This window comes from Rana temporaria, chromosome 2 (assembly GCF_905171775.1).
Source record: "Rana temporaria chromosome 2, aRanTem1.1, whole genome shotgun sequence".
Taxonomy (NCBI): Eukaryota; Metazoa; Chordata; class Amphibia; order Anura; family Ranidae; genus Rana; species Rana temporaria.
Window position 1 is genome coordinate 221,951,177 of NC_053490.1, and position 119,166 is coordinate 222,070,342.

Below are 119,166 nucleotides of genomic sequence, written 5' to 3' on the forward strand. Positions count from 1 at the left end.
TCTGAGCATAGAAAAAGAAATGCTTTCTTTAGCAAATGTTCAGAAACGCTTACAAAGAGTTTCTGCACCATAGCCCCACAGTTCCTTTAAACTCCTTCCTTGAATTTCTGGGAAGCATACACTCAGCATTTCAGAAAAAACAACCGTTTTTAAAACGTTTTTTTCCATTGATACATGTTCCCTGGGGCAAGACCCGGGTTCTCTAAGACGTTTTACGACAATAACTTATTAGGCTTTACAATTCGAACGTTCGAGTCCCATAGATGTCAATGGGGTTCTAAATGTTTGCGGGAAAGGTCGTGCGAACCGAACGGGGGGTGTTCGGCTCATCTCTAGTGGAGAACATGAAAGGTCATTGTAGTCACCTATTTTGCCCACTTTTCAGCCATATTGTTGGTTTGTACAATTAGTGAAAGTGACAGTTTCCCTTTAACAATATCATGTGATGTAACAGTCATGTTAATAACCCTTTCTGTTAATACAGTTTAATGAGCCGAAGAGTGAAAGGCCTAGAACAATATTTTAATCTTAATAATGCATTAAGGGTAAACTTGATCAGCATCATCCAGTAGAACTGCTAGAGCAAAAGCTGAGGATAACCTATAGCCTCCACTTTGGTAACAGTTAATAATGCAGTGTGTCAACCACATGAATCTTTGATAACATGAAGGATAGCAGCTCATCTGCGGTAGGTATTGGTGACACACATTCTGGCAATCTATCAACATCACCAGATGGCTCAGACACTAATGTCCACAGCAAGAGTTTGCACAATGTATTCATCTTCTTCAGTATTTAACTCTTCCTTTCTGTGTATTTTAATCTCTCAGGTATATCTATCTGTCTGCCTGTCTGTATATCCATCTATCTATCTACCTGTCCATCTTTCTCTGTGTAGCACCCCCCCACGACCTCCCAATGATAGGGAGGGCTGGCATACAGACGGGCGCCATTCATTTCAAGGTGCAACAACAAGGAAGTTAATAAATCAACACATAAACTCCAGGGAGAGAGGATTAGAGCACTTCATTTTGGTCTGTTAAAAATACAATTGAGAGTGTTTTATTATATCTGTTTGATAAGTGTACAAGACTTCTTCTTTTGAGAAATTCAGAGCTGTCCTATGTGCTCTGCACACTTTCCTTGTTATCTCAAAGAGCCTATTTAGCCCTCCCAGCTTTTGTCTGTGAGTTGTCAGCCCATAATAGGAAATTAGGAGCTGAACAGATCAATAGCTAATTGTCTGTACTAGAAGGGTCTTTCAATGGAGAAGCATGAGAAAATGGGCCTCCATTGCAGAGATGTACTATATATAGATAGATATGTCTATATATAAATCTATCTATATATATATATATATATATATATATATATATATATATATATATATATATATATATATATATATATATATATACATATTTATTTATGTATTATTATTATTATTATTATGATGATTTGTTTATTTTTTATTTTTCATTGACATTCACTTTAAATATGAACCTGTGACCTACTGACAAATGCTGGAGCTGCCACTTGGGAGGATGTATGTGTTCTCATTCTCTGTTGTTCCTAGTTGATATACAGTTGATATACAGTATGCATAGGCACTTTGCAGTGCTCGGGGAAGCGATGGAAGGGGTGGCTAATAAAAGGCAATAGAATCTGACTTTTTTCATCGGAAATTCCGATCGTCTGTACGCGGCATAAGCTAGCCTAGTCACTTGTGATTTCACTGGCGTTCACTCAGAATGACAAAGAGCTTTTTTTTTTATATATAAATACATTACTTGCTGTGTCAAAATTTCATTAACTGGACAAAACACAGAATTCAAGTTTGCTGTGAGATTAATAGAAGTGTGAAGAAACTAAAGCAGTTATATATGTAACATTTACACACACTGGCAGATACAATGTTGGTTAAGATTATTATTAGTGGTATTACTTGATCTAATTTGGCAATATTAATTGTATGTAATCTATTCATGGGGGGGATTACCACCTTTGCAGACAGGGATGCTTTTTGGGTGTTTTTTCTTTTGTTTTTTTAATGTAACCTTAATTTAACAAATATTTTCATTAAAAAAAAGAAAGCATAGCAAAAGTAAACAGGGTTATTCATACATAAAGAAAAAAAAGGGGGGGGGGACATTGAAAAGAAAAACAAAGTTAAGGTGTAAACCTAAGTTCGCCAGGTACCACAGTCTCTGCATCCAACCTGGGTACCCCCGGGTTCTAAAAAGTGCTGTGAGGGTCTACCTCGCAGCAAGAGCCTCATTGTTTTTCTTAAGGGTTCCTGCAGGGAGCGCACTGTCTTCATCATTGATTAGTGGATTAAACAAGTCCACACCTATGCGTGTGGCTGTGGGAATTTCAGCAATTTGCTCTGCTGTAAGAAAATGCGTGGGGCTGCCATTCATTCTGTATGGCACCCTGACGCATGTACAATCGCAGTGTGTGTGCGGATGCAGAAACCATAGGGAAATCGCATGGTCAAAATGATCACGCAATTTCCCTGTTTGCCACGTTTTGAAAAAGGTGCATGCCCCGTTTTCTGTGGGAAATACAGTCACAGTTTAAAATTAATGGGCTGTCATGCCTGCGCAAATGCGGCCCGCAGGAACGTACGGATGTGAATCGAGGGTTAAGCCTCTGGTCTAAAGTATAAGGTTACAGCTTTCCTTTTTAAGGCACAATCTACAGGATTTGTTAGTTCTTCATTGGCTTTTCAGCAACAGGAATATGTTTCTCAGATTTACAAGGCTGTCACCCGATCTTCTGTTCACATGTTTGTTAAGTTTGACCAGGTGGATGTGCAGGCCATCTCTAGGCATAAGGTACCTGAAGCTGTGCTCTGATCCCTGGTGAACCCTTTCTTATCCCTTTGATACCTGGGCCTGTCTGTGTTTTCTTCTTCTTTGTTGCACACCCTTCAGTTGGACTGCTTTGGGACATACCATGGCTATGACTCAAGCCAGCCATACATCGTCAAATTACATACAAATTTTCTTTTGAAAATCTGAAATTTTGTGCATTTTGTGATCCAATGGTGCCACCATTGATTTAGAAAAATTTGACCAGCCAAGCCTTTAACCACTTGCTTACTGGGCACATAAACCCCCTTCGTGCCCAGGCGAAATTTCAGCTCCAGGCACTGCGTTGCTTTAACTGACATTTGCGCGGTCGTGCGACGTGGCTCCCAAACAAAATTGATGTCCTTTTGTCCCCCACAAATAGAGCTTTATTTTGGTGGTATTTGATCACCTCTGCGGTTTTTATTTTTTGCGCTATAAACAAAAAAAGAGCGACAATTTAAAAAAAATATATATATTTTTTACTTGTTGCTATAATAAATATCCCAATTAAAAAAAAAAAAACTTATTTTTTTCTCAGTTAAGGCCGATACGTATTTTTCGACGTATTTTTGTAAAAAAAAAAAAAGGTTTACGCCGGCGTATCAGTAGATACGCCGACGTAACTCTGAATCTACGCCGTCCTAAATTTAAGCGTATTCTGGAAACCAGATACGCTTAAATTAGGCTAAGATACGAGCGGCGTAAGTCTCCTACGCCGTCGTATCTTAGGGTGCAATATTTACGCTGGCTGCTAGGTGGCGCTTCCGTTGAGTTCGGCGTAGAATATGCAAATGCCTAGATACGCCGATTCACGAACGTACGTGCGCCCGTCGCAGTAAAGATACGCCGTTTACGTAAGGCGTTTTCCGGCGTAAAGTTATTCCAACAAATAGCTGGCCTAGTCAATGTTAAGTATGGCCGTCGTTCCCGCGTCAAAATTTGACATTTTTACGTCGTTTGCGTAAGTCGTCCGTGAATGGGGCTGGACGTAATTTACGTTCACGTCGAAACCAATACGTCCTTGCGGCGTACTTTGGAGCAATGACACGGACGGCGCATGTGCCGTTCGTAAAAAACATCAATCACGTCGGGTCACCACCCATTTACATAAAACACTCCCCCCTCATCCTCATTTGAATTAGGCGCGCTTACGCCGGCCCCATTTACGCTACGCCGCCGTAACTTAGGAGGCAAGTGCTTTGTGAATACAGCACTTGCCTCACTTACTTACGGCGGCGTAACGTAAATACGATACGCTACGCCACCGCAAAGATACACACATGTACCTGAATCTAGCTATTAGTGTACTTTAATATCGGATTTGAAGTGACTGACCATGTAATGTTTTAAAGCGGTATTTGTAGAAGCAGACAAACTAGTAGCAAAAAAAAGCATGAAGGAGGATGAATGCTTTATTAATAAGACAATAATGCAACACTGTACAAAATCTTTATTATTTTTTACAAATGATAATTCTTCTTAGGCTAATTGTACAGCACAGAAATGAAGAAATGATATGCAACATAAACCTGCATAAAAAACACGGTTAGCAACCAAATCTAGAAAATATAGAAAAATAAAACAATGTATATAAAATAAAAAGGTTATTCACAATTATTAATAAGGACAATACAAAGGCTAATATTACATTAAGGCTACATTCATCAATAAATACACAGGTCTACAATAAACACTGTTTAAGTCATTGTTAATATTTCTTTACATAAAATTAACCACTTAAGGACCGGACCAATATGCTGCTAAATGACCCAAGGGGTTTTTACAATTCGGCACTGCGTCACTTTAACAGACAATTGCGCGGTCGTGCGACGTGGCTCCCAAACAAAATTGGCGTTCTTTTTTCCCCACAAATAGAGCTTTCTTTTGGTGGTATTTGATTACCTCTGCGGTTTTTATTTTTTGCGCTATAAACAAAAATAGAGCGACAATTTTGAAAAAAATGCAATATTTTTTACTTTTTGCTATAATAAATATCCCCCAAAAACATATATATAAAAAAAAAAATTTCCTCAGTTTAGGCCGATACGTATTCTTCTACCTATTTTTGGTAAAAAAAATCGCAATAAGCGTTTATCGATTGGTTTGCGCAAAATTTATAGCGTTTACAAAATAGGGGATAGTTTTTTTTTTTTTTCGTTTTTTCGATCAGCGATTTTTTTCGTGACTGCGACATTATGGCGGACACTTCGGACAATTTTGACACATTTTTGGGACCATTGTCATTTTCACAGCAAAAAATGCATTTGAATTGCATTGTTTATTCTGAAAATGACAGTTGCAGTTTTGGAGTTAACCACAGGGGGCGCTGTAGGAGTTAGGGTTCACCTAGTGTGTGTTTACAACTGTAGGGGGGTGTGGCTGTAGGTCTGACGTCATCGATCGAGTATCCCTATAAAAGGGATCACTCGATCGATGCAGCCGCCACAGTGAAACACGGGGAAGCCGTGTTTACATACGGCTCTCCCCGTTCTTCAGCTCCGGGGAGCGATCGCGAGGGGGCGGCTAGAAATGAATAGCCGCGCCCTCGTCCCGGATCGCTCCTGAAGCCACGGGAACCGCCGCATGTACGGGGGGGTCCCGATCGGATCGTCTAGGCAGGCACGTACAGGTACGTTGATGTGCCTGTCCGAGCCATTCTGCCGACGTAAATGTACATGCGGCGGTCCGGAAGTGGTTAAACAAAAATCAAATATAACAAATTAAGGCCATGTCTTTAAACAGACCTCTAAGGGCCCTTTCACACGGACGTGTCAATGTGCGGGCTCCGCTTTGCTCAGCGGGGATTGCTCCGTCGATCCCCGCTGAGCAGGCAGATGACAGGTCTGTCTCTGTACACTGTGCAGGGACCGACCTGCCAGAGCGCCGCTCTCCCCTATGGGGGATCGGATGACAACGTAGAAAAGTAGGGTTTTCCTCCATCACACATTGGTGGATCGGAGCGGGTCGGATGTCAGCGGGCATGTCACCGCTGACATCCGTGGCTCCATAGAGGTGCACGGAGCGCCCGTTCAGGTCCGCCTAAAAAACTGACAGGCGAACCTGAACGGTCCGCCTATGTGAAAGAGCCCTTATAAAATACATTTTGTGTAACATCAATATTTACCCTGCACATTAAAAATACAAATGAATGACACAGTTGCAAAATGTTGCCTTAATAATAAATATCAACCACCGTTCAGTCAAGTAACCTATTCCAAGACACTGGTCACATGCTTTCTGCTAATACAGAAGATTTTAGGATCTCAATAGCAGGACACTGCTCAGAAAGAACATCCCAATCAATGTGTCTCTGCCTAAATAGTATCCTGAGATTGGTTTTTCAATATTTTCTAGAAGAGATCACATGACAAATAACTCGATATAGGTCATGTGATTGGGCACTGAATAACGCAAGATTCCCAGTACTGCAATAGTAAGCCTCACAAAGACTTCACTGCTTTAGTGATCAACCTGAACTATTTATAATGAAATGAATACTGTTAGTGAAAATGTGTTTTTGTTTTTTAGCAATCTTAATCATTAAGGCCATGTATCGTTAGATTTTTATACTGTGATGGGTTTAAACTACATATGTTACAAACAAAAGCAAAATTCTGAACATATGATGCACAATCCCAGATAGCAAGCAATTGAGATGCACGTTTGAAAATGCTATTGCTAGACTTGCCAGGCTTCAAAAGTCTGCATTGCACGACTCCAGACCAAACATTCTACAAGCCTGCTGCAAGTTCTGGTTCAGTTATGTTGTGCAATGGTCATCCCACCACAAGAGCCACTGTGACTTGCAGAGATCTTGCTGTAGACTCACCACTGCAACTTTGCTCTTGCTAGAGACTTGACAAGCAAATTTGCTACAAATTGGAAAAGTGTCAACCACAACTTGTGCTTCAAGTGCTCTGCAAGTGTACAACTTACCAGTGAAAATGTGTAGCAAGTTAACAAGACTAAGGGCTCTTTCACACGGGCGGCCCGTTCAGGTCCGCCTGACAGTTTTTTTGCGGACCTGAATGGGCGCTCCATGCTCCTCTATGGAGCCGCGGATGTCAGCGGTGACATGCCGCTGACATCCGACCCGCTCCGATCCGCCAAAGTGTGACGGAGGAAAAACCTACTTTTCCATCCGTCTGGCGGATCGGGTGAACAGGGACAGACGGTCCGTGTTCATCCGATCCCCCCATAGGGGAGAGCGGAAAAAAGACAGGGCTGTCCCTGCACAGTGTGCGGGGACCGCCCTGTCATCCGCCGGCTCAGCGGGGATCAACGGAGTGATCCCCGCTGAGCAAGCGGAGGTTCACGGGGCGGATCATCACTGATCCGCCCCATGTGAAAGGGGCCTTACAGTTCATCACTGACACAAATTTGTGGCAAGTTATCCTTGCTGTCTGGGATATAGTACCTGAATATATATCCTCCTTCCTTCTTGGCACCAGGGCTTATTTATAAATAGTAACAAATAGAAATTGCGTGTGTTGGCCAACAGAAGATTCACGTTAAAGTCTTCCAGAATGGTTCCTGTGGGTAACACTGACTCTTCTTCCATTACGTATTTATTATTAAAATAAACTCTGATGTAATTAAAAATGAATTATACCATATGGACACATTTTTAATATTTCAGTACATACAATTAAACAAAAATCCAATATAACAAATTAAGGCCATGTCTTTAAACAGACCTCTAAGGGCCCTTTCACACGGACGTGTCCATGTACGGGCTCCGCTTTGCTCAGCGGGGATTGCTCCGTCGATCCCCGCTGAGCAGGCAGATGACAGGTCTATCATAACTTACTAAGTTACTTACTTTTACAATAATCACCAGTTATTAAATACAAACTTTTTGATTGACTGCAATAGCTAAACTTAAGCGATTCTTTGTCCACATGGGGTGCAAGTGGGGTCAACAGAGACCAAACAGGCTACATTAATTTTTCTTAGTGCTGGATGACCACTCATTACAGTACATGTGAGTGTTATACTACTGTATGAAATGTTTAGTGTTAGGAAAGTCTACCTCTTCAATGTTATGGTAACCCATATACCCTGCTGGAGATGACAAATTCTGGAAGCAAGAGTGGGAGATGTGACGTACCATCTATTGTGGAAATATGCATTATGACTTAAGGGGTCAATAACTCTTGTTGAGTTCAGCCCCAAATATGATGCGGTGTCCAGTCTGGAATTGAAACTTGAAACACGAACAAAGTTGAGAAGAGTTTTGTGTATCTACACAGTAGTCATTGGCTGCACATTATTTGACTTTGCACTTTTTATTTTGCACTAATGTTGTTGTTTGTTTTGTTTTTTTGGTTAGGGATAGGAAGATTTACAGCACTTCACAGGTATTGCACTTTACAGATTATATATATATATATATATATATATATATATATATATATATATATATATATATATATATTATATTATATTATACATTTACAAATTTGTATGCATAATTAAGAGTCATTGGAAATATAACTTAGCTGTTGGGAACAGCTGCTGTCCAGAAGACAATTTTCCAGCTGGTTCCTTCAGTTTTTCAGTTGAAGTATGTTGGGCAGAATGGTGCCAACAGAGCCACCCACATAGTGAACTTTGTCCAGTTCATTAAGAACCATCTGAAATGCTCTCAATGTATGACCAGCTTAAATTTCTCTGCTAGAAATGTTACTTCTTATTGACCGTTAACCCTAGAATAAATTGCTTTTTTTTTCATTCTCTGACATGTAAAGCGCCTGTAAAGCGCCTGCAAAGCGGCGCTTTTCTGGCACATTTAACCCTTTGTTTGGCCATTAGAGTAGGTTAAAAGCGAAAAGCGCAGCTAACACAGCCCAGTGCCAGTGTGGAAAGTCTCTTAGAGGTCCTGTCTTAATTATTTTAACTTTATAGCTCTGTTCAGGACACTGAAAAATACTCAGTACTTCCAGGTATGCGGATCACGTGAATCACTCACGCACCCGGTGTAATGGGCAGAGAGTCCTCAATCCCTTCACTCTGAGCAAGCTCACAGAGTGATAGGCAAGCATAAGGAAAGTGAGTATATTGAGTATAAAAGCTGGACTGCATGGGAAAAGTACTGGTTTAAAAAAAAATGATCTAGGCAACAAGGGAACTTATCAGTAAGCTACAAGAATATTTACACTGCTTATTTTAAATATGGGTTCTATGGAATGCAGTGCAGCCCCAGCACACACAGAACACCTTGCAGTGTTCATATTAGTAGGTGATCAACTGCTTTGAATTTCAGCACTCTTCTTCCTCTGAAACAGAACATTGGAGACAAAATTGTCTTACCATTAGGGAACAAAGTTCTGGTTTAGGCCTCATGCACACTGGGGCTCTTCTAAATGCTTTTCTCCTGGGAGGAGAGCAGCTACAAAAATGCTCCTCAAGCGCATTTAGGCACATCAAGCGCTTTGGGGGTTTATTCATTTCATTGGCCAGACTATTCATTTATTCTGGCCATTGAAATGAAAAAAACGCTCAAGTGCTAAAAAATACCTAGCATTAACACACGATGAATCATATTTAAACTTTACTCCTCTCCTGAATGCACATGTGATATTTTTTATTCTTTGCTTCTAAACTCCCCTGCCTCTAAACTCCTGTAAGTGTGCATTGACACATGAGCTAGCATGGAGGAAGGGAAAAAATAAAGCTCAAGCGCCTATAAAAATTCAGTTTTTGAGCTCAAGTGGGCAAGAGGCTTAAATCCCCATACGCACGGGCAGAATGTTGCGAGATGTAAACGTTTCTCAACTCCAATCCTCAAGTACCCCCAACAGGTCATGTTTTCAGGCTTTCCATTATTTTTCACAGGTGATTTGATCAGTTTCACTGCCTTAGTAATTTGATCTGAGGGAAATCCTGAAAACATGACCTGTTGGGGGTACTTGAGTTGAGAAACTTTGGTCTATGGGATTTTTAATGTGCATAGAGCAGTTCACATGACCACAACAAATGTGCTCATTTTAAACAAAAGAAAGTGGGGGAAATAGGGGAGGTTTAAGAGTTCACTGATGTTACAAGGAGGAAGAAAAACACCGTAGGAAACAATTGCATGACAAAAATTATTACAGGACATTAGGTAGTGGATATTTATAGATTATGTTTTTTAAATAAGGATGTTGTTTAGTGCCACTTTAATTTTACACTTTTTTGTTTTTTGTTTTTACTAAGATGACAATTTTATACAAAGTCAAAAATTAAAAAAAGAGATTGCTGTTGTCTAATCATTCTACAACCTATAGATAAGCAAACGGTTCCTTTACCATCATTTTCACACATGCTAAAGAGTGAGGTTTAAAGTGGATGTAAACCCACTCTCATGCTTTCTAAACTACTGCCATAGTGCTGATCTATAAGGATATAGATGCCTCCTGCGTGTATCTTTACCTGTCAAATGTTTCCCCTCTGTCTGTTATAAGAACTGAAGAACTGCAGATTCTGTGGGTGGATCTGTTGTCTGGAGCTCTGTGGGTGAAGTCGTGATGTCAGTAGACTCCCCGCCCTCCTCTACACTCCCCTTGTCAACATGCATTTTTTCCTATGTATTCCTTACACTAACTTCTGCTATGATTACTAATATCCAGTCAAAATCCAGAAAAATAACTAAGGACTAAGGTTTTTCTCTGTAAATCCATTTTATTTTACTAAACAATCAAAGAGGATTGCTCAGAGCTGGATTAACTCTGTGTGGCAAGACTGGGCACAGATGATAGGAAATCTTATACTGTACATTGTGACATCACAAAAGTAAAAAAAAAAAAAATCGGGTTTACATCCACTTTAAGTAAACTTGCCGCAAACCTGAGTAATTCAAGCCAAGTGTTGCAGAGGTTGCCTTGACTAAAATCCATAGGTCAAAAGAATCAGTAGATCCAGTATAGGCAGCTGAAATTATTTGCAATCCTCCAATTTTTACATACAGTTTAGCTTTACCTCCACTTCTCCAACCTCCTGGATCTTCCCATGGGCCAATAAGACAACCTTTTACCTGGAATGTTGAAGATGAAGCAGGACAAGGTGGGGCAAAGCTCTTCTTTTTCAGCCAAGGTTTACATATGAATACAGCTGCCTATATTTCTGGATTACTAATCATTTTGGCACACGGTTAGTCACTAAATACAACCTGAGCTTATGTTTTTTTTAAATATAACATGAGAGTTGTAACTGTCAATGCACAAAAATGTACTCTCTACCCATTGCACAGAGAGGTTTAGCGTTTGTTAGGCTTCATAATGGGGCTCGCAAAGGTGTAACTAGAAACCTCTATAGTTTGTATTACCAGTCCCTGCTTGCTTTGTTCTTCCTTTTTATGTACCACTCCATTACTGTCTACTCTCAATCCATATCTATCATAATATGGTCCAGCTTACCTGTTTTCTGTGGCAATTTTGATAAGTATTTAAAAACTATAAGGCCGCGTACACACGGTCGGTCAAGACCGATGAAAACGGACTGAAGGACCTTTTCATCGGTCCAAACCGATCGTGTGTGGACCCCATCGGCCAGTTATCCTTCGGTCCAAAAATTTAGAACTTGCTTTAAAATTGAACCGATGGACGCCTAACCGATCGGTCAAAACCGATGGTTAGTATGCAAAAGCATCGGTTAAAGGTCCACGCGTGCTCGGAGTCGATTCGACACATACTTGGAAGCATTGAACTTCATTTTTTTCAGCACGTCGTTGTGTTTTACGTCACCGCGTTCTGAACCGAACGCTTCTTTAACCTATGGTGTGTAGGCACATCAGACCATCAGTCAGCTTCATCGGTTAACCAATGACAACGGTCCTTCGGACCGTTCTCATCGGATGGACTGATCATGTGTACAGGGCCTAAGAGTCCAGCTCTGTTGCCAATAATAAACAGCAATCACAGCTATTTATACTAATATATCCCTTTTTCCCCCGGCTATAAGACCCTGGTCATCCCCAGTTCTTCTTTTCCCATGGGTAACCACTAGTGCACCCCCCCCCCTTAAATATGATATCAGTTTATACCTATCAAGCACAAGGACATTGTCCCTAATCATCATGATTCATATTTGAAGAGCCTGCAAAAATCCTCATGTCCAGTTCATTACAGCAAATGATGACTCTACACAAAGACATTAAAAAGTGGGAATTCAGCCTGGTTAGGCTGTAATAAATCAACCAAAAAACACACTGTTCCTGACAAGCCTTCATATAGACTGTAGATGCTTTCCACAGTGCACGATCCAGCTCTGAACTCATCCGAAGACAGAAACTCTGCAAACCTAAAAGGAGAGAAGAACATATGAGGAGATAAACTAAAGAATGCATAAAACAGATTATTGTAATTACAAAGTACACACTGAAAATATGCAGAAACAATATAAATAAATCATATAATAGCATTTAATAACTGTCACAAGAAGTTCAGTGACTTCCAAAAAAACTAACATCTATAATAAAAATTAAATAATCTGGCTGTAGCACCCATTTACTAACTTAAAATCTAGGAGTCTATTAACAAAAACAGTCTTTGTAATGTGTTTTGTCCTGTGCATTTCCTATGATCGTCAGCTCTATCTAGTAAACATGATGGTATATTTTCCTAATATGGAGTATTGCAGAAAAATGTCGGAAGGGCCAATCTTACGTCCTGCAGAATTCAGCAGCAACATGTCCATTTTTTTTTTAATGCAAAACAAAAATCACAATGGTGCAACGTTTTGAGGTCGCGTAGGACCCCTTCGTCAGGCAAGCGATAAATCACTTGCCTGACAAAGAAGTCCGGCGCGACCTCAAAACGTTGCACCATTGTGATGTTTGTTTTGCATTAAAAAAATGTTGGATGTAATTGGACGATCCTTGGTGTGCTGGCGAATATGTTTGTTTGTTTGATGTCTCTGGTACCCAGCTGGTAATCGTTTCAGCACCCATGCTTTCTTTATGAGACATTTTTACCAGGAACGTGTGCGATTGGAATATTGATTAGACTTCAGCAGCAATATGACGCAATGGGGGCTGCACAGTGATACAAATAGAGACCTACTGATTAAAACACTTTAAAGATCATGTTACAGCAGATTCAGATAAGTCACTTGTATTCTCCCATCTTTGCACCCCCTGCAACCTCACCAACATGTCCTTTCCTCTCTCTGATAACAACCTCATCAGTTTTACTGTGTCCCTGTCTTCAACCACCTACCCTTCCAGGCACTAAAGGATTACCTATAGAAACGTTTGTCATTTGAACACGTCTGTTCTCTATTCTGCTACTGACCTCCTCTATAATAAAATCCCATACCCCTGTTCTCCCTGACCTGTTCACTTCTATCTACAACAGTTCACTCTTATCCTCACTGGATGCATTTGCTCCTTTTACAACATGCAGAATCAGGCCCCTACTGTTGTCAGACTGATGACATCAGAAATCTCAAGAGACAAGAGAAATCAAAACCTGGCAAGCCTTCACTCTATATAAATTTACCTTCCTAAAATACAATTTCTCCCCTCATGCAGCCAAGCCAAACAAGCTTGCTTCATCACTATCATTATGACTATGGCATCCACTCTTTGTCAGTTCTTTGTTATCTTAAATTTTCTACTTTGTCCACCACCACCTCCCCTCAGTAACTCACTCACTGCTCAGGAGATTGCCAATCACTTCAAAAACAAGATTGATGAAATTTGTGGAGACATCCCCACTGCATACATAGCTACCCCACTTAACATACTCTGTCCAAAACCACATGCTTTCCTCTTTTGACTTGGTTACTACAGAAGAGGTCACCAAACTTTTCTCACAAGCCCACCTTACCACCTATCCGCTTGACCCTGTTCCTTCGGAACTACTATGGTCACCTCCTCTTGTTCTATTCTATGCTCTCTCACTCACATCTTCAATCTCTCCCCCTCTACTGGCACCTTCCCCTCTCCTCTAAAGCATGCACTGATTACCCCATACTTAAAAAGCCCTTACTGGACCCCATCAGCCTGAACAACTTAAGACCCATCTCCTTGCTCCCATTTACCTCTAAACTTTTAGAACATTTAGTCAACAACCACCTAAGCTCCTACCCCACTGATATCAACCTTCTTGACCCCTTATAGTCTGGCTTTTGCTGGTAAAACACCTCAGAAACGGCTCTACTAAAACTCACTAACAATTTACGAGCTGCTAAAGCCTAAGGCCACTACTCCATACTCTTACTACTAGACCTTTCTGCTGCTTTTGATACTGTTCACCACTCGCTATCATGGGGTTCCTTCAGGGCTATCTATAATTCTGTCTCTTCCTTTCCTCTTTCTGTAGGGGTCCCCTAAGGTTTTGTCGTGGGTCCCCTTCTTTTATCCATCTACAACTCCTTCTTTGGTCACTTGATAAACTCCCAATGCTTCCAATTCCATCTCTATGCTGATGACACCCAAATCTATTTCTCTACTCCCCACCTCACCCCTTCAGTCTCCTCTTGCATTACTAAGTTTTTAGCTGGTATATTAGTGTGACTGTCACACCACTTACTCAAGCAATATTTTTCTAAAACTGAGCTTATAATGTTTCCCCCAGCCCATTCCCCCTCACCTGACTTCCTCATCAGGATCAATAATATAACTATCAGTCTCTCCTCTCATGCCATGGGTGCTAGGTGTAACCCTGGATTCTGACATGTACTTTCAGCTCCAAATCCAATCACTGTCCAAATCTTGTAGACTTCACCTCCGTAATATCTCCAAAATATGCCCCTTTTTAACTGATGAAACCTGTAACTCCCTTCTCATTGGCCTTCACAGTTATTAAAAATTATATTGTATTTACTCTGCAAGCGCAAAGAAATCTGTGGTGCATCATTAAGAGAGTGCTGGCTGTGACATTTATAGTAGTGTGCCAAATAAACAATGAATTGCAATGCATGTTACTGTGGAAAGCAATATGAGCAGGATGATCACTATTTGTGACAAATCACATCAATGTCAAAATGTGTGCGCCATATAATTACAAATATTGCATATATTTTATGTGCCAAGAATAAGCATATTGTTGCACCAAGCAGTGTGTGGTGCAGGACACGTATGGCAAAGATATATACCAAGACGTATATCTAAATTGTTACTTCTTAATTGAGAATGATTCTGCATAAGTATATTTTTGAATGTATGTTTGGTAATTACTTGAAATGTGTACTCCTTTTGGATTAAATTAAATAGTAATAGTATCTTTGTATACATCTCTCTTATTTGCTTATCCACTGACACTTCTTATGAACCTTACATTGAGTTCAGAAAACACTGGATTTTTGTGAATTCCCTGAACAATTTCAACATTGATTTTTCTGACATTAGCTCACTGTCAAAATTGTTTCTGTAAAAAAAAAAAAAAAAATCTAACATTCTGCACTTAAGTTTCAGATGTCAGAAACTTTCTTCATACCTCATAGACGCATGAGGTGCGATATGCAACTTCACCCTATAAATCATGGTCATTGAGGCATAATCTATAATTTTTTGTGACAATTTCACACTTAATTTTCCCATTGTGGTTTCTCACTCTGGGCCTCTGATAGTTTATCTTGCCTTGAGTGTTTTTCCAGATCTCACACATGTATTTATAGCACTCTTACCGTTCTCGAGTGGGTACCACAGTAACCATATAGGAATTTATTTTTACTTTTCTAGTAGTAAGGAACTATATGTTAGACATTGCATATAAACAGTGGGGTGATGACACTAACCTCTGTGCTCTGTAGATATACTTGGAGTTACCAGTAAGTCTATAAAGCAATAGAAACACATAGGCGCTGCCTGCCACTCCATGACAAATACCAGGTCCTTTCTTGAGCAGACCTTTCTGCCAGGCCAGCTCTCCACAGCGAATGCAGGTGTCCAGGTAACATGGCTTTTTTGAGAGTAAATATGCTTTTGCAAATAGATAAGCAATGCCTAAAAAAACAAAAATGTATTAGTGGCATTAAAAAAGGAATATACTCTACAAACAGCCAATTAAAATGTTAACCTACTCAAAACCCAGAACACCATTATAATCCATACAGCTCTAGTATTGAATGTATCATGATGAAATAAACATATAACAATTACTATAATGTAATAAACAATTGTTTGAGGCATGCCCACACCGCAATAGTCTGACAATTTTCATAAAGCCTTGAAGCCTTGGTTCATGCTATTTTGTGAGGGCTCAACTCAATCATATGTAAAAGAGTGCTGTAGATTCACTAAGATTTCCATTTGTTATTGAGAAGAACCCCAGAGACAGTAGGTGATGTTTTTCTTGGCCTAAAGCCAGATATATACAGTGGCCCAGATTCAGGTAGATCCGCGCAATATTTGCGTGGGCAAAGGGCAACGATTTTTGCTCTGCGCCCACGCAAATATTTCGATTTGCCCGCGATTCACGGAGCAGTAGCTCCGTAAATTGCGCGGGCGCTATGCTAATTAGCCCAGCGTAAGGGCGTCTAATGTAAATGATCCCGCCGGGGGCGGGAATCATTTAAATTAGGCGCGCTCCCGCGCCGAGCGAACAGCGCATGCTCCGTCGGGAAACTTTCCCGACGTGCATTGCGGCAAATGACGTCGCAAGGACGTCATTTTCTTCTAAGTGAACGTGAATGGCGTCCAGCGCCATTCACGAATCACTTACGTAAACGACGTGAAATTTAAATTTCACGAGCGGGAAGGGCGGCTATACTTTAGCATTGGCTGCCTCTGCTATTAGCAGGAGCAACCTTGCGCTAAAGTCGCCGTACGGAAACTCCGTACCTTGCGTGCGCAGGGCCCGCGCAACTTTTGTGAATCGGTGGTAGTATGCAATTTGCATACTATACGCCGATCACAATGGCCGCGCCCCCTAGCGGACAACGCAAGAATGCAGCCTGAGATATGAAGGCATAAGGAGGCTTATGCCTGTCATATCCTAGGCTGCAGTCCGCGTAGTGATGTTCCTGAATCAGGGGCATTCGCTACACGGGAGCAAAACAGCTATTGCGCCGCACAACCTATGGTTGCGCGGCGCAATAGCCTCTTGAATCTGGGCCAGTATGTCATAATCATGGAGAGAACAGGGAGAACCAAGATCTGAAAAAAAGATCAACCTCCCAGGCATCTTTTAGTGTCTAATGCCGCGTACACACGATCGTTTTCGGCGTGTAAAAAACAACGTTTTTCAGCCTCTCGAAAAAACGATTTTTTTTTCAACTTCATCAATAAAACGACGTTGCCCACACACGATCATTTTCTACAACCTGAAAAACAACATTGTTAAAAAAGTCGTTAAAAAATGGAGCATGTTGGATTTTTTTTTTTTTTTTTTCGTTTTTCAGAACCCGAAAAATGATGTGAAGCCCACACACGATTGTTTTAAATTACATTTTTTTAAAACGTCGTTTTTTACAAGCCAAAAAACGATCGTGTGTACGCGGCATAAGAAGTTAGTAGTTGACTGAGTCTTGTTTCCACCCACAGTAGTTAATTGTGCATCTTTAGGTAATGTTGTAATGTTGTTTAAAGCTGTTGGAGATCATGTCGGGTTGGCATCTTTTCTGGTCCTTGCCTATTAATAACGTTAGTAATAAATCTCATTTATGCCAGCCAGGCTTTCTGTGTTGTCGGGTTGCAACCGTAGGACAAGGAGATGGAATTGCAATATTTTCTTCTCTGCTCCCAAAGGATAAAAAAATGTGTGCCTAGTATTCAGCAATTATATTTTCTGCCTATCCAACCTATATCTATGTAAATTAATGATATTATTTACAGAGTAATGGGTACTTAAGAGATAATGAACTCATTAATCAATGACTGTAAATAATGTACACCACACAGAAGACACAGGCAAAAAAATTATATAGCTCTAATTAAAACATGTCTGTTGCCTTACAGTAGGTTCACCGATGGTCTGATGGTCTGATGTGCCAACACACCATAGGTCAAAGAAGCATTCGGTTCAGAACGCGGACACGTAAACCACGTACGACCTCACTATAAAGGGGAAGGCCAAAGCCTTTTGCGCCACCCTTGCCTCTGCCTTTGCTGATTCCGTGTTCCCGCGTGTTAGTGAAAGTTTGGTGAGAGACGATTCGTGCTTTTCAGTCCCTTACAGCGTGACAAATGTGCTATCTCCATTACGACCGCGAGTTTTACAAGAACGAGCGCTCCCGTCCCCTCATTTAGTCTGAGCATGCATGGACTTTGAACCGATGGTCGTGCGTACTAACCATCGGTTTAGACCGATCGGTTAGGCGTCCATTGGTTGAATTTTAAAGCAAGTTCTAAATTTTTCGACCGAAGGATAACGGACCGATGGGGCCCACACACGGTCGGTTTGGACCGATGAAAAGGTCCTTCAGTCCGTTTCCATCGGTTTTGACCGACCATGTGGCCTAAGATTTGGGTGGACTGATTCTCTAATATAGAACAAAATATATTTACTTAAATACTCTTTATTTTATTTTTACAAGATGTTTCAGCTGCACTGAGTATCACCGGATTATGTGGATTTGTGTAATGGCCACATAGGCAGATGAAGTAAGAATTCAGGGAAAGGTGCATTCACAATAGTTTCGTTATCTAATGTTTATTTCTTATACAATTTTGCTCATTGAATTGATATACTTCCACCTAAACCCAAAATGTTTGTTTTCCAAAATTGGACTTACACTATATTACTTTAATGACATCCCAGTCTTAGTCCGTAGGGTTCAATATTGAATTGGCCCACCCTTTGTACCTATAAGGCCTTGTACACACATGTCCGCAGACCGTTTTCATCGGACATGTCTGCTGGGATCATTTGGTCTGATGTGTGTACACACCATCAGACCAAATTCCCCGCGGACAGAATACGCGGTGACAACGCGGTGACGTGGCGGCGACTTGGCGGCGACGATGACGTGGCGATGCGCGCGAACCCGGAAGTTCAATGCTTCCACGCATGCATCGAATCACTTCGACACCATGCGCGGGTTCTCGGGCCAGCGGACATGTCCGATGAGTCGTACTGACCATCGGACATGTCCGACAGACAGGCTTCCAGCGGATAAGGGGATTTTTAATACAGCTTACCTGTAAAATCCTTTTCTTGGAAGTACATCACGGGACACAGAGCGGCATATTCATTACTATGTGGGTTATATGGAGTACCTTCAGGTGATGGACACTGGCAATCTCAAACAGGAAGTCCCCTCCCTATATAACCCCCTCTCATAGGAGGAGTACCTCAGTTTTGTAGCAAGCAGTATGCCTCCCAAAATGGTCCCCAAAAGAGGGGTGGGAGCTCTGTGTCCCGTGATGTACTTCCAAGAAAAGGATTTTACAGGTAAGCTGTATTAAAAATCCCCTTTTCTTTCTCGTACATCACGGGACACAGAGCGGCATATTCATTACTATGTGGGATGTCCCAAAGCAATGCTTTAATGAGGGGAGGGAGACATCTTCCCAAGACAACAGGATTTAATTAGAGGTACACTCTAAAATAATAATAATAAATCCAACTTAGTCAAAAAAGAATAAATTTAAATGTAAATTCAAATCAAGGGTGCCCCCGATTCCGAGGGTCTTAAATCGCAGCCTGCAGCACTGCCTGCCCAAAGGCTGTATCAGTATTCCTTCTTACGTCCAACTGGTAGAACTTTGTAAACGTGTGGACTGAAGACCAGGTTGCCGCCTTGCATATTTGAGCCATAGAGATCTGATGGTGTGCTGCCCAGGAGGCGCCCATGGCCCTGGTAGAATGAGCCTTTATTGATAAAGGAGGAGGCAACCTCTTCAAGCCGTATGCCTGAGTAATTAACTGTCTAATCCACCTCGAGATGGTGGATCTTGCAGCCGCCTGCCCCTTCTTGGGCCCATCCGGCAAAATGAACAACACCTCTGTTTTCCGAATCTTCTCTGTAGCTTTAAGATAGGCCTTCATGGCCCTGACAATATCTAGGGTATGCAGCAACCCTTCTTTCTTAGACGTAGGTTTCGGAAAGAAGGATGGTAGAATCAAATCCTGGTTTAGGTGAAAACCGGATATAACCTTCGGCAGAAAAGAAGGATGAGGACGGAGAACCACCCTATCCTTATGCAGAATAAGATATGGTTCCTTACAAGATAAGGCAGCCAATTCTGACACTCTCCTGGCTGAAACTATGGCAACCAGAAATACCAATTTCCTTGTTAGTAAAACCAAAGGAATCTCAGCCAAAGGCTCAAAGGGTTGCTTCTGCAAAGCTGATAGAACAAGATTTAAGTCCCACGGACAAAGTGGCGACTTGATCGGAGGATTAATACGTAAGACCCCCTGAATGAAGGTCTTAACCAGCGAGTGGGTGGCCAACGGCCTCTGAAACCACACTGACAGAGCTGAAATCTGTCCCTTAATTGTGCTTAATGCCAGGCCTTTATCCACTCCCAGCTGGAGAAAACTTAACACTCTATCAATGGTATACTTGCGGGAAAGCCATTTCTTGGACTCACACCAGCCTACATAGGCCCTCCAAACCCTGTAATAAATTACTCTGGAGACCGGCTTTCTAGCCCTGATCAGGGTAGAGATAACCTGCTTAGACAGACCTCTACCCCTGAGAATCAGGGATTCAGCCGCCAGGCCGTCAAATTTAGACGCCGTAATGCAGGGTGGAGGATCGGGCCTTGAGAGAGTAGGTCTGGTCGTAGAGGAAGAGTCCAAGGGTCTTCTACTGCCATCCTCAAGACTAGTGAGTACCATGCCCTCCGGGGCCACGCTGGAGCAACCAGGATTACTGGCTTGTGCTCCATCCTGATCCTGCGCAGCAGGCGGGGTAGTAACTGGAGAGGGGGAAAAGCATAAAGGAGTTTGAACTGATGCCAAGGGCAAACTAACGCATCGGTTCCGCAGGCCATCGGGTCCCTTGTCCGGGACATGAACCTGTCTAGCTTCTTGTTGAATCTCGATGCCATGACATCCACGTCTGGCACCCCCCATCTCTGGCAGATTGTCTGAAAAACCTGGGGATGTAGAGACCATTCCCCTGGCGACATAGTTTGGCGACTTAAGAAGTCTGCCTGCAGGTTGTCCACTCCGGGAATGAATATTGCCGATATGCAGGGCACATGAGCCTCTGCCCACAGAAAAATCAAGCTCACTTCCTTCTGAGCGGCCTGACTCTTGGTTCCCCCTTGGTGGTTTATATATGCCACAGCCGTGGCATTGTCTGATTGTATTCTCACCGGGAATCCCTTCAATTTGGATGTCCATGCCAGGAGGGCTAGCCGAGCAGCTCTGAGCTCCAGGATATTGATGGGCAGCTGCTTCTCCGCCGCTGCCCAAGTACCTTGGCGAGTACAACCATCCAAGACCGCTCCCCAGCCTTTTAGGCTGGCATCTGTGGTCACTATCTTCCAGGCTATGGGGCTGAAGGATTTCCCTTTCAGCAGATTCTGAGGGTTTAACCACCAGCACAGACTTTGCCGGGCTCTTGATGATAGAGCTAAAGGAAACTCCAAGGCCTGTGCTTTCCCGCTCCAAGCCGCCAGAATGGCTGCCTGTAGGATGCGAGTATGGCTCTGTGCGTAAGGTACCGCCTCGAACGTAGCCACCAGCTTGCCTAGTAAACGCATACATAGGCGAATAGTTGGTTCTTTTTTGCTTAGAACCAGCTGAATCAACTCCTTGATAGCTTTGACCTTTACCAGGGGTAAAAATACTCTTTGCTGAGCTGTATCTAACCTCATGCCGAGATATTCCAACTGTTTTGTTGGTTGGAATGCTGATTTTTCTCGGTTTAAGACCCAGCCGAACCTCTCGAGGTATTGACACGTGAGGGCAACCGCTTGCTTCAGGCAAGCAGGTGAGTGATCTATGATCAAGAGATCGTCCAAGTATGCTAGGACCGTGACCCCTTGGATTCTTAGATTGGCTAAAATTGGAGCTAGAACCTTCGTAAACACCCGGGGGGCCGTAGCCAGGCCGAAAGGAAGTGCCACAAACTGGAAGTGACGCTGAGCCACCGAGAAGCGTAAAAATCTTTGATGTGGCTGAAAGATCGGTATATGAAGGTAAGCGTCCTTTATGTCTATGGAAGCCAGAAAGTCGTCCTTCTGGAGTGCGGCGGCTGCTGACCGAACCGATTCCATCCGGAATGACTGGACCTTTAGGTAAACGTTTAAACCTTTTAGGTCCAAAATTGGTCTGACATCGCCGTTGGGCTTTGGTACGACAAATAGATTGGAGTAGAAGCCTAGTCCTTGCTCTTGGACTGGTACCTCTACAATCACGCCCTGGCAGAGCAGACGATCCAATGCCGTTAGGAACGAGGCCTTTTTTGCTGGATCGTTCGGTACCCTTGACTCCTGAAAATGAGGCGGCGGAAACTTTAGAAACTCTAACTTGTAGCCTATGGCCACAGATGACCGGACCCATCTGTCGGGGATGTTGGCTTCCCAAACCTCCGAAAAGAGACGAAGCCTTCCCCCCACTCGAGTGAGTGGGGGCGCCTCTTCATAAGGCAGACTTAGGGGCTGGCTTTGTTGGTTTGCGATACCATGGCCTCTTGCCCCCAGGGGCCTGTCCCTGTGACTTATTGTTAAAGTTGGATCGCGCAGGAGGCCGTCGATACTGCCTGGAATTTGAGGGCCCCGGGACAGGGGAAATCGGCCTTTTAAAGGCAGGACCCCGGAACTTCTTTTTGACTGGTAGGAGGGTACTTTTACCACTCGATATAGTCTGAATGTATTTATCTAGATCTTCTCCGAAGAGTCTTCCCCCATGGAAGGGAAACCCTGCCAGAAGTTTCTTACATGGGGGCTCGGCCGCCCAGTTCTTTAACCATAAGAGCCTTCTCATATGCACTACTAATAGTGATAAACGAGACGCCTGCTGGATGGAGTCCTTTATAGCATCCACCGCAAAGCATAAAGCTCTGGGAATATCAGATAGCTCCTCTGCCTGTTGGGCAGGGATGTCTTTCAGCATCTGTTTAGTCTGGACCTTCAAAGCCTGACAAACTCCGATAGCAGCTACTGCCGGCTGTACCACTGCTCCTGCCGTAGCAAAGGAAGCCTTTAAAAGTGTCTCTAAACGTTTATCAACCGGATCCTTAAACATTTGTATGTTTTCTACCGGACAAGTTAATGTTTTATTTACGCACGAGATGGCTGCGTCCACAGCTGGGGGCGCCCATTTTTTGGAAAATTTCTCTTCCATGGGGTAGATAACAGAAAATCTTTTAGGCGGCAAAAAGATTCTGTCCGGTCGTACCCAATCCTGGTAAATCAATTCCTCCAACAGAGGATGGACCGGAAAAACTGCGTTATTCAAGGGGGCTTTTAAAGAGCCCAAGGAGGAAACTATCGGAGCCCGAGGCTCCGGTAAGGGCAACTTAAATGCCGATCGGACCATGTCTGTCAAGGACTGGATCCACAGACTTTCTGCTTGGGAGGCAGAGAATGGTTCCTCCACAGTAGAATCCTCAAGCTCTGAACCTTCAAGGTTCTGGTCCAACAGGTCCTCCTGAGATTCTAAGTCCCCTTGAGAGAGAACTTCCGCATCTGGGTATACACACTTTGGTGAAGGGGACCTAGTCCGCTTCTTGTCTGGCAACGAATTAGCGATCATAGCTGCCAATCTTTTCTCTAGCCCTCCTAAGGAGATAGCTAGCATTTCCTCAGTGATAAACACCGGGTTGGGAGGATCTGGGCCAGCCTCCGCACCAGACCCCCCTATTGGCTCAACCAAGGCGGCCATCCCTGGGTCAACAGGTGGGGAGAGTACTGGCATAGCCTGACTCATATCCTCAGAATCTGAGGGGGAACCCTTTTGTTTTTTGGCATTCTTTGCCCCTCTAGATCCCGAGCCTTTGGGAGCCATGGTACAAGACCGAGGTACCCCAGCATACAACTGACTGTTTGTAGCTAGGAAAAAACTACGTGGTTAAGGGAACAGTAGTATTACTAATGTCCCAAACCTGGTGGGGCTCCGTATGTTCCAACAAAAAAAAAACACTTTTTTTTTTTTTTTTTTTCAATACATTATTATATATATATATATTTCCTTTACCTTATTAAAGGTTTTTAAAACATACAGCCCCACCAATACTTTACCAGCCTCCAACCTGCTGCAAAGAGGATTTTTGGCTTAACAGATATGCATAGGCTAAGCCTAGCATGTACTACCCCTTTCCTGCCACCGGGGGTCACTAGTGTGCCGCTCTGTGTCCTCTCGCTCTCAGCTCAGTTTCAGACTGAGCCATGAACGAGGACCTGCTTCAAATAACAGAGGCGAAAGCCCGCCTCTTTCGACGCCGGCCTGCACGCTATGAACGCCCCCCCCCGCGAACGGCGCGAAACTGTTCTATTAAGTGTGCACGCGCCCGCGCACGCGCCCGTATGTCAGGGGAGGAGAACACATGGAGACGCGCTGCCAGGCTTCAGGAAGCAGGGAGAGGATCGCCCCCTACGGGCTGCAGAGCGGAAATTTCAAAAAACCCCGGCCAGGTAGGACTTAAACACAGGCCTTAAGGACACATTTATAGCCCTGAGACAGATCTCCTAAGAAGACCTTCCCAACCAGCGGGGCAGCAGGTAGCCAGTAAAGAGATGCCTAGACAGGGGGATCCAGTCATGGGGGGAAAAGTTAGATCATCCAGACATAACAGACATAGTGACCATGGTGCCAATGCAGAGCATACTCAGGCAAACCCCCCGCAGATCTCCCCTGGAGAGCCCACTGTCGGACCAAGTCCCGCAGACTCTCCACTTACCTGCTCCATGCCGCAGGACGTTTGCCAAGCAACAACAGTCCAATCTTCTCCCATCTCCGTGGGTAAAGTAGTAGACCATCAGGTACTGGGGTCCTAGGAAGGAACCGACTGACCTGGACCTATATAGCACCCTGGCAAACAGGATACTTTTGGCTTAGGAAAAGCTCTAAGTCCTGGGCCCAGGGTCCATCCCTCTAGAGAGGGCATTATAGGCAAAACCCCACGGTTTGGGGCCCGGGTACTGTCCACTTTGGCGCTGAGGCACTTTGGACAGATCCGGTTAGCCCGCCTTAATCCCAAGGATACAGAGGCAAAGCTAATCCATGACCAACACCTAAGACACTGGCGAAAAAACTGGGGTACTCCTCCTATGGGAGGGGGTTATATAGGGAGGGGACTTCCTGTTTGAGATTGCCAGTGTCCATCACCTGAAGGTACTCCATATAACCCACATAGTAATGAATATGCCGCTCTGTGTCCCGTGATGTACGAGAAAGAAAAGTTTCTTAGCATGCTAAGAAACTTTTGTCCGCTGGAAACCTGTACGCTCGGCCAGGAATCCGGTCCGGTAGGCCCTACACACGGTCGGACATGTCCGTGGAAACTGGTCCGCGGACCAGTTTCAGCAGACATGTTCGGTCGTGTGTACGAGGCCTAACAGCTTCAACTCTTCTGGGAAGGCTGTCTACAAGTTTTGAAGTGTAAGCAAACCCCCCCCCTATTGTTTTCAGCCAAGGAAGATACCATCCTTGCCTCTGTTTAATCTACAACTGCCATGATGCTGCACATGTGATAAGTTATGACACCACACATTGGACAGTTTGGTTCAGAGCAGGACACTGGGCAGGCCAGTCAAGTTCCCCCCCCCCCCAATTCTCCCTCATCCATGTCTTTATGTGCACATGCAGGTGTCCCAATACTTTTGGTAATATAGTGTATGTTTAAAGGGCCACTGTGTGTTTTGCTAGTTGTGGTTGATAACTAAAATTATATTATCAATTAGTTCCCTTTTTTTATATATTTTTTGTCACATTACATGTAGACTAATTAAAAGTGAGAGTTACAAGGGTTGAGACAAACTTCATAACAATGATTAAATTGTTTTGCTGCATGCAAAAATTCTGCACGTGTGATTATTGGTCTGTTGCGGTGTATTGGCTTTGGGTGCTTTGACGCAACATCTGTTAAGGTGTGATACAATGCGCACTAACGTGCATGTTTTAAAGCAGGGTTCCTCAAACTACGGCCCTCCAGCTGTAGTAGAACTACACATCCCATGAGGCATTGTAACACACTGACATTCACAGACAAGACTAGGCATGATGGGAATTGTAGTTCCTGAACAACTGGAGGGCCGTAGTTTGAAGACCCATGTTTTAAAGCAACACACAGAAATGGAGAATTGAGAATAGGACTTTAAACATTTTAACCAAAAGGAAAAAAAAAACTGTTCCTTAAAAATTGTTTAAAGGTGTTAACTGGAGTTAGGTTTTATTATTTTTCCTACTTAGAGTCAATCGAAAACTACATGTCCACCTTAGTCTACACTGCTGGGTGATTTCACTGAAGAACTAACAGCTTTGTGAAAGTTGAATCGTTAATAGATCTACTGGTAAAATCAAAAGATAAAACTCAAAAAAAATTTGGATTTTGACATAGAGCAGCACTGTGGCTTGGTGGTTAGCACTTATGCTTTGCAGCACTATGGTCTTCAGTTTGAATCCCTACCAGGAGACTACCTGCATGGAATTTTCATGTTCTACCTGTGATTATGTGGGTTTCCTAGTACATGCATGAGAGATAGGGACCTTAGATTGTAAGCTCCTTGAGGGCAAAGACTGATGTGAATGTACAGCATATAAATTGTCGATGCAATATAAATAACTGTAATAGATAATAGTTCCACTTTAAAAATAATCACAGTCTCATATAAATAAGTACTGCATATGAAATATGTACAAACAAGTGAAGTAGCTGACCAGGGGCTCCATGACACCAGTGAACAAGTTCATTTTCACGTTCTATGACTTCCCCCAACTCTGGTGGCCAGTTGCAGTTTTGCTCCTGATTTACAAGAAAGTCCACACTTTGCCAAACAAGGTCTCGGTCCGCTGGCTGAAGATAGTCCTGATAGGACAAGAGTATTTGCAGTATAGAGGACAGACCATGTGCTGCTCCTGAAATAACAGAAAGGAGAGTGTTTAAATTGTTGTTAGTAATTCAGAATTAAAACATTTCATTTTCAGTACTACTGTTATCAACAACAAAATGTAATGCAAATAAAAGTAAACAAATTGATAATTAATTTAGTAATGGCAAATTGTGGCAGCTTCTACATCAGGAAACAGTGTTCTTGTTAAACTATGTATTTGTATGACCTCATGTCAGGTCAGGATACAACCTGGGCAAAGTCGGGCATGGTTAAATGATTACAGGGTACTGTAGTGCCATTTTCAAACGCTGCTACAGTAGGTGAACCCGATATTGTGTCAATCTCGCTCTCTTTCTCGGCGAGATTGAGCACCTACGAGTCCCATCGCGGGAGCCAGCGCCGAGCTGGCTTGCCGCGATGGAGACAGAGCCGTCATAGAAGCGACGGGAGATCCGACTTGGATTCCCGCCAATTCTACACGTGTGCGGCGTTTGTTATGAATCCTGAGGGGGAAGTCCCCGCCGGATTTTAAATAAAAATCCGGCATGGGTTCCCCCCTCAGGAGCATACCGGGCCCTTAGGTCTGTTATGGGTTGTAAGGAGAGCCCCCCTACGCCGAAAAAAAACGGCGTAGGGGGTCCCCCTACAATCCATACCAGACCCGTATCCAAAGCACGCTACCCGGCCAGCCAGGAAGGGAGTGGGGACGAGCGAGCGCCCCCCCCTCCTGAGCCGTACCAGGCTGCATGCCCTCAACATGGGGGGGTTGGGTGCTCTGGGGCAGGGGGGCGCACTGCGGCCCCCCCACCTCAGAGCACCCTGTCCCCATGTTGATGAGGACAGGGCCCCTTCCCGACAACCCTGGCCGTTGGTTGTCGGGGTATGCGGGCGGGAGGCTTATCGGAATCTGGGAGCCCCCTTTAATAAGGGGGCCCCCAGATACCGGCCCCCCACCCTAAGTGAATGAGTATGGGGTACATCGTACCCCTACCCATTCACCTGCAAGAAAAGTGGTAAAAACACAAATAAACCACACAGGGTATTAAAATATTTTATTAGTCTGCTCCGGAGGCCCCCCCTGTCTTCTTTATTAGCTCTTTTACCAGGGGGAGCTTCTTCTTTGACGTCTTTGGGTGGGTGGGGGCCGCCGTCTGGTTCTCTTCCACCGCCGGGGGGGGGTCGCTTTTAAAAAAGCCCCCACCCCCCGGCGGGTTTCCTCCGGCGTCTTCGGCGGGGGGGCTTCTTCTTCCGCTATCCCGACGGGTCTTCTCCGCTCTCCGCTGTTGACTCGGCGCACCCCGGTTCTTCGTCTCGCTGTCCGGTGCCTTCTTCCGTGCTGTACGTCTTCTTCTCCTTCCGTGCTGTGAGTTCTTCTTCCGTGCTGTGACGTCATGTTCTTCACTTCTCTTCTTCTCCCGATGTTGACACGCCGGTTCTTCTCGCTGAAATGACGGATGCGCGCCTTGCATCGGACCTATATAGGCCTCACAGTCCCATCATGCTCTGTACCTACCCATGTGATACCTACCACGTGGGTAGGTATCACATGGGTAGGTACAGAGCATGATGGGACTGTGAGGCCTATATAGGTCTGATGCAAGGCGCGCATCCGTCATTTCAGCGAGAAGAACCGGCGTGTCAACATCGGGAGAAGAAGAGAAGTGAAGAACATGACGTCACAGCACGGAAGAAGAACTCACAGCACGGAAGGAGAAGAAGACGTACAGCACGGAAGAAGGCACCGGACAGCGAGACGAAGAACCGGGGTGCGCCGAGTCAACAGCGGAGAGCGGCGAACATAGAAGGAGACCCCCCGGATAGCGGAGAAGACCCGTCGGGATAGCGGAAGAAGAAGCCCCCCCGCCGAAGACGCCGGAGGAAACCCGCCGGGGGGTGGGGGCTTTTTTAAAAGCGACCCCCCCCGGCGGTGGAAGAGAACCAGACGGCGGCCCCCACCCACCCGAAGACGTCAAAGAAGAAGCTCCCCCTGGTAAAAGAGCTAATAAAGAAGACAGGGGGGGCCTCCGGAGCAGACTAATAAAATATTTTAATACCCTGTGTGGTTTATTTGTGTTTTTACCACTTTTCTTGCAGGTGAATGGGTAGGGGTACGATGTACCCCATACTCATTCACTTAGGGTGGGGGGCCGGTATCTGGGGGCCCCCTTATTAAAGGGGGCTCCCAGATTCCGATAAGCCTCCCGCCCGCATACCCCGACAACCAACGGCCAGGGTTGTCGGGAAGGGGCCCTGTCCTCATCAACATGGGGACAGGGTGCTCTGAGGTGGGGGGGCCGCAGTGCGCCCCCCTGCCCCAGAGCACCCAACCCCCCCATGTTGAGGGCATGTAGCCTGGTACGGCTCAGGAGGGGGGGGGCGCTTGCTCGTCCCCACTCCCTTCCTGGCTGGCCGGGTAGCGTGCTTTGGATACGGGTCTGGTATGGATTGTAGGGGGACCCCCTACGCCGTTTTTTTTTCGGCGTAGGGGGGCTCTCCTTACAACCCATAACAGACCTAAGGGCCCGGTATGCTCCTGAGGGGGGAACCCATGCCGGATTTTTATTTAAAATCCGGCAGGGACTTCCCCCTCGGGATTCATAACAAACGCCGTACACGTGTAGAATTGGCGGGAATCCAAGTCGGATCTCCCGTCGCTTCTATGACGCGCTTGCTGGGATGTGCTGTCACTATTCCAGTGAGTGCGAGATGTCGGCGAGATCTCAGCACCATGTCGCCGAGAATCAGCGCGATGCTGTCGTGCTATAAACACAATATCACAAACACCTACTGTACCTTTGTGCACCACCTCTCACTATTCAATACCCCATTTGCTCTCACTACATGTCCATGACTATAACAGCAATTAACCTCTTTCCAACCGTGTAACACATATATGCAGCGGTAGGAAAAGTGGGTATTAACGTCCAGTCACAACACATATGCATCCACTCTCTATGTGCTTCCAGCACACTGACCAAGCTGTCTCCAATGGCTCTCACTCACAGATTATGATCAGGAGCCAAGAGAAAATGCTACCAGTCACCTGACGGCTTTGAGAACCAATCATCAAAGCTCACTTTAAGGGCTGATGAGGGGAGCAGGAAGCATGGGTTAAGGGAAGCCTGGAACATTTGTTATGCTTTTTAGATATACAAATTTAAAGTTAAATCTTTTTAAAGTGTATTCATGCTTTAGGCCTGGGTTCACACTGCTCCGACATGGAAGTCAGACGACTTCTGCTTCGACTTTGCCCCATGACTTCAAATCCAACTTCCATGCGACTTCAAAGAACTGGATCCGACTTTGATCCGATAATACCAGGCCTTTTGAGTTTGGTATAAATCTTGAAGGGGGCAACTCCACTTCCAAATTGAAAAAAAAAAAAACAACGTGGGGTCCCCTCTCCAAGACCATACCAGACCCTTCGGTCTGGTATGGATTTTGAGGGGAAAACCCCATGCCCAAAAAACGGCATGAGGTCCCCTCCTAAATCCATACCACACCCTTATCAAAACATGTAGCTGGCAGGTCAGGAAGGTGGGGGGAACAAGCAAGTGCCCCCCCCCCTGGACCACACCAGGTCACCATCCAGTGACGTCATCTGGAGACCCTGCCCCCTTGTGACGTCACCGCCTAGGCCATGTTGTCTTTGCCTAAGCTATACAAGAACTTATAAAGTTCAAACACCACTTTATCTATGGCAAGAAAAAGGTTTCCTTTCTATTCTCAAAAAAATGATGTTGTTAAGTTTTGCTGATACCGTATTTTCCGGCGTATAAGACGACCTTTTATACTTAAAAATATGCCTCAAAAATCGGGGGTCGTCCTATACGCCGGGTGCAGAGTCAGTCAGACTGCGGGCGTTCATTGTTCAAAAGCCACGCCTCCTCCTTGTGCTGTTCCGTGATAGGCGGAACACTCAGTTTCCCAGCAGAGCCTGTGTTCAGTGTTCCCCCTATCACGAACGTCGTCTTGTAGCTATGACTAAACACTAGATACAGTGTGAAATGCGTCAGCTATCCAAGTTTTGTTTGCTGTGGCTTGTAGTGCTGTCGGGAATTTTAATAAAGGCTACTATTGTTCAGAGTGCGGCTGTCCAGAAATAAATCCTTGCTATTCCTGCCTTGCTGATTCCATTGTCTGCACCTGAGATCTCTGTGGGGTGGATCACCACCAAGGCTTCCACCTGGAGCGGCTACCTCTCTTTCGCACAACGTCTGTGATAGGCGGAACAATGAACACAGACTCTGCTGGGAAACTGAGTGTTCCGCCTATCACGGAACAGCATGAGGAGGAGGCGCGGCTTTTGAACAATGGACGCCCGCAGTCTGACTGACTCTGCCAGGGATAAGGTATGGAGATCGTCAAAGCGATGTTACAATGGCACAGTGAGGTATGCAATGGCACAGTGAGGTATGCAATGGCACAGTGAGGGGGGAAGGGGGTCGTCTTATACGGCGAGTATATCCCAAAACCAACATTTTAGCTGGAAAATTAGGGGGTCGTCTTTTACGCCCAGTCGCCTTATACGCCGGCAAATACGGTAGGTGTCTATAAGGTCGTATCCCATTGCATCTTTCTGGGTCTCTCTAGCATAGGCTGCACAGACAATATTTTTTAACATTTATTGATGGACATTCTGATACCTGCAAGTTAGTCCTAAAGTTTATTTCTACAAAAATCTGCATAATCGCTACATCTCTACAGTACATGCAGTACATGCAGAATCCACATAGTTTGCCTTTTAAAAAATGCTGCAAATTCTAAAAAAAAAACTGTTAATCCTGACACCAGTGCCTTTGCTGCAAGCAGCATTGTCTGCCCTGCCGGAGTTCCCATTTGTTGGTTTACAAAACACCTCACTCCTGTGCTACAGAGGTGAGGAGAGGGGGGTGTGGTCTGTAGTCCAGAAGAGAGGACTTAGGCAGTGCAGACATCACGGCTTAGGATTTCAAAGCAGTTCAAACAGGAACTTGGGAGCACACTGCATTTCTAGCAAAATTACATAGTTACATAGGGCCAGATCCTCAAAAGGGATACGCCGGCGTATCTACTGATACGCCGTCGTATCCCTGTTTCTATCTTTGGAACTGATCCACAGAATCAGTTTCCAAGAGATAGACAGAAGATCCGACATGTGTAAGGGACTTACACTGCCGGATCTTAGGATGCAGTACCGCATCCGCCGCTGGGGGCATTTCGCGTCGAAATGCCGCTTCGGGTATGCAAATTAGCACTTACGGAGATCCACGAAGCTTTTCAGCTTCGTTTTTTCTCCGTAAGTATTAAGTTGCATGTGTAAAATTAGGGCTGCTTTTACAAAGTGTAAACTGTTTACACCTTGTAAAAGTAGACCCTTCTTACCCGCGACGCTGTTATTTGATTTTTTTTTTTTTTTCCCGCCGTATCTTTTTTTTTTTCTGACGCAATTTTTTTGACCCGGCGCGATTCACCAAGCTCGGCATGACCCCATGCAAATGAAGGGCCGGCCGTACTGCGCATGCGCGCACGAATCTGGACCTCACTGGGCATGTGCAGAACTTTGCTCATCGCAATCAGTGAGATAGGTAAAAGGCCAAGCGTACTTAGTTTGAGGATCGCCCTGTGTCTAAATAGCCCCAGTCAAACACACTTCCCTTGCAAAAGTATTTCCCTGTGTTCCCTTCCTAAAGCAAGTTGCTTCTGCTTTGAACGTTTGTCAGTGTTTGTTGGTAAGATTTGTTTGTGAGAAAAGTTGTTGAGGAGTTGTAGAGTATAGTTGGTGTTTGTTTTTGATAAGTGTTTGTTTTTTGGTGTGTGATTGTTTTTTGTTTCCCTTTTTTGCCTGTTTGTTTTTGAATTTATAGTAGCTGTCTGTTTGTGTTTTATTTATTTTTTTGCTGTGATTTTTTTTCTTTGTTGTGTGTGTATTGTTGATTGTTTTTTGGGTGAGTTTCCTGTTGCTGGGTGGTGTCTGTGATGGCCGCCAAGCGCAGGAAGCTAAATTTTTCAGTGGCAGAGAAGCATATTCTTGCTCAGGGCATCATAAAATATGGTCGTTTTCTACATGGCCCTGAGAGCCAGAACACCACCCCGGCCAGGAGAAAGGAGATCCTTAAAAAGATCACCGATCGGATCAATGCGTCGGGGGGGGGAGACCAGGACAATCGCTGGAATCCAAAAAAAAATAAACGGTTTAAAGAGCGTGTCCCGGAACAAGCTGGCAACGCTGCATGCCCATACCAGGGGCACTGGAGGAGGGGGACCCTGCCCAGTCAGGATGAGTGAGGAGGAATGGGCAGTGGCCCAGTGTTTCCACCCACAGCAGGTGGTGGGCCTGCCTAGCTTTGACTCTGATGCTCCTGTGAGGACAGGTAAGTTTTTTATTTTTTCTATCTGGTGATTAGCATGTGTGGGTGGGGGAAGGGAAGATGTGCCAAGTGTGTGGATCCACCAACCTGTGATTGTTTTGTGTCCTCCCCAGATGGCCAGGAGGTGGCAGCCCCATCAGCCCAGGAGGTTGCTGGGTCATCAGCCCAGGAGGTGGCAGCCCCATCAGCCCAGGAGGTGGCAGCCCCATCAGGGCAGGAGGTGGCAGCCCCATCAGGGCAGGAGGTTGCTGCCCCATCAGGGCAGGAGGTTGCTGGCCCATCAGGGCAGGCTGCTGCACCACCTCCAAGACAGGCTGATGCTGAGTCCCAAGAAGGGCAGGATTCGCCATGGGAGGGGAGTGCCCACAACTCCCCTAATTTGGATGTTGAGTGGGAGGATGAGGGGGAGGAAGATGAAAATATTGTTATTGGCCAGCAAATCCTGATGGGCCAAGATAGGACCTTTGAGTCATCCCCTGAGGGTACCCCAGAGGCTCCCAGCAGTCAGGCCACCATCAGGGGTGGCCCCTCCCAACCCTCCTCCAACATGCAGCAGCCCCCATGGGTCACTCCAACCCCTCCTCCAAGGCCACAAGCCTCAGGGGCAAGTAGGAGGCCGACCCCGGAAACCAGGGGGGGTTTGAGCGTCTGCCAGTCAGTCTGCTGAGGGACAATGCCCGGCAGACCCGCAGTCTGGGTGAAATTAAAAAAACAATGACCAAGGTGGAGCACAGCCTGGGTTTAATGAGGGATTCACTGGGTGATGTGGCCACCAACTCAGTGGGGGTCATCACCTGTTTGTGGGACCTGAAGAACACCACAACAGGCGTGGCCCAGGAGGTGACTGCCCTGACCCAGGCTGTGCAGGCCAATACCCGGGCTGTGCAGGACAATACCCGGGCTGGCCAGGCTAATACGGCTAACATCACTGCCTGTCTGACAAGGATAGCCGTGGCCATGGAGGGCAGGCCAGCAGGAGGACAGACACCAGGGGAGGCTCCTTCTTCCCCTGCACAGACCCCCCCCCCCCCCCGTGAAGATACTCCCTCCCCTGCACAGACCCCCCCGTGAAGATCCTCCAGTTGACCGTGGCCGTGCCCGTGGCCGTGCCCATGGTCAGCCCAGAAGGAGCACTCGGCAACATCACTAAGTTGCAGGGGTACTTTTGTTTTTTTTTTGTTTTTTTTATTACACTGTACTTATGATTTGGTTTATGTGTGTGAATGATGTGTGAATGTGGGAGGGTGGCATTCCTGATAACATAAGGGTGTCAACCTCAGTTTTGGTGGAGTAGGGATCCCCAGGACCAGGGAGAAGTCATCCCAGGTTCCTGAATGGTGTATGAATGCACAGTGACATAATTGGAGCCGTGGCGGGGCGTTACTGCTCCCAAGTACCAAAGGGGGGGGGGGGGTACTTGGATCTAATCCAATTCGATGTGCATGTGATGTGTCTGTGCTAGGGACCACAGTGGTGTGCATTCATGCATTCTCATTGTGAGATAATTAATGTGCGTTTTCTGTGAAAAAAGACATTCTCATTGTCATCTAATTAATGTGCATTTACTGTGCAAAGAAACATTTAAAATGTCACATAATATCTGTGCGTTTATGGTGTAAAACCAAACAATAAAGTGAGATAATGAAGGTCCATTTACTGGGAAAATATGCCTTCAGCAAGTCGTCTCCTTATTGCTGTGCCCTCAGCAGACCGGGTAGAGGTGGTTGGGGGGGGGATTGCCTGGGTGGGGGGTCAGGTCAGGACATAACTCAATATGCAGGCCCCTTCTCATTGCAAAATTGTGTAGTATGCAACATGCCCCAATTATTTGACAGACAAAGTCTGGGGAATACAAGAGTGTACCCCCAGTCTTGTCAAGGCATCTGAAGCGGGACTTGAGAAGCCCGAATGTCCGCTCTACAATTGACCGGGTGCGAATGTGCACCTCATTATATTTGTGTTCTCCTGGTGTTTGGGGGTTCCTAAATGGTGTCATTAGGTGGGGTCCCAAGGCATATCCAGAGTCACCTGTAAGGGAAAAGACAGGAGGATATTAGTCATGCATGTGCCCCTTGTGATGTCTGCATCATGGGGGGGGGCATACCTGACACCAATGTCACTCACCAATCAGCCAGCTGTCTCCATACACATTCTGCTCCAAGTCTTGGTAGATCTTGGTCTGCCGGAGAATGAAACTGTCGTGGCACGACCCTGGAAATTTGGCACAAACTTGCCAGATGAGGCCATGAGCATCTACAATAGCTTGGACGTTAATCGAATGCCAGCCTTTTCTGTTCCTGAACAGGTGCTCAGTTTCATGGGGGGGCTGTAGTGCCACATGGGTGCAGTCTATCGCCTCGATGGTCTGTGGGAAGCCACCAGTGTTGTAGAAGTCAGTCATGGCTTGCAGACGCTGCTCCTCCTGGGTGGGCTTTTCAAACTGGTTGCCCATGCGCCGCAGTATGGCAGGGACCACCTGATGGACACATCGGCTCATTGTCGACTGCACCATCCCAGCCAGACCTCCAGATGCACGCTGGAAAGACCCAGTGGCCAAAAAATGAAGGGTTGCCATAACTTTTTGTAGAGGTGGCAGGGCATGGGATCGTTGGGTTGGGGTGGTGAGATCCTCCTGAAGTATTTGGGTGAGCTCCAGGATGGCTTCCCTGTCAAATCTGACACCTCATAATCAGGCATGGCAAACAGATCGCGCCGTGGGCGGTAAACCCTCTCCTGTGCCCGCATCCTCCTCCTCTGTGCCCTCCTCCTTCTTTGTGCCTGTAAAGTGGCGAGTGCCGTTACAATCATTGATGTGCCGGGCATTTTGGCAGTCAGATTGTTGTCCTGCAGAGATGTGTTGTCAGCTCTACCTCTATTCAGTTGCTTGAGCAGACCCTTACACGGCATGTGTAAAATTAGGTCTGCTTTTATAATGTGTAAATTTGCCCAGGGAAACTAACAGGTGCGCACAGGGCGTAATCTACGGCGCACACACTTAATTTTGTGGATCGCCCTATCTCCCTCATTTGCATCTTTGCCTATCAAAAACAGCGGCGTGACTAGCGTAATTTGCGTCCGGGGATGCGCAGGTGTAATTATTTTAGGTAGGACAGAAAATCCGGAAATCTAGGCTTAACTCGTTTTGAAGATCGGGCGCAAAGATACGCGCCGTGTAAATTTTGAAAACTTTAGTTAAGTCCGCGTATCTCTTTTGAGAATTTGCCCCTTTGTTCCCTTTTTAAATATAGGCACCACATTGGCCCTGAGCTCAATTCTTTTAGGATCCGTGGGTGTATGCCATCTGGTCAAGGTGCTTTATCCACCTTTATTCTGTCTAAATATTTCTGGACCATATCACTTTTGAGCCATTGTGGATCATTTGGGGCTGTGTCATTACCACCCCCTTTATAGACATGAGCTTCCCCATGCTCCTTTGTATACACAAAGTATTTAATAAATTAGCCTTCTCTTTGTCCCCAGTCACCCACTCTAGATTATTTTGTAAAGGGCCTACATGCTCAGATCTGACCTTTTCACTATTAATATATTTGAAGAATTGTTGGGGGGTTGTCCCAATATCTTTTGCAATCTGTCGTTCGTTTTGAATTTTTGCATCCTTGATTTCCTTTGTACATATACTGTTATATTCTTTGTAACATTTAAACAACACTAGTGTTCCTTCATTTTTATATTTTTTCTTATTTTTCTTATATTTAAGGCTTTTTTAACTTTGGCCGTGAGTTTTATTTTTAGCCTTTTAAACGTATTGCCCATGGGAATATACTTTGCAGTGAGTTCACAAACAGCCTTTTTGAAGAATTCCCATTTCTGTTCTGTACCCATTGATGCCAATATTCTCTCCCAGTCAAAGTCCTGGAGAGCAGCCCTCAGCCTTGGAATGTTTTTATCTTTCCCGTATGTGATTTTTGCTTACAGCTAACATCAAATGAAATCATGTTATGGTCACTGCTACCCAGGTGTTCCTTTATCTGAACATTAGTAATACGCTCTGCATGGTTTGAGATTACCAGGCCCAACAGAGCATCATTCCTAGTTGGGGCCTCAATAAACTGCACCATAAAATTGTCCCGTAATAGGTTTATACATTTTTAACAGAAATACAGACATTTCTCTGCACTCGCTGCATTTTTAAAGAGACAAACTTAGGGAAATGTGATTGTATTGCAGATTTGTACTGCATTCATTTCATATTTTGGCCTGACAAACTCTTTAAATGCATTTTCTTTATTTTTGTTTATATAACCCCCTTGAACCATATAGTAGATAAATTCCTCTTAAATTGTTAGATTTAAAGTGATCATCAACTACTACTTACTGTCAGTCTATACTTATGCACTTTTTTATGTTGTGTATGAGCTGTGACATTGAGCTCAGGATCAACTATACTACATCTCATACAATGTATACAATGCAATTGTTGCCTGTAATATTTATGTAAATGGCTTAATTTGTACATATTCTACTGTGTATTGCCCATAACCTTGTATTAGAGGTTTAGTTTTGTTTGCATCATTCAAATAGCACACAATATTTTAAAGAAAAATTCTAGGTATGGATATTGTATACACAGTATATTGTATACATAGGTATATTGGTCCAGCTTGGTCTGTTATAATAACTATGCATAAACTATACCTCGCCGATACCCTGCCAATCCCCCTGGCAGCTGGAAATCACTGAAGTTGACACTTTCACTCCAATGATCTCCACTAACTTCCAGGTCTTGTGCCATGTGGCTGCCCTGCTGCACTGTGAACAAAGGCGGTCGGCTGCTCGGCACATGTACCATTCAGAGAAAGCTTTGCATTTTTTGAATGAATGCAAGCTTTTTCTGATTAGAAGAGCAGGTGTGCAAAGCATTTATGAATCTGGATGTATTACTGTTTATCAAAATTGGATTTTGTGCTGAATTGTACCACTAAATACATAAGGAGGGTACATTAACAAGTAGATATTTGTTTCTGATGCTAGCTTACATTGCCTTTTACATGAAAGAATTCATCCAGGTAGAGCACAAGAAAAAGAGATATATTGAGTGCTGTCTTTTGTTTTCTCACCCAAGTATTCTGTTCCATAGTATGAGTACATCAGTGGGAAGGGCTTCCTTTTTTTCCTTGAGTACTGTTTGCCAGATTCCAAGATAGCATGACATATTGTCCTGATCTGAGCTGGCTTTAAAACCTGTTAGAAAAAAATATATAGTCCATTACTCAGAACAGAAACACACTTCCTAATGTGGCTATATGTTTGTAATACCTAAAGTAGAACTCCAGCTACAACCCAAAAATGGATACAAAACGAATAGTCAATTAAAAGATAAAAACAGGTGTTTATGAGCTCAAGTGTGCATGAGGCCTTTGTCTGATGACCATCATCATGGATTCACTTCTTGAAGGCCCAGACTGTCCTCAACCGACCTCAGCTTATGACTGCACAGTGAAAAAAGAAGCAGTACAGTGATAAGCTCATGTTTCTATCACTTTCTGTTTTCTCCTTTTATCACCATGTTTCTTGTCAGCACATAAACGATTAGGTTCTTTCTGCTGATTCTTCCTCTCATATTAAGGCCCTGTAAAGCACCATAAACACAATCGGACGTTTGTCCAACCAAACTCACATCGGAAGTGCCCTATGCAGCATGACCTGTGCCCCATACAGCGTGACCTGTGCCCTATGCAGCGTGACCTGTGCCCCATGCAGTGTGACCTGTGCCCCATGCAGCGTGACCTGTGCCCTATGCAGCGTGACCTGTGCCCCATGCAGCGTGACCTGTGCCCTATGCAGCGTGACCTGTACCCCATGCAGCGTGACCTGTGCCCCATGCAGCGTGACCTGTGCCCTATGCAGCGTGACCTGTGCCCCATGCAGCGTGACCTGTGCCCAATGCAGCGTGACCTGTGCCCCATACAGCGTGACCTGTGCCCCATACAGCATGACCTGTGCCCCATACAGCGTGACCTGTGCCCCATACAGCGTTGCCCGTGCCCAATACAGCCTGGCCTGCCTGTGCCCAATACAGCCTGGCCTGCCTGTCCCCAATACAGCCTGGCCTGCCTGTGCCCCATACAGCGTGACCTGTGCCCAATACAGCATTGCCTGTGCCCAATGCAGCATGACCTGTGCCCAATACAGCGTTGTCTGTACCCAATACAGCCTGGCCTGCCTGTGCCCAATACAGTCTGAACTGCCTGTGCCCTATACAGCGTGACCTGTGCCCAATACAGCATTGCCTGCGCCCAATACAGCCTCACCTGTGCAGAGGAAAAGGCAAGCCGGCCGGATCAGCAGAGAGCACGATTGCCCGCTGTAATAGCTTTCATTTGAATTTCCCGTCCACAACCCCCCCCCCACATACACACCAGTTCCCACTCTGTACCTCCCTGCACATATGTTTCCCCCACACATCTGTCTCCCCCCCACACCAGTTCCCACTCTGTACCCCCCTGCACATCTTCCCCCCACACCAGTTTCCACTCTGCCGCCCCCAGTTCCCACTCTGTACCCCCCGACACACACACACACACACATCTGTCCCCCCCCCCACACACACCAGTTTCCACTCTGTACCCCCCCCCCACACACACACACATACCTGTCTCCCCCCACTCTGTACCCCCCCACACACACACACCTGTCTCCCCCCTCCCCCCCCCCCACACACACACCTGTTCCCCCCCCCCCACACCAGCTCCCACTCTCCCATTCTACAGAACTAAACCTGGACTTTCAACCCATAGCCAATATTCCCTGGCTGCTACATTAGAGACGGAAGTGGGAAAAAACATCTCAGGGCCAAAGACATCAGTAAAGACCCAGTGGGAGATTGTATTTTACCCCATTATCTCAAAAAAGTAAGGAAAGCCATTTGGGTGGAGTCCAGTAAATTAGGGATAAGGAGTTATGGGTAGTTATCTAATTAAATTGTATCTGAAAAAGAACTTGACAACATAATTCCATTATACCCAAGTAGTTAAACAGATTTGGTTTGCTAATCTACAAATGCAGAATGTCATAACAATCATTGTTACAAGATGACTTGTGTTTCCTGACTTTGATCACAGGGTCTACTGTTTAAGTTTTATATTAACATTTGGAAATATCTTCTTAGTAGTTTTACCAGTCAAATATAGGGAAATCACAAAGGCGCATCCAACTGCTTAGCTCTTATCTATACAAAACAATGGTAAAATAACATCCATAAAGATGGTCTACACATCAATTAAATGCTTTACTCACAAGTAAAGGTTATCAATTTTTTTAACCTTATGTTTTAAAATGATGCACATTGACCATATGTATGACATTATGGTATGACAAAGTTCACTGTACCTATTGAGATTCTGGGAAGCAAAGATAAAGCTCTATTAATATTATTACAGGTGATTATATAGTGATGATAATTTTCTCGCTTTACATATTATGAATTCATATCAGTGTCGGGCTCAAGGAGCATATGTATGGCCAACTCTATTAAGAATTGGTTTATCTGGGAATGAGCAGACACATCTTATGATTTATACATGCAATGCCATTTTGTTTGATGTTTTTAATTCCTTTTATCCACTACATTTGGTCCTTCATTGTGCATAATACACAGGATAGTACTCACAGAGGCTTCTTATGCATATGTTAGATTGATGAAAGCACCGCTGATATGCTTGCTATTAACTGAAAGCATTCAACCACTCCTAAATGTCGTATATGCATTTACAAATGTATCGCACAATTTCAAAAAAGCATTTCAGTGCGAGTTAAACATATCAATGCCCATCTTGGTACACCCTTCACTCGGCCTCGGTAAGCCAGCAGCGGACATCTTGTTACACCCAGCCCATATAGTTCGGGCTGGATGTAACAAGATGTCCGCTGCTGCTTACTGCGGCTGAGTGCAAGGTGTACCAAGATAGGCATCGCAGCACAGCATTGCAAAATAAATCCTTTCATGTAATGTATTGCTGCATTTCAGTGCCTGCCCATAAGCGCCACCTATCAGTGCCCATAAGTGCCGCCTATCAGTGCCAGCCACCTGTCAGTGCCCATATGTGCAGCCTATCAGTGCCACCTATCAGTGCCCATAAGTTCTACCTATCAGTGCCATCAATTAGTGCCAGCCACCTTTCAGTGCCACCTATCAGTGCCCATCAGTCAGTGCTATCTATCAGTGCCAGCCATCAGCCAATGCCACTCATCAGCCAAACTGTCACATGACAGTAAAAAAAAGTATCGGCAATCGGTATCGGCAAGTACTTGAAAAACAGTATTGGTACTTGTACTCGATCTTTTAAGTGGTAAAGGGACAACCCTAATAGTAACCAATCAGCTTCTGACTTCAGCTTGTTCAATTAAGCTTTGACAATAAACCCTCGGTCACACTGAACACGGGTTTGAAATCGTGTGAGTTCAGCGAAACTCGCACAATTTCAAAAAAGCATTTCAGTGTGAGTTTGGGGGCAATTTGAAAGACATCTGTGCAGTATCGTGCACAGATGTCTATTGAAATCTCCCCCGATGTCGCGAAAAGTAGTGAAGGAACTACTTTTGGAAATCAGTGCGGCGTGGCAAAGTCGGCATCGCACCGATTAAGTGCGGTTGCCAGCAATAGGCTGCGATATGGCATGGGACTTGACATGTCAAATCGCACAATGTGAACCTAGAAACTGATTGGTTACTATGCACAGCTGCACCAGGTTCTGTGTGCACTCATTTTAGTCAATTTCTCCCATTGTGTCTACTGCTGCCCTTGCACATTTTTGCAGAGGGATATAGTGGATAAATACTTTTGTGGAGAGGATTCTGTGTCTGGTCTGTAACAGAGACTATTCACAGGCACAGTGAGTGTGTGCAGACAGTGTTAAGCCTGTCCTCTTCTCAATATCCATTGCATACAGTCTTAAAGGAGCAGCTACATGTGCACTTCCTACAGATGGGACCCAACGAAAGCAGGCCAAAACTGACAGTTAGGCACCAGGTAGTTTACCCACAACCAGGGGTACTACTTTGCCAGTAACACGTACTTCCACCTGCTATTGGGACGGTGTGCATAGAGCGTGCCCATTGACATTAATTGGGCATCCACTGCTAAGTATTACAGTGGGGTTTCTTTATGCCTTTAATGCTTTTATAGTTGATGTTATTCTTACTACTGCTGTGTGAATTTGTGTAATGGGGCTTAGCCTTATTGCGGCGTACTGTAAGTCAACTACCATAGGTGAGGCTAACTTCATTGTCAGTTAATTTAACATATTCTCTTATCCTGTTTGTTCCTTGCATTAAATTTGCTTGCCCTTCAATAATACATTCATCTTATTTATTCTCAAGTTGCTTGTGGCCTATTTCCTGTGTGTTGTTACTGCTGTGGTATTATACTTGTGTTTAACCTTCATGCAGGAGTTTGGGTGAACTTTCTGAAAGAATACCAAAACCGCAGGACATAATAGAAGTCTATAGAAAAGCCAAGCCAATTCGCACAAAAAAACGCAGGTTAACTGCATTTTGCCCAAAGAGCAAGGGGACACTGTGAAGCCACCCTTAAGCCCTGTATACATGATCGGTTTGTCCGATGAAAACGGATGGACCGTTTTCATTGGACGAACCGATCGTGTGTGGGCCCCATTGTTTTTTTATCTATCGGTGAAAAAAAAAATAGAACCTGTTTTAAATTTTTCTTATGGCTAAAAAACGATCGTCTGTGGGGAAATCCATCGGTCAAAAATCCACGCATGTTCAGAATCAAGTCGACGCATGCTCGCAAGCACTGAACTTCATTTTTCTCAGCACATCGTAGTGTTTTATGTCACTGCGTTGGACACAATCAGATTTTTAACCGATGGTGTGTAGGCAAGACTGATGAAAGTCAGCTTCATCGGATATCCGATGAAAAAATCCATCGGATATCCATCAGATATCCGATTGTGTGTACAGGGCTTTAGGCTAGCTAATACACATGCTGGGTGGTACAGTAAAGCCAAAATGATTGGTTCTCCAGGCTTAAGGTAAGTCTAAAGAGAAACATTTTCTTTCATGCTGGCTAGAGTACGGAAAGGTTAAAACCACTGTCAGTTTTTTGGGGGGGGTTTTGCCATCTGTTGTCGCATTTTGGAGATTTTCCTTCTCTTTCTGTCCTGGAAACTCAACTAGAAGTGAGAGGACATCTACCAAATGTGAGTAAAATCTCCTCTTAGACAGATGGTACAAAGTGTTCCTATGGCAGATTACCTCTCTCGAAATTTTGGGTTTGTCCCACTTTAATTCCCAGTGATATTAGTAATCAGTGACAATCAGATTGAATTTAGCTTATCGGATCCCAGATGGCAATAAAAACCTGATAGTGGTTCTAACCCCTCACCACTTTATTAAAAAAAAAGTTTTGCCTTTATCTATACTTTAAGCAGATTTCTTCCTTTCTCTTGCTTGATTAAAACAAAAAAAAACATTCTTTCCATAAATTTTATTACAAAAAGGTCCACGTTTAACATATTATAGACAAATTGTAGGAATACCTATTTAAATTTTATTTTTTTCCTTTAGGCCATTGTTACAGGGCATATAATGTAAGTCCATTTCCTCCATATATCATATTATATTTAGTTATGTTTGAATGTACAAACTGCTTATGCATTGGACTATACTGTAATGCCCTGTACACACGATCAGTTCGTCTGATGAAAACGGTCTGATGGATTTTTTCATCAGATATCCGATGAAGCTGACTGATGATCAGTCTTTCCTACACACCATCAGTTAAAAAAACGATCTTGTCCAACGCGGTGACGTAAAACACAACGACGTGCTGAGAAAAATGAAGTTCAATGCTTCCGAGCATGCGTCAACTTGATTCTGAGCATGCATGGATTTTTAACCGATGGACGTAGCCACAGACGATCATTTTTTTCTATAGGTTTTTTAACCATCAGATAATTTTAAAACAAGTTCCTAGTTTTTTGACTGATGGATAAAAAACCGATGGGGCCCACACATGATCGGTTTGTCTGATAAAAAAAAAAGGTCCATCAGACCGTTTTCATCAGACGAACTGATTGTTTGTACGCGGCATAAGTGTAGTTTTTTTTACAAATATATAGATATGCAGATGATCCAGCAGGTGGCAGTACAGTACCCTGCACACAAGCACCTTTGATTTCACCCTACCATATTAAAAAGGACAGTTACATAAATGTATCCCAGACCTTCTTCTATACAGCTTACATTCTGCAACATTGTTATATGCTTTTTAATACTGGACAATGCAAAGAACATAAAGGCAACTATGTGACAGTATAGTCAATATTATTTTCATTAGTTTGTACTCTGCCATTTTATTTTTCATGTCACCTTGTACATGTAATCATAATATGATCACAAAGTCATTATGCACAGAGGATGGTATGCTCATGCACTAGAACAGATTATCGTTGAGCTCAGTGCTCCATACAAAGATTCATCTGTAGAGCATAGGAATTATTTTTGTATCAGTCTATGGGGTCCTTTATGTAACATGCCTTTTAAAAGGCTTTCATTCTTCAGCATCAGCTCTTCTCCATCATTTCTGTCACTTAGGAGATTTAAAGCACTGTGTACCAAACACTTATTTAAATTTAGCCATAAACCATAGAGCAATACGTTTACTTTTATTACAGGTCACTGTCACCACTCACCCTTTCTTTTGCACCTCTGTTGCTCCATTCATCTGAGAAGTAACATACAGTACCTGGTACTTATTAGTAGGGGACTCACCCATACTGTCACACAGGGGCATAAAGCTCACACAGCAATTCCTCTCCTTGCTCCCAGTTGCATAGTGGAAGGGTGTAAAAATAAGGTAATAAGGACAGGGGTCACAGGGGTCGTCATTGCAACCTGCCCCCTGTTTCAGGGGGCCTGTGCTGCCTCCTTGTATGCCTGGATAGGAGGGCAGCAGTATGTAGAGGAACCAATCCCTCCATGCAGTCACTGAACCTTCCTCTCCCTCCTGCAACCGCTGAATATCTGCGGGAAGGAGAGGAGGGTTCAGCGGCTGCATAGAGGGATTGGTTTCTCTACATGCTGCTGCCCTCCTATCCAGGCATACAGGGCAGTGGCGGTGCGTCCGTAGGGACGCAGGAGCGCCGCCCCCTCTGGCTCGCTCACAGCCAGTAAAATATACAGATTCATACACTGTATGAATCTGTATATTTTCGCCGCTGCCGCCCACTATTCAGCTGGCCGGATGTTGAGCGCCGGTCAGCTGAATAGCGGCAGCTGACTGGCTGTGTGGAAGTGCCTATCAGGGCCAGCGGCCCTGATAGGCTGTCCGAGTACAGCCCTGAGGCTGTAGTCGGCTTCCGGAAGCTCATCCTCGGGACGTACCGGCCGTACGCCCGAGGATAAGACTGACAGGCGTCTCAGCCGATCAGGTAACCTGATTGGCTGAAGCGTCATCGAGGGCGGGACGAGGGACATCGAGGGACGTAGAAGCCATAAAGGTAAGTGCCAGGGGGGGGTACTGGGCATGGTGGCTACAAGTGGGGGCACAGTGGCAACAATTGGGGGCACAGTGGCTGTGTTTGATGGCATAGTGGTGACAATTGATGGCACAGTAGCTGCGTTTAATGGCATGGCACAGTGGCTGCGTTTTGATGGCACGGTGGCTGCGTTTTGATGGCACGGTGGCTGTGTTTTGATGGCATGGCACAGTGGCTGCGTTTTGATGGCACAGTGGCTGCGTTTTGATGGCACAGTGGCTGCGTTTTGATGGCACAGTGGTTGCGTTTTGATGGCATGGCACAGTGGTGACAATTGATAGGTACAGTGAGGCTGCAATTGTTTTATTTTTTTTTTCGTTTGCGCCCCCCCAAAAATTTTGAGCACCAGCCGCCACTGATACAGGGAGGCTGTACAGGCCCCCTGGAGCAATGGTGACCCCTGTGACCCCTATCCTTACGCCCTTGGCTCCACCAGCTGCTCCTCCTCCGTCGGCTCCTCCACATGCTGCTTCCGTCATCTTCCTTCATCTGTCCTACTGCTCCGAGGCACCTGTGTCCTTCCCTATGAGACATCAGGGGTCTGTTTACACCCCTAATATTTCACCAAAGCTCCCCAATAGGGGTTCTAAAAAATATTTAAAAAAAATAATAAAAAATTAAATAGTGAAATAAATAGGTAAATAAATGGTATAAAATTCTAAAAACAAAACAAAAATACTGACATTAGTGATGAAACTGCTAGGGTCGCACTTGCAACTGGGCTCTGGTGCTCTGCCACCGCGGGGGAACCCCAAGCCGGCAGGAAGGTGGCCCACTGAGGGACTGTAGTAAAGAGTCCCACAATGGGAGTAAAGGATCCCGGGATCAATGAGAAGGGCCCTGGTTGGGGGCCAGGGGGGCCCTTCATGACTTTTTGCACTGGGCCCCTGAAGGTTCTAGTAACGCCTCTTGGTGGAGCAAATGTTAAAATTAACCCATTGTTTTTCCCTGTATCACAAGCTCACTTTAGGCTGGTCATGCACATTACAGTCTATAACCACAACAATTTACCAGAGTAAAAACATGTGAACCGCATCCCTCTCCACATATGTGCATTGATGACTTTGCTGTTGAGCTGATGTATCCTACCACTTTCTTATTACCAGATCACTAATGTGTATTTTTTGTGAGGTTCCTACAAATTATATATCTCTGCTTGTATTGCATTATGTATGATGCTTGATTTTGTGGTGCTGGATGATATACTGTACTTTTAAAACTGCAAATAATATTTTTTACTGCTAAGTATAAAAAAAACTATATATAAAAACTAGCAAACAAAGATGTCAAGGTGTTCCCTCATCCTGCACCTACCCAGATAAAGGTCATTGGGTGAACAGTGATAGGACAAGTTGGAACACTTTCTTCATAAGCTAGAGCCATTTGGTGCCTATAAGACTGTAAGGCAATTTGCATAGCAAAGATGGATCATGCATAGCAAGCTGTTAGGAAAAGTAGGCATGGCTTATCTAAAGTGGGTATGACTTAATAGGTGTGCTTAAACCAAGATGATTTTGTCATTGTAATGCTAAAACAGTCCCAGGATTAACATCGTGATTGTCATTTTTTTACGTGGGAACTGACGTAGGTTACATTTCTCAGTCACATGCAAAAGGGGATTTCCCCCCCCCCCAGGCAGTGGAACTGTGGCCACACTGAATGAGTTAACTGCTTGTTTTGTCTAGGGGTGAGCCGTGAGTAGAATGTTTATACTCACCTGATCCACTGATCCTCCCGGATAAAAAAAAGTACTCCCAAATGTCCAGCGGTGGACTGTTCTTGCAGTCCTCACATTCAGAACCTATCCATGGGCATGATGACATCAGGAACAACCCACCACTAAAGACCCCTAGACTGGGGGGACAGGTACATCAGGGATCGGTCTTGCGCTGCATGGATCGACATATTAGGTGAGTCAATCTCCGGTCTGCAATCCCCTAGACAAAAAGTAGCAGTTAACCCATGCAGTGCTGGTACACCCAACTGCATGGCAAAAAAATGCTTTAATGTAGTGCTATAAAAATGAAATAGCAGAGTGGAAAACATGTACAGGGGTTTTCAGTGACAACATGTTTTGCGTTAAAAGAGGAAGTGATGTAACATTCTTTTGCTTCTGCTGTGTGTATTGGGACACCTAGCTAACAGGTGGGAGGTCACCTTTGTCATTCACTGCATGTACTGCTAGTAACACGGAGTCGCTTAATGAGTTTCAAAGAGGGCAAAATATTGGTGCCCACTTAGCTGGTGCCTCTGTGAGTGAAGTTGTCAATTTATTTGCGGTGTCGTGAGGTACAGCATCAAAGGTTATGACGGCATATACAGTTTTCAGGAAAACATTGTCTGATAAGCACGGTCAACATGGTCAACTGCCCGAAGGAGACAAAAAGGACATTGCGTAGGATTGTGACCCGGAGTTTTGCATGAAGAGTGGTATCAGATTTCATTATCCACCATCCAAAACTTATATTTGCAAATTCCAAGGAGAATTCAGGCTGTCTTGGATGCCAAAGGTGATCAAACACCATATTAGGTAACGATTTTGTTCATTTACCATACTTATTTCCATAATTTTGTCCCCCCCCCCCCCTGTAAATAAGAGCACGATAAAAAAAACTGGAAAAGCTGAGGGATAGGAAGAGAAATTGGTTGATAACAAGTATTTAAAAATCAATGACATATTTTTTTTGCAGGTTTTACAGAATTTACATAAAATGTGCAGATTAAAGCACACAGCTTTGATTTGCAAATAAGCAATCAAAACACAGAGCAATATTATTGATTCAATGTACCGTATTTATCGTGCTATAACGCGCCCCGGCGTATAGCGCGCACCCCCGAACTTGAGGGAAAATTTGTGAAAAAAAAATACTTACAGTTTGATTCCCCCTCGTCGGTGTCTTGCCCGTCGGCCATCGCGTCCTGCCCGTCGTCCATCACGTCCATCGGCGGCCTCGTCCGGTCCGGCGTCCTTCTGCGACCATCATGGTGTCCTCCCCGCTCGATCGCCGCTTCCCGCGCTGTGTTTGAACCACTGCACCGACATATACCGAGCGCAGTACACTCGGGTATAGTTGGGCAGGCTTGGCTCCTCTCGCGTAAAGGACGTACAGGACGTGACCGCAAGAGGAGCCGAGCATGCCCGACTATACCCAAGTGTACTGCGCTCGGTATATACCGAGTTCAAACACAGCGCGGGAAGCGGGTATCGGCGTATATCGCGCACCCACGATTTTGCCCTGATTTTCAGGGCAAAAAAGTGCGCGTATACGCCGATAAATACGGTATTTATAAAAGATACCTGCATCCACTGTTTTCAGGATGAATTCATGCAGAGCTACTGTCAGTGAATCCTTTACCTGATAGGTCAACATGGGTATAGCCTCATACACACGATCGGACTTCCAACTGACTTTTCCGTGGATTTTGCTCCGAAGGGCGTTGTCCGTGAACTTGGTATGCATACACACGGTAGGACTTTTTCAGCCAACAAACGTATTAGACGCACTACGTGGTTTTTCTGCTCTTTACCGCCACCCTTTGGGCAACTTCTGCTATTGTCTGATCTTTAGCATTGGTTGGGATTAGCCGACGTAGGACATTTGTTGACGGAAAGTTTGTCTGTTCACACAGCGAACATTTGTCTGATGAAAAAGCAAAAAAGTTTGTCCGATGCAGAGTACACACGGTCAGATTGTCTGCAAAAACAGGTCCGTCGGAGATTTGTTGTTAAAAAGTCAGATCGTGTGTACGGGCCTTATGAGTGACTCCAAATGCCCACCTCATTCCCTTGTTCAGAGCTGAAGGTGGATGCATCTTGTTCATCTACGTCAACCCGATCCCAAACTGGCAACTCAATATGTATTCAGATCTGATCTGTATGGATTGAGTAAGTTACCGTATTTTCCGGCGTATAAGACGACTTTCTGGATGCAAAAAAATGCATCCAAAGTCGGGGGTCGTCTTATACGCCGGGTACGGTCTCCGTGCTGCTGCGAGCGTCAAGGATTTAAAAGACGCTCCTTCTCCTCAGTGTGTTCTGTGATAGGAGGAACACAAATCTTCCCAGCAGCGCCTCTGTTCTGTGTTCCTCCAATCACAGATGCCTTCTCATCCTCGGACGAGATGAGAAGACGTCCGTGATAGGCGGAACAAAGAACAGAGGCGCTGCTGGGAAGATTTGTGTTCCGCCTAACACAGGACACTCTGAGGAGAAGGCGCGTCTTTTAAATCCTTGACGCTCGCAGCACGGAGACTGTCACCGCACCGCACCGCCTGGCCTGCTATTCAGAAAAAAAAGTGAGTACCGTAATTGCACTGTTTGCAGTGATGGCACAGAGAGGGGGCAAGTGATGGCACAGAAAGGGGGCAAGTGATGGCACAGAAAGGGGGCAAGTGATGGCACAGAGAGGGGGCAAGTGATGGCACAGTGAGCAAGTGATGACACAGAGAGGGGGCAAGTGATGGGACAGAAAGGGGGCAAGTGATGGCACAGAGAGGGGGCAAGTGATGGCACAGAGAGGGGGCAAGTGATGGCACAGAGAGGGGGCAAGTGATGGCACAGTGAGCAAGTGATGACACAGAGGGGGGGCAAGTGATGGCACAGAGAGGGGGCAAGTGATGGCACAGTGAGGGGCAAGTGATGTAATGGCACAGTGAGGCATGTAATGTAATGGCACAGTGAGATTTGAAAAAGCCTGTTTCTGTCAGCGGTTCTGGCTCCCCCTCAGCTTCCAGAAAGACTAGTAAGAAGGGGGTAGTCTTATACAGTGAGTATATCCCAAAATCAACATTTTTCCTGGAAAATTAGGGGGTCATCTTATACGCCGGAAAATACGGTACTACAGAAAACAATTCAGGATTGATATGAAACAATTGTGTGCAAACCCCTGATATGTTTTTAAAATTCCCTAGAACATGGTAGACTTCATAAAAGTGACTGCAGGTTTAATTATCAAACATGAAAAATCCTCATTTAAAAATGACCCCCGAGGCATCTGTCCTGAGAAGAAAAGGGATCATGTATTTTGACCTGTATAACCATCCTGAATGCTAAATCTACAGTAACATTAAAAATTATTTGCATATTTTGTAGCAACTCCGTAGATTAGTACTGTAACAAAATCTTATTTTTTGATGGGAAGTCAATTATTTCTCGTAAATATGCAGTGACACAGCTATCATTATTATTAAATGTATGACACTTTTTAGAAAAGTTATTTGCTTTATGTTCTCCCACTTGAAAAGATGAAAGTAAGCAGATGGGAATTCTACAGCTTAGCTTCTTCAAAAGCACTTCTATTTTAGGAGAATATTTAATCTTGTTTGCCTTGCAGTTTGCTTTTAACCTTCATTTTGGAGGGGTCTAGAATATTACCAAAAAATACAATAAAATTACACATACTGTACATTACTCGGTCATTTCCCAAAGTTGTTAAGATTACATTTGCTACCTTTGGACTAAAATCTGGTGGCTTTTAGATGTAAAATGCAAATAATTACCCCACTAATGCCGCGTACACACATCGGTTCGTCTGATGAAAACGGTCTTATGGACACAATAAAAATCGCAGATCGCCGCCATTACTAGTAAAAAAAATAAAAATGCCATAAATCTATCCCCTATTTTGTAGACGCTATAACTTTTGCGCAAACCAATGAATATACACTTATTGTGATTTTTTTACCAAAAATATGTAGAATACGTAACGGCCTTTATTTGCGCTGCTATGAATCTAGCAAATCTAGCCAATCGATGGCCAGATTCTGAGGGGAAGAGGACGCCGGGGGACGCGCACAGCATATTCAGGGCTCAGGTAAGTAAGACGGGGGGGCTGGGGGGCCGCCATTGCCAGTTTTTTTTTTACCTTAATGCATAGGATGCAAGTGCCTCTGGCTACTGCCAAGCTGTGCCTGGGGGAATGGGAAAATACGATTTTCAGCGACGAGGCTCTCTCTGTGTACCTATGCCACATTGTTATGTGGCACAGGTACATAGATGACATCTTCTTTGTTTGGGATGGTCCCCAATTCCTCCTGAACGAATGCTTGACTGTGTTAAATAGTAATGAATTTAATCTTAAATTCTGATCCCTGATCCCTCCAAGATCACTTTCTTGGATGTCGAAATCTTTAAGAACGAAAGTAATCTCCTGTCCTGCAAATTATTTAAAATAATCAAGCAAAACTGCTCAAATCACTCAGATTTTAAATGTGAAGCCAACAATTTCAAGAAACGTTCTTTTGAGCGTGACTATAGTCACAAATGTCTGAAGAAAGCTTTTCAACGTGAAGATGCTAATAATTGGCACAAACTACTAGTCCCCATGAAAGCCAAAGAATCCAATGAAAGCCATAGATTGATTACAACTTTATTAACCACTCCTCTTGATATACTCAAGAGGAGTATTTGGATTTGGTCATTTTGTCTAAGCCTCTCCCACCCCTCCAGGTATTTAATACTGGCAAGTGCAGCAGTTTATTGCTGCACAGCCAGGATGGTCTTTTTGTATCACACTTGCCTGTGAATGACACGCTGATAAGGTGAGAGACATATATTTTATGTTATTTCCCTATATACACTATGGAGTGTCTATCCATGATTCAGTCATGTACTTCTGGGATTAATACCTGTTATGTTTTTCCGAAACATGTAGGGTTATTATTGTTGCTAGCACAGTCTGTACTTGACACTTTGGGCCAGATCCACAGACAAAGTACGCCGGCGTATCTACTGATACGCCCACGTACTTTCAAATTTCCCGCGTCGTATCGTTGTTTTGAATCCTCAAAACAAGATACGACGGCTTCTGGGTTAGATCCGACAGGTGTACGTCTTCGTACGCCTTCAGATCTAAGATGCAATACTTCGGCGTCCACTGGGTGGCCTTTTCCGCGTCGGGTATGAAAATTAGAGATTTACGACGATCCACAAACGTACGCGCGACCATCGCATTTTCTAACATCGTCTGTAGTCGGCTTTTTCCGGCGTATAGTTAAAGCTGGTATTTTGCGGCGTATAGATAGATTTGCCATGTTAAGTATGGCCGTCGTTCCCGCGTCGAAATTAGATTATTTTTTTTTTGCTCAAGTCGTCCGTGAATAGGGATGGACGTAACTCACGTCTAAGTTTAAAAAATGACGTTGTTGCGACGTCATTTAGCGCAATGCACGGCGGGAAATTTAGGAACGACGCATGCGCATTTAATTCGGCGCGGGGACGCTCTTCATTTAAATGAAACCCGCCCCCAACCCGCCCAATTTGAAATACACCGCCAGAAATACTACGCCGCCTTAACTTACGGCGCAAACTCGCTGAGGATTCAAAAATGCGCCAGGTAAGGTACGGCGGCGTAGTGTATCTCTGATACGCTGCGCCAATGTATTTCTTTCTGGATCTGGCCCTTTGTCTCCAAACACATTGAGCAGCTGTGTTTTCTTAGATCATGTCTCACTTTCATTGTTTTTAATGTTCATATTTTTTCATATCAATAAAATGTATACTTTTTTATACTTCCCTACTCTTTCTCGATATCCTGCTATGGTTTCCTGCCCACACCATCCCTTGGGGCATCTCTTCTTTTCACTATATCATTTTGGGATGTGGTAGGAACCACCAGGATTAATCTCAAATTAGTTTTCTTCTATTATTATTTTATTAAAGAATGGTGATCATACAGATGCAGATGTAGGGTAGAATGGAATGGTTTCCAAACTGTCATGTGACCATCCAGAAAATACTAGAAAAACAGGTATGTATACAAAAAATAAATATGGGGGTGGAGGGGTAGTCCATTGGGCTGTCCAGTCAGGAGCTGGCTTTTAAAGGTGTGTACCCTTTTCTAGAAATTCAATTTTTACTTCCTATTTCATATCTTTATTAATTGCGAGAATCCTGCATTCTCTCAAATATTGAAGAAAATTGTTGCTCTCAGTGAGTGGCTTTTGGATGAAACCTCTTGACTTGTAATGCATTGTTAGCAGAAGCGTAAATGTTCTCCTCATGCATGTAGAGTGTTTTCTGTACAGAAACGGTTGTTTAGACATACTAGGCTACACTTACGGCAGATTCCTGTTTATTCTGGAATGTTTACCACTTATCTGTGCTGTAGGGAATGGCTGCCTTGTAGTGACTGTAGTGAAGATACTTTTATTTATTATCTGCTGACGAAGGCTTACTACATACGGTACCTGGGCTTAAGGGTATTGCAGTTTACCATTCTTTAAATGTGGTGGCTTTTTGTTAGGTGTTTTTTCTCTTTATTTTTACATAGTGATCTGACGAGTAACACACTTCCTGTTTTAGAGTGTCTCCACTCTGGATGGAGGAGAAATGGAGACACATTTGAACAGCAGCATTCTGGGGAGAGTGATAGTGTTCAATGCACTAGCAGATTTAGATGGACAAGACTAACAATTAAAGCAAAGGACAGCTAATCATTTTTAGTGTTATGCCGCGTACACACGTTTGGACATTCCGACATCAAAACCATGGATTTTTTTCCGACGGATGTTCGCTCAAACTTGTCTTGCATACACACGGTCACACAAATGTTGTCAAGAACGCGGTGACGTACAACACTCCGGCGAGCCGAGAAAAATAAAGTTCAATGATTCGGAGCATGCGTCAAATTGATTCCAAGCATGCATAGAATTGTGTACACACTGTCGGAATTTCCGACAACAACTTTTGTTGTCGGAAAATTTGAGAACCAGCTCTCAAATTTTTGTTGTTGGAAATTCCGACAGCAAATGTCCGATGGAGCATAGACGGTCGGATTTTCCGACAACAAGCACACATCGAACATTTGTTGTCGTAAATTCTGACCATGTGTACGCTGTATTGGAGTTACATAAACAGTTATTTTTGTATCCTTTTGGGATAAAGGTTTTACATAAATGAATAAAAGCTGACCATTGTAAGCACCCTTGACAGTGGTAAATTGTTTGTTTCAATTCCCTAACTTCAACTTTTGTTGGACAGCTTGGTCTGTGAAAGTGATTGTAAAGCTTCTTTTTTATTTTATTAAAATAACAAACATGTTATACTTTCTGCTCTCTCCAATGGTTTTTCATAGAGCAGCCCCGAACTTCCTCTTCTAGGGCCCCCTGCTGGCACTCCTGGTTCCACCCCCCTGCCAAATATGCCCTTAGCAAGCCTCATGCTATGGGGGCACTCGTGTGTGCTTGCTCCTGAGCTAGGTCTGTGTGTCCACAAGATACACAGAGCAGGACCCGGCCCTGCCCCCCCCCCACTCCCTTCTTACTGGCTTTGATTGACAGCAGCAGGAGCCAATGGTTCCTGCTGCTGTATCTGAGCCAATGAGGTGTGAGAGAACCGAGAGAGGCTCTGTTCGCAAGCACATCCAGATCGGGCTCAGGTATGTATTTAGGGGTGCTAAGGTGGTCACCTTATTGCACAGACTGCAGGAAGGTAAAAAAAAAACGTTACAACCACTTTTACTGGCTGGATCACCACGTACAAATAGGGAAAAAAAATAAAAAAAATAATGTAGCCAGCATATTTAACCACTTGCTTACTGGGCACATATACCCCCTTCCTGCCCAGGAGAAATTTCAGCTTCTGGCACTGCGTCGCTTTAACTGACATTTGCGCGGTCGTGCGACGTGGCTCCCAAAAAAAATTGACATACTTTTTTTCCCACAAATAGAGCTTTCTTTTGGTGGTATTTAATAACCTCTGCAGTTTTTATTTTTTGCGCTATAAACAAAAAAGAACGACAATTTTGAAAAAAACACAATATTTTTGAATGATGCATTAGTAGTAATTTAGCAGGAATTGTGTAAGTTATGTTGTGTTTATGTGCACTAATAATGATTTTAGTGTATTTTTAGTGAAAATAGCGATATGATGAGTATTTGTGCAATAATTGCATTGCCCAAAAAATCTGTAGCACTTTTTTGTATTCTTCAGGTCATGTGCTTTCAGAAAATGTCTAGTTTGAGGGGTCTTTTCAAATTCTGAAAGCTGTAAGTGAAAAATGGCAACCTCCAGATTTTTAGAGTAAATTGTTTTTATTTACAGGTCTGTGTACCTTCAGTTTTCGTCATTTCACAAAAAGGTGCAATTTAAAATGTACAAATATTTGTTATTTATTAACTCAATACAGTTTTAACCTTTATATTTGCTAGGACTTTAGCAGGAATTTTGTACTCTTTGCCATGTATAAATCCACTATTAATGATTTTAGTGTATTTTTAGCAAAAATATTGTTTTGACAAACATTTGTGCCTTGAAAATCAGTAGCACCCTCTTTTTATTCAACTGGCCATGTGCTTTCAGAAAATATATGGTTTGGGGGGTCTTTTATGAACTCTGAAAGCTGTAAGTGAAAAAGGAAAACCTCCAGATTTTTGGAGAAATGTTTGCGTACGTCCGATTTATATTATTTCTCAATAAGGAGCAATTTAAAATTTACAAATATATGTTATTTATTAACGCAATACAGGTTAAGCTTTTATACATAGTAGGAATTTTGCATTAATTTTGTAAAATGTGTTGTGTTTGTATCTGCTAATATTGATTTTAGTGTATTTTTAGCAAAAATATTCTTTGGTAAACAGTTGTACAAATATCATGGGGCCTTAAATATCAGTAGCACCTTCTTTTTATTCCAGTCGTCCTATGCTTTCAGAAAATATATGATTTGGGGGTCTTTAACAAACCCTGAAAGCTGTAAGGGAACAACGAAAACCTTCAGAAATGTAGTTATTTACATTTATGCGTACGTTCAGCTTTCACCATTTTGCAAAAAGGTGCAATTTAAAAAAAATACAAAAATGTATTATTTATTAACTCAATACAGGTTTAGCTTTTATATTTAGTATGAATTTTGAAACATTTGCTGTGTTTATATCTGCTACAAATGATTTTAGAGAATTTTTGCAAATATATTGATTTGGTAAACATTTGCGCAAATATCGTGGGGCCTTAAAAATCAGTAGCACTTTCTTTTTATTCTACTGGTCCTATGCTTTCAGAAAATATATGGCTCTGAAAGTTGTAAGGAAACATTGTAAACCTTTTGATTTTTTGAGAAACTTGGTTATTTACATTTTTTGCATATGTTCGGGTTTTCACCATTTTGCAAAAAGGCTTAATTTAAAAATGTTCAGGAGGGGTTGTGTTTTAGAACATTTATTGTCTTTTCAGCATATTACTGCTTTCGGGTGTATATGCAGCTACCTGCAATAAACATTCCCCACCCAGCCAGGTGAGTCAGACTGTGCAATGCTGTTCAGGGAGTTGTGGTCACAGGAACAGGGGACCCAACACATCAAACAGCTCCTTCAGGGTTAAGCACTACATAACCTTACATTTCTTAGTTGTTATTAGAACCTTCTCTAATATGCCTGTTTTTATAATAATATGGTAATATATGGGCCTATAATACACTGAAGCAAGTCATACAGATGGTGGGCAGGTGACACATCAGGAAAAGAGGAGAAATCAAAGTCTAAAGCCTTGTACACACGACCATTTTTCGTGTCATGGAAAAAAAACAAAGGGCCAAATTCTCAAAAGAGATACGCAGGCGGAACTGCTGTTCAGCCTGCTTATCTCTGTGCCTAACTTTGGAAACGATCCTCAAAAGGCTTTTTCCAAAGTTAGGCAGAAGATCTGACATGTGTAAGACACTTACACGGTCAGATCTTAGGATGCAGTACCGCATCCGCCGCTGGGGGCATTTCTCATTGAAATGCCGCTTTGAGTATGCAAATGAGGACTTAAGCAGATCCACAAAGCATTTCAGCATTTCATTGTGATTTCTGCGTAAGTTCCGATTTGCTTGCGCAAAACTAGTGCTGGTTTTACAATGTGGAAAGTTAGTCTCACCATGTAAAAGCCCATTCAAGCGACGGCATTTGGTAGGCATTCCCGAGGGAGAACTCCACAGCAATTTGTAAAATCAAAACCGGCATGGGTTCCCCCCCCCCAGGAGCATACCAGGCCCTTAGGTCTGGTATGGGTTGTAAGGAGACCCCCCCCTACGCCGAAAATTCGACGTAGGGGGTCCCCCTACAATCCATACCAAACCCGTATCCAAAGCACGCTACCCGGCCGGTCAGGAAAGGGAGTGGGGACGAGCGAGCGCCCCCCCCTCCTGAGCCGTGCCAGGCCGCATGCCCTCAACATGGGGGGGTTGGGTGCTCTGGGGAAGGGGGGCACACTGCGGGCCCCCCCACGCCAGAGCAACCTGTCCCCATGTTGATGAGGACAGGACCTCTTCCCGACAACCCTTGCCGTTGGTTGTCGGGGTCTGCGGGCGGGGGCTTATCGGAATCTGGGAGTCCCCTCAAATAAGGGGGCCCCCAGATACCGGCCCCCCACCCTAAGTGAATGGATATGGGGTACATCGTACCCCTACCCATTCACCTGGAGGCAAAGTGATAGTTATTAAACACACAACACAAGGGTTTTTAAAATCATTTATTAGTCTGCTCCGGAGGCCCCCCCTGTCTTCTTTAGCTCTAATACCAGGGAGGGCTTCTTCTTCCGCTCTCTGGGGGTCTTCTCCGCTCTCCGGGGGGGCTTCTTCTTCCACTTTCCGGGGGGGGGTCTTCTCCGCTCTCCGGGGGTCTTCTTCTATCTTCCCCGCTCTCCGCTGTTGACTCGGCGCACCCCGGTTCTTCTGCAGCTGTCCGGTGCCTTCTCCTTCAGCGCTGGCTGCCTGCTATCTTCGTGTGTTAGCTCAATTACTAACAGGCAGCCAGCGCGGTCTTTTGTGACGTCATGTTCTTCTCTTCTGTTCTTCTCCCCTCTTCCGATGTTGACACGACGCCTCTTCTCACTGCAATGATGGAAGCGCGCCTTGCATCCCATTTATATAGGCATCACCGTCCCATCATGCTCCGGTAGGTACCCACGTGGTGGGTGCCTACCCACGTGCACCCACCACGTGGGTACCTACCGGAGCATGATGGGACGGTGATGCCTATATAAATGGGATGCAAGGCGCGCTTCCATCATTGCAGTGAGAAGAGGCGTCGTGTCAACATCGGAAGAGGGGAGAAGTCAACAGCGGAGAGCGGCGAAGATAGAAGAAGACCCCCGGAGAGCGGAGAAGACCCCCCCCCCGGAGAGTGGAAGAAGAAGCCCCCCCCCGAAGAGCGGAGAAGACCCCCGGAGAGCGGAAGAAGAAGCCCTCCCTGGTATTAGAGCTAAAGAAGACAGGGGGGCCTCCGGAGCAGACTAATGATTTTAAAAACCCTTGTGTTGTGTGTTTAATAACTATCACTTTGCCTCCAGGTGAATGGGTAGGGGTACGATGTACCCCATATCCATTCACTTAGGGTGGGGGGCCGGTATCTGGAGGCCCCCTTATTTGAGGGGACTCCCAGATTCCGATAAGCCCCCGCCCGCAGACCCCGACAACCAATGGCAAGGGTTGTCGGGAAGAGGTCCTGTCCTCATCAACATGGGGACAGGGTGCTCTGGGGTGGGGGGGCCCGCAGTGCGCCCCCCTGCCCCAGAGCACCCAACCCCCCTATGTTGAGGGCATGCGGCCTGGCACGGCTCAGGAGGGGGGGGGGCGCTCGCTCTTCCCCACTCCCTTTCCTGACCGGCCGGGTAGCGTGCTTTGGATACGGGTCTGGTATGGATTGTAGGGGGACCCCCTACGTCGAATTTTCGGCGTAGGGGGGGTCTCCTTACAACCCATACCAGACCTAAGGGCCTGGTATGCTCCTGGGGGGGGAACCCATGCCGGTTTTTTCTTTGAAAATTGGCATGGAGTTCTCCCTCTCAGGAATGCATGCCGAGCGACGCTGTCAATTTTTCCTTTTTATTTTTTGTTTTCCCGGCGCGTATTTTTTTTTCACCCGTCGCAACTTTATTGTCCCGTCGCAATCCACAAAGCCCGGCGTAAATTACGTTCGCGCTCTGCACATCGGGAAAATTACGTCACACGCATGCGCAGTACGGCCGGCGCGGGAGCGCGCCTCATTTAAATAGTAATCGCCCCCCGGAGAGGAGGACCGCCTTGCGACGGAGGCACTTAAGTTACACGGCGTGTAATTTCTAGGTAAGTGCTTTGTGGATCGGGCACTTAGGTAGAAATTTTAAGGCCGTGTAACTTAACTGCTGAAATTTAAGTTAGGCTACGTTTTTGGGAATTTGGCCCAAAGTTTTTCTCGATGTGATTCTTGTCAACCCTGCCTTGCATACACACGATCGTGAAAAAAAATGCTTGAGCAAAGCGCTGTGACGTACTACACGTACGACGGCACTATAAAGGGGAAGTTCCATTCGGATGGCGCCACCCTTTGGGCTGCTTTTGCTGATTTTGTGTTAGTAAAAGTTTGGTGAGGGGCGATTCTCGCTTTTCAGTCTTCGTGCTTTTCAGTCTGTGCTATCTCCATTACAAATGCTAGTTTTACCAGAATGAGTGCTCCCGTCTCATAACTTGCTTCTGAGCATGCATGTTTTTTCCCGTCGTTAAAGCTTCACACGACCGTTTTTCACAACGTGAAAAACAATGAGAAAAAGTAGAGCATGTTCAAAATTTTTAATGCATATTTTTCACGTCGAGAAAAATGCTCTGGAGCCTACACACGATCGTTTTTAATGACCAATTTTAAAAATGGCATTTTTCACGTCATGAAAAACGGTCGTGTGTACATGGCATAACTGTATATATAGCACATACAGGATCAAGAAACTCATTCCTTCTCTACTATCATGAAGACACACAAGAGAGTCTCATCTGTACAACTCAAACAACTTTGGGAGTAAATGGAATTAGGAGAAAATACCATTGTATATGTTAAAAAGGCTTTAAAGTATAAATGTAAACATGTACGGTTCCATGGGTGATCCTACAACATGTTTAACCACTTGAGACCCGCGCTATTGACAGAAGACGTCAACAGCGCGGCTCTCAGGTGCCAAGTGGACGTCTTTTAAAGTGCATTACCCGCGCGGTTCTCTGGGGGGTGCGCAGCGGGTAAACACTGTCCCGGCGCATCGCTGGGAAGCCAATGCGTGTACCTGGTGGCCGCGATGTTCGCCGGGTACACGCGATCGTCGGGAACACAGCAGGGACGTGGAGCTCTGTGTGTAAACACAGAGCTCCACGTGCTGTCAGAGGAGAGGAGACAGATCTGTGTCCCTTGTACATAGGGACACAGCATCGGTCACCTCCCCCAGTCACCCCCCTCCCCCCACACAGTTAGAACACACCCAGGATACACATTTAACCCCTTCCTCACCCCCTAGTGTTAACCCCTTCCCTGCCAGTCACATTTATACAGTAATTAGTGCATTTTTATAGCACTGATCGCTGTATAAATGTGAATGGTCCCAAATTTGTGTCAAAAGTGTCCGATACGTCCGTCGCAATTTCGCAGTCTCAATAAAAATCGCAGATCGCCGCCATTACTAGTAAAAAAAATAAAAATTTAAAAAAAAACATAATTCTGTCCCCTATTTTGTAGGCGCTATAACTTTTGCGCAAACCAGTCGCTTATTGCGATTTTTTTTTTTTTTTTTACAAAAATACGTCGAAAAATACGTATCGGCCTTAACTGAGAAAAAAATAGTTTTAAAAAAAAAAAAATTGGGATATATATATATATATATAATATATATATATATTTTTTTTTTTTTTAAATTGTCGCTTGTGAAGGATGCTTCAGTGTAATTCTCCCTGCTTGGTTAAATTGTGGGTTAGAGGTAAAATGGATTCATGTGTTACAAGCTATTGACATGTTAATGACCCGTCTGCAGCTAGCTCCTTATTTCAAAGGGATGTTAATCCTGTTTACTGTGATTAGAGGTGACTCATGTTATGTATTCTGATTGCTTCATTATGCGGTGCCAGGCTGCCCAGCTAATGTGTTCTGTACACCTTGTAATTAACTTCCCTGATGTCATTATTTAAAGAAAATGTGTCTCAGGTCGGCTCCGAATTGTCGGGATATATTCTGTATGAGAAACTCCAGAGTGTGTGAAAAGGGGGTGGAGCTCCCATTGTTCCTTGATTAAGGATTTAGCTTGTAAAACTGTATTTAAAACCAGCAGCAAGCTGCCAATAAATCAGTCTTGGTTCCAGCATTCAGTCTTGACTCATGTGTGGATGATCCTGTGATGTTCTTGTATGGAGAGGAGGGAATGCTTGACGGGGATATCATACCGATACCGTCACAATTGGTTGGCAGCAGTGGGATTTTCCCTTCTACTCTCCTTTACACCAGGATTCCAAGCAGACACTGGGAACAGTGAATGGAAGGCTTACACCCTGCTTAAAAGAAATACACTGGAAGAACTACTGGAAGTTCGTGGAAGGTAGATACCAACCGCCTAACAGACCGATGACATCTAGCCCTCGCTATCCACGCCAGGAGGACAACGAACAATGCTGCTTCCGGTGCAAACAGTTGGGTCACTTCAAGCAGAATTGCCCCCTGAATGACAACACCAGATCAAATTGGTCTCAACCTGGGTACCGCCCACCAGCAGCAGCCCATTGTGTAGACTCGGCTTGGGATCCCCAGGAGCTGGGTCAGGAAGAACCATTGGGCACCCCTTACGAAGCCCTCATGGTACAATCTGTTATTATGGACAACAGGGAACACCATTGTCAGCTGGTCATGGGCGACAGCCATGAGCCGGAGGGGCCTTGGAGGGAGCTGGGCAGAAAGAGGCACCGCCAGCTACCCTCCAAGAAGAAGAGGTCCTGGAAGTCATATAACCAGCGGACCTGGGAGGAGAAGAAGCGACTGGAGGAGATGGAATCGCAGCGGGCGCCCCAGATGCGGGCCGAAATTATTTGCCAAGGGCCCACCGGTGGCCCCTTACACCACCACCCAGTTCCTGATGATGAAGGACCACGTGGAAAGCCTGCAGGACATGAGCAGGAGCTTACCTGTGAATACATGGAGCTGGAGGAGTGCATAAGCCGCATGGAGGAGGAGAACAACCGCCTGAGGTCACAGCAGGCTGACCCCCCCAGGCTCCATGAACTGGAGATGGAGCTGGAGAAGCTCCAAGAGGAGAACCGGCGGCTGCGGAGGGAGCAGGGGGTGGCTGACCTTATGGGGCTCTGATTCCCCTCCCCCCCCCCGGACTCTGAGCACCAGTGCTACAGCATTTCAACAAATATAACTTTTTCTTTTTATGAATCTCCTGTGATTGTCACTTCAGAGCCATAACCTGCCCCTCCCATAGCGGGACACCTAGACGGCGGCGCACAGACCCATTCACCGTCTTCACACTGACTTCTGGTGACTCTGCAGATCGCACAAAGACTTGGGGACTGACCGGCGTGTGATCTGACGACCCGGTGGCATACCTGAGTCTGAAGCAGTTACCAATGGAGGTCAGTCACGCCAAACGGAGTTAACCTCGGACTAAAAGCTCTGAACCCGTCAACCCTACTGGACCAGGGAAGGTCCAACCGGGTTTGCCGTAGCAGGGAGAAAAAGGGGGGCCATTGTGAAGGATGCTTCAGTGTAATTCTCCCTGCTTGGTTAAATTGTGGGTTAGAGGTAAAATGGATTCATGTGTTACAAGCTATTGACATGTTAATGACCCATCTGCAGCTAGCTCCTTATTTCAAAGGGATGTTAATCCTGTTTACTGTGATTAGAGGTGACTCATGTTATGTATTCTGATTGCTTCATTATGCGGTGCCAGGCTGCCCAGCTAATGTGTTCTGTACACCTTGTAATTAACTTCCCTGATGTCATTATTTAAAGAAAATGTGTCTCAGGTCGGCTCCGAATTGTCGGGCTATATTCTGTATGAGAAACTCCAGAGTGTGTGAAAAGGGGGTGGAGCTCCCATTGTTCCTTGATTAAGGATTTAGCTTGTAAAACTGTATTTATAACCAGCAGCAAGCTGCCAATAAATCAGTCTTGGTTCCAGCATTCAGTCTTGACTCATGTGTGGATGATCCTGTGATGTTCTTGTATGGAGAGGAGGGAATGCTTGACGGGGATATCATACCGATACCGTCACATCGCTCTTTTTTTGTTTATAGCGCAAAAAATAAAAACCGCAGAGGTGATCAAATACCACCAAAATAAAGCTCTATTTGTGGGGAAAAAAGGACATCAATTTTGTTTGGGAGCCATGTCGCACGACCGCACAAATGTCAGTTAAAGTGACGCAGTGCCTGAAGCTGAAATTTCGCCTGGGCACGAAGGGGGTTTATGTGCCCAGTAAGCAAGTGGTTAAAATCAGTTCAGGCAGCAACTAATCTTGTAAAGCTAAATAATAAATAAAAAGCATTTCTTAATCGTTATAACCATGAAGGTTCTCATGGTCCTGAGGCCTTTCTAATAAATTTGTTCCCAGTAACAATTTCTCCCTTCCCCATCCTGCATGAATTTTGCATTGAAGGTTCTCATTTACCCATGTCATGGTCCATCTAACAGTTGTTAGTCACAATCAACTAGACTTGTTCTATAATGTTGAAGAAACTACATAGCTTATACAAGTCGCTTAATCATCTGTAATGAGTGTCAGGAAAATACCCAGCATTTATATTAACACAAGTAACACAGGTAACATCAACACATTGATCCAATCACCATGAAATGGAAGATGTTATTGAAAATTTTGGAACCACTCTGTTCTAGTTACATAATCTCATCCTTGGTGTCAGGAAGGTTTTATGGGTGTTAATCCTTCAATTTACATGTCTGGAAGTGAGAATTGCTATCAAACCACCAGGGTGATGGTAAAATTGAACTATATGTGGAAGACAGATGATGTAAAGTAGATGGCTTCTTTCTTGATCACTATGCCTTGGATGCTCGCTGCCTTCCAGATGCCTTTTGGAAAAATCTGTTGATCACTCCTACTTAGCTTCACAGAAAACAAGATTCAGTAAACTGCATTTGCAACCAGCCCAGTGTTTTCCTGACGTGTAAGCTACTGAAATGCAAAGTAAAGCAGCAGAAATATAATCTCCAGGCACTATGACTATATAAAATTGTTGCATCTCTTTACAGTTACCTGTAACCAGTTACAGGTACTTCTTCTGTTCCCTGCCTCCTTTTCAAACCATTATACTAGTATCCAACTTTATTGTAGCACCCTGCTCCTAATGAATAGGCGCTATAATGTAAATTTAGTGTTTGTCTGAATTGTAAATAGTTCAGAATTTATTTCTCAAAGCTAAATTAGCTTCTGTTCCAGTTTAGCTGCGTTGTGTGCATTTCTCACTGTTGCCAATAGGCAGGGCCGTCTTTACCATAGGGCAAACAGGGGCAGCTGCCCAGGGCCCTGTCACTGTTGGGGGCCCAAAGCAGAGCCGCCCGTTAAGCCCCTGTGCTGCCCACAAATCAGGCTGAAAATCATCAGCGGCACGCAGCCAGTGCCACATCTGCTTCCCTTCCCAGCTTTTTAAAATGTACAACACCCCTGGCTTCCCTTTAGACGTGCACTTCTCCCTTCCTGTCACTGGGTGCTATAAAAGTGAATTAGAATGTGATTTTATAACATCCCCAGTTTGCTCGTCCCGAGGCTGACTTCTTCATGTCCTGCTCCTCAAGGTATGTCACTGTTTGCTAATCTATATTGTAAATATAAGTTTTCTGTTGAGTGTGCCCAAAGTCTTTATAATATTTGATGATTCACTGCAGGTCTGGTCAGTGTTTTAAAAAGTTCCTCTATTTTACACATGGCATGGCATGGGGGTCACAGCACTGTCTGTCCATTCTGCTTTAGCACCCTGGGACCCCATGCCATGCCATGTGTAAAATAGAGGAACTCTTTAAATCACAGACCAGACCTGCAGTCCAGGCTGAGTAAGGCCTCAGAGCACATGGTATTACTGTCTGTATTTAACTGCTTGATGGGCTTATTTTGGGCCTGGCTGGTTCACATGTATGTGTTTTGGCGGCCCACATTTGCGCAGGCACAGCAGCCCATTCATTTGAATGGGCCGCCATGCCTGCGTTTCCTGCAAAGAAAAGCGCATGCCTCATGTAATAGGCTGCACACATGGCACACCTATGCCCATCAAGCACTGAAATACAGCACTATCTGTCCATTCTGCTGTCTGCTGTGACTTATCTGCAGTTCCCGCACTGTCAAACTTGCTGCATTTTTAAACGTTTAGGTCAAGCTTTTAAAAACACAGAGCGTTTGTGTGTGCAAGAACTGCAGGTAAGTAGCATGGTGCAAAAGCTGAATGGATTTCAAGGCAACTGTATTTTAAAAAAGCTGAATGCACCTTTTTTTCTGCAGGAAACAAAGGCATGGCAGCCCATTCAAATCAATGGGCTGCTGTGCCTGCACAAATGAGGGCCGCCAAAACACATACATGTAAAACCAGCCAGGCCCAAAATAAGCTGGAGGGGGGCCCAAAAAAATGTTTGCCCAGGGCCCAAACCATATTAAAGACGGCCCTGCCAGTAGGTGTCATTGTCACCACAGGCCAGTGTGAGAAATACAGCAAGCTAAGTGTATTGGCTATTCTTTACCCAGAAACAGCCCAATCCGGAGCTTCTTTTGTATCTGGGCATTCTGAGAGAAGATATTTAAGGGACAGACGCCATGATTATCTCTCTCTCCCCTCATGGCCCTCCTGGCCAGAGGATGTGTCGCCTCTCTCTCTATCTCAGGGCACTGCTGGCTCAAGGTTCTGTTACTACACGTAGGCCCAGAAGTCTGACTGGGGGCCTACTAGTCCAGAGGTGGTCCTGTGCTGTCTTGCCTGCGGGAAGAAGCCAAGCAAACTGAGAAGATCCAGGGGAGGACCTTTCTTGGAGAGAACCGAGCGGTAGGCTTGTTTCTCGAGAAGGGCCTGGTGAATCATTCGAAGGACTCATCAAAACCAATTTACCCTCACAGTACTGCCGGATGGCTTAAAGTCATTGGTACTGTGTAGCTGTGTTTCAATCTACCAACTACTGGTCACACAATCCTGTGGCACAGGATTATCCAGCAGTTTCATTATATTTCTAAGTCTGTGGCAGAGACTTTGTCCGTGCATCATACCGGCTGCTAGGTCGCTGAGAGAGGCCTATCTGGGTGTGCAAAAAATCCGCTGACAGAAAGTGGTATTTGTCTTTTGGATCCTAAAGTGATCTGCAATAAGGCATCTGAACTTCCTCTAACCCTCCATCCCTCTACTGCTACTATTGCAAGTTTGTTTATTAAAGCATTGAAAAAAGACTAAGTGATTGGTGCATACATCTGTTTGACATATTTTCTTTCCAATATAGACTTTTAGGCCCAGATTCACATAGAACTGCGGCAAGTTTTCATCGCAAGTGCCTGATTCACCAAGCACTTGCATGAAAACTTACGCCGGCGGCCTCCGGCGTAAGCCCGCGAAATTCAAAGGGGCGTGTGCCATTTAAATTAGGCGCGCTCCCGCGCCGGACCTACTGCGCATGCTCCGTTTTGAAATTCCCACCGTGCTTTGCGCGAAGTGACGTAATTTTTTCGAACGGCGACGTGCGTAGCGTACTTTCGGATTCCCGGACGTCTTACGCAAGAACAAAAAAAATTTAAATTTTGACGCGGGAACGACGGCCATACTTTATACAGCACATACGTGGGCTGTGTAAAGTTAGGGCAGGTAAAACGACGACTAAAATTGCGACGGGAAACTAGACTAGCAACGACGTACCGAACGCGAAAAACCGTCGTGGATCGCCGTAAAACCTCATTTGCATACTCGACGCTGGAAGACGACGCGAACTCCACCCAGCGGCGGCCGCGGTATTGCATCCTAAGATCCGACAGTGTCGGATATAAGGGCTATCTATGCGTAACTGATTCTATGAATCAGTCGCATAGATACTCTGAGGCCCCGTACACACGACCGAGTTTCTCGGCAGAATTCAGCCAGAAACTCGGTCGGAGCTGGATTCTGCCGAGAAACTCGGTCGTGTGTACACTTTTCAGCGAGGAAGCCGACGAGGAACTCGTCGGGCCGAAAAGAGAACATGTTCTCTATTTCCTCGTTGTTCAATGAGGAAAGTCGGCCCGCCGAGATCTCGGCGGCTTCCACACTGAACTCGACAAGGAACTCGATGTGTTTGGCACGTCGAGTTCCTCGGTCGTGTGTACGGGACCTGAGAGATACGACGGAGTATCTGAGATACTCCGTCGTATCTCTGCTGTGAATCTGGCCCTGTGTTCTGAAACAGTGAAAGAAGGGGAAACGGCAGGAACCAAAATTATTCTCAGCAGCTCCTACGGGGGTAGTGCTACATTATATCAGGTTGGTTAGAATGAAATATATGGATTATGAAGCCTAATAACTACAATGCGCAGAATATTGAATACAGGAACAGAAGAGGGAGCTATTTCGAGTTGCACCACTACAAAACTGTCATGGTTCCTGAAAAAATAAATTTTTGCTGTTTCACTCAGCGGAAGTGGGTCAGCAAGTCCCAGCCAATAAGTAATGGCTGGGACCTGGTGATCGACTGTGTGGAATTACAGCCTCCTAGAGCTCAGTGTTGGTAAACAACACAGAGCTCTGTTCAAAGGGAGGGAACTGTCAGTTTCTCAGGGATGAGAAGAGAAACTGAAAGATTTCTTAGTAAAAACAGCACACTTTACACTCATTACACATAGTTAGGCACACATTTAACCCCTTGATCACTCTAGATTGTTAACCCCCTCCCAGCCAGTGTCATTAGTGCAGGATTAATGTCACTGGTGATGTCAGTGGCAGTTAGTCAGATCCCCCAGCATCAGTTAGTATCAGACTGCCCACTGCACTAACGCAGTCCCATTATAAGTCATTAATCGCTGCCATTAGTAATATAAAATTCCAGTATATATACCATAGTTTGTAGACGCTATAACTTTCACGAAAACCAATCAATATAAACTTATTGGGATTCTTATCAGAAATAAATGTTGACCTTCATTTATGAAGATTTTGTTTTTTGGTTTTTGTATTAGATATGTTTTATGTCAGAAAATAAAAACATTGCGTTTTTTTCCCAACTTTATTTTGGTTTATATTGCAAAAAAAAAAAACAGTGGTGATCGAATACCACCAAAGAAAGCTATTTGTGTGAAAAAAAAATGATATATATTTTTTTGGGGTACAGCATTGTATGAGTGTGCAATTATGTTTATGGTACATGGGCTATTGCTGGGGGTTAAATCTGTAATACTCATGTTTACGGTGCATTTTTTTTTAGCAACATCTGTTGCATTTTTATGAGGCTTCCCATAGGGTTCTGCAAGTTTATTTTAGACTTTAGGTCTGCTTTAAAAGCTACAGATAATCAGAGTTTGTTACAAGGGTCAACTTTCTTGGAAAATAAGTCATTCAGCAGAAAGCTAGTTACAAGTTATATTCAATAAATGTCTTTATTAATTATGTGCCAGACTATTGTGCCTTCTTCTGTAAATAAAGATATTCCACAGTACAATATTTATCTGCCATAGGCCAACTAATTAGTATTGCTTATGTGCTGTACAATTCATCACCACAGTGTGATTTTAATTCTGAATTACGCTGTAATGGATTAAACTGCCAAGTGCTCTCTAATAGAAGAGCTCAAAATATCCAAACTAGGACTTTGCATTACATTGCAATTTTGTATGCAAAAGATACAAGTAATCACTACCTTTCCCCTTTTTTTCAGTTTGACATTCAAGTGCAGACTGAAGTAATAAAATGTTCCAGTACACTGCACAAAATAGTATGTTTATAAAAATAGCCATACTCTGAAAAGCTGAATGTCACACTAGATATGTTTATGTGACATTAATTAAGGTTTTTGGAGTCTTGAAGGACTTTCTATATTATATTATTCACATTGCAGTTTGAAAAGATGTAGAATATTCTATTAGTGACAAAACTTTACTCTCTCAATCAACATTGACTATTTTTAATCCTTAGGCCTCGTACACACGACCGGACAGTCCGCTGAAAACGGTCCGCCGGACCGTTTTCAGCGGACATGTCCGGTCGGAGATTTCTGTCTGATGGTTGTACACACCATCAGACAGAAATGAGAGACAATCCGCGCGGACAGACAGTGCGGTGACGTGTCTGCACCATCGCCGCGACGGTGACGCGGCGACATGCGCGACGCTGAAAGGTAAATGCTTCCACGCATGTGTCGAAGTCATTCGACGCATGCGAGGGATGGTGGCCAGTCGGACATGTACGGACGACCGAGCATGTCCGACGGACAGGATTCCAGCAGGCATGTTTCTTAGCATGCTAAGAAATATTTGTCCGCTCGAAAATGGTCGGGCAGACAAATGTACGCTGGAAACCTGTCCGATTGGCCGTACACACGACCGAACATGTCTGCTGAAACTGGTCCGCGGACCAGTTTCAGCAGACATGTTCGGTCGTGTGTACGGGGCCTAAGGCTTCATTTCCATGGACGTTTTTACAGCCACTTTTCTGAGCTTTTTTGCAGCTTAAAAACGGCTCTCCATGTTAGTCTATGGCCTCATGCCCACATGACGTTTATGAGCTGTAGATGGCTGAGCCGTTTTTAAGCTGCAAAAAAAAAAAACAGGGCCAGTGCGTTCTGAAGCTCCAGGTCCTGCGTTTCTTTCTCTATTCAAAATCAATGGTTCCCTATGGGAGCCCATTGATTTGAATAGAGGTCGCACCAGAAGTCGGATCAGGATGATCCGACTTGCGGGGCGACTGGTGTGCAGAGAATCTTGAAGGGGAACCCCGCGCTAATAAAAAAAAAAATGCATGAGGTTCCCACCCAGGGTCTGGTATGGATTTTAAGGGGATCACCTACGCCATGTTGATGGCGACAAGGGTCTCTTCCCAACAACCCTGGCCGTTGGTTGTCGGGGTCTGCGGGCGGGGGCTCATCGGAATCTGGGAGCCCCCATTAATAAGGGGGCCCCCAGATCCCGGCCCCCCACCCTACGTGAATGAGTATGGGGTACATTGTACCACTACCCATTCACTGGAGGAAAAGTGTCAATAAAATAAAAACACAGGTTTTTAAAATAATTTATTAGCCAGCTCGGAGGTCTTTCTCCGCTGTCCGGGGTCTTCTTCTGCTTTGGGGTTCTTCTCCTGCTCTCCGGTGCCGTCTTCGGGGCTGGACGCTGCTATCTTCTTGCAGCTCTCTTACTAGCAGCGGCCAGCCCGCTCTTCCTCGTCGCCTTCAGCCTTCAGCCTTCTGCCTTCTTCCTTCTTCTTCTGATGTTGCCTCGTCGCTCCCTCCCGCTGAATATCCAATATTCAGCCGTCTTCCACCACCTGCTGTTGATGATTCCTGGGTCCATTTCCAAAATTCCTGGATCCAAATTCCAAACTTAAGGGCATATTACGGCACTGCTTAAAAGTAGCTAGGGTTGCCATTTCCCATCACTGGGAAAGTTAGCGCTGCATTGACGTGCTGGCGGGTCTATAGTTATTCACCCACCTTCTGTGCTTTAGTTTGTTTGCAATGTGCATTGCCCTTCCATGTGCACCTTGCTGCAAAGGCTAGTTATAGGTTGGGGTCCTTGCCAATTTTGTGTACAATTGGTCGAATTGGTGCAGGACACACTGGATGCCTTTGCTGCCATTGTGCTATTGCTGGGCCTCACGTGCATACCTGTGCCTTTAAGAAGGGGTGGGCTCCCTCCAGGCACACTTGCTCTTAACCTATCTATTGATATATGTGCTCCTACTATGGAGGCTCTGTAATTTTTAGAGTTAGGACCACAGTATATACAGAGGTTCCTAGACGTGGGCACTGTGGCTTAGGCATGTATTTGCAAAATGTGTGCAAATAAAACCCTATGTCTTTAACGCAAACTATTAGACAGGGCTAATTTGGTTGGTTTTGACGGCTGATCAGTACGTTTTCTGGAAATCTTTTGTTTGTTGTAATGTGCATTGCCCTTCCATGTGCACCTAGCTGCAAAGGATAGTTAAAGGTTGGGGGTGGTAGCCATTTTTTTGTACATTTAGTTGCCAAGTAACTGGTTCACTCCTCTTCAGGCTTCTTTGAGCATTTTAGGAATCTCTATCCCCTTCCCACTTACCCTCCTTTCTCCTTCTTAATATTACCCCACTCCTTACCACTTACAAAGTATCATTTTTTTGTGTACCTAGCTGTTATCAGGCGCTCTTTTCCTTGTTTCTGTGCAGTTATTTTAAAAAGTAACCTGACAGAATATAAATTTAAATAAATGTACAGTTTGTTTTCTTTTGCATTTTTATACTTGGTTCTTTTAAAAAATGTAACTTCTCCATGGATACATAGTTACATAGTAGGTGAGGTTGAAAAAAGACACAAGTCCATCAAGTCTAACCTATGTGGTTGGAGTGATATGTTCAATATTATTTAATGTGCCCATATGACCTATTTCTATATCATTCTTGTTTTTCATATACCATATTTTCCGGCGTATAAGATGACCTTTTGGATGCAATAAAATGCATCCAAAGTCGGGGGTCGTCCTATATGCCGGATCTGTCTCCGTCAGGCTGCGAACATCCAGGTTTCAGGCTGCGAACATCCATGTTTCAGGCTGCGGGCATCCATGATTTAAAAGCCGCGCCTCCTCCTCAGACTGTTCCGTGATAGGCGGAACACTCATTTTCCCAGCAGGGTCTCTGTTCAGTGTTCCGCCTATCACGGATGCCTTCTCATCCTCGAGAGGACATCCATGATAGGCGGAACACTGAACAGAGGCCCCGCTGGGAAAATTAGTGTTCCACCTATCACAGAACAGTCTGAGGAGGAGTCGCTTTGAATCATGGATGCCCGCAGCCTGAAACATGGATGTCCGCAGCAAAGAAATAAGGTAGGGAGATCGTCTTGGCCGGCACAGTAGAGGCATGTGATGGACAGTAGAGGCATGTGATGGACAGTGGAGGCATGGAATGGTACAGTGGGGGCATGGAATTGCACAGTGGGGGCATGGAATGGCACAGTGGAGGCATGGAATGGCACAGTGGGGGCATGTAATGGCACGGCACAGTTGGGGGCATGTAATGGCACGGCACAGTTGGGGGCATGTAATGGCACGGCACAGTGGGGCATGTAATGGCACGGCACAGTGGGGCATGTAAATAAGATAGGGAGATCGTCTTGGCCGGCACAGTAGAGGCATGTGATGGACAGTAGAGGCATGTGCATGGACAGCGGAGGCATGGAATGGCACAGTGGGGGCATGGAATTGCACAGTGGAGGCATGGAATGGCATAGTGGAGGCATGGAATGGCACAGTGGGGGCATTTAATGGCACGGCACAGTGGGGGCATGTAATGGCACGGCACAGTGGGGGCATGTAATGGCACGGCACAGTGGGGCATGTAATGGCACGGCACAGTGGGGCATGTAATGGCACGGCACAGTGGGGCATGTAATGGCATGTCAGAGGGGGGCATGTAATGGCACGGCACAGTGGGGCATTTAATGGAATGTAATGGCACAGTGAGATTTGAAAAAAGCCTGTTTCTGTCAGCGGTTGTTTCTGTCAGTGGTTGTTCCGGCTACCCCTTAGCTTTGAGACAGACTAGTAGGAAGAGGGTAGTCTTATACGGCGAGTATATCCCAAAACCAACATTTTTCCTGGAAAAATAGGGGGTCGTCTTATACGCCCAGTCGTCTTATACGCCGGCAAATATGGTAAATGTATTAAACTGATTTTTGAGCTGAACTCAGATACAAACACTTTCATATAAGTAAATTCCCCCATAGCCCCAAAGGATATACAATCCACTTTCTGTGAACGAAATGTCTCTGCAAGCCCAGAAAATACCATGTAAAAGTAGCAGCGATATCATCACTATGTCTGCACAGAGAGCAGAGCTGTGGGTGGAGCCCAACAAGACAAACTACTACAAACTAGATGAGGGGGCAGAGTTAGGACCAGTCACCCTGGACAAGGACAGGGAGTAGCAGTGACTGGTCTTAATTATGGAAAGCACCTGTATAGTGGCAATTCTTATTTTTTGCTGGATTGCTGCACAGATCTAGAAAGCCAGGGAGTAGCAGTGATTGGTCTTAATTACGGAAAGCTAGATGAGGGGGCGGGTTAGGACCAGTCACCCTGGACAAGGACAGGGAGTAGCAGTGGACTGGTCTTAATTACGGAAAGCACCTGCATAGTGGCAATTCTTTTTTTTTTTTTTGCTGGATTGCTGCACAGATCTAGAAAGCACACCAACTTTAAATAGAATATACATGCCTTTTTGCATCTAAACAATATTGTTAACGTAACCCTAATTCTATTAATAGTTCACTTTTACTGCACTGTATTCTGTAACTATTTGTAACGATGGCAATATGACAATCAAGCATTAATAGTGATTTTATTTTTCAGAGCATTGAATCTTTCTCTTATACACAGCTATAACATAGACAAATTACAAGAACCAGAGCAGATTTGTATAATCCAGCCTCAAAGCCTCAAAGTAGTCTGGGGATGTGTGGAAATTACATAACAGGCATTGACCAATCACAGAACAGTTTTTATAAAATTTGCTGTATCTACATCCTGATTTTGGTATTGAACATAATAAACGTTCCCATGTGTTTAGACAAGGACATTGTTTATATAAATAGCTTTCGTGTCCTTGTATAATATAAAATACCCTTTTTGTACTAAGATTACCAGCATTTATCCATTATATAACACTAGATTCTTAGTTTGCACCCACATTCACAGAATAGCAATGCCAGTTTACACACAAAGAGGTGCCCACTTCATCCACCCTATATACTGTAGGAATGAAATTCACAAGTTGCACAACTTTATTATTGTGAAATGTCAATTTAGACTTTGAACACCACAAAGTGCCCTGTTTGTACACCCCCCGCCCCCCCCCCCCCCCCCCCCCCCCCCCCCCCCCCGCAGTATGAAATGAACAGTTTGTGCCTCTTTGCATTGCATGCCATACCCACTTTGTATGCTAAGAGATGCCCAGTTTGGATGTCCTTGTATAACATGAGAAGCCCTGTTTGTGTACACACAATAGTATGAGACACCCGGTTTTTACCACATTGCATAGCATGATATGCCAAGTTTGCATTCCTTTGTATAACACAAGATGTTCAGGTTGTACCCTCTTGCATGACACGAGATTGCCCAGTTTATACCTACTTGAATGTCATGAGATGTCTAGTTTGCAGATCCTTGAATATCGTGAGATGCCCAGTTTGTACATTCTTGAATGACATGAGGTGCCCAATTTGTATTCCATTGCATGACATGAGATGCTGTCTGTACTCACATAACATAAATTGCCCAGTTTGTGCCTCTTGTATAGTATGATAATGCCTTGCTTGTGCTATACCCTTGCATGACTTGAGGTGCCCAGTTTTTACCCCTGGTGTAGCACGAGATGCCCAGTTTGTACAACCTTTTACAGAAAGAGGTACCCAGTTTATATCACCTTTTATAGCACATGATGCCAGATTTGTACCTCCTGCATAACATAAGATGCCAGGTTTATACCCACTTGCATAAAATAAGATGCCAGGTTTATACCCCCTTGCATAACATAAGATGCCAGGTTTGCATACCTCTTTGCATACCATAAGATGCCAGGTTTGCACCCCCTTGCATAACATAAGATGCCCGGTTTGTACCTCCTTGCATAACATAAGATGCCAGGTTTGTACCTCCTTGCATAACATAAGATGCTAGGTTTGTACACCCTTGCATAACAATAAGATGCCAAGTTTGTACCTCCTTGCATAACGATGCCCAGTTTGTGCCTCTTGTATAGTATGAGAATGCCTTGCTTGTGCTATCACCTTGCATGACTTGAGGTGCCCAGTTTTTACCCCTGGTGTAGCACGAGATGCCCAGTTTGTACACCCTTTTACAGAAAGGGGTACCCAGTTTCTCCTTTATAGCACATGATGCCAGATGTGTACCTCCTGTATAACATAAGATGCCAGGTTTGTACCCCCTTGCATAACATAAGATGCCAGGTTTGTACCCCCTTGCATAACGTAAGATGCCAGGTTTGCACCCCCTTGCATACTATGAGATGCCAGGTTGGCACCCTTTGCATTAAACATAAGATGCCAGGTTTGTACCCCTTGCATAAGATGCCATATTTGTACTTCCTTGCATAACATAAGATGCCAGGTTTGTACCTCTTTGCATAACATAAGATGCCAGGTTTGTACTACTTGCATAACATAAGATGCCAGGTTTGTACCTACTTTGCATAACATAAGAGCCAGATTTGTACACCCTGGCATAACATAAGATGCCAGGTTTTGCACCCCCTTGCATAACATAGGATGGCCAGGTTTGTACCCCTTGCAATAACATAAGATGCCCGGTGTGTATCTCCTTGCATACCATAATATGCCAGCTTTGCATCCACTTGCATAACATAAGATGCCAGGTGTGTACCTCCTTGCATAACATAAGATGCCAGGTTTGTACCTCCTTGCATAACATAAGATGCCAGGTTTGTACCTCCTTGCATAACATAAGATGCCAGGTTTGTACCTCCTGGCATCTCATGTTATTCAAAAGAGGTACAAACCTGGCATCTTATTTTATGCAAGGAGGTACAAACCTGGCATCTTATGTTATGCAAGGATTGTACCGTATGATATGCCCATACCATACCTTGTATAGTACGAGGTGCCCAGTTTGTACCCCCTTGTATGTATGAGGTGCCCAGTTTGTACCCCCCTTGTATGGTATGAGGTTTGTATCCCCTTGTATGTATGAGATGCCCCCTTGGTAGAGTATTTGCCAGCCCACCCCCCGTACCTCCATGTCCAGCTTGTGTCGGAGGATCAGGGCAGCACAAAGATATCCGCTCCTGCCCACGAAGAGCTCGTCGGAGCCACAGTCCAGGAAACCAAGCGGCATACACACGTTCCCCCAGCTCCCGAACCTGTCCAGCGGCTTGGTGTAGTCCGCCCGTCCCGCCGCCTTATAGATCATAGCGGCCACAGCATAGACCCCCGCACCGCCCAGCAGGAAGGACGCCCGGGTCTCCCGGTCCAGCTCCCGGTCATAGTGCAGCACGCATGCCTCGATGATGGAGCCGGCTCGGCGGAGGTAGGTGTCCCTGTGGGCACTGAACGCGGGGCACTGGGAGACATGGTACAGCATGTATGCCACCCCAGCACAGACCCCCGTACAGTCCGCCCTCCTGGCCGCCCTGGGCAGGCAGCTGCTGGACGATGCTGTCTATGGTCCTGATCACACCCCCCACATCACTTGCCTGGCCCGACACCAGGCTGCCCTTGTAGTCAGAGAAGTGGTTGGGGAAGCAGCGCTTGTTCTCCATCGGAGGACCCGCATCCTGCATGATGGATGGACCAACTCTGATTCCAATGGTCCTGGGAAGGCAAGGACGGATCACACAGCCGGTGATAGGCTGATAGCCAAGAGACTGCTGGAGAGCAATGGAGCTGTCAGAGCCCGGAGAGTACTATACATGCTGGGCACTGTGGGCAGGGAGGAGCGACACTGCCAACACATACATATGTAGGAGGTGGGATGATCATCACACTATTCAAGGACGATTATCACACTGATAATATACTGGACTGCTAATTTACTACACCACTCATATACTAACTGGACTGCTCATATACTGGACTACTCATATACTGGACTGCTCATATACTGGACTGCTAATTTACTACACCACTCATATACTGGACTGCTCATATACTGGACTACTCATATACTGGACTGCTAATTTACTACACCACTCATATACTGGACTGCTCATATACTGGACTGCTCATATACTGGACTGCTCATATACTGGACTGCTAATTTACTACACCACTCATATACTGGACTGCTCATATACTGGACTACTCATATACTGGACTGCTAATTTACTACACCACTCATATACTGGACTGCTCATATACTGGACTGCTCATATACTTGACTGCTCATATACTGGACTGCTAATTTACTACACCACTCATATACTGGACTGCTCATATACTGGACTGCTAATTTACTAACACCACTCATATACTGGACTGCTCATATACTGGACTGCTCATATACTGGACTGCTAATTTACTACACCACTCATATACTGGACTGCTCATATACTGGACTGCTAATTTACTACACCACTCATATACTGGACTGCTCATATACTGGACTGCTCATATACTGGACTGCTCATATACTGGACTGCTAATTTACTACACCACTCATATACTGGACTGCTCATATACTGGACTGCTAATTTACTACACCACTCATATACTGGACTGCTCATATACTGGACTGCTAATTTACTACACCACTCATATACTGGACTGCTCATATACTGGACTGCTAATATACCAGACTGCTAATTTACTACACTACTCATATACTGTACTGCTCACATACTGGACTGCTAATATACCGGACTGCTAATTTACTACACTACTCATATACTGGACAGCTCACATACTGGACTGCTAATATACCGGACTGCTAATTTAGTACACTACTCATATACTGGACTGCTCACATACTGGACTGCTAATTTAGTACACTACTCATACACTGGACTGCTAATATACTGGACTACTCATATACTGTACTGCTCACATACTGGACTGCTAATATACCGGACTGCTAATTTACTACACTACTCATATAATGGACTGCTCACATACTGGACTACTCATATACTGGACTGCTAATATACTGGACTACTCATATACTGTACTGCTCACATACTGGACTGCTATTTTACCAGACTGATTATATACTGGACTGCTCATATACTGGACTGCTGATATAATGGACTGCTAATATACTGGACTACTCGTATACTGGACTGCTCGTATACTGGACTATTCGTATACTGGACTGCTCATATACTGGACTGCTCCTACTGTATACTGGACTGCTAATATACTGGACTGCTAATTTACTGCACTACTTGTATACTGGACTGCTAATATTCTGGACTGCTAATTTACTGCACTACTCATATACTGGACTGCTAATATACCAGACTGCTAATTTACTACACTACTCATAAACTGGACTGCTCACATACAGGACTGCTCATTTACTGGACTGCTCACATACTGGACTGCTCATATACTGGACTGCTCACATACTGGACTTCTCATATACTGGACCAGGGATGAGCTTCATGTTCGAGTTGATCTCATGTTCGACTTGAACATCGTATGTTCGATCGTTCGTTAAATTTCAAACAATATGGGCCGTTCACGCCAAATTCGAGTGGCGCGTCATGGCCCATAATTCACTGCGGCATTGCAGTGCATTGCTGGCTGATGATTGGCCAAGCATGCACTATGACCCGCATGCTTGGCCAATCACAGCGCCGTCTGTACAGAGAGCCGTAATTGGCCAAAGCCAGGGTGGCTTTGGCCAATTATGCCTCAGGGGATTTAATACAAGCCCCACACTATATAAGGCCGCCTGGAAGTCGGCCTTGTGTAGTGTGTTGTGGCGTTGGTGAAAGGAAGAGAGAGAGACAGTGTCATTTCAATTGAGTTAGATAGAGCAGGCAGGCAGGTGAGTCAGTTAGCTGCAGTTACAGTGTGTAGAGGAATAATATGCATCCCAGGTGTTGTATATATATTTATACACTCTATTCAGTTTAGCTAGATCCGTTCCTGTATTCTCTTTCTAATATACTGACAGGCAGGCAGGTGATTGTGCTAGCTGCAGTATTTTCACTTAGTGTACTGTGTCCTTTGCACAGTGTACACCTCAAGCTTACCTGAATACAATTGCTGGTGTTCTCATACAAATACAGGCAGGGACCTCCAGTATTCAGTTTTAGTGTCCTTTGCACAGTGTGCACCTAAAGCTACCTGACTACAATTGCTGGTGTTCTCATACTAATACCACAGGCAAGGGTCTGCAAGAATTGTCAGTTCGTGTACTGTGTCTTTGCACACAGTGTGCACCTGAAGCTACCTGAATACAATTGCTGGTGTTCTCATACCAATACCACAGGCAGGGATCTGCAAGTATTTTCACTTGGTGTACTGTGTCCTCTGCACAGTGTGCACCTAAAGCTACCTGAATACAATTGCTTGTGTTCTCATACTAATACTACAGGCAGGGATCTGCAAGTATTGTCAATTAGTGTACTGTGTCTTTGTACAGTGTGCACCTAAAGCTACCTGAATACAATTGCTGGTTTTCTCATACTAATACCGCAGGCAGGGATCTGCAAGTATTTCCACTTGGTGTAATGTGTCCTCTGCACAGTGTGCACCTAAAGCTACCTGAATACAATTGCTGGTGTTCTCATACTAATATTCATACTAAGATTCACACTAAAGGCATCAAAACTATGAATTAACACATGTGGAATTATACATAACAAAAAAGTGTGAAAGAACTGAAAATATATTTCATATTCTAGGTTCTTCAAAGTAGCCACCTTTTGCAGCAGACACATCTCTAGAACTGTTAAGAGGAGACTGTGTGAATCAGGCCTTCATGGTAGAATATCTGCTAGGAAACCACTGCTAAAGAAAGGCAACAAGCAGAAGAGACTTGTTTGGGCTAAAGAACACAAGGAATGGACATTAGACCAGTGGAAATCTGTGCTTTGGTCTGATGAGTCCAAACTTGAGATCTTTGGTTCCAACCCCTGTGTCTTTGTGCGACGCAGAAAAGGTGAACGGATGGACTCTACATGCCTGGTTCCCACCGTGAAGCATGTAGGAGGAGGTGTGATGGTGTGGGGGTGCTTTGCTGGTGACACTGTTGGGGATTTAATCAAAATTGAAGGCATACTGAACCAGCATGGCTACCACAGCATCTTGCAGCGGCATGCTATTCCATCCGGTTTGCGTTTAGTTGGACCATCATTTATTTTTCAACAGGACAATGACCCCAAACACACCTCCAGGCTGTGTAAGGGCTATTTGACCAAGAAGGAGAGTGATGGGGTGCTACCTCTTGAAGCTCATCAAGAGAATGCCAAGAGTGTGCCAAGCAGTAATCAAAGCAAAAGGTGGCTACTTTGAAGAACCTAGAATATGAAAAATATTTGCAGTTGTTTCACATTTTTTTGTTATGTATAATTCCACATGTGTTAATTCATAGTTCTGATGCCTTCAGTGTGAATCTACAATTTTCATAGTCATGAAAATAAAGAAAACTCTTTGAATGAGAAGGTGTGTCCAAACTTTTGGTCTGTACTGTATATATATATATATATATATATATATATATACATCCCAGCTTTGTGCAGCTACATCTCCCTGCAGGCCATTAGTATGTCTGGAAGGACAACAAGGAGAGGCAGAGAGTCATGAGCCGATAAAAGAGGGCAAGAAGGCTCTGCGTCTAGAGGCAACAGTGCTGGTCATGGACACGGTGCATCCTCATCAGCACGTGGCCGTGGGACACGCTCGTCCTTTTTTTAGGCAGCTGGCCGTGTTGAGCCGCAACATGCCGAAGACTTGGTAGAGTGGATGACCAAGCCGTCCTCATCCTCCTCATCCTCTCTCGCCCAGGCTCAGGGTACTTTGTCTGGCAAAGCAGCTGCCAATGCGGCCTCTACCCTCTGCTCAATGGCATCAGTCACTCCTTCCCTAGCCCCTCCATGTCCTCTTGAGGAGTCCCCTGAACTGTTTGACCACAGTGTTGGGTACATACTGCAGGAGGATGCGCAGCGTTTTGAAGGCTCCGATGATGGTACCCAGCTAGAGGAAGGCATAGCTTCCTTTACCTTAATGCAGTGCTGTTTTCATGTCCTCATTGTTCGTTTTTGCTCTCAAGTTGCTGTAATTCTTCGCTGATCTCCACACTTCCTGGTTGTCTGTTTCCTGATAACCACAGTACTGGGAGCTTTCTCTCTGTGGTCACTAATCAAGGAGGTGTGATTACTGTGTGTCTAAAATCCCACAGCACCAATCAGTTTCGTTTTCCAAACCATCACTGCCCTGTATTGGCTCTGTGGCTCTGTACATCACAGAAGCAGGAAACGACGTGCAAAAACAAAACTAGAAACTACAGGTACATTATATGATTGATTTGTATCTATTTTTAATCATTTTTAAAAGGAATCAGTTAACTATTATGTCTCTATACCCTGTAAACAGTCATTTCAGAAAAAAAATGTTTTTCCTTTACAACTCCTTTAAGCCAGCAGCCCAATCTTTTTCCATACCTCTCCAGCTTTAAGACTGTCCTCTCCCCCTTCTTCTCAGCAGCCTGCAGACCACCCTTCTCCTTGCTTTGTTGCATCAGTGAATCACCATCCTCTAGGATCGATACAGACTCAGCCAAAATGGCTGCCCCCTGCACTGGAGACACTCCATAGACGAGCATTACAAAGTGGTCTCCTTAAAGTGGAAAAGAGGATACTCACCTTCCCAACACTCCTTTACCAATGCTGGTATCTTCTCCTGTGTACTAGGTCATCTTCATTCACGGCCACAGGATGACGTCACTCCTGCACATGCACACATAGTTGGCCCCTCCGCTGTAAGCCGAGCTGCGCATGCAGGGATCGCTCTGAGCAGACAGGTAGGTACGTTTTCATGCACGCCTGGCTGCTCACAGTGTATCATAGGAGGACTTTAGTTCCACTTAAATTTGTCAGTTTACCCTGACCACATTGTAGAAATATAATACAGCAGCAACAAAGTTCCTCAGTTATCAGCTACAGTCTATGTTACATCTGCAGGACCATTTCCAGATAGGACAATGTAGTTATGGGTTTCCAGCATGAGGACTGCTTTCTAATAGGAGGTAAGACTGTTAGCATTTCTCATTATAAGAGAGGCCAGGTGTCATGGTCTTACCTCTTGCTGGCTTCTTTCATCTGACATGTGCTGGCGGCCATGTTGGTTTCTGGGCTTCTTATAACTTACCACACCCTGCGGCTCTGTTGAGGTCTGTTGCTTAATTTCCCTGCTTGGTCCTCTTGTATTCACATGCTCCTGAGATTGTGCTGCTGCTTTTGGTTACCGACCTGGCTTCCACGGACTACCCTTCTGGCTCCTGATCCCTGGCTTCGTTCGGACTACCCTTCTGGCTCCTGATCCCTGGCTTCGTTCGGACTATCCTTCTGGCTCCTGATCCCTGGCTCCGGTGGAAGACTCTGCACTGTTTGATCATCCGTTTGGACTTTTACCTTGCTGTTTGGTTTTCAATAAAGCCTTCCTATTTCATTTATCTATTGTTGTACGTCTAAATCATGCTTCCGTGACATTAGGACCAGGCCATGAATTCTGACGGTACAGGGCCACCTTCGCTACCCATGCTGGTTGCCAGACTTGATCAGCAGGATCACCTGCTGGGTCAGTTCGCTCAGGCGTTGCAAACCCTGCTTGCACGCACGGCTCATCTCGCTCCCATTGCCGATAGGCCAGTTGTCGCTCCTGGGTCCGCTCCTACTGCCGCTTCGGTTGTTGCGCCAGAGTCTACCCCGACACCTGTTGCGCCTGCGGTGTCTCGGGGTATGACCGGTTCTGTCCCCCTTCCGCAGCGCTTTGGGGGAGAGCCAACTCAGTGCCGAGGTTTCCTTAACCAAGTGGGCATTTATTTCGAGTTGCTGCCACATGCCTTTCCTACTGAGAGATCTAAGGTGGGCTTCTTGATCTCGCTGCTCTCGGACAAGGCCTTGGCCTGGGCCAGCCCTTTATGGGAGAACAACAATCCGGTGGTTGCCGAGTTTTCCGGTTTTGTTGCTTCTCTTCGGAAGGTATTCGATGTACCGGCTCGCTCTGCCTCTGCTGCGAAGCTCCTTATGTCCGTCAGCCAGGGTTCACGATCGGTAGCCGAATACGCCATTGAGTTTCGTACCCTGGCAGCAGAGGTGGGCTGGAATAATGAGGCTCTGGTCGCTGCTTTCTCCCATGGTCTCTCGGATGCCTTGAAGGATGAGGTTGCAGCTAAGGACCTACCAGTGGAGCTCGAGGCTCTTATTTCTTTCCTGATATTGATTGACACCAGACTCAGGGAGAGACCTTCCTTTAAGGAGAGCCTGCGGAGGTCTCCTAACAGATTGGCGCCTACGTTTGCTGTTCCACCCGTGCCTCCCTCTCCTCCCACGCCTCCTGGAGTTGACATGTCTGGGGGTGAACCCATGCAGCTGGGGTTTGCTCGCCTGTCCGAGCGGGAGAGGGCACTCCGGAGACGCGAGGGCCGATGCATGTACTGTGGTCTCGGTGGGCATTTTCGGTTGGCATGTCCGAACCGTCCGGGAAACGCTCGCACCTGAGATCCTGTCGGGGGCAGATCTTGGGTGGAGTCTCTTCGTCCCCGGTTTCCCGTGCTGATAAACCACTGATCACCATTGTTCTCTCCTGGGTCGGGGGCTCGGTGATGACCCAGGCGTGGACTCTGGTGCTGGTGGATTTTTCATTGATAGTAAGTTTGCTGCCGCCAACTCCATTCCTCTGCAGGCTCGAGTTTCCCCGCTGGTTCTCGAGGCGATAGACAGCAGACCCCTCCAGCCGTCACACGTGACTCATAAGACCCTTCCAGTGGGGATAGCCATTGGGGCCGTTCACAGGGAGTCGGCCTGCCTTCAGGTCATTTCGTCTCCACACTACTCGGTGGTCTTGGGGTACCCCTGGCTCCAGAAGCATAATCCGACTTTCGATTGGAGATCGGCCGAGATCCTCTCGTGGTCACCACAGTGTGGGGCTAGTTGCATCCATGGGCCTGTCAAGTTGTTGTGTACCTCCTCGGACTCTGTGTTGCCTCCTGAATACGAGGGGTACCAGGATGTATTCGATAAGGTGCACGCTGTTGCCCTGCCTCCGCACCGCCCATACGATTGTGCCATAGAGTTACAACTGGTGCCGTTCCTCCTCGTGGCAGGGTCTATCCACTGTGCAAATCGTATTGTCCTTTCCCTCTTTTTTAAGAACAGTGATCGTTGCTGTTAATGCCTCTCTACTCATCTCATAGTCTAACCCCAGTCCATTAAAGTATTGACATAGTCTAGGAACTAGGATGGTACTAAACCTTTGTATGTAAGCAGACGTAAAGCCGTCTGGCCCAGGGCTTTTCCCCTTAGGAGTGTTTTTTAAGACCTCGCTTATTTCCTGCTCTGTTATACATTCCTCCATTCTTACTATCTCATGCTCTTCTAGCTTCGGTAGGTTAGCATGCTGTAATACTTCCCTAATCTTATCCATTTTTTCACGTGGGTCCCTGATCTTTTGTTGAACGCCGTATAATTCTTCATAATAGCTTCTAAAGGATTCTGTTATTTTATTTGTCGCATAGACTAGATCCCTGTTCCCATTCCTGATTTTTTCAATAAAATTCCTGGTTTTCTTTTTTCTTACCATTCTAGCCAGGTTTTTACTAGGTTTATTACCCCAGACATATCTTTCTCTCTCTGTACTGTCTATGTATTTCTTAGTTTCTTGCTCAGCAAGGGCTCTATATTCGTCTCTTATTATAGTTAGCTTACGGAGTGTTTCCCTCTTTTGCCCCTGTATTTTATGTTCCTGTTCCAACCTATATATCTCCTCCTTTAGTGTTTTTAGTTTACTCATTCTTATTTTATTTTTCTTTGCCCCTTCTCCAATAAAAATCCCTCTTATATAGGCTTTATGGGCGTCCCAAAGGGAAGCTCTTGAGATGCCCTCCTTGTCATTCTCCCGAAAATAAAATTCCAATTCTTTCTGTACTCTCTCGACTACCTCCTCGTCCTCCAACAGACTTTCATCCAATCTCCATTCTGGTGGAGTAGCTTTTTGAATGGATGTGCTTATTTTCATGGTTATAGGGGCATGGTCTGATATCGTCGTGATCTCACAACTTACTTCAACCACACTCTCTAGAAGTCTATGGTCCACGAGGATGTAGTCGATCCTCGAGTACGTCCCATATACAGGGGAAAAAAACGTGTAGTCACGGGTCTTAGGGTTGAGAATTCTCCAGACATCCACCATTTGATTTTGTAACATTTGTTTTTTCAGTAACTTAAGATGCTCGCAATTAGTCCCCTGTACCTGGGACGTACTATCGAGGCTCGGGCTCATGCAGAAATTAAAGTCACCCATCAACACTACATGTCCCTCTTCAAATTCTTTTAATTTTCTTAGAATTTTACTGATATATTTAACCGAATTCACATTGGGGGCATAAACATTTGCCAGGGTAAAGTCCTCCCCTCCTAGTTTTATTTTCAAAAACAGAAATCTCCCCTCGGGGTCTATCTGTCTGTCCACCAATGTGAATCGGACTCCTCTTGCAAATCCTATAGCAACCCCTCGGGATCGCGATGAGATTGTATCCCCATAATACCATGCAGGATATTCAGGTGAATACAGCTTTATATTGGACTCCAAGGTAATGTGGGTCTCTTGTAAGTAGACGATATCTGCTTTATACTGTGTTAATTCGCAGAGAATTTTATGTCTCTTAATATGAGAGTTTAATCCTTTTACATTGTATGAGAGGAACTTAATATCTGTCATTTATAAATATGTATCTTTTTATTTCTATTTTTTTTAAAGAGTTTAAAAAGATTTCTTGTGGAGTCGTTCAGATGGTCCCCCTCCCATTCCCCACCCGCCCCCCCCCCCAGTCCCCCTCCTCCCCTCCCCCCCCTATTCCCCCTCCCCCTGTCCCTCCCACCCCTACCCTGGCCCGTTCTTGGCCTGGGAGCCGCTATTAGATGACTCCTCGACTTCACCCTCGGCTCCTCCTTCGTGGTGGTGCTCCAGAACACTCCATTGACTCCCCCCCTCCCCCCCCCCCATCCGCCCGATCCAGCATCCTGAAATTCCAGACTATCCAGAACCCAACTAATCCACCCAATCCGGTAGCTCAGGGGCTATTAGATCCATTTTAGAGCAGAATTCATTAAATTCCTCCGGATACCTTAGTCGTGCTGTTTTACCCCCCTTTATGCCTATGAGGCATGCCGGAAAACCCCATTGGTACTTTATATTTTGTATCCGGATCAGCTCTAAGAGGGGTTTCAGGTGTCTTCTCCTTGCCAACGTTTCTTTCGACAGATCGGAGAATATTTGTAGTTCAGTCTCTCTATATCTCAGGGGGGGTTTCCCCCTGAGCCTTCCCCAGATTTCTGCTTTGTCGACGTAATTCCTGAAACGTACCACAACATCCCTTGGTCCGTATCTTTCTGTCTGTTGGGGGTTCCCCACTCGGTGCACTCTCTCGATCTTAAGGGGCTTCGATTCTGCTGATCTCTCTAGCAAGGGGTTAAAAATTGTGTTCATGATGTCTCTAAGGTCTTCATCCTTTTCTTCTACTATCGCTCTGATTCTAAGGTTCTGTCGCCTGTTGCGATTCTCCTGGTCCTCTATCCTATATGCCGCCAATATTTGACTTTCGCTCAGGGCCTTTACTTGCTTTTTCAGGGAGTTTATTTCCTGGTCCTGTTCCTCTATTCTCCTTTCCGTCTCTTCCACTCTTTTGCGGAGCCCCCCAAGGTCTGTTCTTACCTTATTGATTTCTGTCCTTATGACATTTTCCATCCTCAGCAGCATTGCGTTCATCTCTGCCTTTGTGGGGGGTTGTGTGTCTTGGGCTAGCTCTTCAGAATTATTATGCTCTTGCTCGCTTTCTATTGTCGTTTCCCCTTTAGAGCTCTCCGCACTGCTTGCTCCTTTTTTTGTGTCGTTCTTCTTCTTATTGCTGTATAGAGCTATTCCCCGAATTATTCTTGGTTGGTTTTGTAGTAACGCCTCTCGTCGATCTATTCATTTTATTGGAGGGTCTGATTCTCTTCCCCAGTTTGAAAAGGTTTTTTTACGATCTAAAGATTATTTCTTATACTCAGCCTTGCTTAGGTCACTACCCACGGAAATATCTATTCCTTTCTCGCTATCTTTTCCCTACCCTTCCTCCTCACTCCTCTCCCTTCCCCTCACTCCCAGAGGTCAAGCCGTATCAATTATCGTATACTCTGCTCTGCTCTGATTAGGGTGTTTGACGCACCAGCGACAAAATGTGCTGGTCTATCTGTGGGGAGAGAAATAAAGAGCAGAGGGGAAAAAGAAAAACGCAAAAAGATAATAAAAACAAGGAAGAGATCCAGAGAGGAGGCACCAGAAAAAGAGAAAACCCGGAGCGGGGATACCACTTGCGGCCTCTCCGTCCCGTTTCCCTGTTGAGTCCTGTCTGTTGCCCGTCTAATACACAGTTCAATTTCTACTATGGTCAGGCCAGCTGTAACTTCCGAATTATCTTCTTATGAGGGGGATACCCGCAGTGTATTTTAGGGATTTAACCCTGGTATTTTCTCTGACCAGTCCTCCTTACACTGGGTGGCCTACCCAAGCAGGTGTTCAGGTGACGCGCAAAAGGTATTTATAACTAGTATGGACTTAGTATTCCTTTTCACTGCCCCCCGTTCATGAGCACCGATAATTTACTAGCATAGACCAGACGCCTATGGGTCTTACATCACATAAGTCCTGCAAGGTTGTGTAATTATGACCATCGTTCACATGCATAGATTTCTGTTCCTCTATCCATTAATACTTCGGTGTCAAAGTTAACGTGTTCACCCCCTCATCTCAGCCCAGAGTCTCTTCCCTGGGCTATGCTCCGCAAGTGTCCTGAGGGATTTTTATATCAATGATCGCCCTGTGTATGAGGGTTTTACAACTCCTTAATCAGTTGGGGCTTTGATACCAGTTTAACACCCTTCCTCATTGATCTCTGCATTTGGTCACGATCCAATATTACTTCCCTGTGCTCAAAATCATGGCATACATTTTATGAATCACCCGACCAGGCAAGGGGGGGGGGGGCGGGGGGGGGCGGGACGGCGCCCGACCCTGCTCGGCTCAACTGAGCATCTCACCCAACCTCGGGACCCTCTAAAGACCCGCTGCCGCTGCTCCGCCTTTCTCAGCTGATCTCCTCCTTCGTCTATTTCCTGGCAGTTTCTATATGCAGCGATGTGTCTGTCCGGACCCGCCGCGCTGGGAGACTGAAAGCCTCAGTCACTTCGGTCCGTCGGGAGTCTGTTGGATCCTGGGTCTTGGGTCCCGTCGGAGTGTTAGGTCGCGCTGAGCGGGGCTGGGACTCCGACTCCGGTCTTCGGGGTGTCAGCCTCTCAAGCTGGCTTCCACCGGACCGATGCTGGCTCCGTCGGATCCCCGCCACTCCCTACCTCGGGCCATGGAGCGCTCCGGCACCTCCCACCCTCACGCACGTCACGTCCTCATCACGTTTCCCCTGTCCTATGCAATATTATTTAATAAAAAGTTAGCCCACCCGCTCTTCAAGGTGCATAGTAAAGTCCAGATCATCCTACATTGGGATGTACTGTGCCAGTTGTGAAGTATGAACCAAGTAGGAATGAAATATGCAATCTGTCAAACAAATACTTAATGAGCAGTGAATAAATGTAGCCTCACCCATGGGCAGGTACTGTACTTAAAAAAAGTGTTGTCTTATGCTTAGGGCTCAACATATATGTTACCATCTGGCCATACAAACTTTGTACAACTTTACAGTAGATCTACCAAATCTATGTGATATGAATACCTACCTGTCTCCCAGTAACAATTGGTATCCAAAGCAGGTCCTTACACTATATAGTGGGTTGGATATTTAAAGGAGATTGCACAATCATATTGTTATGTGTGGTGAGCTTTAGGGCTCAGGCCATCTATGCACTTCATCCTCTATGTGGACCTGGATCCTTGGACTTGGATATTGCTGTGTTTACTTGAGAGCATTAATGGACCACTGAATGCTTTCAATTGGAATTATAATTTAAAGTAAATCTACAATGCCATTTTAAGTTTTTATTTATTATAGCTTCCCACTGTCACTGGTTACTTGTCTCTAGGAACCGCTGATGTCACCACATACGCAAAGGGGTGGGATAGTAGTGATGTCACTGTCCAAATATTATGCCACTGGGGAAACAGAGTATAACTCTTTTAGGCACCACTACTAAAGTGATCACCACTGTCTTCTCGGTCCTGTGCCAGAGAGTTGCCCTTCTACATAGAGAATACAGGGGCAAATGTGACTATGCAATAAAATCCATGCCTGCAATTCAGCTTTAAAGGGGTTGTAAAGATTTTTTTTCTCTAAATAGGTTCCTTAAAAGCTAATGCATTGTTGGTTCACTTACCTTTTCCTTCGATTTCCCTTCTAAATGTTTTTTTTTCTTTATCTGAATTTCTCACTTCCTGTTTCTCCTCAGTAAGCTTGCCCCCATCATCCGAGCTGTTCTGGCTGGGTGTTAGTCAGTGTGCTTGCCCCCTCCCTTGGGACTGGGCAAGCTCACTGAGGAGAAATAGGAAGTGAGAAATTCAGACAAAGAAAAACAACATTTAGAAGGGAAATCAAAGGAAAAGGTGAGTGAACCAACAATGCACTAGCTTAAAGGAACCTATTTAGAAAATAAAAGAAACAAATCTTTACAACCCCTTTAAGTATTTGCAAAATTTGAACAACCAGTAATAAGCTCTTAAACAAACCCACATTCATTTCTGTAGCTGTAGGCACTGTCAAAGTTCCCAGCAGACATAATACGGCATTTATGTCATTCTGTCAACAGCTCAGCTTACCCTGCCCTTCCCTCCGAGAGAACCTATTCTATGTTCACCAAGTAAATGAATTGTAGAGTTCACTATAGATTGTAGATCCCTGTTTACATGGCTTGCTTGACCAACAATAAAATTGTACTGAATGCAACATGCTTTCTTCCTTGGATACCCACCAAAGCCTATTGATGGACATGGGCAGTGGCGGTTCGTCCATAGAGGGCGCTGGAGCGCCGCCCCCTCTGGCTCTCACCGCCACTGAGTCTAATAACATAGATTCATGCATTGCATGAATCTATGTTATTATCGCCGCTGCCGCTGTTCTATTCAGATGGTCGGCGCTCATGTCCGGCCATCTGAATAACGGCAGCTGGTTGGCTGTACAGAAGTGCCTATCAGAGGCTCTGATAGGCTTTTCCGAGTACAGCCCTCGGGTCCCGGAAGCTTATACAAGGAACGCTCTAGGGATGCGGTCCTTGTATAAGACTGACAGGCGTCTCAGCCAATCAGGTTCACCGGTTCTTTTAACCTGGTAACCTGATTGGCTGAAGCGTCATCGAGGGCGGGAGAAGACATCGAGGGACAGTGGAAGCAGGATGGCTGACCCCAAAAAGGTAAGTGCCGGGCTGAAGTGGGGAGGAGGCATTTTACAGGGCACAGTGGCAGAATTTAACAGGGCACAGTGGCGAGTACAATTGATAGGCACAGTGGCGAGTACAATTGATGGGCACAGTGGCGAGTACAATTCATGGGCACAGTGGTGACAACAATTGATGGGCACAGTGGTGACAACAATTGATGGGCACAGTGGTGACAACAATTGATGGGCACAATGGTGACAACAATTGATGGGCACAGTGGTAACGTTTGATGGCATGGCACAGTGGATGCGTTTGGCATGGCACAGTGGTGACAACAATTGATGGGCACAGTGGTGACAATTGATAGCACAGTGGCTGCGTGTAATGGCATGGCACAGTGGTGACAGTTGATTGGCACAGTGGCTGCGTTTGATGGCATGGCACAGTGGCGACAATTGATGGCACAGTGGCAACAATTGATGGCATGGCACAGTGGCTGCAATTGATGGGCACAGTAGCTGTGTATGATGGGCACAGTGGCTGCCTTTGATAGGCACAGTGACTGCAATTGATGGGCACAGTAGCTGTGTATGATGGGCACTGTGAGGCTGCAATTGTTTTTTTTTTGTTTGTTTGTTCGCGCCCCCCCAAAAATTTGGAGCACCAGCCGCCACTGGACATGGGTAAATACAATTCTCACTGTATTCAATACAGTTCTGCTGTATTGCAGCTCCAGAGACCAAAGCATAATAAAAACAACAGAGAATTATAGTCTGTGCAACACCTATGAAAACAGGCGTCCCAATGAAATAATGAAGAAATCGTGCCACTTAAAATATTGAACATATGTAAATTCATGTACTCAGCTTCGCTATTATTTTATATGGTGCTATTCCACATAAGTGTGATGAGCTGACCATCGCTGCCCATTTTTCAATGCATCAACATACGTTATAAAGCCGGCAGTGATTGTTTATAACACATGTGAAAAAACACATGGAAACGTGTACTAAAAGCAACTATTAATGGAATATTTCTGATTGCTCTGGGTAATGTCACTGTTTTTCCAGTTGCAGTAGTTTTTATAAATGTCATCTACTGTCATTTCAAGTCCTCTAATCCATTTTGAAAGCTATTGAGTCTCTTCTGTCAGGGCAGCTCAGGGATTTATTAATAAAAGCATGACAAATCATTTTATACAGCATGGCAAGTTAACTATAAAAACAAGCATCCCATCCTCTCAATGACAAACTGAATACAGATACATTCAGTACTGGTATATAACTGGACTTTTATTTCTGCTAAGCGCCTTTTGTTTTATATGTAAATAATATATGTAAATAATAAAAATCTATTTTCCAAGCAGCAATCAATGAGTATTTATTATAAATTCATTGCCATTTGTAATAAGTTAAAATTGTAATTTTTTTTTTTTTATCTAAGATCCTAAATAATGATGCTGGAATGCTGCATTCTTTTGCACAAAAATGAGAATAAAGCTTTCTTTCTCCCTAGCAACATACATACCGATTTAGTCCACTACCTGCCCACATATCACATTTATGAATAATGTTGCCCGTAGTCTAAAGAGCTAAAAAAACATCCTAACATATGTTACTCAAGCCTGCCAGTTAGCTTGGGCACACAGTTTTGTAAATACAGTTCAGGCTAGGCGATAAAAAAAAAAAAATAGAAAGTTTGAAAGCTTTTTGTAAAAAAAAAAAAAAAAGATATGTTGGTCCTTTTGTGTCTTTGTTTTCTCATTATTGTGTCTCTTCATTATTAAAATGTATATCAAGCTAAAACTGTTTTTATCTGGTTTAGAAAAAATATAGAAGGATTAGAAAGACCGTCAGTCAATTTTTACTTCTATTCCCGCAAGGCGCAGAAATAATTATTATTTTCTTTAGTAGAATGGGGGGGGTAAAACCCCCTGTTATGCCGCATACACACAATCTTTTTTCGGCTTGTAAAAAACGAAGTTTTAAAAAAATGTCATTTAAAACGATTGTGTGTGGGCTTCACAGCATTTTTGGGGTTCTGAAAAACAACAAAAAAAAAAAATCCAACATGATCCATTTTTTAATGACGTTTTAAACTATGTCGTTTTTTGGGTTGTAAAAAATTATCGCGTGTGGGCTTAAACGACGTGAAAAACCTGCGCATGCTCAGAAGCAAGTTATGAGACGGGAGCGCTCGTTCTGGTAAAACTACCATTCCTAATGGAGTAAGCACATTCATCACGCTGTAACAGACAGAAAAGCGCAAATTGTCTTTTACTAACACGGAATCAGCTAAAGCAGCCCAAAGGGTGGCGTCATCCGAATGGAACTTCCCCTTTATAGTGCCGTCGTACGTGTTGTACGTCACCGTGCTTTGCTAGAGCATTTTTTTTTTAATGTTCGTGTGTGGGCAACGTCGTTTTAATGATGAAGTTGGAAAGAACTTCTATTTTTCTAGAGGCTGAAAAACGTTGTTTTTTACATGCTGAAAAATTATCGTGTGTACGCGGCATTAGATTTATATTGATGTTTGTATCCCTGATGAATGTTTTTTTACTTCATATCTCATAGAAAATTGTCAGCAGGACAGAAAGTGACGGAAAATCTGTGCAATATACTTGCACAGAGCAGGTAAGTACAACATCTTTTTTTATGTATTGAAACATAACAGCCTTTAGTATCACTTTAATTTTTCCCTGCTCGATATAAAAAAAAAAAGGTTTGTTTGTGCTTGAAATACACAATAATGGCTAATAATGCACAATTTACAATAACTTGACATCTGACCTCAAAGCTGTGATAACATGCACCTTTCACAACCAGAGACATATCGCTCATGATGGTTTCCAACTTATACCACTGTAGATCACAATACTTTTTATTTGGACATTTCAAAACTACAAGAACCAGAATGCTTTTCACACACTTCACGTGCGCTTAGTCATTACAGGTAAGGTGGTGGTCGTCCAGATATAGGTGTCCCTGTGTATCGATCTGCCCATCTTTGGACATAACTTGTCATTAGGCCAAGCCCATACTTTACACCAGGGGTGCCCAACCTTTTGAAGAGCAAGGGCCACTTAAGCGACTTGGTAACCGGCCGCGGGCCACAATGAGCAGAGCGGGTGGATGGCAGCCCACTCAGCTCTATAGAGCCCGCTCTACTCTCAGCACACCAAACTCGCAGGTAATAACAGTCTATGGCTCAGTGCAGGTAACCCGCAGTTGCACTTCTCTGCACCTGTGGATCAGTTTGAAAGCAGACCAGTAACCACTGCAGAACAGATATGCCCATATATACACTGTGATTTTAGTAATAAACTTACCTTTAATAACAGTATTCTATTCTATTTTATTCCATCCCAGAGCAGGAGGTTGCAGGCCCTAATACAGTGCCACGCGGGCCACATGTGGCCCCCGGGCCACTGGATTGGCACCCCTGCTTTACACAATTTATGTGGGGCAATGCACCTAACATGCATTGCACTGCCATTCATTTTGAATGGCACCCCAACACAATTTATGTGGGGCAATGCACATAACATGCATTGCACTGCCATTCATTTTGAATGGCACCCCAATGCACAAAGATTCAGATTCAGAATACTTTATTAGTCCCAAGGGAAATGATTAAAATACACTACAAAGGCAGCACACTTTTCACATTTTGAATTAGATTCCAATGTAAGGGGTTATTCTTTTTGACTTTGTGATCTGTGGCTTGTGTTCTGCTTAAAAAATAAATATATTGGGCCAGATTCACGTAGCTCAGCGGATCTATAGATCCGCTCGATCTACGTGAATTAAGATCCGCTCCCGCAAGTTTAGGAGGCAAGTGGCTAATTCACAAACCACTTACCTCCAAACTTGCGACGGCGGATCCTAAATCCCCCGGCGGAATTCAAATTCCGCGGCTAGGTGAGTGTACTATTTAAATCAGGCGCGTTCCCGCGCCGATTTAAATGCGCATGCGCCGTCCGGGGAATTTCCCGGCGTGCATTGCTCCCACTGACGTCACTAGGACGTAAGTGGTTTCGACGTGAGCGGGACTTGCGACGCACGTGTTCGTGAATCGGCGTACGCAAACGACGTTGGAAAATTCAAATATCGACGCGGGAACGCCAGCTATACTTAACATTGGCTGCGCCTGCTAAAAACAGGGGTAAGTATACGACGGGAAAACCGCTACGGAAACGACGTAAGAACACTGCGACGGGTCCGCGTACGTTCGTGAATTTGCGTATCTCGCTGATTTACATATTATTTATCGTAAATCAGCGGGAACGCCCCCGGCGTCATTTTTAAATTGAAAAAAAGATCCGACAGTGTAACACAGTGTAACACTGTCAGATCTTAGCCCTATCTATGCGTATCTGATTCTATGAATCAGGCGCATAGATAGGACCAGTGTAAGTCAGAGATACGATGGTGTATCTGTAGATACACCGTCGTATCTCTTTGTGAATCTGGCCCATTATATATATTTATATACTGTGTGTATACATATATATATATATATATATATATATATATATATATTATTTTTTTTTGGCGGGGGGGGCACTTACATTTCTTCTTCCTCCTGTTTTCCAAACAGCCTACACTAGTCTCCTGGAATCCCCAGAGCTTCGCCACAATTATGGCCCTGTTCTGTATGTATTAATTCTATATTTTACCATTCCTCTTATTCTATATACTGTACTGAGTATAATTCTAGAAATGTATTCTTATTCTGTATGCATGAATGTTAAAATAGATGGTACTTCTCTTGTTCTGTATGATTGGTGTAATCTGTTCTTATTTTGTATGTATGAACAATACACATTACCACTGCTCTTTTTCTGTATGATTGGTGTCTGTTCTAATTACGCAGGCAAGGGCAATGCACAGTACCTCTTCTCTTAGGCCTCATGCACACAGGCTTAAAAAAAAAGGCTGCTTTTACAGGCATACAGCAATTTTCTGTATGCCTAAATGCAGTTCTATGTTAGCCTATTTGGCCATGCAATTAGACCTTTAGATAAGTATTTTAGGAGCAGCATTAAGAAGCAAAAAAATTAATGCACCAAAGCTGCGTTCAGAGAGGAGCTTACAAGAATAAACGCGCATGTATGAGCATATATTTCAAAGACCAGAATTAATTAAAATGGTTCTAAAGCCCAAACATGTTTTATCCTAATGCATTCCCTGCATTAACCACTTGACCTCTAGATTTAAAGGGGTTATAAATGTAGCGCCTGTGTACTTTCTGTACAGGTGCTATTTTAAATTTAAAGGGGGATGAGAGAGTTATTAGCTCTCATCCATTTGATTTGGCTAAATTGGCTAACTCTGCTTTAGCTGGGCTGTACTGTGGGTCCATTCTATTGTTTCCAGGGTGCTATACCACCCCAGAGCGACAGGTGGCGCCAGTGGAGTCCAGGCTGGGGTGCCTCTTGCCAGCACCTTTAGGGTGACCACATGTCACGGCTCCCCAGCAAGATGGCCTACCAGGCAGGGGTGTGCGTGCCACGCGGTGTTCCTGGTTCCGGGACCATGTTGGCCCGAATCATTTAAAGCTGTGGCGGGGCCCCAGTGTTCAACTGGGTCCCTAAGTCTGAGGAGAGGATCCCAAGTGAGATAGGTGTTCGGTGGGGAGTCACTCACTTCCTGTTCTTCTGTCTGTAACTCCACACAGTAATACAAGACTTTCTCCCTGGTGTGGAGTGTCATGCTCGCCCCCTCCCTTGGACTACAAGAGAGTCAGGACGCCCACTAACACACAGCTCCTTTCTCTATCTGCAACGTAGTGAGCCTTCTGACTCTCGTGTAGTCCAAGGGAGGGTGCAAGCACGACACTCCACACCAGGGAGAAAGCCTTGCATTACTGTGTGGAGGAAACAGGAAGTGAGGATTTCTCAGAAGAAATAAGGACATTTAGAAGCAAAATGGAAGGATGAGGTAAGTGAAGGAGGACTGCACTAAGGTAAAGGAAGCTATTTAGAAAAAAAAAGTGTACCTTTACAACCCCTTTAAGACCATATAATTACTTGTATTGAATACGTGCCTAAAGTGCAAATTTTATGAACCACGGATTTATGGGGCATATTTTTAAAGCAGTAAATGGGACCAAATAGGTAAATCTTCCTGGCGTGTGTGTGTGTGTTTTAAATAGAATTAAATGTTTAACCACCTGTAAATGTTTGGTGATTTTCACATTCCCTGCTTTATAAATATGCTCCATAGTCTTTTCAATAAAACTTTAGTTCCAAGCCATGTGAATCTATGTCTGCACAGTATTTTTCTGAAATTAGAAACTGCAGAAACATTTTGAGGTTCAGCTTAAAGGATTACAGGGAATGCTTGATATGAAATCATGATGAAGAGATTGCGGCTCTGGCTTCCTATATGTGCAATCAAGATATGGGATAATTATGCACATTTCTTACAGAACTCAGCTTAAAGTGCCTCAGAAATAAGTACATTACTTCATTGCACACGTAAGTATATGCTTGTCTATTCATCTACTAGATATACTAAATGTTGCAAATTTTGTATATAAGATATAACTCTTGCCACCACGGTCTTATTTTCCTTTTTTTTTTTTTTTTATGTTTCTAGGACATGTTGCTTCATGAAGGAGTTTCCTAGACATAAGCAACTTACCGGACAAAATAAGTAGGGCTGCGGAAATTAACAATTAATTCCTTGATTAATTGTTAATTTCTTTGATCGATCAAAATAATTTTTATCAGTACGATACACGGATTGAGCTCCGCTGTCTCACCCATAGGAAAGGCCATGGCTTCGGCCTAGCTACGGAGCAGCGGCCATCTCGGTACACCCGGCGGCAGTCCTAGTAGCGGCACGCTGACGTCATCATCACCCGCCTGCTTGTGTCGTCTGCTCTATTCTGGTAAGAGCAGACAATCTTCCCATATAAAAAATTGGGGGAGATGTAGATATTACAGTATGGGGGAGATCTGGACATTACAGTATGGGGGGAGATGTGGACATTACAGGATGGGGGAGATGTGGACATTATAGTATGGGGGGAGATGTGGATATTACAGTATGGGGGGAGATGTGGACATTACAGTATGGGGGAGATGTGGACATTACAGTGGGGGAAGATGTGGACATTACAGTATGGGGGGAGATGTGGATATTACAGTATCGGGGGATATGTGGACATTACAGTGGGGGGAGATGTGGACATTACAGTATGGGGGGGGGAGATGTGGACATTACAGTATGGGGGGAGAGATGTGGACATTACAGTGGGGGGAGATGTGGACATTACAGTATGGGGGGGGGGGGAGATGTGGACATTACAGTATGGGGGGAGATGTGGACATTACAGTATGGGGGGAGATGTGGACATTACAGTGGGGGAAGATGTGGAAATTACAGTATGGGGGGAGATGTGAATATTACAGTATCGGGGGATATGTGGACATTACAGTGGGGGGAGATGTGGGCATTACAGTATGGGGGGGAGATGTGGACATTACAGTATGGGGGAGAGATGTGGACATTACAGTGGGGGGAGTTGTGGATATTACAGTATGGGATGAGATGTGGATATTACAGTATGAGGGGAGATGTGGATATTAAAGTATGGGGGAGATGTGGACATTACAGTGGGGGAAGATGTGGACATTACAGTATGGGGGGAGATGTGGATATTACAGTATGGGGGAGATGTGGACATTACAGTGGGGGAAGAGGTGGACATTACAGTATGGGGGGAGATGTGGATATTACAGTATCGGGGGATATATGGACATTACAGTGGGGGGAGATGTGGACATTACAGTATGGGGGGGAGATGTGGACATTACAGTATGGGGGAGAGATGTGGACATTACAGTGGGGGGAGATGTGGATATTACAGTATGGGGTGAGATGTGGACATTACAATATGTGGGGAGATGTGGACATTACAGTATGGGGGGAAATTGGGAACATTACAGTATGGGGGGAGATGTGGATATTACAGTTATAATTGTAGCACCCTGCTCCTGTTGAAAAGGCGCTGCTGTAAATTTAGAAGGGGCCTGAGTCGTTATTTGGCTCAGTCAAGTGTAATTATGGGCAATTTAGCCTCTGTTCCAGTCATGGCTGTGCTGGGAGTAACCACCATTGTTCGCCTGGGGGTGTTATTGCCATCCCAGGACAAGGGTGGCAGCAGCAGAGTCAGGGTGTATTGGGTGTCCCCTTCAGTTGGGATTCAGTGGCAGTGATCGCCCCGCTGTGCATGCTGGGGAGGGATACTTAAGGGACAGACGCCATTGGTGCGGGGTCTGTTGTCCCACGCGCCTCGTGGCCCACCTGGCCTGGGGTGCGTGTTCCTGAATCCTGACTCCGGGACCACGTTGGTCCGGGGTTGCGGCTTCCCTTGGTAGGTCCAGTAGTCAGACTGGGTCTGCATTTACAAGGTGATCCTGTGCTGTCCGTCCTGCGGGAGGAAGCCACTTGATGAAGGAAGCCAGAGGAGGACCTTTTCTGGAGAGGACCATGCAAGTGGCTGGTATCTTGGGAGAAGGCCTGGAAACTTCATCGAAAGGATGCATCACACACTGAGAGGCTCGACGGTGGTCGTCTGTCAGATCTAAGTTCTACAGAAGTTAATCTGGAGAGATCCGGGTGCTGAATCCTGTGTCAGGGGATTCTGGACCAAAAGTGTCTCCTTATAAAGGAAGGTCTGTGACAGAGACTGTACTTTATTCCGGAATTCTTAAAACTCTCTTTACCACCCTGGACAGCGAGAAGATAAAGGTAACGTGCCACCCAAAATTACTCAGCAGCTCCTTTGGGGGTAGTGCTACATAATTAATCGAAATTAGTCGATTAATCAATTAAAAAATAATTGATTAATCGAACAGGAAAATTTTAATCAATAACAGCCCTAAAAATAAGTGATTCCTGTGGTAGGACACAAATCCCCCCCTTCCCCGCCACACCTGTCCCTCTTTAGGTTTGATGTATAGATCTGTACAACTAGGCATACTATTACAATTATTAGGGTTCTTTATATTGCTCTTAACTTTATTTTACTGTCCATCCAGTTAATACTTTCCTTATTTTTCATTATACTAGCACTTGAAAATAAACAATGTTGCACTAAACCAGGGGTCTCCAAACTTTTCAAACAAAGGGCCACTTTATTGTCCTTCGAACTTTAGGAGGGCCGGATTGTGGCCAGCGGCGGGGGCAGAAAATGTCCCGGACCCAGCTCCAGTGAGAATAAATGTGGCCTTGGTTGGTGGTCAGGAGGAGGAGGGCCCCTATCAGTAGAAGGAACAGTATCCCATCATTGATATTAGTAGAAGAAATAGTGCCCCATATCAGTGGGAGGTATGGTGCCCCATATCAGTGGGAGGAATAGTGCCCCATATCAGTGAGAGGAATAGTGCCCCAAATCAGTGGGAGGAATAGTGCCCCATATCAGTGGGAGGAATAGTGCCCCATATCAGTGGGAGGAATAGTGCCCCATATCAGTGGGAGGAATAGTGCCCCAAATCAGTGGGAGGAATAGTGCCCCAAATCAGTGGGAGGAATAGTGCCCCATATCAGTGAGAGGAATAGTGCCCCATATCAGTGGGAGGAATAGTGCCCCATATCGGTGGGAGGAATAGTGCCCCATATCGGTGGGAGGAATAGTGCCCCATATCGGTGGGAGGAACAGTGCCCCATATCGGTGGGAGGAATAGTGCTCCAAGGGCCGCATAAAGGCTAGCAAAGGGCCACCAATGGCCCTCGGGCGGCAGTTTGGAGACCCCTGCACTAAACAAATGCTTGATTTAGAGATGAATGCCTGAGAAACAACTAAATACACATTTGTGTACATACATATATATATATATGTGTGTGTGTGTGTATATATATATGGGCAATTTTACCGGTGAAAAGGGTTTCTGTCCATTCAGTCCCAATGTTAACATGGCTCTGCCACACAGCACCACAGTCCTGCCTGGCAGGGAAAGGGAACTAATCCCGCTAAGCCCGCTTTGCTACAGATTCAATTTTGCTTACAAGTCTTCTTCCCACCCTGTGACAGGACAGTGGAATCCCCGTCTTTGAACTTTGCCTGGGGACTGCAAGAGTTTAAAATGGTTATAAAGGCTGAAGGTTTTTTACCTTCATGCATTCCATGCACCAGAGCTAAACCTCTAGTTTACATGTGGCCTAAGGATGGTAGATAGCTGCTTCCTTTATTATGTTTTTCTCTCTATCCTACAAATATCTTCTAGACCAGAACCTTGGGGTTTCAGGGATGTGGAAGAGGCCATTTTATTTATTTGCATGGTATATGGCACACAGCTTTTTATATCCATCACATAACAACATGATTGCTACACTGCACTGGATACATCCTATCCATGATTAAAATAGTCAAGGGCAGCAATTCTATATTGATTAGTCAATCTTTGTCTGTCCTATACACAGTATGAAGGACAGTGAAGGTCTACGCTTGATGTGGATTTATTTATTTTCACTTGGATCTTCTTAATTGGGAAATGTATAATCAGTCTTGTGGCATATCATTTCTTAAAGGGAATTTACAAACTGATGCAGATAATTCTTTGAAAATGCGATTTATACTCTACCCCCGACAATTAACCACTTAACGCCCGCCCACTATATATATACGTCCTCTTTTTAAAGATGGATATCTCAGTAACGGCAGCAGCTGCTGCCACAACCGAGGTATCCATCTCTTCTGTGGGCGGGCGTGTAAACGATAACGGCGGTCTCCGTGGCGGATTTGCCGCAAGATCGCCGTTATCGGTGGCGGGAGAGGGGGCCCCCCCTCCCGCCGCTCTTCCACGCCCTCCGCCGCTTACCGGAGCCGTCGGTAGCGGCGGAGAAGATCGGATGCTGCTGGCTCTTCAGTGAGGACTCGAGTGAGGGCAAGATGGCCCCCACCCATCCTCATAGCTTTGCTGGGCGGAAGTGACGTCAAAACGTCAGTCCCGCCCAGCGTCTTAAAGAGACAATTTTTTTTGTTGTCATTTTTTTAAATGACAAATTTTCCTTTTTTTTTTTTTTTCTTACATTTAAGTCTAAATATGAGATCTGAGGTCTTTTTGACCCCAGATTTCATATTTAAGAGGACCTGTCATGCTTTTTTTCTATTACAAGGGATGTTTACATTCCTTGTAATAGGAATACAAGTGATACATTTTTTTTTTTATTATTATTATTTCAGTGTAAAAAAATATAAAATCAATAAAAATAAATAAGAAAACCCCAAAAAATTATTTTAAAGCACCCCGTCCTGACGAGCTTGCGCGCAGAAGCGAACACATACGCAAGTAGCGCCCGCATATGAAAACGGTGTTCAAACCACACAAGTGAGGTATCGCCGCGATCGTTAGAGCGAGAGCAATCATTCTAGCCCTAGACCTACTCTGTAGCTCAAAAAATGCAACCTATAGAATTTTTTAAACGTCGCCTATCGAGATTTTTATGGGTAAAAGTTTGACGCCATGCCACGAGCGGGCACAATTTTTAAGCGTGACATGTTTGGCATCATTTTACTCGGCGTAACACTATCTTTCACAATATATAAAAAATTGGGCCAAATTTATTGTTGTCTTATTTTTTAATTAAAAAAAGTGAATTTTTTCCCAAAAAAGTGCGCTTGTAAGACCGCTGCGCAAATACGGTGTGACAAAAAGTATTGCAATGACCGCCATTTTATTCTCTAGGGTGTTAGAAAAAATATATATAATTTTTGGGGGTTTTAAGTAATTTTCTAGCAAAAAAAACAGTTTTAGTCTTGTAAACGCTGAATCTGAAAAACACCTTCTGTCCTTAAGTGGTTAAGTGTTTGTGTCCTATACATTCAGGAGGATATTGAACAGTCTCGACCATATTTCCCAGAAGATCACAGTCTAATAATAGCAAAAAAGCGAAGGCAATTTTCTTTATGCAGTAAGTTTTCATCAAAGTCAAATATATGGGAGCAGTTAGCTGCATTTATAACATTAACGTGACCCCGTCAAGATGTGCAGAAAACTCGACTAAGCCCAGCCTGCAAAAGGAAAAGGTAAATACCTACCTTTACGGCAGCCCGTGTCTCACAACCCTATTGCATTGCTGATCTCTGGATGCTGCAGATATCAGACACTTGCATTGGTGACAAAAACGTCCTCCCTTGCCACGTGCTGTGGTTCCTCAAGCCTGCTCTTACATTCTAGAAACACAGCAAAACGCAGGACATGGTTGCAGTGCCATTATTTGTTAATGCCACCTCAAACATGGTGTGATTTTTCCGCAATTGTTGTGCACAGGGCTTTTTTTTAGTTGGAACTTGGTGGAACTCAGTTCTACCACCTCTGGCTAAGGCTCTCTGCCTACCACTATCACCTGTAAACATAGAAGTGGCCTACAGTGGAGGTACTAGTGCTGGCTGGGTGCTTCAGCTTAATACAGCAACAAAGGTAAGGAAGGGAGGTTGAATGGAGAGGTCAGAGCTGAAGATGGGTGAAAGTGGGATTCAGAGGTAAGCGGCTGTGGAAGAAGGCTGAACTCTGCACTCTCTTTGTAGTGCACCCCCGGATTCTGAACTCTGTATGTAATGCACTCCTGGTGTTTAATGCCCCAAAAGACCCTCCCACTGTTGAAATTTAACCAGACTATTAACCCACTATGTGATGAGGTTTGGAGGGTGTGTGTGTGTGAGGGGGTTCGGAGAGGTCGTGATTGAGTTCTTGCACCTATGTTATGAGAAAAAAAAGCTGTGGTTGTGTAACAAAACGCACGAAAATCATGGAAAAACATGCAGTGGCAAATGCACCTGGCTCAGTGCCGAAATTTGTACAAGAGCTTCTTTGGCGTACTTTTGGAGCAAAGGAAGGCCCATTCAAAATGAATAGTGCTGCTTCAAAAATGCACCACAAAATCACACAAAAAAATTGTGTCACAGCAGCATCACTCATGGTGGTTCAAACAACCAGGTCTATGTTCTGTGGTCATCTATACACATATATACATCTACAAAAGCACATGTTTTTAAGCGCTTGCTTTGCAATGCAATGCAAAGTGTGCTTAGAATTTAGTGGGCCCTTAAATGGGTTGTAAAGGTACAGTTTTTTTTCCTAAATAGCTTCCTTTACCTTAGTGCAGTCCTCCTTCACTTACCTCATCCTTCCATTTTGCTTTTAAATGTCCTTATTTCTTCTGAGAAATCCTCACTTCCTGTTCTCCTGTCTGTAACTCCACACAGTAATGCAAGGCTTTCTCCCTGGTGTGGAGTGTCGTGCTCGCCCCCTCCCTTGGACTACAAAAGAGTCAGGACACCCACTAAGGCCTCGTACACACGACAGAGGAACTCGACGTGCCAAACACATCGAGTTCCTCGTCGAGTTCAGGGATGAAGCCGCCGAGGAGCTCGGCGGGCCGCCTTCTCCCATAGAACAACGAGAAAATAGAGAACATGTTCTCTATTTTCTCGACGAGTTCCTCGGCGGCTCCATCGGGCCAAAAGTGTACAGACGACAGAGTTTCTCGGCAGAATCCGGCTCTGACCGAGTTTCTCGCCGAATTCTGCCGAGAAACTCTGTCGTGTGTACGAGGCCTGACACACAGCTCCTTTCTCTATCTGCAACGTAGAGTGTCCTAAAGCCTTGCATTACTGTGTGGAGTTACAGACAGAAGAACAGGAAGTGAGGATTTCACAGAAGAAATAAGGACATTTAAAAGCAAAATGGAAGGATGAGGTAAGTGAAGGAGGACTGCACTAAGGTAAAGGAAGCTATTAGGAAAAAAAAAATTGTACCTTTATAACCCCTTTAAGATGCTTTTTGTTCAAGTTCTGTAAAGTTATTTTTTAGCATTCAATACGATAAAAAAAAAACTGAAACATAAAATACAGCATTGCCACAAATATCAAAGGCAAATGCAAAGGCTACAATGTGTGCAGTCTGGGCACATGAATACAACATTGACAATAAATAGCAGGAGTGTTCCAGGATCTTTTGTCCTTGAAGAAAACGCCAATAGAAGACTTTTCTTACTCTCTCAATTGAAAATGTGGAAACAATGTCACTAGAAGATTTTATAAAACATGTAGCACAAAGGACCATGTGGTTTTCCTGCACCAAATAAGTAAACTCTGCAGCTGAATTCTGTCTACAGTATATTGAATCTAGCAGTTGTGTTAAGTAAAGAAAATGCTTTTAACCACTTGATTACTGGGCACTTAAACCCCCTTCGTGCCCAGACCAATTTTCAGCTTTCAGCGCTGACGCATTTTGAATGACAATTGCGCGGTCATACAACACTGTTCCCAAATTATATTTTTATCATTCCCACAAAGAGAGCTTTCTTTTGGTGGTATTTGATCATCTATGCGATATTTTTAACTTTTTGTTATAATAATTTCCCAATTAAAAAAAAAAAAAAAAAAATTTCCCTCAGTTTAGACCGATACGTATTCTTCTACATATTTTTGTTAAAAAAAAACGCAATGAGCGTATATTGATTGGTTTGCGCAAAAGTTATAGCGCCTACAAAATAGGGGATAGATTTAAGATTTTTTTTATTTTTACTAGTAATGGCGGCCGATCTGCGATTTTTTTGTCAGGCCTGCGATATTGCGGCGGACGTATCGGTCACTTTTGACACAATTTTGGGACCATTCACATTTATACTGCGATCAGTGCTATAAATATGCACTAATTACTGTATAAATGTGACTGGCAGTGAAGGGGTTAACACTAGGGGGTGAGGAAGGTGTGTGTTCTAACTGTGTGGGGGGAGGGGACTGACTGGGGGAGGTGACAGATGCTGTGTCCCTATGTACAAGGGACACAGATCGGTCTCCTCTCTCCCTGACAGGACGTGGAGCTCTGTGTTTACATGCCCCTTTAGGCTGGGTTCACACTATCTTTGCATGCGGCTCCCATAGGGTTGCCACCTCATCCCTTTAAAACACAACACATATTAATTACACAGGTTCTGTGGCTGATTAAGGTGGTATTTAAACTCACTTGCATTATCTGCATAAAATGAACCTTAGAACCTGTGTAACTCATATCTGTTTTAACCACATGCCAACCGCTGCACACAGATATACGTCGGCAGAATGGCACGGGCAGGCAATAGGATGTATATATACGTCTCCTTTAAGAAGCACCATTGTGGACGATGTCCGCAAACAGACCCGCGATTGTCTCACGGTGAGGAAGAAGGGGAAATGCCGATGTAAACAAGCATTTCCCCATTCTTCCTAATGACAGGACAGTGTACATAGCTTCCTGTAATCAGAAGCTGTGATCACTGTCGTGTCTCACATAGCCCAGCCCCCCCACAGTTAGAACACATCCCTAGGCACACTTAACCCCTTTAGTGCCACCTAGTGGTTAACCCCTTCACTGCCAGTGTCATTTTCACAGTAATCAGTGGATTTTTATAGCACTGATCGCTGTAAAAATGACAATGGTCCCAAAAATGTGTCAAAAGTCCGATGTGTCCGCCATAATGTCGCAGTCACGATAAAAATCGCCGTCATTACTAGTAAAAAATTATTAAAAAAACTGCCATAAAACTATCCCATATTTTGTAAATTCTATAACTTTTGCGCAAACCGATCAATAAACGCTTATTGCGATTTTTTTTTTTACCAAAAATATGTAGAAGAATACGTATCGGCCTAAACTGAGGGAAAAAATTTTTTTTTATGTATATTTTTGGGGGATATTTATTATAGCAAAAAGGTAAAAAATATTGCATTTTTTTCAAAATTGTCGCTCTATTTTTGTTTATAGCGCAAAAACTAAAAACCGCAGAGGTGATAAAGTACCGCCAAAAGAAAGCTCTATTTGTGGGGAAAAAAGTACGTAACTTTTGTTTGGGAGTCACGTCGCACGACCGCGCAATTGTCAGTTAAAGTGACGCAGTGCCGAATCGCAAAAAGGGGCCTGGTCTTTTACCAGCAAAATGGTCCGGGGCTTAAGTGGTTTAGAGATAAGGTGGCAACCCTAGGCTCACAGCAGGGGTCCGGTGTGTCCCTGTTCACAGTTTCAGGTCCGAATTCAGCCTGTTTTTTTGGCTGAATTCAGACCTGAAACTGACCAAAAGACACACAGGACACCTGTGCAAATTTGCACTGGAGCCGCAGTGGAAATATGTGAACCGGCTCCATAGAGAACCGGTCAAAATCTCCTTCTATTGTGAATTCCCTGCATCCAATTTGCAATAGTGTGAACCCAGCCTCATAGTACAGTGCCTTGAAAAAGTATTCAAAGACCTTGAAATGTTCCACATTTTGTCATGTTACAACCAAAAATGTAAATCTATTTTTTTGGGTTTTAATGTGAATGAGGGTGATGACGTCAGCACGCCGCTCGCTCCGCCCAATGCGTTTCGTGATAGGTCACTTCGTCTCGGTTTCCCCCGAGACGAAGTGACCTATCACGAAACGCGGTGGACAGAGCGAGCGGCGTGCTGACGTCATCACCCTCATTCGCTTGTTCTCTACACGGACGGATTTGCCTGTTAGCGTCCGGCCGAGCTACAGGCTCAAGGCTTGTTTATGTTTACTAAAATGTGAGTTGTATACTTTTTTATCCTTTTACCAATAAATCACCCTGGTTTTATGCTATGTGAGGCTTCTCCTTCTTTACATGATTAAACTGCCATCAGAGATTTGCTTGGAGTCCATCTGACATCTGCCAAACTGGAGACACAGTATCAATCGTCCTGCTGGATTGTTTATATGCTGTATCTGGTCCATTAGGACCTGAGAATCTGGTAAGCAGATTACTTCACTAATGGTGGCGGATTCACATGGGCTTCATGCGGAATCACGATATTCTAGTCGTTTGGAGTATGCACAGGTGTTTTCAACAAGACACATTACTTTATGAACTTGTTTTCACTTATCTTATTTGATGGACTTTTCACTGTCTATATATTTTTAATAGACGCACCAGGATTATTTTTCCATTTCCAATCTGTCTATGTGGATTAAGCACTTATACTGTTTAAATCATGGTGTATACTAATTGGTTATATATGCACATGATATGCTTTTCAGTATTAATTAATTTGTGTTAGCCAATACTTTTAGTTTTTTTTTTTATTATTAGGTATTATTAGGTATATATGTCATTAATTTCACAGGTTTAACATATGTATTTGATATGCTCCATCAGTGGTAGCATTCATGTTCAACCCTTGAATAATTATAGTTTAGCTGTGAATGAGAATGATATCAGCATAGTGAACCCACGTACACTTATATCAATGTACCATTGAATAAATAACAATCAAGAGAATGTAAAACCAATATCCACATGTCTGTGCAGTTACTTATACCGAGATGTGGATGAGAAGAGCAGTCTCACATTAAACCAGAGGAGACACCCCCACTCAACAGCCTACCTCTGACCATTTGGAAGGGGGCTAGGCAAAGAGTACCTAGCCAGTCATCCCATATTTTTGTAAATTTGCCGAGACTGCTAAACCACTTCTTTACATAGTACAACATCATCATTGACAGCTTTCACCCAGGAGGTATGAGAAGGAATGGGTTGGTAATATACACCTCTGTGCAATTTTCCTAGCGGTAAACATTAAATGGATAATAGCAACATAAGTAAGAGGAGTGTAGAATTCCTTGTCCAACCACCCCAACAAACATTTCTTAGGTTCCAAAGTAAGGTTAACTTTACCAATGTCATCCAGAACTGATGTCCAATACCTGACAAGTTTGGGACATTTCCATAACATGTGTAGGAGGGTTCTGTTATCTATATCACATGTTGAACTGAGATGGTTCTCCTAACCACAAAGGGGTTAATATGGATTCTACTGCTGTTCCAAATTCCATAGTTCAGATCACCATGCATGGCTAGGAATGAGTCACTGAACACGTCTGTCTCAGTTGAACCACACCGTTATCTGTGTTTATTGCAGGCAAGAGAAACTTCTACATACAGCATGATACGTCACTATTATCTCTCCTATGCAAAGCGTATAATTTCTGGGGTGCATGGTAAGAAGAGTGAGCAAATGAACAGCTGAGTACATTTCTGTGTCACAAAGAGTGACACTGGTACGACATTAGTAAGTCATTGTATGTTTATTAAGCCAACAATGTATTATCATCAGGGCTTTTTTTTCTCAGAGAATAGGTGCAAATACTCCTCCTTCCCCCGAATCACCCTTGTCTCTGTCTCCCTACCCACCTTCAAGCACCGTCCTTTGCCTCTGCCCCTACCCACTTCCAACATACATATAACAAACTGCGATGTATGTAGGACAGAAGGGGTGTTGCCTACTCACTTTGTGAACAGGCCATGTACAGCCTACATGTAACTAATGACAAAGCAGCATTTTTTTTAATCACTTAAGCTCTGAAAGATTTTACCCACCCTTATGACGGGGCATTTTTTTTGCTAATCAGCAGTGGTACTTTATTTGTGTTTGCACGGGCATGCAACACTGTACCCAAACAAAATTTCAATTTTTTTTTTCACACAAGTAGAAGTTTTTTTGGGTGGTATTTGATCAGCGCTGTGTTTTTTTTAAATTATATAAATTAAAAAAAATAACAAACAAACTGATTAACTGCCACTGATATCTCCAGTGACACAACGGCCGACCATACACGGTTTGAATCTGAGCCAGTTCAGCAGGAAGAATTTTCCCCGTCTATAACCAGCCTAATACAATGATCAGTGATAATATCACTGTCCGGAAAGGGGTTGTTACCATCTAGGGGTTAACTGTGTGCCTAATAATGCGTAATGTGTGCTGCTTTTACTAATACATGTGGTTGAAAGCTGAAAATTGGACTGCAATGTCCATTGGGGGTTTTATGTAAAAACATTCCTAAAGGTGAACTAACTCTTTAATGCAGCAAAAGCATTAAGGTAAAACAATGCTTAGCATTTAGTACCACTTTAAAATATAACTTATTCATGAAAATGTTTTAACTCATAAACATAAAAATAGCATAGGTATGGAATCGTTTTAATTTTACTTGGAATTAATATTTAACTACTAATATCCTATATTTCTCATTAACTGCTATTTGATCTCATATACAGGTATTGGTATTTTACCACCACCCTGAGCGGCACAATTTCCTGCTGTTATCAGTAAACACCTATTCATCTTTAGGGAAAAAATCAACCTGTGTGATAAACTTTTATATGCTGTATGTAAACAAAGTGTTAAAATACAGTAAAAAAGTGTTTAAAATACCACAGGATTAGTTAAAATACTGGAAGAAATGCAGTGCTGTGAAAAAGTTTTTGCCCGCTTCCTGATTTTTATTTTTTTTGCATATTTCTCACACTTAAAAGAATCAGATCATCAAATTTTAACATTACACAAAGATAACCTGAGTAAATACAAAATGCAGTTTCCTTTTTCCATGCTGAAATATGAATGAGCTGTGATTAACCACAATTTTTTGGAAAGTTGAGTTAAATTTCACTTGCCACAACCCAGACTATTGAATCAAGAAAATCACATAAATAGAAGCTGTCTAAAAAGTGAAGCATGCTAACAGATCACAAAAAGCCAACATCATGCCACAATCTAAAAAAAAATCAAGAACAGATTAGAAACAAAGTAATGTACAGTACAGACCAAAAGTTTGGGACACACCTTCTCATTCAAAGGTTTTCTTTATTTTCATGACTATGAAAATTGTAGATTCACACCTGAAGGCATCAAAACTATGAATTAACACATGTGGAATTATACATAACAAAAAGTGTGAAACAACTGTAAATATATTTCATATTCTAGGTTCTTCAAAGTAGCCACCTTTTGCTTGATTACTGCTTGGGCACACTCTTGGCATTCTCAAGAGGTAGTCACCTGGCGCAGCACCCCATCACTCTCCTTCTTGGTGAAATAGCCTTACACAGCCTGGAGGTTGTGTTTGGGGTCATTGTCCTGTTGAAAAATAAATGATGGTCCAACTAAACGCAACAGGATGGAATAGCGTGCGCTGCAAGATGCTGTGGTAGCCATGCTGGTTCAGTATGCCTTCAATTTTGAATAAATCCCCAACAGTGTCACCAGCAAATCACCCCCACACCATCACACCTCCTCCTCCATGCTTCACCGGTGGGAACCAGGCATGTAGAGTCCATCCGTTCACCTTTTCTGTGTCACACAAATACACGGGGGGTTGGAACCAAAGATCTCAAGTTTGGACTCATGAGACCAAAGCACAGATTTCCACTGGTCTAATGTCCATTCCTTGTGTTCTTTAGCCCAAACAAAGTCTCTTCTGCTTGTTGCCTTTCTTTAGCAGTGGTTTCCTAGCAGATATTCTACCATGAAGGCCTGATTCACACAGTCTCCCTCTTAACAGTTCTAGAGATGTGTCTGCTGCAAAAGGTGGCTACTTTGAAGAACCTAGAATATGAAAATATTTTCAGTTGTTTCACACTTTTTTGTTTTGTATAATCCACATGTGTTAATTCAGAGTTATGATGCCTTCAGTGTGAATCTACAATTTTCATAGTCATGAAAATAAGAGAAAACTTCTTTGAATGGGAAGGTGTGTCCAAACTTTTGGTCTGTACTGTACATGTATCGGTCTAGGAAGGGTTTCTAAGGACTTTGGAATCCAGTAATCACAGGGAGAGCCATTATTCACAAATGGAGATAACTTGGAATAGTGATGAACCTTCCCAGGAGTGACCGGGCCTACAAAAATTACTCCAAAAGCATGACAAACGACTCATCCAGAAGGTCATAAAAGAACCCAGAACTACATCTAAAAGAACTGCAGGCCTCACTTTCTCAGGTAAGATCAGTGTCTATGATTTAACAATAAGGAAGAGACTGGGCAAAAAAGGTATCCATGGGCAGAGTTCCAAGGCCAAAGCCACGGCTGACCAAAAAGAACACAAAGGCTCAATCTCAAATTTACCAAAAATATCTTGATTATCCCAAGACTTTAGGCAAACATTCTGTGGACCCGACGAGACAAAAATGTTACTTTTTGGAAGGTGTAATTTCCCGTAATATCTAGCATAAAACTAATACAGAATTTCATAACAAGAACATCATACCAACAGTCAGACATGATGGTGGTAGCATGATGGTCTGCTTTGGAGCTTCAGGACCTGGAAAGACTTACCATAATTGATGGAACCTCAAATTCTGAGCTCTACCAAAAAATCCTAAAGGAGAATGTCCGGCCAATTAGTTTATGACCTCAAGCTCAAGTGCACTTGGGTTATGCAGCAGGACAATGATACGAAACACAACAGCAAATCCACCTCCAAATGGTTCAAACAAAGCTACATTTTGGTTCTAATCACAGTCCACAACTTAAATCCAATTGAAAGCTGTATCATGGACCTTACACAGGTCGTTCATGCTTGGAAACCCCTCCAATATTGCTGAAAACAATTCTGCAAAGAGTGGGACAAAATTGCTCCACAGCAATGTGAAAGACTCATTGCTAGTTATTGCTTGGCACAGCCAGTTATTAGGTTTAGGGGGCAATACTTTTCACAGCATTGTACATCATGGGCATTTGCATTGATAACGTGAGGTTATATTTTTGTGAATTAACCAATGTTGTATTTTCTACACAGGTGATGGAAGCAATGAACAGTAAAGCTTTTGTGTACTAACCCCTATTGAAAGAGCTCAATATGAGATAATGTGGCAGTATAGGAGTTATCCAAAAAGTGCATGTGTCAGCACTGGAAGTGTTCTTTATTGTTTGCACAAAGATCAGTGGGATGATTGTTTTTCCCATTGTGCTGGTTGCAGTCACAGTGACAACATTGGGTGCTGTCATTGCAAAGAGATCTACACTGCCTTTACACACACATGAACTTTAATGGCATCCCAGTCTTAGTTCGAGGGTTCAATATTGAGTTGGCCCACCCTTTGCAACTATAACAGCTTGAACTCTTCTGGGAAGTCTGTCCACAAGGTTTAGGAGTGTGTCTATGGGAATTTTTGACCATTCTTCCAGAAGTGCATTTGCGAGGTCAGGCACCGATGTGGACGAGAAGGCCTGGCTCACAGTATCCGCTTTAATTCATCCCAAAGGTGTAGTTCCTCCACCCCAAACTTGCTCATCCATGTCTTTATGGACCTTGCTTTGTGCACTGTTCCTTATCATTTGGTGGTGGGGGGATTATTGTGTGGGGTTGTTTTTCAGGGGTTGGGCTTGGCCCCTTAGTTCCAGTGAAGGGTGCTCTTTTAAGGTGGCAGCATACCAAGACATTTTGTACAATTTCATGCTCCCAACTTTGTTGGAACAGTTTGGGGATGGCCCCTTCCTGTTCCAACATGACTGCATACCAGTGCACAAACAAGGTTCATTAAAGACATGTATGCACAAGTTTGGGGTGGAGGAACATGACTGGCCTGCACAGAGTCCTGACCTCAACCCAACAGAACACCTTTGGGATGAATTAGAGTGGAGACTGCAAGCCAGGCCTTCTCATCCACACCAGTGCCTGGCCTTACAAATGTGCTTCTGGAAGAATGGTCAAATATTCCTATATACAAACTCCTAGATCTTGTGGACAATCCTTCCCAGAATAGTTAAAGCTGTATAGCTGCAATGGGTGGGCCAACTCAAGAGACTGGGATGCCATTAAAGTTCATGTGCGTGTAAAGGCAGGTGTCCCAATACATTTGGTAATATAGCGTACCTGTTTATTGCAGCCAAAAGGGACCCAGTTTCCTGACAGTGCTACTTGGTGTTCCCCTTAGTGGGTGACTCTTGCAGAAAGACGGAATAAGGAATACAGGATCCATGAAAACCTAGCATTTGGCTCCATGCGAGTTTCTTGAGGTTTAATTTTGTAGTGTGTGCTGTCCTATGTCTGACATAACAATGGAAATATGAATGATTCATGTAGGAACATGGTGGGAGGTGTTACTAAATCCCCGGGAGCTTACAGCATAGAGTTGATGAGCTCAGCAGAGGCCCCCATTTACAGACCAGCTTTTATAGAAACCTTAAAATCTGGAGGTGACAACCCATTTACTGCTATACATTGTGTCAGTTAAAAGTAAATATTAAGGAAAAATGAGAAGATGCACACTTCATCTATTACAAGTTATGTCAGCACACGCTACACATAGGCGCTGTGTTAATGCCAAGTTAACTTGTAAAAACACTGATATGATATACAATACACAACTCAAACTTCAATGGACATAGGCATGCTTGTATGAAAATAATTATCTCCTATCTTTTGAAACACTTTGTGTGAAGTGGGGTTGTGTCCCTTCAATTTGATTCCAGAGCTCTCCTCACTGAGTGTAGTTTTAGCTCCTTGTCCCCTTTTTTTCTGACAGCTCAGACAAGTATTGGGACGCCTGCCTTTACACACACATGAACTTTAATGGTGCCTTAGTCCGTAGGGTTCAATATTGAGTTGGCCCACCCATTGCAGCTATATCAGCTTCAACTCTTCTGGGAAGACTGTCCACAAGGTTTAGGAGTGTCTGTGGGAATGTTTGAACCATTCTTCCAGAAGTGACACCTGAGATGTAAGGAAACACTCCGCTGGGGACATTGACACCTGAGATGTAAGGAAGCACTCCGCTGTGGACAGTGACACCTGAGATGTAAGGAAACACTCCGCTGGGGACATTGACACCTGAGATGTAAGGAAGCACTCCCGCTGGGGACAGTGACACCTGAGATGTAAGGAAACACTCCGCTGGGGACATTGACACCTGAGATGTAAGGAAGCACTCCGCTGGGGACAGTGACACCTGAGATGTAAGGAAACACTCCGCTGGGGACATTGACACCTGAGATGTAAGGAAGCACTCCGCTGGGGACAGTGACACCTGAGATGTAAGGAAAGCACTCCGCTGGGGACAGTGACACCTGAGATGTAAGGAAGCACTCCGCTGGGGACATTGACACCTGAGATGTAAGGAAGCACTCCGCTGGGGACATTGACACCTGAGATGTAAGTAAGCACTCCGCTGGCTGGGGACATTGACACCTGAGATGTAAGGAAGCACTCCGCTGGCTGGGGACAGTGACACCTGAGATGTAAGGAAGCACTCCGCTGGGGACATTGACACCTGAGATGTAAGAAGCACTCCGCTGGGGACAGTGACACCTGAGATGTAAGGAACACTCCGCTAGGGACATTGACACCTGAGATGTAAGGAAGCACTCCGCTGGGGACAGTGACACCTGAGACGTAAGGAAGCACTCCGCTGGGGACAGTGACACCTGAGATGTAAGGAAGCACTCCGCTGGGGACAGTGACACCTGAGATGTAAGGAAGCACTCCGCTGGCTGGGGACAGTGACACCTCAGATGTAAGGAAGCACTCCGCTGGGGACAGTGACACCTCAGATGTAAGGAAGCACTCCGCTGGCTGGGGACAGTGACACCTCAGATGTAAGGAAGCACTCCGCTGGCTGGGGACAGTGACACCTCAGATGTAAGGAAGCACTCCGCTGGCTGGGGACAGTGACACCTGAGATGTAAGGAAGCACTCCGCTGGCTGGGGACAGTGACACCTGAGATGTAAGGAAGCACTCCGCTGGCTGGGGACAGTGACACCTGAGATGTAAGGAAGCACTCCGCTGGCTGGGGACAGTGACACCTGAGATGTAAGCAAGTACTCCCCTGGGGACAGTGACACCTGAGATGTAAGGAAGCACTCCGCTGGGGACAGTGACACCTGAGATGTAAGGAAACACTCCTCTGGGGACAGTGACACCTGAGATGTAAGGAAGCACTCCGCTGGGGACATGGACACCTGAGATGTAAGGAAGCACTGCGCTGGGGACAGTGACAAGTAAGGAGAAGAGACCCTCTGTGAACGGCCCGCATCTCCCCCAGGCCAGGAGCAGGGGTCTGAGGCTGACGTCACCACACCAGAAAAAAGAAGCCGCAGCCAGCAGGGATTACACACTAGCAGGTATGATTGATCATCATGTTGTGCATATGTGCGTGCCACTGTGCCAGGCCCAAGCAGAAGCAAGCAGCCGGTTATAGTGCTAAATATGGATGTGAGCTCTATCACATATGGGTTAGTTCTTGCGGGCACGCTCCCGTGATACAGCCGACTGTATCACTTGGCCTGTGTGTGTGTGGTGGGGGGGGGGGGCGGCATTGAAGGACCCGGCCTTGGGGCGGCACAGGGAGTAAATCCGGGCCTGAGCGCATCGCCTCAGTGTGAAAGCCCTCTGGCTTTCACATTGAGTATGCAGTGAAGGCGTTTTTCAGGCGGCATGGCAGCGCTATTTTTAGTGCTGTACCGCCTGAAAAACTTCTCAATGTGAAAGGGTTCCAAGTGTCAGGAAAACCTGTCAGGAGTGACTCATGCTCACAGCAGAGGAATGAAGCAACAGACAGAAATGGCATTTAGTGTTCTTACAGCAATTGAGACAAGTACACACTAAAGAGGGATATTCTTTGTTCATATTTAATGTCTGAGGTTTAACCACTTCAGCCCGGACCATTTTGCTGGTCAATGACCGGGCCACTTTTTGTGATTAGGCACTGCGTCGCCTTAACTGACAATTGCGTGGTCGTGTGACGTGGCTCCCAAACGAAAAAAAAAATAATTGAATTTACTTTTTGCTATAATAAATATCCCCAAAAAATATGAAAAAAAACAAACAAAAAAAAAATAAAAAACATTTTTTTCCCACAGTTTAGGCCGATACGTATTCTTCTACATATTTTTTGTAAAAAATGGCAGACACTTCGGACACTTGACATTTTTATAGCGATCAGTGCTATAAAAATGCAGATTACTGTAAAAATGTCACTGGCAGGGAAGGGGTTAACACTAGGGGGCGATCAAGGGGGTTTATCATGTTCCTTCATTGTGTTCTAACTGAAGGGGGGGTGGGACTGACTAGGGGAAATGACAGATCGCTGTTCATACATTGTATGAACATACGATCAGTCATTTCTCCCCCTGAAAGAACCGGGATCTGTGTTTATACACACACACACACCTCCCAGTTCTCGCTCTGTCACAAGCGATCGCAGGTGCCCAGCGGCGATTGCCGGACACTCGCATCAGCACCAGGGGGCGCATGCGCGCCCCTAGTGGCCACAAAGCAAAATCACGTTATATTACGCGATTTTGCGCAGCCGAGCCTACCTGCCACCGTTAAAAACTACAGTGGGCGGTCGGCAAGCGGTTAAAACCACTATAAACACTGCAGGGATCCTTTAGTGCGGTTTGAATGAAGGCTAGACCGCAATGGCACACCAATTTTACTACTTTTTTTTTTTTTTTCTAACAAAAGACGTTTTCAGATAGTTTAAGCCAGTGGTTCTCAACCTCAATCCTCAAGTACCCCCCAACGGGCCATGTTTTCAGGTTTTTCTTTACTTTGCACAGCTGCTATAAATCAATATTAATGACTTGGTATTGATAAGAGCCATTTTATCCAACTGAAAAATCCCCAAAACATGGCCCATTGGGGGTACGTGAGGACTGAGGTTTAGAACCACTGGTTTTAAGCAACAGAATGTGTGCTTTTATCCAGCAGTACTAGGCTGGTTTTGATAGATGGAAGCAGCAGCCACAACAAACCTAAATGCAAAGCGGGAAGCCGCAGTAAGGTTTCTTTCTAAATAAAGCAAAAGCTCTCAGGTCTAGGCGAGTAAACATTAGCCATTGCCACTATCATGGCTCACAACTAGGGATGCAACGGATCAAAAAACTCACGGATCGGATCGATCCTCGGATCAGGGAGTAACGGATCGGATCGTTTTTCGGATCAGCAATTAAAAAAAAAAAAACCTTTAGCGACGCTGTATGTGTGAACACTATAGCTTGTAGTCTGGGGTAGCCATAGGTAACCTTTTTAGGAATGTTTTTTTGCATTACACCTTGGAGAAGGGGGAGGTATAGCACCAACAGAGGAGACTGGTTTTGTTTTTAGTGCACCGCAAGGGTACGCAGCAGAGCACTAGAACGGCATTCAGGACAAAAAATGCTACACAAGTAGCCTACTGTCATACAGCAGCAAGGTGTGCAACACCCCACAGATGCCATTGCACAGCACTGAGGTGCGCAATTATGCAGTTTAAGCAATAACCTTCCTACCTAATGTAACGCAGAAGCGGCAGTGACATTGCACGGCAGGGTTGGCAATCAGACGAGAGGTGAGGAGTGCAACAGGCTATGCGCTCGGGGCTCACAACTCCTTCTACTGGCCTGGCCGGGTGAACCAAGATGGCCGACCGCTCTGGAGCTAGGCCGAAACCGCGGCCTTTCCTAAGGCGGAGGCCGAGGCAGCGCTCCGCGGATCGCGTTGTGTGCCGATCCGAACAGGGCGACCCGTTCGGATGACGGATCGGTCACGATCCGTTGCACCCCTAATGAACAACAACGTTATTAGTGCCGACCAGTGCTTATTTTTGCAGCCTCCATCCCTTTAGACATGTTCCTATTGAAAGGGTCTCTACCAAAAATGACATTTTTGTTGCAGGGGATGCTTGAAATCTGACTTGTAGCCATTATGCATTCTTATAGAAGTGGCTTCAGTTTGAAAAGGAAAGGCAATTTTGATCAACATTCAATTACAATATGACTTGTATTGCAATTACTGTATATGTGCCATTTTCCCCACGAAAATAATTTTCCTTGAGTAGCATAGTATAAATTGTTTTATATCCAGTTACTTTATTACAATAAGTATTTTACTGCATCTATATGCCTATCCACATATGCCAGTTTGAATTTTTATTCTTGCACGCGGTCACCACTCCTCAGCATGTCGCACAGAAAAAAGGGTCCAAATCATATAAATAAAAGAAAGCTTACAGCTGTGCTGTAAGTTAGCCTGGGTTGGTGGAAACGTTGGGTACAGATTTAAGTATGCAAGGTACCAGACTGTATACTAAACTACTAATCAATTGGAAGGTAAGTGGGTAGAAGAATTAACTGGCTGTATTTAGTGCAGTTGCAGCTCCCTCCAAAAACGACACTATCCTAAATATTTGTTACACCACAGTGCTCCTTTAGGCAACTGAATTTAAAATGCATTTAAAGAACAATATTTTCTACTTAAAGGAGAGTTCCACCCCCCCTCCAAAAATTAAAAGCCAGAAACCACATACTGTAGCCGACTTATTAGGATTACCTGTGAAGCATTACAGTTTCCAGGCCAGGTCCCTACTGAACATGCACAAAGCGCTCCGTTACTGGCCCGGCAGCAGGGGGAAGGAGGAGGAGCTAGACTTCTGATGTACCTCCATGGCGAGGTCTGGTGGAAGTGGGGATGAGGGGGGCGAGAGGTTCCTCTTTTGGGTGGAACTCCACTTTAAGTAGGATGGAGAGTACAGATATCCGATAGTATTTGCTCAGAAGATACATTATAGTTAGGATTTTGAATAACAAACACACACACACACACACACACACACACAAACCCCCAGACCAATGTTCAGGTTTAATCTCAAAAACAAGGAAAGCTTTATTTAAAATCACAAAAAAAAAAAAAAGAAACATACCTTATGAAGCAAATAGTAGAGGCCAATTGTTAATGTAAAATGCTAGTGGTTACAAACTATAAAAACCATTTACAATGTACAAAAAAAAAAAAATCAATATTAAAAACAAATTTGGAACCGTTAAGAAAACAAAATACTAAGAATGTTACA

General features: G+C 44.5%; 1 protein-coding gene across 1 annotated transcript; it reads right to left on the reverse strand.

The window, feature by feature from the left end:
• Window positions 1-11,727: 11,727 nt before the first annotated feature.
• LANCL3 (LanC like 3) lies at window positions 11,728-76,944 on the reverse strand. The gene is given in 6 exon segments (XM_040336485.1): window positions 11,728-12,134; window positions 15,576-15,783; window positions 26,558-26,755; window positions 38,159-38,282; window positions 76,272-76,634; window positions 76,636-76,944. Coding segments are annotated over 6 exon segments (1,236 nt in total). The 5' UTR covers window positions 76,819-76,944; the 3' UTR covers window positions 11,728-11,974.
• Window positions 76,945-119,166: the final 42,222 nt, after the last annotated feature.